Source organism: Rousettus aegyptiacus, unplaced genomic scaffold, assembly GCF_014176215.1.
Source record: "Rousettus aegyptiacus isolate mRouAeg1 unplaced genomic scaffold, mRouAeg1.p scaffold_m13_p_1, whole genome shotgun sequence".
NCBI classification, from domain to species: domain Eukaryota; kingdom Metazoa; phylum Chordata; class Mammalia; order Chiroptera; family Pteropodidae; genus Rousettus; species Rousettus aegyptiacus.
In genome coordinates, this window is record NW_023416284.1 from 16639823 (window position 1) to 16750344 (window position 110522).

The 110522-nt window shown below is 46.9% G+C and overlaps 1 protein-coding gene and 5 pseudogenes across 1 annotated transcript; 2 read left to right on the forward strand and 4 right to left on the reverse strand.

Moving 5' to 3' along the window:
* Positions 1 to 7324: 7324 nt before the first annotated feature.
* LOC118606973 lies at positions 7325 to 7446 on the forward strand (annotated as a pseudogene).
* Positions 7447 to 14648: 7202 nt separating this feature from the next.
* Positions 14649 to 14764, forward strand: LOC118604295 (annotated as a pseudogene).
* A 10087-nt stretch (positions 14765 to 24851) lies between these two features.
* Positions 24852 to 71373, reverse strand: SLC9A1 (solute carrier family 9 member A1). The gene is made up of 12 exons (XM_016132061.2): positions 70253 to 71373; positions 37492 to 37952; positions 34081 to 34331; positions 33052 to 33269; positions 31778 to 31980; positions 30172 to 30261; positions 29641 to 29711; positions 29351 to 29524; positions 28957 to 29071; positions 28709 to 28810; positions 27317 to 27389; positions 24852 to 26702 (listed from the first exon to the last, which is right to left on the reverse strand). Exons 1-12 carry the CDS (start codon positions 70602 to 70604, stop codon positions 26368 to 26370), a joined length of 2445 nt encoding a protein of 814 aa, XP_015987547.1. The 5' UTR covers positions 70605 to 71373; the 3' UTR covers positions 24852 to 26367.
* On the reverse strand, positions 35089 to 35206 carry LOC118606494 (annotated as a pseudogene).
* Positions 71374 to 90258: 18885 nt separating the features above from the next.
* LOC118605598 lies at positions 90259 to 90377 on the reverse strand (annotated as a pseudogene).
* A 10221-nt stretch (positions 90378 to 100598) lies between these two features.
* On the reverse strand, positions 100599 to 101703 carry LOC107503519 (annotated as a pseudogene).
* Between the last annotated feature and the right edge of the window lie 8819 nt (positions 101704 to 110522).

A 110522-nucleotide genomic window follows, 5' to 3' on the forward strand; every position in this document is an offset into this window, starting at 1 on the left:
AGAGTGCTGTCGCCAAGGCCATCAGGAATTTCCCGGACGAGAACTCTTTGAGAGAAAAGAGGGGGACTTCTGGGGAAATGGATCCTGGAGGTAAAGGTCTCTGAGCACCGTGGGCCAGCAGGCGGCGAGGTGCGGTGGGAACGAAGTAGGGATGGTGGGGGTGAAGAGCACAAGGAACATTAGAAGGCAGAGAAGACAAGACCTATACACTCTGAGAGGCCTGCCCTTCGCTGAAGGGAACGGCAAGCCCAGACAGGCCGGGAGGAGTCCCCACGCGGTTAGCACAACCGAGCGAGGGAGCCGGCAGGAAGCACGCGGCCTGATGCGCCTTTCTGCAGCAGCTTGTACCGATGGCCTGGGCTTTACTTTCCTAACCGATTGGGACATTCGAGTTAGAACTGGTCCGTGGGTGTTTTCTGAAGGCAATATTTCACTTCCTCAGATATGCCCTGAGAAACTGCCGGGAACTTCTGGTTTGGAGACGGCTATGCGGCTGGGAACTGGGTCCGCTCTGTGGTCTAGATCGGTTTTTCTGGTTTCTTCCTCTGCTAGGAAAAATGAACCAGGGTGGCCTGAGGTTGTCCGTCGAGATGTCAGGCAGGATTGCAGTCATCGTGCCCACGGGGACTCACTCACGTGGTGGGGAAGTGGGTGCTGATGATTGGCAGGCGGCTTTCGTTTTTCACTTCACGGGCCTCTCCACAGGGCGGCTTGTGTGTCCGTCCTCACAACATGGTGGCTGGCTTCTCCATCCTGGAGAGCAAGGCCAAAGTCATGTCTTTTATGGCATAGCCTTGAAAATCACATGCCATCTCTCCTGCCATATCCTATTGGTCACCCAGGTCAGCCCTATTTGTGGGGAGAACCTACACAAGGATCTGACCACTGAGAGGCGAGGATTTCTGGGGGCCATCTCAGAGGCCGGCTACCACACCAGCTTTCAGGTAAGTCTTCAGAAACATACACCTCATGCACTGAGGTTTCCCTGTCTCCCAAAACTATTTACACTATCTTAAGCAACTTTCCCATCCCATAGTGGGCTCTGTCTGAAGAAGGGTAAAGACGACGGCCAGTGCAGGCCCCATCTACTTCCCTAACTGCTCCTCGCTCATCTCCCACTTTCTGCATCTCGGCAGCTAGTGCCAGATGCAGCACAAACTATGTTTTTCAGGCTGCCACAGCTCTTCCAACAACACCTTCGGCCTTTGAAATCTCATAGTTTTCTCAGGAAACTGACCAGATGTGCCCATTTCTTAGGGACAGCCCAGTTTGGGACCATAGAGGCAACCTCAGACCCACTAATTCTGACCTCGTATCACTCTGCCAGCCTGAAGCAGTTAAGGTGCTTTTGGAAGCCAGGGACAGAAGCCAACTCAGCCAGAAGTGGAATATAGTGGAAGGTTTGCGTCACAGGATGGAGGGAAGAGCCAGGATTTGGGAAGGGCAGGGACCAGACAATCCTGTAGACATTAACAGCGGGGATTTGTGGGATATCACTATGGAATACGGCTGTTGATGAACTTGATACCAAAGACCCCTACCTCTGTTTCAATTTCCTGGCAGAGAGAATCTGATTGGTTCAATCTGAGTCAGATGCTCAGCCCTGGTCCAATCAGCAACAGCTGTGGAAGGGGTGGCATCCAGCAATGGTGGTGTATGATGGGAGCACGTCCTAGAACTAGTAATATTGCTAAGGGCTGACAGACTCACTAAAATATATCTATTCAGGGAAGAGGATGGTTCTTTGCAGAAATAAAGTATCTGAAATATTAGGGTGCTCCAAGATCATAGTGCATCCCTTTTCCCTTGCTAGAATTTTCCTGGAACTCTGAGAGTCACTTGTTTATTCAAGAAGCTTTCTCTTCCTTATCCTCCCCCTCTTAAATCCTGCCCAGAACCTGGCACTTGCTTATGCGCTTCAAGTTCGCTTCAAAATGTGGTTCAAAGACCAGCTACTTCAGAATCACCTGGGAAGCTTATTAAATATCCAGGTTCTAGTTAAACACGCTCCACAGGCGATCCTAACACGCAGCAAAGGGTGAGAAGCACCAGCTTGGAGCGCCGTAGTGACATCCCCACTCGCCTGAGTCCCGCAGCGTGGTAGTGCTCTCTGGGAGGCCACTTGCCCACACCCGTCCCCTCCACCGTCCTCTGACCATCTCCTTGCTCTTGTCCCAGCACTCTCTGGTGACCCTCATGCTCCCCTCCTAGCAGGAGCATGGCCCCTTGGGACGCGCACCTTTTGTTCCGAGCCTAATTCTGGTCCATCTTTTCTTTTTTTTTCTTACCTTCGTGTTCCTTCTGTTCTGATTCTCTTCGATACTTACTTTAAAGTTAATGATATCATTTTAAAATCTTTTATATTTACCTACACAGCCTGAAACACTTTTTTGAAGCTGTGTGATAAATAACCAAATAAGGCAATGAATTTCAATTGTTCCTAATCCCTGTGCAGATGTGCCTAATGAGCATTGTGCTAGGATTTCTAATTATCCTTAATGAGCTTCTAAAATTTATGAGGCATAATCGGGTGAGGTTGATTGCTACTCAAATGGCTCAGTGAATCAAGCCTCCTGGTATCTACACCCTTGCATGTTGACTCTTGGCTTGGACATGTGACTCGCTTTGGCCAGTGGAGTTTTAGCAACCGTGACACAAACAGAGGCTTGACAAGCACTTGGGACTTCTCTCGGAACTCTCATGGAAACGCCATGTAAGGAAACCTAACTTGGACTATCTTCCTTGAGGATGAAAGACCTGGAGAGGGAGGCTCAGTCATCCCCACTGTCCCAACAGTACCTAGCCCTCAGCCATTCCTCCAACTGAATGCAGCTGCACAAGCAAGCCCTGGAAAACCAGCAGGAGAATTCAACCAACCCATGGAATCATGAGAAATAATAAATCATTGTTCTAAGTCCTAAATTTTTGGGTGTTTTGTTATGCAGCAATAGCTAACTGATACAGAGTCAAAGTAATAATCACAGAACAGTATTTCTGTGCCAATATTTCTACCCAATATTCTGTAGCCTCGTATAGATCCGCTGTAGGGGAGTAATCCAAAAACACAGCAATTTAAATAAGATTGTTTCTTTTTCTTGTATAGAAGAGGTCAGAGGAGGTGGTTCAGGGCTGGTGGAATAACTCTGTCTACCCTAAAAATAGCTCGTTCATCTCTGGACCCAAGGCGACTGCTCCAGTTCTTGCTCTCTTCCTGCCAGCAGGAAGAGAGAAGGGTGAGGAGAGGGCATGCCCGATCTTTCGAAGGACAAAACTGAAGGTGTCACACATCACTTTGAATTACATTCCTTTGACTAGAACTTGGGCATATGCTTCACCTGCTTGCAAAGAAGACAGAATGTGGTTACTAGCTGGGCAACGTGTGCCTAGCTAAAATGTGGCAGTTCTTTTTATTAAAGAAAGAAGAAACTAAGTATTTGATAATAACTGTCAGTCAATGCCATGGTCTACCTCCAGGGTGACTATTCTCATCAATAAATATGAGTGTCCTACAGACTAGATGATTTTATTTCTCATTGTAAATCAATACTGGTCATCAAGCACTTATGTACCAATTGGTTAGGATGTTTTAGGCTGCAAGTAACAGAATATTCACCTAAAAGTTGCCTAAAGAGTTGGGAGTTTTATTATTTTCACACTTGATCTTAGCCAAAAGGTTGAGAAGCGATTATTGTTATCTAAGATGTCTTGAGGTAGATCATTTTGAATCAACAGTCCTTTCTTCTTTCTGCCTTCACGTATTTTCTGTCAGAGGTCCCTCCTTTATGGCTGAAAGATGGCTATGGTGGCTCCAAGCATCCTATCCACAGATAACAAAAATAACAGCTGTCATGTATCAAGAGTTCGCTGTGTACCAGAACTGTCTAAACTGTCTGAGGCATATTCACTTATTGGATCTTCACAACAACACTATGAGGAAGGTACCGTTATTATTTTCATTTCACAGAAAGATCAAGTAACTCGCTCAAGATCACGCAGCTGATCAGAGGCTGAATCATGCTTTTAACTCTAATTCTCAATGGCTCTGTCACAGACAGCATCCCAGGAAAGAAAGCTGGGGCAGGGCTCGCCCCAAATTGTCTCTCTCCTTTAATTAGAGAGGGAAATTCTATCCAGAAGACCCCAGCAGACTTACCCTTCTGTCTCATTGTCTGGAAGAAGTCACATGCCTATCCCAACCCAATCACAATGGAGGGGAGTGGGAATGCATATTATTAATTATCTTTGACCAGTCATCACTCCCCACCTCCAGGGGGTGAGCACCTTGCTCTCTCACCTGAACAAAACAGGCTTCTTTTAGCAAGGAAGCAGGGAACAAATGTCTGCCCTGATGGCAATGTCAGAACCCAAGCTTAGCTGGAGTTTCCCAGCTCAAAGGCATAGAAATAATGTTGGCTCAGACCCCATCTCTCACCCTCCACCAGACTTCTGCAATTTCTCAGGCTTACAATTGTGTGTCTCTCGTTTCCTGCTTCTGCTGAATTCTAGCAGCTGTTCCCTTTATTTCTGCCCTGGAATTGACTCAAACGCAGGATGCAGCCCATTTCTTCTCCCAAGAAACCATGAATATCAGGCTGCTCTGTGAGCAGAATTTCACAGAAGATGTGTGGGTCTCTGGGAGTTTATAGCACAGCTCAGCACACAACTGAAAGTGGCACTGGGACATTCCTGTTCTTCAGAGCTGTGGCCGCCAGGCGTTCCTCATTCATCCCGCACCCAGCCCCCACCCCTTCCTTGCCGCCCACACAGGGCTGCCTGCTCCCATCTGCTGGCTCATTTTCCACCTTCCCTCCTTCCTTTACACTCCTCTGCCACCTCATCGCCCCCAGGGGCTTCCAGTTTTCACTCCCGACTCCAAACACTTTGAGTAATTTGGCTCTTCCCAGCCCCTCCTCCCAAACCCGCTATCAGGCTGCCTTTGCTGGGCCAAATCCAATAAGGGACCTCAGAACAAAAGGGCCTTTTATTTAACAAAGCAGGGTTTACTCTTCTGAGAAAGGAAGCTGTGGTTATAAATACCAATGCCCCTAAGGACAACAGGAATGGATCTAGAGAGTGTTATACTGAGAGGAATAAGTCGGACAAATACCAATGATCTTACTTATATGGGGACTCTAAATAACAAAATAAATGAAGAGACAAAACAGAAACAGACTCATTGATACAAAGAACAAACTGGTAATTGCCTCATAGGAGGGGGCTTGATGGAGCTGGGTGAAAAAGTGAAGGGTTTAAGAAATACAAATTGATGGTTACAAAATAGTCACAAGGATGTAAAGTACAGAATAGGGAGTATAAGAAAAATATACCGACACCTCCCTCTGGACTCCTCCAGGTGCACTGGAAATTCAAGTTTTAGAATAAGCTGACAGCCAAGAGTGTCCTCCCCCTGTTGAGGTCTCTCCAAGCACCCTCAGTTCACAGTGAAGGACATGGCCACCTTTCCAGAAAGAGAGGAGGTACAGTCAAACTGCGTTAAAAAGATATCGTCTTCCCGGAGTTTTCTAAACCTGTGTCCCCAAAACTGGTATCTCTGGACCCCTTCAGGGATTACACCACCCGGCCAGCAGGTTCTGAGTCTCAAAATCCTCGGGGATTCCTTTTAGAAGCCTGTTGTGAGCAGCATTGAGAGCTGAAGGAGAGAGAAGAGGAAAGGGACCCCCTACCCTGCTTTTGCAGAAGTCCCAGGACCCCCACTAACGTTCCTAGAATCATCTCAGGACAGTGATAGCTCAGAACCAAAGCCAAATCCCCACTCCAGCTCACAAGGAGACCGAGTCCTGCCAGAGCCCCTGTGTCCCCACACAACCTCCCAGGAATGTGGGTGTTTGGAAGCATCCAGCCCCAGGCCTTGGCTGTCCCCCTGAGGCCTTGGGGTTTGCTCAGAGGAGCATCTGAGCCTATTTTCCAGCTGGGGTCCAGCCTCTCTCATAGGTTCCACAGACCTGCATTTCCATGACTCTCCTGCCCTGGGCCCTCTGTTCAAGGGTTTGGCCACAGCCAGGGCCAGAGCTGGGGTGTGGGGGAGGGGGTGGAGGCAGCTGTGTTGTTCTGGTTGCTGGGGAAAGAGGGGGGGCGGGGTAGCTGTGCAGGAGAAGAAATGGAGGGAGGGAGAGGAGATGGCTGGGCCGAAGAGTGAAGGGCAGTGAGAACGTGAGAATTCCCCTGTCGGGGTGGCATCGGGGCTTTTGAGACTAGGCATGTCCCTTGTGCTACTTTCCAGTGCCGCTGTGTCTTCAGTAAAGGTCCCGCTCACACAACACTCTGTACCCGCGGTTGCTCTGGGAACAGGGGAAAATGTTCTCCATCCCTCGTCCCTCATTTGGGTCAATTCCAGGTCAGAAAAAAAAGGCAACAGCTGCAAGAAATCAGAACAGGACAGAGGCCATGAGAACATAAGCCCTGAGAACTGGCAGAGAGCTGGAGGAGGACTTCGCATGGCTGCGATCACACTGGGGTTCGCACACACCGCGTCTCTGCCTCCAGGGGCAGGGATGGCAGTCAGCGACTGCGTTGCATTTGGAACAGACATGTATCCCCCTTCCCTGCCAGGATTCTCAAAGTGTGGTCCCTGGACCAGACCCATCAGCAGCATCTGGAAACTTGTGATGATACAAATTCTTGACGCCACCGCAGACCTACCTAACCAAGCCTAAGGGGTGGGGCCCAGAAATGGGAGTTTTGTTTTCACAAACGCTCCAGGTGATTCTGATGCACCTGGAATTCAACAACCACTGGTCAAAGCTAACAGAACCCTGATTTCTCCAGGTGTTGTAGAACTAGGGTGTTCCATTTCCTCTCTGCGGTTAGTCATTTAGGGGCACATGTGGTCAATGAGGCAGGAGGGGTTTCTTGAAAGGCCCTCCCTCCCCATCCCCACCTCCTCACATAACAAGGAAGCCTTGCCTTGTCATTTTGCCTTTGGACGCCGTCAGAGGCCATGTAGCAGAGGGGTTGTAAGTAGGGGTTCACAGTGGGGCTGCTAGGGTGTTTGTTTTAGGAGAGAGGGCAAAGGGAAATGGGGGACAAAATAATAGTAATAATAGCTACTAACATTTCCCAAGGGGTTTCCGCATGCCAGGTGCTGTTCTAAGCACTTCGGTTAGCATATTTCACCCTTATATCAGTACTATGATGTAGGTTCTATTGTTCCCATTTCATAAACAAGAAAAATGAGGCACAGAAAAGTTTAAATAAATTTTCCAAAGTCACACAGCTTGGACGTGGTTCCATTGTGTAGTGGTTAGCACATCTGCTTTACACGCAGAAGGTCCTGGGTGCGCGCCCAGGGGAGCCACGGTCCATGGTCTACAGCCATGCCACCCCGAACAAGCCTGATGCCCGACTTCTGATCTCAGAAGTTAAGCAGGGTTGGGCCTGGTCAGTACTTGGATGGGAGACCACTTAGGAGACCAGGTGCTGTAGGCATAAATAATAATTAAAAAAAAAAAAAAACAACAAAGTCACACAGCTAATGTATGGAGGCCAGGATTCAGGCGCAGGCCATCACGTGTGGCATCCAGGTGGGGATCTTGGCCATTTTAGGGCAATGGAAAACTGTTGAAAGGGTTTAAGCCGGAATTGGCAGCTCTGATTTGCCTTTTAAAAGTCACTAAAATGCTTTGCTCATAAAATTCTCTGGGTGGTTGGGGACAAGCCAGACACACTTGCATGGCCTGTTCTTCAGCCTTTTTCACTTGTCTCTGAGACATCACCCCCATGAGCAAACACAGAGGCTTGGGTGACTGGGTGACTCAGATGCTGACAGGGGCAGGAGAACCACAAATCTCAGTCACCCTCTGGCAGAAAGAAAGAAAGAAAGAAAGAAAGAAAGAAAGAAAGAAAGAAAGAAAGGAAGGAAGGAAGGAAGGAAGGAAGGAAGGAAGGAAGGAAGGAAGGAAGGAAGGAAAGAAAGAAAAGAAAGAAAGAAAGAAAGAAAGAAAGAAAGAAAGAAAGAAAGAAAGAAAGAAAGAGCGAGCCCCAAATCACTATGCTATTAATTAAATAGTATAGAAAGATGATCTTTGGAGAGTAGGATTGTTGGTAATTTTTTTTAATCTGAATTTTTGTATTTTCTTCTACTTAACTACGTATACTTGTTATTTTAAAACTAATTTTATTATGTATATAAAAAAGAAAAGGGCCCAGTTCTCAGCCTTTTCCGGGGTGGTTGGCCTCTACTGCTACCAGCTTTAGCCAAAATAGTCACAATGATGGCTGAAACTTGCAGATTGTTGACAGCCTGCCAGTCCCTTTCTCCATGTTTTCTGTGACATGTTTTAACTCATTTAATCCTCACTAGCTTGGCCAAGGTCATGAAGCTGAGGAGTAGCAGGCTGGAGTCCAGGCTCTCAACTATATGCTCTTCTGCTTTTCTGGAAATTGTTTCCAAGGCCCCTGTGGGTGAGAGGCCCGCCCTCCTTTCCCTTCTTCCACAGGAAAAATGGCCTCCATTCTGTAGTGTGCAGGATCATTAAGGTGGGGTATGGGGGCTGGGTGAGGAACCAGGGGCCAGATAGGAGTATCCAACGGTTGTTTGAATCCTTGGAAGCTCAGAAGAAAACTCATTCTTTCTGAGGGTGTTGGTCCATGGCACCATCAGGCTAGACCCCAGATTCCTGGGACTTTCATGTATACATGGGTGGAGAAGGGTGGCTATTTGAGGGTTATAGATATCTGAGCATTGCATTTAAAAATTCGTGGCTTCAAATCCCAGCTCCGCCACTTATCAGGTGTGAGACCTCGGAAGTACCTTACTGTTGTGGGTCTCACTTTCTTCATTGGTGAAACGAAGATCTTGGCAGTTGTCAGTGTCAAATGTCTCTGAGCACAGTGCCTGGCACGTAATGGTTATTATCGTTATTATTCAATAAGCATTTATGAAGCATCTACTTTGTGCCAACAGCAGACTATGCCAAAAGCAGACCCCCACCCCGCTGCAAAGCCAGAGCCCAGCGATTACACTTCCAGGTTCCAAATACCCACAGGCATAAGAATTCGGCAGAAACACGAAGCCTGAGCTCAAAACTCCTAACATGTCCACAGGGTGCAGATGTGGTTTGAGAAAAACGTACCTCATTTTCACGGGCCACCCCTGCCGACACCCGGTTTATAGACATCTGAGCAGCATGGTACCCTTCCTGGATGGCAGAGGCCTAACTCTGTCAAGGTTTTGGGGGCAATATACCCAGTTCTCAGGGGGCGAAGTAAATTGTGTCCAGTCTGAATTAAGTATGGTTTTCCCACTCTCTTTTGCTAGCAAAAAAACTTGCTCAGATTCACTCAGGGAGTAAACAAGCAAGGCTAATCTTTTAATCTGTGGTTTCGGGGTGAGTGGGTGACCCCATTATGGCAAATAAGGAATGGTAGGATCTACCTCAAGGATCGTTAGAATTAAATTTGTGGTTGTGTAAAAGTGTTTAGAATAGCGACCAGCATGCAGTAAGTATATAATTGATGTTAGCTGATTTTATCTTTCATTTCCACCACCCTCTCCCTGTTTCAGCTACTTTAGATGCTCTCTCTATGCCTTAAGTCATCATTTATAAACACTCAAAGAAATATCTACGTTTTCCCTCTTCCCTTGCAGCATGTCCAGCCATTTCTTCTTTTCTGCTAGATTAAACAGAGCCATGATGGCTGGAGCTGGAGCAGCTGTTCTGGACCATGAAGCAAAAGCTGAATGTGGAGGATTTTGGAGCAACAAGATAGAAAGTAGAAAAATTTTATGCCCTTAATGATTGTGGTACCACCATACTAGCCTGGATTGCATTCCCAGACATTTACATGAGAGAAGTAAACTTCTATCTTGTTTAGACTCCTGTTATTTTAGCTATCCATCACTCATAGCCGAGACGATTCCAAAGTAATACAGAAATAGAACTTGGATTCGGACCCAGGTTTACCTGACCCTGAAGCATTCCACCAGTGTAGGTGGCAGACTGCCTGAACAAGAATCATAGGGTGGGGAGCTTGGTTAAAATGGACATTCGAGTCCCACCTCCGCTCCGCTGATTTAGACTCTGCTGATTTAGATTCAGAGTTAGGGCCTGGGGAGTTCTATTTTAAACAAGCTGCCCACCCAGAGAGTTCTGATGTACACTCAAGTGAGAACCCAGAGTGTCATTCTGTTTCCTCTAGTACTGTGCTAGTACTGTCTTTAAAAAATTAGGAGTCCATTCTGATCCCTTGGGTGGAACTAAAGACAGGTAAAGCTCAGGGGCCTTTGCCTCTGGGGAGGGAAAATGCTTATGGGGAGAGGTTCAGGGTCTGGGGCCTCAGCTAAGCTGCATCCATCTCCAGAGGCAGGTGCTATGCAGCCCTCTCCCAGGAGTTAGCTCTGTCGCTGGGGGTCTTGGGTGCTGTGGAGGACCAGCCGCCTCCTCACTCCTGCCCTCACACTTGACAGTTGCTCCAAGCTGGACTCATTTGTGGCCCCAGGTGTGTATGGCATATTGAGATGCCCTTATGGAGCCTGGGACAAGCCCCAGGAGGCACATCTCAGCTCAGGAGCCAGGATTTTAGTGCAAAGCTGTGTCTCCTTCTGCAAGCTACTGTTCTCCTTTCGGGAAACAGCTCATGTCTTTCATAAGCCTTTGGGCCTCAGGGGAGACTGAAAGCTTGACATGAGGCGCCTGGGAGCCATGTGATGCAAGCTGAGTGCTGTCTGACCTTACCACAAAGTCAGGTGTGCCCAGCGACATCTGTCATTAAGGGGAGAAGGCACAGGTGGGAGAGGGACTGGGCCCAGACATGTCCTGAAGCCCAGGCGAGCTGCTGAGCATGCTGCTCCCTCCCTGGTGTCCCTTTTGGGCTTCCAGCTGCCCCTCCCTCCACCCACTCCTAAGACGCAGGTCCCTAGGACCAGTTACTTGAGAATTTAAAACTCAAGCCTGTGCAAAGAGCCTGAGGGTCACTTGCAGCAACACTCTGTGAAGACTGGAACTCATGGGCAGAGTGTGAGCAGGCACCGGGTCCCTGTTTGTAGTTGGAGACACCATGGGGCAGAGAGACCCTGGTCCTCCCATGTTCTCCTTTTGCATTGGCGAGTATGAGAACGCCCTTGGGGGTGATGGAGTGTGGGTAATGAATGCTAAGCAGTCTGAACTTAAGTGTCAGCGGTTTGGGAAGGTGCTGGCTGGGAGGCCTTGGCACCTGTGCCCCACCTCACCTTCATCCCATGGGAGGTTGGGTTCAGGCACAGCCCCTTTCTCAGGGACAGGGAGCCATCGGTTGGCTTGCTAGTTGCCAGGCAACCCAGGATAAGCCTTCGAGGTCATTTCTCAGACAATTCTGAGCTCTCTCCATAGCCCGTTAACAGATGGCTACACAAGCAGCCAGCCCCAGCCAGAAATCGATTGCTGTGGCACTGCTGCCCGTTGCCGGCAGTGACAGTGACGAGGAACCTTTCCAGCACTGCACTGTGTTTCCATTTTGCATGGAAGGAGAGTGGCCTGAGGTCAGGCCCTGTGTCAGCTTCGGGCAGTGGTTGGTGGCCTTGTCATACGGGCAGGGCCTTGGAAGGAGGGAGATTGAAGGACTGGTGGCAAGGAGGCGCCTTGCGGTTAGATTCTCACAATGGGCTCAGACTTTGAGAGAATGCTTGTCCCAAGTGACTGTCCACCAAAGGGCACTCCTCGAAAGGTCGCTCTTAACAAGCAGGGGATGCCTGTGGGTGTCACCATCTTCTCTTTTTTGTTTTTAGGACCTAGACAAAATTCAAGAAGATTATCTCGGTCTCAGCTGGCCCTTACCTTTGATACTTCTAATTGTAATGAGACTTATATTTTAAGACAAGAGATACAGACCATTCACAGACTTTTTCTCGCCCCATTATCCTGATCTAAGATAATGCTCAGCAACATTTGGGTGTTATTCACTGGGGAAAGAACTGGTTGTCACCGAGTGTGACTCTTACTTGTTTCAGACAGCTTCAAGGGTGACGTCCTAGTACGACTTTCTTGTCTTATCCGAGGTATGGAGAGCCTCAGCTTTCTAATAGAAGCGTTAAACAGCCAGCCAGCAATTTTTTTTTTTCCCTTCTAGGACAAGGACAGATTTCCATAAGAATTTTGCAAACGTTCTCTTTCCCCTTGTCGCAATATGTATAATTTATCTTCTGATATAACTTGCTTAATAGTCACAGTTTGTTAATTTCATTTGCTTCCCCAGAGGAGGACAAATGGCTACATGGCGATGGCCTGGGTTCTGAGAGTCTCCCATAGGCCACAGCTGGTCAAGAACCTAATCAATGGGCCCACGAACAAAGTGGCCGTGGAGGCGGGAGGGAGGCTCTGCCTGGTCTCTCCAGCATGGAAATACCCACCACCTCCGAGTGGCCAAAACCGCCTTTGAGGCTCAGCCAGGCATCTGGAGACAGCCTGTGTTTTGGAAAAACCTACACAGTTCTTCCTTCTTCTGTGCTGGGAAAAGCTCAGACCTTCCTCACTACGTGTCTTTCTCCTATGTTTTTCTTTCCTGTGTGTCTCCTTTATTACTCACACAGAACGCTCCGCACTGACGCTTCTGGCCATTAAGTGTGTGTTTTTTCTCCCCCGCACCAAGCAATTCTGCACAACACCAGCTGGGTGTCCTGCAGTTTACCTTGATTCCGACACTATCTACCTGGAGACAGTGTCAGGTCCCATGAGACTGCCCCCACTTCAGATGCCAGTCGCAAATAGTTAAGTCCCCAGGTTACCCACAACTCTGCCTGACTTGGCTGCAAGTCAGAAGTTCCCATAACCTTCCACTCTCTCCACCCCGCGCCCCCCCCCCCCACCCGGGGGATTTGATTAATTCGTTTGAGAGGCTCACAGACCTCAGGGAAACACTTACCTACCTTTACCAGTTTATTAGAGGATATGATAAAGGATTCGGATGAATAGCCAGATGAAGAGATGCATAGGGCGAGGTTTGGGAAGGTCCCGAGTACAGAAGCTTCTGTCCCCGTGGAGTTCGAGCGCGTCACCCTCCCAGGTGTTCGCCCACCTGGAAGCTCTCCGGATCCCATACTGTTGGGATTTTAAGGAGGCTTCTTCAGTAGGCTTGATCAATTATTAGCTCGGTTTCTAACCCCTCTCCCCTCTCTGGAGGATGGGAGGTTGTGGGGCTGAAAATGCCAGGCTTCTAATCATGGTCTGGTCTTTCTGGTGACCAGCCCCCATCCAAGAACCATCCAGGGGCCCACCCAGAATGACCTGGATAGAACAAAAGATGCTTCTAGCGCTCTTATCACTTAGGAATTTACATGATCTTAGAAGCTCAGTTCCAGGAACGAGGAACAGAGACACACACACACACACACACACATACACACACACACATATGTGTATATATATATATATATATGATATAGATATATATGAGATAAAGATATATAGATATATATGATATAGATATATAGATATAGATATATTTTTTCCTATGATTTCCCAGCCTGATTACACAAACTGCATCCTGCATCCACCTGCAATAGATCCTATTGCAGAGTTGGATTTGCTTTCTTATCCTCCCTCTGTACCTCCACTCATAAACTTACTGATGGCACGGTTAGGCATTGTCTATCACCAAGAAGCTCATGTTTCTGTAAAAGCTGAAGATGTATGCCATTAGGACAGTGCCTGTGGGGTTCACTGATCTTTCCTCATACCCATCACCCAGGACTAGGTGGCCTTAATGCATTTCGGAATGCCCTACTGCAGGCTGTTATGGTGTGAGCTCAGAGACACCACCCTGTGAGACCTGCTGATCTGCAGATTGTGGCCTACACTCTGAACCAGTAACAACTTATGATGCTATGTCTCCTGGGATCAGATATGTAGGTCTGGGAGCCAGTGGGGTGAGGTTAGAGCAGTACATACTTAGTACTCAGGGTGAGATTCAGTCCATCAAGAGATGCAAAAATGATTCCTCTGAAGTGGAAGCTGAGACTATCACTGGCCACGGAGAAAAGAAATAAAGTGGGTTATGGTGTTGGCTGGGGTGTTGACCTTGACTCTGGAAAGGAAATGGAGGTTTCTACAAAGCAGAGATGGAGAGCACTCTGGAGAGAGCCCAGGTGGGGTGAGGTCATCTGGGACACTTCCTTGTTCCTCCAGACCTGGTGGTAAAAGTAAATGGAGGGTTTTCATCCCACACAGGTGAGAATACACCCAAGGGTTGTTGTTCTCCAAGAACATAGGTTTGCGTCATGAATGGATCCTCCAGCTGCGGTGCTGGCCAAAAGCACAAGGAACATGAAATAGGTAGTGCCAGAGAGAAAAGCTGCCTTCAGAAGGCCAAGAGGATCGAAAGCCCCTTGGTGGGTCTTGTGGAGGGTGGTGGGGGCAAGACCAGCACAGGCAGAGGAAGCCTTGTTGGACAAGCTCAGCTCCTCGAGAGGTGCCCGTGACCCCGACACCTTCCAGCTTCCCCTTCCTCCTTCTCCAACCCCTGGTGCCCAGCTCTCTCTTCCTATGGAGATGGACAGAGGCCGCTGGCCCTAGAGAATAGTTTGGCCTGGTTCCCTCCCTCCTCCACAGTGCCTTTTGAAAGTAGTTGGGGACGTGGTTTCATAGTGAAACAGTTAGCATGTCTGCTTTACACGCAGAAGGTCCTGGGTTCGCACCCCAGTGGAGCCATGATCCATGGTCTATGGCCATGCCACCCTGAACACGCTTGATGTCTGATCTCGGAAGTTAAGCAGGGTCAGGCCTGGTCAGTACTTGGATGGGAGACCACCTAGGAAGACCAGGTGCTGTAGGTATAAATAATAATAATAATAATAGTAATAAAAGAAAGTAGTTGGTAGTGGTGTTTCAGGGTTTGGGTCTAGCATCTGGCCTGAATTCCAGTCCCAGCACAATGACTTACCAAGGGCATGTGTGTGTGCCCATGTGCAAGTTATTCAGATTATCTGTGGCCTCAATTTCCTCTCCTATAGAAGGGGAAAAAACATCTAACTCTAGGAGTTGCTGAAATTAAATGTAAAATGAAAACCATAAAGCTTCTAGGAGAAAACAGAAGAAAAGCTTTGCAATCTGGAGGTGGGCAAAGGTTTATTAGACTGGACACAGAAGAGAGCCACAGGACAGAGAACAGCTGGTGGCCGCTAGGAGCTGAGAATGCCCCCCCGCCCCTGCCACGGCTGACAGTTAGCAAGAAAGTGGGGACCTCAGCCCTATAATTGCAAGGATTCAAACTAAACCGCTGTAAAAGACATTTATGGAACAATCAAGATTTAAACAAGAACCGTTCATTGTATTTGGTTGATATAGTCCTTAAATTTCGTTAAAGCTATAATTCTCATTTTTCCACCTATCTACCATCATCACCATCATCTATCTACCATCTCGTTTTTGTCTTGCCACATATTGTTTTGAAGAAATGTGGTCACCGTGTCAGAATTCCCCACATTCCAGATTTGGCTGCTCCAATCCCTGCAGTGGTGTTTCACGTGTTCCTCCATTGAGTGGGTTCTTTTGTGTTATCATCAGACTCATGTTCTCAGCATTCATTCATTCATTCATTCATTTATGCCTACAGCACCTGATCTTCCTAGGTGGTCTCCCATCCAAGTACCAACCAGGCCTGACCCTGCTTAGCTTCCAACGGCAGCATTTCACACTGCTGCCCACTTTCTCCTCCCAGAAATACTCTCGTCTCTGGTTTTGATGCTACCACAGTCTCCTGGCTTTCCTTCTGCTTCCCTCCAGTCCTCTTCAGTTTTTTTCACAGTTTCCACCTAATCATGAAATGTCGGTGGTTCCTCGGGCCTCTAGCGAGTCCCTTGGCTTTTCTCTAGCCACATTCTCTCCCTAGGTTATTTCATCTTGTTCTCTGACTTTTAACACCATTTAGATACTGTGACACTCATATCATTTTATCTACAGCCCAGGTAAAGTTCCAGGTCATTTATGTAGAGACTTACTTGATAGTTCCACTTGGCTCTCTCGCTGGCATCTCAAACTAACCGTGTGCTAGAGGGAGCTCTGGATTTCCTGCTCCCCAAACCTGTTCTGCCTCTGAGTGAACAGCAGCACCCCCTGATCAATCACTGGAGCCTAGAACCTGGAGTTTTCCTTAATTCCTGCCTTTTCCTCACTTTTCACATGCAGCCCACCGGGGTCTGTCATTATACCTCAAAATTACACATGTCTATATCAGCACCATCTGCACCCTAGTCCCGGCCACCATCACTTTAACCTGGAACACTGCTCCCATCTCCTTACTTCCTTCTTCCATCCACAGCCCTTTCAACCAATTCTCCACATGGCCCAAAGCAATCCTTTAAAAGCATAAACCAGATCATATAACTACCCTGCTTCAATCATGTGAATAACACTTCCAATAACCCCCCGCCCCCCTTAAGTCTGTGTGATCTGACCACAGCTTCCCTCTCCTGTGATTCTCTTTCCCTTGCTCTCCAGCCACAAAAGGCCTTCTCTCAGGTTCTCAGAAATGTCACAGTCCCGCCCATCCTCTGACTGAGTGGTCTCCCCACGACTCATCATGGCTGGTGCCTGTTTTCCTCCAGCTGCAGCTTGAACAGTGCCTTCTCAGAGGCCCTTCGTCCACCACTGCACTGAAAGGGGTCCCTCCTCGTGTTCTCGCGGGCCGCTTCAGATCGCTTAGCACAGATGGACTGAGGTGTGCACTTGTTTATTGTCCGTCTGCCCCAACAGACCACAGTCTGTTTCACTGTTGTACTGCTGGAGAATGGGACCCTGTTTGAGCTGTCGGGTTGGGCTGACGTTAACTGGCCAGGCTCCCAGAAGCCACCAAGAGCAGCAGCACTGTGGGCACTTTTAATTATTCAGAATGTGAATTCCAGGGCTGGTGGCTAGATTTTCAAACACGCACACACAAACATGAAGATAAAATTTATACATAGTAATAGGCATAAAGCCTATGTGTACAATTTAGTGAGTTGATAACATGCTGATCAAGATATACGACACTTCCATCATTCCAAAAACTCCCCCTTACTTGCTTCCAGTCAGTCCCCAAGTCCCACAGGCAACCACTGTCACCGGCTGGATTTTCATACCCCGTTCAGGAAAGGGCAGTGGGATGTTTGTATAAGACTCTAGACAGTCCACGTATCTTGAAACCACATCTTTACCAACCAGACCCATTTCTGATTTGCAGGGTGCTAACTGGCACAGCCTCTGGGGTTGATGAGAAATTTAAAAAGCTGAAGCTCTGGTGGTGGCCAGGACTGGAGAAGGGCCCCGCTGGTTAAACAGGAGCTGATCACCTCCACCCCTCTTCCGTCTCAGTGCTCATTTCTCGAGATCAGAGCGACTGTCTGTTCCTGGAGCAGAACTTAAATGAACGCATACCTAATTAATGTTCAAACTCAGACACTATGGCAATGTAGAACCAGTGGAAGAGGCTAGGCAAAGGGGAACTTGACGGCTGGCTGGTGGGCCTGGAAGGCCAGCCAGTGGACCCGGGGCTGGCGGTCTGCTGAAACGGCGAGTCTGGTTGATGTCCTCTGGGGCGCAGGCCCAGTCAGCAGATGTGGACCGCATGAGAACACTGTATTCCCTGACCACCTGCCACCTAGTTTCAGAGCCACTTCTGACCTCCCCTTCCTGCTCCCGTGATGCAGGGTGGTTTCAGGGGCTCCTTTGGGATGTGGAAGGAGATACAGTTCCAGAGATGCATGTCCGAGGCCACCCCCTTTCTCTCTGCAGTGCCCATACTTTCCACTCTGGACTCAGAGACTCCAGTCACAGGGTCGAATTCTCATGGTCCTCCTTCCTGAAGTCCGTTTCTGGGACACTCTGGAGGCCAAGGAGATGGGTTTCAATTCTCCACAGATATCCCCTCTCACCGCCCTCCCCCAACCTCTCCCTGAGGACAGAGCACAGCACGCAGTGGGCCCTAAAAAATATTTCTTGATGGAAAACTGCTTTCCTGGCTTTCATGCGATCTGTTTACTGAGCTTATGCTGTGAGCAGAAATTAGAGATCCATATTACAGACAAAGAGATGAAGCTGAGTGTGGGTGTCTGCCCCAACAGCCTGGCATTTCTTCCAGGACAGGGCTCTGTACTTCCTTCTCTCCACACCAACATTCCCCCCACCCCCAACACACACACACACACACACACACACACACACACACACACACACACACATACAGGCGCTCTGGGCCTATTTGCAGAATTGCATGAGGGCAGCTAAGCCTTAGTTTCCTTATCTGTAGAATGGGCATTGTGTCAGATGCTCTCCATTTGCCACTACAGGCCCACTTTTTTTCTCCGTTCTGCACTGGGCAATGGAGGATGACCTGTCTCAAGGCTGCAGCTCGCACCAGCCATTGCTCCCGGCTTGGTAGAAGCTTCCCGCCGCTGCTAGTCCCAAGTGCTTCGCCAGCCTTTCTTGACTCCTTTAACTCTGACCACCACTTTGCAACACTCCTTTCATCAAACCCTTTTCGATCACCCTATTAAGTGTGCCATCCATTTCCAACCTGGGCCCTGGCTAGTACCATAACCCGTACGAGAATAGCCATGGGAAACAGGTCCTTGGGTGGGACTCTGGGACCAGGGATTGGGTTGCTCACATGTCTTGATTAGTGCATAAATGGCCTACTTGACAAGGGTAATGGACAATGTTAACCAGTGGTATGCAGTGGTATCATAGTTACTGACTTTATGACTAGTGGTGGCAAGAAATGGACGGGTAAGATATTGGGAGAACAAGTGCCTAGGGCACTAAGTCACTATGGTGACAGCAGGGATTATAAAGACTGAAGTAGCCTCCTGATGCTACATCTGATTGCCCTAGGAAACACACAAAGAAAAAAACAGATCGAGAGCCTCCGACTGAGCTGAACTGAGATATAACTGGACCTGGAGGCAGCGAGAGGTGGTCGGCGCCCCGGGAAGGCAAGTGCCCCAAGTGCAGGTGCTGATAGATTTTTATGTTGAGAAAGGCTGAGGGTAGAGGGTGCTGCCTTCTCCAACAAGGGAGATGGAGGGTGTTGGGGGTTCAAAATTCTACCCAAACGTCCCCATTCCATGTCTGAGCATCCCGTTCCTGCTTAACTAGTTCCTTTCCATTAGCATAAGAGGCTTGGCGGGTTTGCTCATGTCATTGGTTCTGCAAGCCTGGGATTCTGACAGTCAGGGTCTGGGCATGGTCCTCTGCCACATCTGTCCTGTGGCTACCAGAGAGCAAAGATCCCTTCAGAGCCGCTTTAGAGACTTAATGAACTTCCACCCTTGCACTGAGTGGCAAGTTCAATCTGCTCTTAGTCCCAGTGGATCCAATGGGACCACAGACTGTCAGAATCTCCCGAGCTGACTTCCTGACTCATGGAGTGAGAGCTCTTAGGGGTGGAAGGGCCAAATGGAAAACTCTGAACTGAAACTTCACCATCACCAAAATAGCAAACCAAAGGCAATGACACATTCCTAAGGGAATTTCAGAAATTAGTGCCACTATCAAAGATCTGAACTATGTAGAGGCGGCCATTCCTATTGAGACTTTGTTTAACTCACCTATTTGGCTGGTGCAAAAACCAGGTGGGTCTTAGAGGATGACTACAGATTACTGTGAAGTTAGTTAGGTGTGATGCCAATTGCAGCTGTGGTTCTAGACATGACATTTTTACTAAAATAAGTCAACACCACTTTTGGCCTGAGGTACTTCTTTGACCCCAAATGCTTTCTTTTCTACTCCACTGAGTAAAGATCATCAGAAATAGTTTGTCAGACAGCAGTAAGTCTTCAATCTATTACATCAGGGCTTTGTCCAGTCTCCTGATTTCTGTCATAATATTGTCCAAAGGGATATTGATCATCTTGATATAGTTCAAAACATTATGCTGGGCCATTACATAAACGACATTATAGCAATTGGGCCCAGCGAGTAGGAAATTACAAACACTTTAGGGTCTGAGTAAAACATATGTATGCCAAAGGAAGTGTAAAAAACCCCACAAAAATTCAGAGGTGTGTTATGTTAGTGAACTTTCTGGAATATTCAGTGGTCTGGGGCAAGTCAGGGTATCTCTTCTAAAATAAGAGACAATTGCTGAACCTTATCCTGTCCACTACAAAGAAAGAGGCAAAATATTTGATGGAACTCTGGAGTTTTGAGGCAATAGGTACCACATTTGGCCATGCTGTTCTACCCATTTTTTTGAAAACTGCAAGTTTTTAGACTGCAAGTTTTAACCAAGGTCTGCAGTAGCATAAGACTCTGCAGCAGGTCCAGACTGCAGAGCAAGCTGTCTTGTCACACGAATTTTATGATTTGGAAGTGACTATTGCAGAAAAAGATGCTGTATAGACAAGCTCCAATAGGAGAGTCGCAGCAGAATTACAGACCCTTAGGGTTTTGGATTAATTCGTGCCCACTTTTGCAAATAACTAATCTCCATTTAAAAACAGCTCCTGGCTCACAACTAGACGTGGTAAAGACTGAATGCCTGGCTGTGGGACACGAAGTGACCCATGCGACCAGAACTGCCTATTATCTGATCCATATAATCATAAAATTGGACATCCATGGTAGCATTCTCTTATTAAAGAGTAAATACGAGATCAGGCCTGAGCAAGTCCAGAAGGCACGAGGAAATTGCATGAGCAGGCGGCTCAAATTCTTGCGGTACCCGCTCTTATTGCTTCACTGCTTCTCTCTCTACGCACAGTTGGGGAAGTCGCTATGACCAGTTAACATGGAGGAAAAAGCACAGACATGATTTCCAAGTGCGTCTGCCTGGCGTGTTAGCACCAGCCACAAGTGGATAACTGTTGCATTAAAGCCACACTCAGGCGTCTTTTTAGAAACAGTGATGAAGCGATATTCTCTCAATCGGGCAGAACTTCTGGTTATATGGACTGTTCATTCTGCATGGAAGAAGAGATGACCTGAGGTACAGATCTACTCCGACTCGTAAGCAGTGGCTAACAAGTTGGCTGGTGTGTCAGGGACTTGCAAATGCCAAGACAGGTGAAGAGGACGTCTAAGGAAGAGATATACGGATAGATTGCTTGAAACAGGCGCAGATGGTGAAGCTATTTTTAATCTGCACAAATGCCCCGAAAGGGCATCTATCGTGAAGGAGGCTCTCGATAATCAGGTGGACAAGGTGACCCATTCTGTAGATGCCAACTTCTTTCCCCAGCTCCTCTGGTTCCTGCTCAATGGGCCCACATACCAAGTGGCCATACTGGCAGGGATAGAGGCTATTCATAGCGTGGTAGGCAGAATAATGACCTTCCAAAGATATCCATGTCCTGATCCTGGGAACCTATAAATATGGTTTATATGACAAAATATAAATTAAGGTAGCAAATAGAATTAAGGTCGCTAATCAGCTGACCTTAAAAATAGGGAGTTACCTTGAATTATCTGGGTGGGCCCAATGTGAACACAAGGGTCTTTAATATAATAGTCAGAGGCAGAGCCAGTGTCAGAGTCCTGTGATGTGAAAAAGCCTCAACCTGCCATGACAGATTTTGAAGATGGAAGGAGGGCAAAAGCCGAGGGATGCAGGCAGCCTCTGGAGGCCCGAAAAGACAGGGAAAACAGGGTCTCCTCTAGAGACTCCAGAGAGGAACGCAGCCTGGCCAACACCTTGATTTTAGCCCTGTGAGACTAATTTCAGGCTTCCGACCTCCAGAACTGTAAGATAATAAATTTGTGTTGTTTTAGACCACAAAGTTTCTAGCAATGTAGTACAGCAGCCATAGATAACTAATCCACATAGGCTTAACACTATTCCCTCACCAAATGAGGCATTGCTGAGTACCTGCCCAAGCTCCCGGCGGCAAAGACCAAGCTGAACTGGCACCAGTCCCTGGAGTAATGTTTCTCAAAGTAAGGACTGGGAACCCTTGGTGGAGGTGGGGGGTACCCAAGCTTCTTTCAGATATTCCGTGACATCAAATATACTTTTGTACTAATACCAAGACATTCTTTGCCTTTTTCACTGTCATTCTTTCATGAGTGTACAGTGGAATTTTCCAGAGGCTACGTGACGTAGCTACAGACTGAATACCGAAGCAGATCTGAGAATCTATTAAGCCAGACTAAAGAGATTTGCAAAATGTCAAATAATGCCACTCTTCTCACAATTCGTTTTGAAAAATCTTTTCATTAAAAATGTTATATTCTTATTAACATGTAATGGATTTATTATTTTTAAATAATTATTTAAATTTATTAAATTAAAAAGCTTTTATTCCAATGAAATAGGTATAACCCACATAAACAAATACCTTTTCTAACTTCTGAGAGTGTAAAAGACTCCTGAGATGAAAAATTTGAGAACCACTGCTCTAGGGGACCAACGATTGGTGGGTTTATTATGCTGACCCTTTCTTTCATGAAGGGGACAGTTATTTATTACCTCATGGTAAAAACGTGCATTCCTGATATGGCCTTGCCCTTCCTACCTGCAGTGCTCTGCCAGCACCATCATTTCTGGGCTTTCCAGAATGCCTGATACATCACTATGCCATCCTACACGGTGCCTGTCTTCAGCAATGTGCAGCAATGGTTTTGCCCATGGATGCACTGAACTTGCCGTGTGCCCTGTCACTTGGAGCAGTTGACTGGATAGAACAGCATTACGGCACCAGCTGGCGGACACCACCCTGCAGTTAGGTTATGGATGAGTAGGAAGCAGTATATGCTTTAAAATCAGTGGCCTGATATATGGCTCCACTTCTCTCACAGCCGTAATGCAGAGGCCCAGGGACCCAGGGGTAGAGATGAGAGTAGCTCTTTTGTTATCCCAAAGAACCTACTGGAGAAATGTTTGCTTTCCCTCAACTTTACGTTCAGGAGGTCTGGAGTCCTTGGTGCCCGGAGGAGGAATACTTCCTCCAGCGAACACAGACATGGCTCCTTTAAATTGGAAGATCTTTTCACTAGTCACTTGGAGCTTTGTATGTTGCTTAACCAAAAGGTAGAAAGGGGGTCAACCACACCAGGTAGGGTGACTAATTTGATGACCAGAAGGAAAATGGAGGGCAGGCAGGAAGATTATGTCCGGAATCCAAGATTTACTGGGTGCCTCTTAGATCTCTCATGTCCGGTAATGACGGTCAGCGGGAAACTCAGCAACCCATCAAACCTAAGACCAGTAAGAACCCGCGTAGCATAGGAATAAAGGCTTGGGGCACCTCATAGGAACAGAATCCAATCAGCCAAAGTGCTGGCAGCTGGAGAGAGGAATGTGGCAGGGGGTGGAGGGAGGGTGCATGATGGCTGATTTAGGCCTTATGACCAGCTACAGAAGGTGGGGGACGTGTGGCAGTTTTCGTTATTCCCCTCTGCTGTCTTATTGAAAGATCTTAGTGACGATTAACGTTTTAAGTAGGCTCCAGGTAAGTGTGAGTGAAGGATGACAAGGATATGGTGAGTATGACAAAGGATTTGGTGGTTGATAATAAGACTGTCTCCCCCAACGGCAAAGGGCTTTTGTTTCCCTTCCAATTAAAAAAATTGAAGCGAAATTTATGTAACACAGAATGAACCATTTTAAAGCAAACCATGGCATTTAGTACAGCACAATCTATTTCTAAAACTTTTTCATCATCCAGAACTAAAATTCTGTAACCATTAAGCAAGAGGGACATGAGTTTTTCATAGGAGAGACAAGGGTGGTTGGTGGGGGGCAGAAGGAATTACTTGGCTCAGATATCCTGTCTCCCCTCTAAGTCCACTCTCTCCTTACTTTGCTCACTGGAACACTGACCCTTGTGGACTGAACTCAGTGAAGTCACTCAGGTGTTTCCTTCTGGCTTTCAGCTGGGTCGGCCAAGCAGAGGCACCAGCAGAATCAGACCATTTTTTCCCTTGGCAGCTGCGGTATTCTGTTCCCCTTGGCTGCAGCTCTCACCTCTGGCCGTTTAGGTCTAGGAGTTGCAACAGATCCCTATAGTGTGAGCTTCCAGGGTCCCATCCCTGGCAGGTTCCTTTAATGCCACCCGAACCTCTGAAAAAATTCCCCTAGTCAAAGGCTCTCCACTATCCCTTTGTACCACCCACTCTTGTTGGGACACCAATACAGAAATGGATGGTGTGGTTCCTGTCTATGGTCCTTTTGGCACTGAACAGTTCAGATTTTGTGAGTCAAATCAGCCCTGTACACAGCTCCCAGGATAGACAAAAAAGATGCTTTCTTTCCTGGACAGCCCAGGGTTCCAAGCGTGCGTGCCCCCCGCATGCCAAGGCCCCACTGCCCTCTGGTGGCCAACTCCCAGAAGTGCAGGGATCCAACCTCACCGGGCACCAGCACGGTGCTGAGCCCACTACGCACCTGAGCACATTTCATCCAGGAGTTACTGTCCCCATTTTACAGGTGAGAACCTTTCAACTGTCTTTAGTATAAACCAAAATCTTAACCACGGGCTGCAAGGCCCCATCTTCGCCTCCCATCACTCTCTGACCCAGCCACACAGGTCTTTTCTCAAATCCCAGGTGTTTGCTGTGCGACTCCCAATGAGAATATTCGAGAATTTTCTGGCACCTTCGCCTGGTTAACCTCAGCTCATTCTCTAGTCCTCTCCTAGGGTGTCACTTAGGAGAGTCGTCCTTGTCATCCCCATCCCACCGCTGCCTATTTGCCATCATTCACAAACATACTGGGTTTTTCCTGGTCTGTATGAATGTTTGATTAATGCTGCATTTCCCCAGAGGCTGAAGGCACCTGAAGGCAGGAAGCGTCTTGCTTTGCTCACAGCTGTATCCCCAGTGCCTGTAATAACGCCAGACGCTGACATGGTGAAGCGTTTCTCTGTGCCAGCTATCAAGCCAAGTCCTTCAGGCCCCCCGGCCGCCCTACTCCCCAAAGCCCCTGGTCCCCAGGAAGAAGCCCTTGACTCTATCAAAAACTCACATGGATTTATTAGAATATGAAAAAGATTCGGATTTTTCTGTATAGGCAGCAGAGCAGCAGCAGCTGTGGTGGCTTTGAACATGGTCGTCAACGTCACCCTTGCATGGTGACTCCTGCCCAAAACAGCACTTGCATGGAGAGGAGGGGGGACAGATGAGTACCCACTGCCCAGTCCACTGGGAAGAGGGACACTTTGCTATTGCACAATCCTGGGGAAGGGAGTGCCCTAGGAGGAAGGACAGACACCAATAGTCCTGGCCTGTGCCCGGCCATGGTGGCAGTGGGGGTGGGAGTGTGTACCGGGGAACAAAGGCCTCTGGGAGCCCAGAACTCTGTCAACCCATCGGCTCTGGCCAGGTGGGAGATGCCCAGGGGAGGCCCTCTCTTCTGGGGACTGGGCCCTACCGCAAGCTGGGTGCAGTACACACAGAGGGAGAGGTTCCTGGGGCCAACGAGGGGAATGAGAGAAAGGACAGGTCAGCAGGAAATGAGGGTCAGGCCCAAGAGCAAAGACCAGGAGGCCCAGCATCTGTGAGTTAGAAAGAACTGTGATTAGGGTTGGGGGGGTCACTTATGAAATCAGAGCCTTGGGGCTACAGTTACGAGCCCAGGAGGCAGACAACTGATTTAGGGGAGAGTGTTGGGCAGACAGGCCCCAGTGAAGAGGGTAATTCTCTGGAGCAGGAGGGCCTGAGCTTCATTCAGCCAGGGATTTTCAACATGTTTTAAAAACAGAAGTGGCCTCTGTGCAAATAGATCATATATGGAAGTGTGAACAAACAAAACAGATAAAAAGGCAGACTTTCTGGAGCTCCTGACGGTCCCTACCCTGACAGCAGCCCCTGGAGGGCCCAGTGGTCCCTGTTGGAGTTTAGAAAGCTGAGTCACATCACTGTCCAAAGCACCCCAGTTCCAGACAGAGAAGCTCAGAGATGCTCTCAGCCTGCAGCTCTAAGGACAGACAAGTCAGGGTAGCTGGCCAGGGTGACAGAGCTGGCAGGAGGGTGGGACTGCCGCGGGTCACCGATCCCTCCCCAGCCGGATGCCTGCTGCCCCTAGTCTCTCCCTGTTCAGGGAGGGCCTGGCCTAGGCCAGGAGAGGACTCGGCTCCTTTCCTTCCCAGGTGGGATCAAGGCTGAGCCACAGGGTCTTTGGTGTGAAACTAACATTGGTTTGAATGAGGAGGGTGACAGAGGATGAGGGGAGCCTCCAAGGTCCCCTCCGCTGGATATGGGAGAGAGCTCGGACGGGGAAGAGGCAGGGTCTGCCTCGTGGCCCAGCAGTTCTGCCCAGTGGATGGTGAGGCAGTGCTGGCGGGCGGGGAGGCGCTTCCCGGGAGGCAGGGGGAGCCGTGCTGTGGTGGGGCTGTGGCCCAGCTGCCATGCAGTGGGGGGAGGGCCGTCCAGGTCAGGAAGGACGAGGGGAGCCCCCAGCTCCCAGCAGCCCCTGCTCTGGCGGGAGAGTCTGTGGTGGGACAGGTACTGCCCACTGGCTCTGGTGCTACTGCCCCTTGGGGATGAAGGGCTCTCCCTCCCCAGGCTCAGGGTGGGGGCCTGGGTCACTGAGGCAGCGCTGTATCCTCTGGGAGCTGGGGCTGTCACTTGGCCCAGGGGTGAAGACATCGTCGGTGCCTGGGGAAGAGGGCTCCTTGGTCCGTATCATAATGCCCCCGTCATCGTCCTCGTCGTCCTCGGCCACCCTGGGGTCCCGGTTCAGCCCAAGGACCTTGCCCTTCAGCTCCTCATTCACCAGGTCCACAGACTCGGGCGACTGCGGGGAGGCTGGGTCGATGGTGATAACAGGCAAGTCGGCTTTCGGCTCATAGGCCAGCGGGTCTGGGGAACAAGAGGAAGGCACAAGTTTGCTTCTGCCCTGACCCTCGCCCAGCATGTGCCCCGCCTTAGCCCGTGCCAGCAATGCCCACAGAACCTCCCTGGGAGTGCAGCAGTCCTGATACGTTTCAGAATGACTCCACGTGGGCCTTTATGAGCCTTGATCAGGTAGGTTCTCTCTCCCTCAGGCTGGGGTCTCAAAGGTAGGACTGTGTTCCTCTCCTCAACCATGGGCTCCCATGGGTGTTCCTCCTCAGACCAAGAATTAAGGCTCCTTCCTGAGTCACCATCCGCCCCCAGGTGCCCAGGCCTGAGAGGCCTGCTCTCGCTTCCCCACACGTGGGAGATCCCGACGGCGCAGAACCCCCTCCTGCCTCCCTGCCAGGCACCCAGCCCCCTTCGCAGTACTCATCATCAGCCCCACATGGAGCACCTGTCCCCCCAACTCCGCCTGATGTAGGAGGAAATCATGACTTGGGAGGAGGTCAGTGAGGGAGAAGCCTGTCCTCCCTGCTGGCCCTGAGGCCCATTCCTGTTGGAGCCTCATCTTCAGGAGATGGTGGCACGAATTGTTGAGCTGCGAGGCCCCTCACCAGAGACCCTGTGCCCTGCCTTACCTGAGCCGATGCGGGCCCGAGACATGGTGGGTGAGTCCAGCTTGTGGGCCGGCACCGTCAGGTAGTTGTTGATCTGACAGAGAAAAGACAGGTGTGAGCTCAGGCAGCCAAGACTGGTGGCCACAGGCGTGTTTGGGGTGCTTCCTGTCTCTTGGCGGTTCCTCCTTAGGCCCTTCATCTGGCTGTGTCATGCTGGCACTTCAGGGATCCCTGAAGGCTTGGCCCAGCTCTCCTCAGGCCATGCGATCTCCTGGGAGGCCCTGAACACTCCCGTGCTGCCCCGCCTCTCCCACAGTGACACGGCCCCAGCCTCTAGCTCCAGCCCACACCTGCCCCTGAGGTCCAGGCTATGAAGCCAACTCAGGAGCGGACACCTGGGCCTTGGAGGGCCCCCAGGTATCTCAATGCAACATGTCAAAACTGAACTCAGTTTCTTACCTTCCTTCATAACCTTGTTCGTTCCTCAGCGTCCTCTGTCACAGCCACCACTCCCAACTGCCCCAATCAGAAGGCTGACCCCTGACTCCTTTTCAGCTTCTCTTGGCCCCACCTCAAACTGGTGACCAAGTCTTGCTGGTTCCACCTCCTAAATGTCCCTTGAATCTATCCACTCCTTTCTACCTCCTCCTGTCACCACCCTAGTCTGGGACACCTTCCCAGGTCACTCCCTTACTTAGAGCCCTTCCTGGCTCTCCATGCCTGTAGAATAAAACCTAAACCCTTACGCCATCGACAAGCTTCCTTGAAAGCTGAGCCGTCTCAGTTTCTAGAAGGGGCCACATTCTGTGACTGGGAGCTTATACACACGTTCTTCCTTCTGCCCGGCCCTTCCTCTGCCCACACTCCCTTCACCCGGGCTCTGATTCCGAAGCTCACCCCAGCCCCCTCCCTGTTCAAGGGGGGTCGGGGCCCCTTGCACTTCCTGCCCTGCATGGACCACTGCACGAGAAGCTCTGGAAGGGAGGACTGAGCTGATTCACCCCAGAATCCACAGAGGTGACTCTGCTGCTTGGCACTTAGAGACCACTCAACAAATGTCTCCTGAACAAGTGAAAGAATGCATGTGTGCCTTGCTTCCTGATTTTGGGCTGCTCTCTTTTCCCCTGGGCTGTAGTTTTCTAACAAGAAAATGGGTTAGGGCCCATGGAGACTCTTCTAGCAAAGATGCCTGAGGATATGATGAGGGGCCCGGCCTTTTCACTGCTCTGAGTGAGGAGGAGGAGAAGGCTTTCTGGAACTTGTCCTGGGGCTCAGCCTTCCAAACGGGTGGAAGAGGCCAAAAGAACATATCAGAGTGGTCTGCCTTCAAAAGGACTTGGTGATGGGGGTATGGGAATAAGAAGAACCCAGATTCCCAGAGACAAGAAGGAACAGCTCCAGTCCCAAGCACACCTTCTGCTCCAGCTGCCGGGCCTTCTGTCTGCGGAGGAGCATCTGGTTCCAGGCCTCCTCGTAGGGGTCCGCCACCAGCGTGTGCCTGTTGTAAGATCGCAGCTGTGGGAGAAACAGCTGTCAGGCAGGGCAGGCCCTGGAAGGGCTTGGAGGGGCTGGGGAAGCTGGGCATGTGTGGGGCAGAACTGGAGCAGACAGGTGGCAGGGGGGTCCCTCTGCTGGGGGGCCGGGCAGCGGGGGGGCCTCACCCGCTGCCTGGTCTTCTGCAGGTTGTTCCTCAGGATTTTGCGGATCTCCTCTTCCTTGTCCTTGGAGAGTGCTGGCAGGATGCGCTCAGCAGGCAGGGACTTGGGGTGAATGTTCCTAGGACAACATGGTACAGGTTAGGTCCCCAAGAAAATTCCTGTGACTTCAGAGCCTGCTGGACTGAGCCAGAAGGTCATCCTGGGGTTGGCCCAGGTGAGTGGGCAAAGCCTCAGGTCCTCAGTGTGACCCTGCAGCTCCCCCTCTGGCCTTGACAAGATGACAAAGCGGCCTTGCTCCCTGTCCCACACCCCTGCCCCCACCCTGTGGCCTGTTCCAGGCTGGCGTGGAGGGCTTGGTGTGTGGGGCAGGAGCGGCTGCTGGGCCATTAGCACTCACTGCATGGAAACGGTAGAGACAGCTGAGGGGATCTTGCCCATGCCGCCACTCTCCACCAGCTCGATCGCCTGCTTCATCTCCATCTTGTGGTAGAAAGCGATGAGCTGGGGCTCCTTGGAGCGCTCGCCGGCTATCAGACACTTCTTCACGTACTTCTTATTAAAGCGGTTGAGCCTGGAGGGAGGAGGGAGATGAATGGAGCCAGCTCCTGGGGATGGGGAGACACCCAGGCCCCGGGAGACCCTTACCTGTCCCATTCCACCCTCCTGCCCACCAGGTCTGCCACCTACTTGTCCTTCCAGTGGTGGTGGCCGTAGTGGCCACAGATGTCCTCGATGCCTGTCAGAAGGTGGTCCAGGAACTGAAATGGGCCCAAGGCCAGGTTAAGCCTCACTACTGGGCTCCTTCCCTACCAAGACTTCTGAATGGGCGCCCCGACCTTCAAACCTAGAGTGGCTCTGCTCAGCCCAACCCTGTAGTTCCAAGAGCAGCCAGGAGGTGGCGCCTACACCTCACTCATCCCGAAACCCAGTGGCACCTCAAGCCCTCTGCCACTGGGACACAGCTGAACCCCCTTCTCTGAACCCACCTGTGCCTGATGTCTGGGACAGGTTGGTTTCTACTCGAGGCAGAGATGGCAATGATGCCCTTTCTTCTGGTTCCCGCTGCTCATACCACACCCCCCTGCGATGAGACCTGGTGACCTCAAGAGGCTTAATGACTACCCAGTACGGGGATGAGGGGGAGGCTGACTGAGGGCATGGACACAGGGCCTAACTGCTTCCCAAGACTCCTACAACCAAGGGCCTGGCTTACGGTACCTGTGTGTGGATTTCCTCATTGATGGAGCGCTTTGTTTCTTGCTTTTTCTTCACAGCCAACAGGTCGACCAGGGGCCGAATGGTCATGCCCTGGGGGGGGCAGGTGGGTGTCAGGCCCTCCCGTTATGCTACCCTGGCAGGGAGGCTACAGAGCCTCCCACCTCCCTCCAGGGCCCCTGATGCTGGGATGCCCTCTGCTCTGAAGCCCCCCCAATCCTTCAACCTTCCATGCTAACACTTCTATATAGGCAGGTCCTCAAGGCCTGCTTTTTCCTGAAGACACAGCCAGAAGTCTGACAGCCTGCCCAGCAGAATGACTCATATACTGGTCGTCTAGCCTGGGCCAGGGGTCAGAGGATCTGGGTTTAAGTGTGGGCTCTACCACAGACACGTTCTGCAAAGTCAGGCCTGGCTAACAGGAAGAATCCCCTGTGCTCTGCCTCCCTCACAGGACTGTGACCAAGGAGCACCTAGTTATAGCACCAGCAGCTGCTTAAACCCCACACCTGCCATGTGCCAAAGCCAGTTGTGTTTTAATACCCACGATGACCATAAGAGGTAGGTCCTTTCACTGTCCCCATTTTATAGATGAGGAAACTAAGGCGCAGAGAGATTAAGAAACTTCCTAAGGTTTCACAAAAGTAGTGGAGCTGGATTCAAACCCAGGCAGGGAGATCCCTACCTCAATGCTGCCTTCACTGAAAATGGGCTTGGTAAACCATTAGCATATAAAACTTCAAGGTCAAGGTGATAAAATATTCTTGAAGACCGGAGGCAGAGCAAAAGGGCAAGAGAGGCAGCCTCCCCTCCTTTTAAAGAACAGAAAATAAGTCCAGCTCCCAGAGGTTTCCTTTATATTTTTTTCTCCTGAGAAGCTAATGATGTTTCCCACCTAGGGCTTTGCCAGGATTAGGACCAGGAAAGATGATGGGGATCATAGAAAAATAGAGGCCTGAACAGAGTGTTTCTCACTTATTTAAAGGTCACAGGTCAGATAAGGTGCGCTTCTTTGGGGACTTGGGGTGTGGTGGCCTCTCAGCTAAACTTGAGTCACTCAAATGCATAGAAATCACTGACCAAAAGGCTGGAAGGATTCTCTGGGATCATCTAGTGCAGCCCCCTCACTTCACAGAAGGGGAAGTGAGACCCAGAGACGGGAGGAGGGTCTTTCCCATGGTCACACAGGCAGCAGCAGAGCTGGGGCTGACTCCAGACTTCCTGCTACCCGCTCAGCGAGGGGGGTTCCCGTGCTGCACTTAGTCCCATTTTGCAGATGCACAAACTACTATCCTAAGAGATTAAACCACTTCTCTAAAGCACTGCGGGCCTGCTGACCATACTTACTTCTCTTCCTAACTAAGTCGGGCAGCATTCTGGCTACTTTATATTCTGATTGGTCACTTCGCAGTGACTCGTCATCACAATTCTCCCTTAACAATTGAGGAAACTGAGGCCCAGAAAGGGGGAGTGGCCTGCCCAAGGTTGAGCAGCAGGACATTGGGGGAGCTGGGACTAGAACCCGTGACCCCCTCTTGGGTCACACGCTTCCTCTTTCCACTGGCAGAGTCGGGGTCCCCAGGCAGGGCTGTTCCACCCTGTCCAGCACCTGCACAAAGACGGTGAAGAAGATGACGGTGATGATGGCAGTGAGGAACAGGTCACACATGGGGAAGTGCTTCTTGTCCAGGAGGTAGCCCAGGGAGAAGGCGATGGCCCCTCGCAGGCCCCCATAGGCAATGATGAACTGGTCCTTGGGGGTCAGCTTCACGATGCGAAACTTGTTGATGAACCAGGTCAGGCCCAGCACGCCTGCCAGGGAGGGGCAAGAAGGGTCAGGCTGTCCCCAGCCCCTCCTGGTTTCTGCACTAGCAACTTCCTGGTCTGGAGGATGCCTCCACTGGCAAGACCGCCCGGCTCACTCATTTCCTGGATGCCTCAACCCAGGGTGATCTGAATCCTTCAGTCTAAAAGCTGGGTGGATCCTTAGCAGGGCCCCGACCTGGATGTACTTTAGAGATATCACAGAGGCCTCCAGTGTCCAAAGGTTGGGAGGAAGATGGGAAAAGAGATGAAACAGGAGTGGCCACGAGTTGATACCTGTTAAATATGATGAGTACGTGGGCTCTACTTTTCTCTGTATTTGAAATCTTCCATAATAAAAAGTTATTTAAAAACACAAAGGTCTGGGTCCAACCTCCACCCACAGAACTAGAATCTCTCTGGCGATCGAGGCCCAGGATTCAAGGGGTTTTACAATAGTGCAGCAAGTAAATATGACACCCAGTCAGGATCAGGACCGCAGACCTAACCTCAGAGAGGAGGCAAGTAAGATGCAGAGTGGGGACGTGGCACAGTCACTGAGGGGAGGAGTGTCTGGAAAGTGTAAGCAGAATCCAAAGACCTGAGATCTGGTCCCATGCGCAGTCCCGCATGGCAGCATAGGGCTGGAGGAGCTACATGCTGCTTTGCAAGTGCTAAAGTCATCTGTGCCATGGGACAATGCAGAACACACAGACCTGAGCTCTGTGGGTCTCAGTCCGCTCCCTGGATCCTGATGGGCTCAGCACCACAGGGTCTCTGAGGCCCCTCCACTCTGACGCATGATGACAGTCTCCCCAGAGATCACACACTCACCACAAGCACTGGCCTCTCCCCTCTCAAGGGCGCAGCATGGCCTCAGCATTGTAGAGCGTGGGGAAGCCCCTGCTGTCCAGCTGTGCTGAGAGCTGCCACACTCCAACCCCAGCCCTCCACACAACGCCACACACACAAACACGCACGCATGCACGTACACGCACATGCACACATACACCTACCCACCCACCCATCCAAGCCCTCCACACCACACACACCTCCCCTGGCTCGGGCCCGGGACCTCACCCAGCACGCGAGCGATGAGGCAAAAGAGCAGGGTGCTGATGACAAAGGTCCAGTTCCAGTGGTGGGAGCCAGCCACGGTGGAGACGCCGAGGAAGATGAAGATGAGGGTCTCACTGACGCTGCTCCACATCTTCAGGAAATACTTGATGGTCGTGTGGGACTTATGAGAGATGTTGGCCTCCACGTAGGGGCGCATCACCACTCCCGAGGCGATGAGCCTGGGGTTGGGGAACAGTGGGGTTTGGGATCCAGTATTGAGCTGCACCTTCCTGGAGCTCCTCTGCTGCCCACGGAGGCTGACAGCTGCCTGTTTACTGAGCTCCTCTTATGAGCTTTTCACGCCTGTTCCCACTCAATCCTCACTCAACCCTACAGACAGGCATGTTCTTGCATATTTCAGGGATCTGAGACCTGACGCCATGCTGCCTCTCTGCCTAATAAGAGTTAATTCCACATGTCCATGGTCTAGGGTTTATTCCCCCAGAGAGTGGTGACACCTTAATGGACGGGGGTCCCCACAGGGAGCTCTGCTCTGGGCAGCAGCCCAAGTCCTCCTAGCCTGGTGCTCATACCTGGGCTCCCCTGGCCCAGCCTCCTCACTGTCACCCCGAATCCCCTAATCCAGCCCTGCCTCTGCACTTCCAATGTCCTCCCTGCCTGGGAACATCTTTGCACCTCTCTGCCTGACGTCAGGACCCAGCTGAGGCCGCGGGACCTCCAGGACCCCTTGCTTCAATGGGGGCCTCGAGGCGCCTCGCTGGGGCTGCCAAGGGAAGCAGCGAGTGCGAGTGCCTGCGCCCAGCTATGACCAAGTGGCCCCCTTTGAAGTAAACGGAGGAAAGAAAGAGCAGGGGCAGAGACGTCCCAGCACTTTACACTCAGTGCTTCCAGGGAGCAGTCCCAGTGCCTGGAGTGTGGAGCCTGAGCCCCCTCCCTGGAGCTGGAGGCTGGGCCTGGGGAGCTCCCTCGTGACCCTACAAGCGCGAGGACTCCAAGTGGGCATCCTCCCCACACCATACCCAGACTCACGCCATGATGCCTGAAAGGTGGAAGAGCTCGGCAGACAGGTAGGCCATGTAGCTGTAGAGGAAGACGAAGAGCGGCTCGATGACGCGGATGTGGGAGGTGAATCGGGAGGTGAAGGCAGCGATGACCCCGTAGACCACGCCCACAAAGACTCCGCCCAGGGACACCACGAAGAAGCTCAAGAAGCCGAGGACGATGTCCACGATGCCTATGCGGTCGTAGTTGGCAAACTCCTCAAAGAGGTGATACAGGACCTGGGGAGGGCGTGAAGGTTGGTCGGCAGGAGGGCGGTGCCCTGCCCAAGGCTCCCCGGGGTGTGGCCAGGGCCATCCCTTCCCGTCTGATGACCATGGCCACAAGAGACCACATAGTTAAGTAAGAGAGAAACCCTAGTGCCAAGCAGGTGCTCAAAAGCACTGGCCGGGGGGCCCGAGGGTCTGGCTTGGGGCCTGCGGCACCTGCTGGTTACCAGCACGGCTGTGAAGCCAACTGGCCTGGGTTGGAATGCTGGCTCTGCCACTCCCTAGTGTACACAGGGGCCAAATGACTCAATCTCCCTGTGCTAGTTTTCTTATCCACAAAACGGGGGTAATAGTGCCTACCTTACAGGACTGCTGTGAGGCTTAAATCTAAAGGCAGAGCGCCTAGAACCGGGCCTATGGCAGTGCCGGGCTGCACCTGGCACTGCTCGGTTTGCCGCTCTCACTGTTCGACCTTGGGCAGGTGATGTCCCTCCTTCAGCACAAGGCAGGGAAAGTTCAGACAATGAACTAGAACAGGACTTCTTCGCCTCTGAGGCTTTCTGAAAATACACGTGGCCAGGCCACGCCCTTGGACCCTCTGGAGATGGGCCTCAGAAATCTCTATTTAACAAGCTCCTCTGGTGGTTGCGATGAACAGCCAAGTTCAGATGCTATGGAACTAGAGGCTCTCTAAGGCTTCCTGGCCTCCTTGGCTGCGAAACAAATGGTCATTGTAACACCATCATCAGATTTTTTTTTTTTTCTTTGACACCTACGGCACCTGGTCTTCCTAGGTGGTCTCCCATCCAAGTACTAACCAGGCCCGACCCTGCTTGGCTTCCAAGATCAACGAGATCGGGCACATACAGGGTGGCATGGCCACAGACCATCATCAGATGTTTAAGTGGCGCTTCAAACACTGTAAAAGCCCTTTGACAACAGTCGTCCTGCTTGACACACAACAGCCCTGTGAGGTAGGTGGACCAAGGATGCCTGCTCCTTGCTGAGACTCAGAGTGGCGAAGGGACTTGCCAGAGGGCCCCCAGCCCTGGGGCAGCAGAACTGGGCTCAGACCTTGTTCCCTGACAGCAATGGGTGGGGCCTCCCTGGTGAGCTGAGCTCTGAGGTTCTGCCCCTTTTTAGGTGCCAGCTCCCTGGCCTAGTCCTAGACAGCTCTGCCAGACCTGGGTGGGGGTGCTGAGGATCCCTGAGAGGGAACCCTCTGAAGCTCTCGGCACCTGGAGGCAGGGAGAGGGAGGTTGGGGAGGTGACCTGCTGCGAGGCAAAGGCCTGGGACCATGCAGCTCATGAGAAAGCCTCAGGTTTACCACCTGGGAAACAGGGTGCTCATACCACATCCGGAGCTCCAGACAGGGCCTGACCTGGGCCAGGCAGGAAGGGGAGATGCTGAGCACTGGTCAGTCCCCAGTGCTGCCTGGACCACAGCCATCTAGGAGACAGGGCAGGACAGCAGAGTACAGCAAGTACGTTCTCAAACCTGGGCCACCCAAACTCATTCCTGGTCTGAGGAGATTCACGGGTCCTCAGGGTACACCACCAGGGCCAGCGGGGCGGGTAAGGTCCTCCCTTCCGGCCTGGTACTGCCATCACTGGGACTAGAGAGGCAGTGTAGCGTGGTGGTAAGCATTTGGGCTCTGGACTCAGACTGTGTAGATTTGAATCCTACCCACTTATCAGACGATGTGACCTTGGATGAGTTACTTAAATTCTCAGTGCCTCAGTTTCTTAACCTGGACAAACTGGGAATAACAATAGTACCCACTTCATGGAGTTTCTGTGAGGATTAGATGAGGCAATACATAGACAGGAAGTGCTCAATGAACACCAGTGATTACTACCACCATTGCCACGGTCTCGGGGAGGCATGGCCATGGGCCCAAGGTAGCAAGACTGAGGTGTCCACTTGACACAGCCATGCCAAACGGCTCCCCAGTATTGCCAACCCGACACCCAGATCCAATGGGAGGATTTCGTCTTTGGCACCCAGCAGTTTCACAGACATTAATGAGTGTAACTCCTGTAAGAATCCTGGGCGGATGACAGGCTAAGTACTACCATCCCCGTTACAGATGGGGAAACTGAGGCTCATGTGGTAAAAAGCGGGGTGCTAGAAGAGACTAGGACCAAGGCCTGCTCAGGCCAGCCCCATGAGGAGCCAATGTGCGTGGCAGGGGAGGAAGAGGAAGCCGAGGCTGCAGGAAGCCGACCACCACTGTCTCTCTCTTCTTTGAGGCTCAGCTTCCTGAGGGGCTGGGGGTGCAGAAGAGGGAGTGTACGTGCAAACGTGCACTGGGTGTGCACACGTGTCCTTGGGTGTTCCTATGTGTGCAGCTGCTGGAGGGTCTAGTTGGGAGAGGGAGGGGTATTTTCACAACGCAATGTGAGTGTGCACATACGCGGATCTGTTTCCTGAGGAAACTGCCGGGAGGAAGGGCATGCGCAAGCGCATACGGAGCCGCCACGTGTGGACCGTGTGTTGGGGCTGTCTCCCCACTAGGCCCTGGGAGGGAAGCACTAGGTATTCTGCCGCTCCGCAGCTGCCAAAGGTGACGTCCAGAGAGGCACAGTCCCTTGCTTAAGATCACACTGTAAACGAGTGGCCAGCCCATTTTACTTATCATTCTTGGGGTTTGGAGGGCAAGTTCTCTTTCCACAATTGCTGCCCCAGAGCTCTGCACAAACCAAACTCTTACTGAAGACATAGCCAACATGAAAGCTGAAATGCCCCCTTTCAGACTAAATGGTCTATAAAAGATAAACTGAGGTACAAAGAGGATTAGTAATTCAACCAAGAGCATATCACGATCCAAGTCAGGGATGGAGCACATGACCTGGTAAGGCCGAGAGCGCAGGCCCTGGAGGCAGACAGACCTGGCATCTAACCTTGATTCTGTCATATTTTAGCAAGGTATTCAACTTCTTAGGGCCTGATTCCTCCTCTGTAAAGGGAGAGTACTAAGCACCTCCTAAGGCTGTCGCGGGGGTTAAATGCGATCACCATGTCGTGCGCTCAGCCTGACGTCTGGCACACAGTAAGCAGGAATGGACATTTGCTGCTTCATTACTATTATTGGCAGGCACGTCAGTCACTCCGGACTTGGATTCGGGTCTGTGCCCTGTGCGCACGTGGGTGTGGCCCCTGCCCTCTCACCACAGTGACAGCGTCATTGAGCAGGGACTCCCCGAAGACGAGGATATGTAGCAGCTCGTTGATGTGAATTTCCTCGAAGACGGCCAGCACAGCCACGGGGTCCACGGCCGAGATGATGCTGCCGAAGAGCAGGTTGGCCAGGAGGCCAATGTTGTTGATCTGCTCGCCGCCCACCAGGCACACAGCGTACATGAGGCCACCCAGGAAGAAGGCATTCCATAGTGTGCCCACCACGGCGAAGATAAGGATGGTGCCCAGGTTCTCTGTAAACTGCCGCAATGGCAGGAAGTAGCCTGCGTCCAGGATGATGGGTGGCAGCAGGAAGAGGAAGAAGACTTCTGACTGCAGGAAGGGGGGTGTCTCGCCCACACCCTTGATCAGGCCCCCTACCAGCAGCCCCACCACGATCAGCAGGCAGCTCTCCGGGACGATGCTCGAGATAGTGGGGATCACATGGAAACCTGCAGAGGGAGGGCAAGAGAACAGGAGGCTGTGGGCTTGCAGGGAGCCAGGAGAACAGAAGGTGGGGGTCAGGGCTGGGGAAGGGGTGACCAGCTCGTGAGAGGGCACAAACTTGGTCTCAGGGCCACTCTGTTAACTCTCTGACCTCAGCTCCCTCGCATGTAAAATGCAGGTGGTACCACCACAGGGCTTACAGGGTTGCTGTATAAACTAAGTGATAATGTTTTTAAAGTGCTTTTTCCGAAGAATATATAAATGCTATCTCTGTCACTACATACAATAGCAGAAAGCAGCAGCTCTGTGTTCCTCCAGAAGACAGAAATTATACAGTGATCACCAAGGCTTTGAGTGCCTAAGGGCATTACCTACCCTGAACCCAAGTCATCTTTCCAGGCACAAGTTCAGGGAAGCAAGTATGAGCTCAAGGCCAGGCATAACAATCTAATGGTTCTGTCTGAGGTAAGATAGCGAATTCCCCATCATGGAGGAATTTAAGCAGAAGGCAGAACATCGGCTGGTGGAGAAGTGACGCAGAAGATAGAAGGAAGCACAGGAGAATCCGAATACCAGTGCGGGATGGAGCGTGGGGATCATACTGCCTGGGGTCTGCAAACTTGCAGACGGTACCCAGTGACCTCCAATCCCAGGAGCACACGCTTTCCTCCTGAGCTCGGAGAGCTGCTGAAGAAGCCAACAGCTTCTTGAATGTCACCAATGTTGCTGGTTTTGCAGGAGAGACAAAACCTATTTGCCACTCTGTTTCTAGCCCGATCCCACCTACTTTAAAGATGGGGCGGCTGAGGCTCAAAAGGGGAAGGGACTTGTCCAAGGTCACACAGCAAATCAGTAGCAGAACCAGGACAGATCCCAGGAGCAGACACCCCAGCTCCCAACAAACTCCTCAATTTTGTAAGTCAACTCCTCCTATTCTCCCTCCCCATCGGGCTTGACTACGCCCCTTGACTTGAGACCCACTGACCATCTCCCCAAGCCAGCAGCAGCAGGCCACTCTCTGTAGTGGCCCACCTTGGGGCTCCAAACCCACTGCTGGGAAGTAGCAAAAATCCCCTTCGGAGAGGGCCTCTCTCAGTGCCAGTTTTGGCCCCAAGTTCTCTCTAGGTTGTTGGCTTGTTTTGGGGTGGCGAGGTAAGTGGAGAAGTCCTGGGCAACTAACTACATGTTGGATACCATAACCCCTGGGGTCGGCTTGGTTAAGAGGGTATAGCTTTCTTCCCACCCTGTAAACTCTGTGCAGGAGGATTCCATATTCATTTGCAATTATACCCCCAGGGCTGGGGATACAGTAGGTGCTCGACAAGTATCTACCGATTTGAAAATGCACAAGGCTGGGCCATCACCCAAGTGGTTCCCAGAAGCCTATTTGGCTGCTGCTCTCGTTACCTGAAATCCTCCAGGAGGAGGAACAGCCTTCCCCATGTCCAAAGCCCCTCCTACTCTCAGGTACTGATGTAGATAGAGCCAATAGAGCTACAAGTTAAGACTCACACTCGAAACATTATCTTGGCCCAGAATCTTGACATTGAGCCAAGCACCCAGGAGATATTCAAAATATGTGGGAAACAAAAAACACATCGTCACCCTAGGTCAGGAGAGGACCCCGAAGCCATCATGTGTATTCTCTTGACTTCAAAACAGACCTGACCAAAATCACCTCTTTTGCTGAGAAGTCCCCTGGTCTTTGCGGTGTCCACCAGTAACCCCCCAGTGCTCAGCTGGCTGGTATACTGGGAAGGGCTCGGTCATGTTAAGTCCAAGTCTCTCTTGCTGTATAGGGTAAAGTCTCTCACTGTACAGCTTAAAACGTTCAGCCTTGCCTCTACCATTTGGTCTTGCTCGCGTCTCATGCTCCCAACACTGTCAATGCTTACGTTTCGGCCTTGCCAAATTCTTTGTAATTCCCCCAAACGAGCCACATTCTCTTTTGCCTGCAGATTTTGCCTAGTCTAGTCTATCTCCTCCGAATACCAGTCCTGTACCTCTATCCACACTGTGTTTAGCTGATCATACCCTTCTGCCTGCCTCCTCCTCCTCCGGGAAGCATTCCCTGACCACCCTGCCTGCCCTTCGCTGGTGTCTCTCATTATCTTCAATGCACAGTTGTCACCCAGGTTCCTCTCTCTTCCTGGCACCCAGAAAGGTCAGACAACCCACACAGAAAAGGTGGAGACAGGACACTTGTACCACAACCGAGAGATCTGTACTGTCCTGCCTGGGGAGGAGACAGGATGGCCCAAGGGTTTAGGGGAGCAGAGCTCTGGCAAGCACAGGCCAGGAAGCAGCTTCTCAAGGCCAGGAGTCCAGCTCCAGCTCTAGCCAGCTGCCCTCAACACCCTACCCCGCCGACAGCTGCTACAGGATAAGGCAAAATCTAGAGACAGCCCAAGGCAGGTAGATGACAGCTTCCACCTCTACCTAGCACATTAGATTTTTTAAATGCCCACCTCTATGCCATTAGTCCAACTCACAAAGCCAGTCAGGGCCCAGAGTTCCTTCGGCTCACTGAGAGGCAGGGCCAACACAGTAAGACCTGTGTGGCCTGGTCATGTCCTGCCTCCTAGCAAGTGCCAGACAGTGCACTGGAGACCCACAGCTCCTTGGGAGGGGTGCGGGTGGAAGAGTGTGAAACAAGCCAAGAGCAGTAACATGAAGAATCCTCCTGACTCCTAAAGGTGCACCATAGGGGCCTAGCTCTGTGCTGGGAGCCAGGCACATATCACCTCTCAGCCCTCACAACAGCCCATGGGATGGGTATTGTCCCCATTTTACAGATGAGAAAGCTAGGGCTTAGAAAGATTTGGTGGCTTCCCTAGAGTCTAAAGGAGGAGTTCTACTCTAGATTATAGCATCTCAAACTTATAGTAGAGAGAGCTAATTAATCCTTTACTCAAATATGGATATTTTCTCTGAGCCAGGCCAGAGCTTAGCACTGGGGACATTGATGTGGCTCAGGGTCAGAACCAATGTGAGGAGCTTGCAGGAGTGGCCATGCTTTTCTCAATCTCGCCTCCATCATTGGGTGAAAAGACAGCTGGAAGTCCAATTTGACAGATGAAAACCTGGAGCTCAGAGGAGGCAGGACATGGCCAGGCCACCAAAGACCGGGTCCTGGGCCTCCTGACTCGGCTTCAGCACACTTTCTTCCAAATATGCACCTTCCAGAGTACTGGGGACAGGGGCCGTGTTCTCAAAGTGGGTCCCCCAGGTCTTCCTGTGTTGGCCCCGCCTCTCAGTGAGCAGAAGGCACTCTGGGCCCTGACTGGCAAAGGAAGCGGAGGGCTCGGCCCAGGCTGCGCAGGAAGGTCTAGGATCCACTCCTGGCACCAAGCCCGTGGGTAGGCGGCATGTTACTGGAAAGCAGCTTCCGGGGGGGAGGGGAGAGAGTCCGTCATTAGGAGCAAAAGCTCAGGGAAGAGGGTGCTGCCGGCCTGCTCTGGCTTGTTCCTCTCCCAAGGCTCTGACTCTACCAGTTGTCCCCACCCCTGCATCCCTGTAGAGTCCCCTCAAAGTGCAGGAAACTTGCTGACGCCCGGTGTGATGGAAGGGCATGGTTGGGGCCCCTGGTCTCCTGACAAAGGCCCAGCATTGAGGCGAGATCCCAAGATACCAAGAAATGAAGCAGAACTTCCAAGGCCTGAACTTGTGGCAGTGGTGATGTCACCAGGATGGAATCAAGGGTGGGGCAGCATCAGTTAGAATCAGATCCAGAGCTGTGAGAGCCGGAACGGACTGCGGAGAACAACCAAATCCTCCATTATATGGTCAGGGAAACCGAGACCCAAAGAGAACCAGTGACCCGTTAATGTCACGTGACCAATTCCACCACGAGAGCTGATGACGCTCCAAGGACAGTGATCTCTCAAGCCACATGGCCTCCCACAAGGGCTCCAGTCCTTCCAGGGCAAGGAGGGGGGAAGGTGTGGAATTTAACATCTCGGAGCCACAAGGCAAACCTGCTGATACAGTTTGGGGCTGGCTCCCCTTCTATGCGATAGGCTGGGGGAGGAGAGAGGCGTTTCTCATTCTGATCAGTTAGGCAACTGGGAGACGCACACACTCACCCACTCTTGCTCGCTTACACACACTTACACACATGTGCACACACGCACACCCACTCTGATTCTGCTCACCTGAACTCTCACTCTTACACACTCTTATACCCTCGCCCATACTCTTGCTCTGACACACATGCCCACACGCTCGCTCTCTACACAGCCTCACACTCTGACACACACACTCACCCACACTCTCACTCTCTGCCACTCTAACACACATGCCCACACTCTAGCTTTCTTATGCACACCCGCACACAAGTGCACACCCACACGTGCACGTGCACACACACACTGAACAGACTCTTGACCAAACTTCACATTGGTGAGGAACTCCTGCTCCCCTGCAGCTTCTCTGCTCTTTGGCGTGAGAACGTTTTATTTACATCTCCTCAGACTGTCCCCATCTGCTGAGACTGGCGCAGAAGTAGGCAGGCAAGGCTGTTCCACGTCACCCTTGGTTGCCAGGGTGACCAGACACCCCTGATCCCCAATTCTCACATCTCTCCCCTGGCCGGGGCGCTCAGAGCGGAGTGCCGGCCCACCAGTGCCGGGTCACCAGGGGCCCAGGGGCACACGAGGGGCTCTGCCGCCCTAGTTCCAGGCCTGAGGACTCTGGGGCTGCAACTCGGCCAGGTCCCAGGGGATTCCTGGTTGCACAACGATTCCATTTCTTAACTCCCTCTTCAACTGCCCCAGCAACCAGTCTCAACTACAGTAATGAAAGGTAATACCTCCCAGCAAGACTGGTGCTCAATGGTTTACAGCAGTGTGCTCTGATACTTCTTAACTCATTTGGATTTCACCACAGCTCTGGGGGTCACAGTTACCACCCTCTCATTTTGTAGGTGAGGAAACTGAGGCGCAGAAAGGTTAACCAACCTGTGTTCTCAGCCACTCCCCACATAATCCCTGGTTTTATTTTTAGTTTGTTTCCAGGGGGAGCATCTGTGCCCGGGACTAGAGACCCAACGTGGTTCCCAGAGGGCCAGACGTGGTATTTCTTTCCATGAGCTCTTCTCCAGGGAAGTCTCACTACTGCTCCCTTCTAGTCTAGTGGCCTCGTAAAGACTTTGGGAAATCCCTCCTATCTTTTAAGCCTGCTCCCTCCAGGAAACCTTCCCAAGTTCACCCAGCCAGAAGGGCTCAGCCTTTTCCACTAAACTCCTAGGGCAGGAGGTGGGAACGATCAAACTGCTAGCCCCTGCCTGCCGGGGCTGTACTCAGCTCCAGTCTCCACGGGACTGGAGTATCCTTTGGGGTAGGAGGGGCTCTGATTCTTCTCAGTGTTGATTCTTCCCACCATCAACATCAGCGGACTCAAGACAAAGATAAACCAGACCCAGCTGCTGCCCCAGCAAGTTCCCAGCCAGAAGAGCAGAAACAAAGATACATGTCCTGGGTTCTAATCAGATGCAGCCACTGACTGACTAGCTGGGTGATCTTGGGCAAATTACGTTCTATGTCCTACCCTCAGTTTTCCCAAATGTGTGAAGCCTGTTTCAGAAGATTCCTAGAGTACAGGAGAAAATACTAAGGGTAAAGAATGCCAAACAATGCTGGCACTTAACATTAGCAAAAGATGGTGACTGTTATCATGATCATTTTCTTCAAAACCCAAGTATAACATGAATCACTCTACATGATCATGACCCGCTGGTGTGTACCTGTCCATCCCTGAGCTTTAAGCTCCCTAAGGGTGGGAACTTTCTAGAGTCATCTGGATCTCCAGCTTCCAGCACAGAGTAGGCATTAGCTATTTGTGAATTGAGATAAGACTGACCTTCGGATGTGAAGTGTGGGAAAGAGGAAGGAGGTGGGGATGGCTCTGAAATGTCAAGAGAAGGTGATGCTCCCAGAACAGGGATCATTTGAACTGGGCTTTGAGGAATCGACAGAAGTTTGCCAGACAGAGAAGCAGGAGGAAAGCCATTCGAGGGTCTATAGCCACTAAAGAGTCCAGCATAAGTACCCTGCACACAGCAAATGGATGTATGAAAAACAAGGAAATAAAAAGACAAGAAGGCAGGCTGATTTCATCGAGCCTTTGTCAATATCCAAATGAATGCCGTTACGAAGATTAAATGAGGTGGTGCATATAAAACACTTACCACAATACCTGTTACACATGTTTTGTGTCTTGGTCCCTCCTCTGTAACTGGGGTGATGATGCCACCCCCCAGGGTTGTGATAAGTGCCACTGCGATACTTTATTTAGAGCTCCTGGCCCACAGGAGTAGTAAATAACAATTTTTTAAAAATGTAAGCCAGTGATTCACCTTAAGATATAATCTCTAGCACAGAACAAGAGAAAAACATTGGACACCTAAAAGAGTGTCTGATGCAAGGCACTGTGCTGGGGCCTTTTACATCTCCTCTCATTTCATCTCATATTCTGACTCTCATTTGATAGATGAAGAAATTGAGGCTCAGAAAGATGAAATGGCTTGCCCAAGGCTACCTAACTGGGAAATGGGAGAGTCAAAATTAGAACTCCGGTCTCCTAATTGCCAGTTCTTTGTGCCACACTGAAACAATGAAAAATAAGCCTGTCAGGATCAACGGGAAGAGAATTCAAGTCTGCAACATGCCTCTCCTGTGAAAACAACCATAACCTGTTCTGAGTACCTGGGTAGGAATCATTCACATGCTGGGGGTCGGGGGTGTCAGTCTCTCTCTGTGCCTCTCCCCATTATTCTTCCCAATGGCACCTCCATTTCTTGCTTACTTCAAACTACACCTCAGGGAGATAGGGAACATCAACACGAGCATCACGTGCTGGGCCACCTGCGGCATGGAAAAAAGAAAAGTGGGCCAGGAGGCCAAAACCAAGGTGTAAGGCCCAGCTCTGCCCTTTAGTTACCATTAGGCAAAGAATTACACCACGAACGGGCCTCAGTTTCTTCATGCGCAGACAAGTGAGAATCAAGGGATTGGATACAGAAGTGCCTTGTACATTGCAAAGTGGCAGACAAACTTCGGAGATGACTGATAAGAGAGAGGTAAGGATAAATATCCCACATGGGCTGGAGGTGGCCCAGCAGCCAAGGAGACTTGAGAGCAATAAGCAGAGTGATAACAGTGACTGCTGGGCCCTCTGGGGGACCAAGCAGGGGTTCCAGAGCAGGTACACTGTGACCAGAGTTGGGGAGCTGGCCAAGCTCAGGATTAACCCTTAGCATGTAACCTCCCATTCACATTAACCCCTGTCCTCAAGTTGCCAGAAGTCCCCAACACACAGAGGGAAATTTCTTCATCTTGAACTTCTACTCACTTCTCAAAACCCAGTGCAGGAGTCACCGCCTCTGGGAAGCCTTCCCTGAACCCCCACGGCTGAGTCAGGTGCTCTTCCTAGACGAGGAGCCAGGAGCTCTGTAGCTGGTGCTCTGGTCAGCTTGGCGTCCCAGCACATGGCCCTGGGCCCCAAGAAGGTGACTGCTCAGGAAGAGCGATTAAGGGAGTGACAGATGCTTTCTAAAGGACGTGGGATTGAAGTTGGGTCTTGAGGGCAGGGGACCAGTAAGGGAAGACTGTGAACAAATATAAAGAGAGTAAATCTCGAAAGTCTTTTGAGGGCCCTGAAGTATCCTCCACCCAGCCTAGAAATGAGACTACAGCGCGGGAGATGCTGGCACACAGCTGGAGCAGGCTGGCCGTGCAAGGAACTGAGTCAAGGAGCCCGAGCCGATGCTGCAGGCCTCGGGTTCTACTCCTGCCTTTCAGTCCCACCAGCCTCTTTCTCCAAGTCTCGAATACCCACTACAGTGGTCCCGACCCCACCTCACCCCACCCTGAGCTGGGGCAGCACCTCTGGGTACCCAGCCAAGTCTCCCCAACCACCTGAACTCTCTATAAACATTTGCTGCATGAATTTCACTCCAGCAGATTGTCCCCACCCCCTACAGGAAAGGCACCGGATTGAGAGTCCCCATGCAGTGAGGTGGAAGATGACTCACATAGCAGAGGGGGGCAGGGACAGGGACCAGGAACTAGCAGTAAACAGTCCCTGAGTGTTGATGAGATACAGAGCCCAGCAGGCAACAACAGGCCTAGCAAGGGAGAGGTCTCCAAGCAGCTCACGGGGGAGGGGCAGGACCGTGGGCTCCAAAGACTCTAATGGCTGGTTTGGGTCCCTGGCAAGTGACCATGTGACACACGTTGGTTTCTCTAGAGTTTTTCAAAATGGATACATATTGCTCATTTAAATTTAAATATATTGCTCATGGTCAGCAGCATAGTAGTCCATTAAATAGAAGGTGAACAACCTCTCAACAATTCTCCTTTCCCTATCTATACCCACTGTGCGAGCGCCCCCGAAAGCCCGAAATCTATACTGTTAACAGTTTGGGATACAAAATCCCAAACTTTCCTGCATCTATAGTTTTAAATTTTTGTATAAATGGCATATTCTACCTACTGTGTTATAACCGACTCTATGAGACAGACGGCACTAAGCACTTTACTGCAGCATCTCCTTTCATTTCCTCAACAGCCCTGATGCAGCAGGTACTATTATTATCCCCATTTTAAGATAAGCAAAGAGCATGTCAGAGAGATGCTCACGTACATGCCCCAAGGAGACAGGGCTACAGAGCAGTGTTTCAGACCCAGCTTGACCCCACCCCCCACTCTCTAACTGACCTGTCTGTATGGCATTCATTGCCTGTGCCATAATGGATTGAAGAATTCCTCCACAATGGCGTTAGAGTGGAGGCAAGTTTCTCACACTGAGGTCCTCCACCAAGACCCCCAGGCAAGCCTTTCCTCTGTGGCTGGCGGGGAAACCAGGGGGCCTCAGTTTCTATTCTCTCTGCACCTTTGCCTGACCCTGAGGTACCTCTGGCATAAGAAAAATCTCATTCACATCCATTGCAAAGGAGGCCCTTCTTGGGTGCCCAAATTTCACCATGGACAGTAGAGAGGGGTAAATACACAGAATGCCTGAGCTTATAAAGAATCTGGGATTAGTCTGGTTCAAGCCACCACCCCCTTCCTTTTCTGGGGCCCCAAGTGTAGGGCTCCTCAGATCAGGTTCTCTCTTCCCCCACCTGACTCCCTCCCTGGCCTTGTCTGACCCTAGCAGGAGTTCTAAGCACCAGCCTGCCCCATACCTGGAGTGGGGGAAGAAACAGGAAGCTTGACAAGAGAGGTTCCGTTTTCAGAAACTTTAGAGCCATGGGAAAGCCGGTTTTTCTTTTCTTTTCCTTTTGGTGGGGGTAGGGTAGAGTTTGCAAAACGCAAATTTTGCCTAATTGAGTGTATCCAATACTTGTTCTTAGTGTCCTTTCCAGCTGAAAGTCACTCAAGTTTAGAAGCCTAACAATGATTTCAATCCATTATATATACCTTGAACTTGCGTGCGATATCATCGCACTTGGACAGAGAGGTGGAGTATGGAGAGGTGGCAATAGGAAAGCAACACAGAGAAATTCTGCCATTTCCAGGACAACAGCCCCGCAGAAAGCGAATCAGGTGTCCCATTTTCAGCCGGTACAGGGGAGGGAGGACGGGCTGCAAAGGGAGAGCAACCCTCAGGTGGGGCTGCGGGGTGAGGGGGAGAGAGCAGCAGTTGGGGAGGCATGGGCCCCCGCCCCGCAGCTCAATCAGCTACAGAGTCTATTATGTGCTTCACAATGTCTAGGGTGGTAATGAAGAAGGGGTGTTGGGCACCCCTCAACTTTGTTGTTTATCTTTCTGGCCTCTCAGAAGGGCCAGAAAGACATCAACGAGAGAAAATGACATTCAGAGGACAGAGCTTGGAGTGGGCCCGAGAAGATCGGGTGACTACCTGGAGGGATGGGTGTGGGGTGACCCTTAGGCTAGTGAGTCTGGGTGTGCACGGGGTGGACCTGCATAGCGGAAAGGGCACAGGAGCTGAACCCTCATTTCCCCACCGCCAAACCTGCTCCTCCTACAGTGGTCCTCACCTCCCTAGTATCACTTGGTTGCTCAGACCCCAAACCCTGGAATCATCCTGACCCCTTTCTTTCACACCCCACATCCAATCTAGCAGCAAACCCTCTTGGCTCCACTCATTCCCCTCTAGCTCTACTGGCCTCCTTGCTTTTCCTTGAACACAAATATGATTCTACCCCAGGACCTTTGCATTTGCTGCTCCCCCTGAAACACTCTGCACCGTGTAGCTGGATGGCAGATTCCCTCCTCTCCCTTCTTTCAGGTCCCTGCTCAAATGCCACCTCCTCGGGTAGGTCTACCCCAAACCTTTCTATTGGCTCACCCTGCTTTATAGCACTTACCCCTTCCTGACGGTCTGTATAGGACACATGGCCCCTTCATTGAGAGTCTGCTCACACGTGTTTGGTTGGTTGTCTCCCCCTCCAGACTGTTCCTCAGAGACCCTGTCACATTCATCTTTGACTTTCCGGCACTTAGCACAGAGCCTGGCACATGGCAAGGATCAAAACTTGTTTGTTGAGGCTGTATGACTATTCAAGAACAGAATTCCCCTGTCTGATTTAACCTAATCTCCACTGTCTGGCATTCAGCTCCTGTGCATTAAACACAAGCTGAACTGGCCTGACCCTGAAGTAAGGGCTGGGTTTAGGGAGGCACTGGAAGGACCTTCTGGGCAAAGCAGCAGCAAGTGGAAAGGCAGGACAGGAACGAGCATTGTGTAGGCAGAAGATTTCTCCTGGGTGCAAATGACATGGAAGGCTGGAGAGGAAAAAATTACTTAGGTGGTCATAAAGCGGCCATTGCTCTGGCACTCACTAAAACCCTGGACAGCAGGCAACAGATGAGGAAGCAGAAGTTCAGAGAGGTCCGGACATTCACCCTAGATCATGTGGGTAGCAGCAGAAGCCAGATTACAAACCTGGGGCTGCTGACTCCCAGTCTAGAGCTCACCTAGCACCCGATTGTAAAAGGCCTTAAATATACTTGAGACAGAATTGAGTCAACCTGGTGAGCCAGGCAGACCCACTGGAGGGCTCTGACCTGGGGATCATGTGAAAGTCCTGCCTGCAAACACCTAGGGAGGAAGTTAAGGGAAATGGCGCAAGCCCCCTGGGCTCAGCACCCTGGGGTGGGGCAGAGCTGTCTAATCTACTAAATCTAGGCTCTAAGGGCCGCTGTCACTGCCTCCTGCATATTCCAGTAGGATAGGCGAGCCTTCCCCATCCCTCCTCCAAATACCTCAAGAGACCAGGAAGCTACATTTGGAGAGAGGAAGGGCCTGAGCCAAGCCCAGGCTGGGGATCAGGAGACCTGCATTCCAGTCTAGACCCTGGCGCCGACTCACTAGGTGTTTGAACAAGTCCTGCCTTTCTCTGGCCTCAATTTCCCCATCTTCAGAAGCATGGTAAGAGCCTTTCCATCTGTGATACCTGACTGACGAGCTCTGCTGTTGGACAAAGCTGGGCTCTGTAACACTAACCAGCTCTGTCCATGCCAATGAGCACAGTGTCTGGGTCCAGAACAATCTTCACGCAGAGCAAGACTGCAGGAGGCAGCATGGAGCAGTGTAAAGGGCCCTGGTCCACCACCACAGGAGCTGGCTTCTGTGCCAGTTCTAAACCTGAACTTCTCCGTGATCTCTGGCAAATCACTATACTGCCCTGGGTCTCACTTCTCTTTAGTATGGGGACAAGCAATGCTCGTGGCCCAGGGTGGTTATAAAGAAAAGGAGGGAACAGAGGTAAAAACATTCAGAGAAAAACAAACACCCAGTAAGCTTCAGTAATCGCTGAGACAGCTCCGCTTTCAGGGAAGACACAGGGGCACAGAAGACACATCTCGGATGAAGGGGTGGGATGGCAAGGGGCCTCTCAGTTCCGGGGGGCATAGCATGACTGCCCTGCAGGGCTCAACCTACTCTGTGGCCCAGTGTGGCTGCCACCTGACTTGCATTCCATGAGAGCACAGCATGAAAATCATGATAGCAGAGGGGCTGGGCCCTCCACTGGAGCAGAGGTCACTCACTGCCTGGCTCATTCTCAAGCCTCGGCCCAGCCCCACCGCCAAGCCCCAGTGAGAGGAGGACCCGCCTGTCAGGTGGCAGCTTCTCTTAGAGGCTGGGCAGCCAGCACTCTGGGGGAACTGAGGCAGAGGGACTGAGCCTAGGTGACAAGGAGGGCTGAGCCAGCAGAGATGGTACCATGTACAGGTTAGGAGACCCTGAGTGACATGGCTGGGAAGGGAGACATTTGGAAGAACAAGCAGTAATGTCACCTCAGGGATCTGTTCAAAGTTTCAACCTCAACTCAGCTACCAGTGGGGAGAGGCAGGGAGCCCCGGGCTGAGATAGCTCGGTCTTGAGAACTCGGTGGCCTGGTTTCCTTTACTAGTCGTGTCTCCTAGGCACATGCTCATCCTGAGTTCTCAGTTTCTTCATCCGAAAAATGGGTTCATAATCATTTCTGTCTCAAAGGGCTGTTCTGACGATTTGATGAGATTATGTGCTTGGAACAAAGGGCTGCCAGAGAAAGCGCTCAGCAAAGGTCAAGGTTCCATCTCTGTATCCCCAGACCCCAGACCCCAGGCCCAGATAGAACCTGCTGGCACCAGATCACAAGTGCCAGGAAAGCAGCCAGAGTCAGAAGAATGGACAACACTCTGAGGCAGCCCCTCTGAAGCAGAGCTTGGCACCCTGTCCCCATCATTGGTTCTAGGCTCAGTCTTGGCTGTCGGGAGTCTAGAGGTGCTGAGGGAGGCTGAGGGGAAAGGAAGCTGAGAGGTGGCCAAAAGCCCTCTGGAGCCCCTTCATCCCCTGCTTCTGCCCCCCAAGCCTGCTTCTCCCCTATAAAATTTGCAAAACTTCCTTCCAGGATATTGAGTGCAGGTCACAAGAACTGTGGCTGTGGCTGGGCTAGCAGATGCAGCTTCCCTGAAACCTGAGCCACAGGTTTGACTGACTGACTGACTGACTGACAGGGCTGGGAGGCCAGAGCTTCCCACTAAGCAGGTGCCTGAGGCATCCATCTCCAAGGGATGCCCTGAAAATCTCCCTCACATGTCTCCTGAAAACAGCCCAGTTGGCTGAGCATCATGAAGAAGGGGGACACAGGGCACACTGAAGGACCTCTCTCCCTGCCTCCTCTTCCTACCCACTGGGGATGGTTTGTCACCTCAGGCCTCTAGGAGCCAGAAGATGTACTGAGTAGATGGGAGAGCTGAGCATGCTCAGAGGAGGCTGCCCTTTAGAGGACACTGCAGAGAAAAGATGAGGACACGGCTGGCTGCAGGCCTTGGTCCTGGCGCCAGGGGGGCCCAGGGCTCCAGGAACAGCAAAAGGCAGTCAGGCCTCTTCTGGGGGAGAAGAGGGATGGATACCAAGATGCCCCAGGAGGTTAGAAAAGGCCGGGCCTTCTGAGAGCATTCCAATCCAACCCCTTCAAAATGCAAAGAATAAAGCCCAGAGAGTGGCGGGGACTTGGCTGAGGTCACACAGCAAGGTGGTAGCAGAGCCGAGATTCACACCCAGGACTCCTACTCCAAAGCCAGTCCTTGCCTGGAACACAGTACCACCCCTCATCTATTCCCGCCTTTGTTTAATGTACTTTTTAGCAAGCACTTCACCGTGATATTTTGCACACCTTAACTGCATGATTCTCCTAGAGATTCTGATGTAGGTATCACCGTTCTCATTATGTAGCTCAGGAAACTGAGGCAGAGAGGTGAAGGGACTTATCCAAGGCCCTACAGCTGGCCTTTCTGACTACAGAGGCACAGCCCAACCATGCTTCCTCTGCTCTGAGCCCTGGCTTTCCGTCCTGCTGTGCTGGGAAGGGGAGCCCCGCTTCATTTACTTCAAGCTGTCACTTGCTTGCTGTGTGATCTTGGGGGAGAGACACCCACTCACTCTAAACCTTTGGTTCCCTCGAAGACCTTTAGCAGAACCAATATGCCCTGTGGCTCGGGGCTTAAAGAACTTGCCCAAATGGCACAGAGCCAGTATGCAACAAAACTGGTACTTGATCCCAGGACTGCCTGACCTCAGAGGCCAAGCTCTGCCCTCACGCCAGGATGCTTGATACAAAACGACCTTTAACTGCTTCCTGCTGCCGTCCTCATCCTCAGGGCACAGATTCCGAAATCTGGCTCAGATGCACCATGTGTGAGAGACTGGCTGGAGGCTGGGAGCTCATCAGTGATGAGCTAAGCATGGCTTGCCTGCCACCGGCCCGCCCATAGAAGTCCCTGCCCTGTGCCCAGGAAGGAGTAAAAAAGCAACCATCAGCACCTGCTTCTGCCTAGGCAGGACCCTGCAGTAATGCTTGTGATGCTTGTGGGAGAGGGAGGAACTGGAGAAGCAGCCACTGCAGGGCAGGACAAGAACAGCCTGGGACTCAGGCTGGAGCCCTGGTTCTAGTCAGCTCAGTTGCCCAGCTTCCTCATGAGACAGGAATTTTGATGACAACAGCACTCCCTGAGGGCTCCTTGCCCCTCACAACTACCCAGTGAGGGGCACTACTATGCCCTCATCACAGCTGAGGAAGCTGAGGCTCAGAGAGGCTAGGTTACTTGCCCAAGGCCGTCTAGCTGACTTGGAGCTGGCAGGTGCTCATCCTCTGGAGCAGTGGTCCCTAACCTTTTTGGCACCAGGGACCGGTGCTCCTATGCGAATCTAATGCCTGATGATGTGAGGTGGAGCTGAGGCGGTGATGCTAGTGCTGGGGAGCAGCTGCAGATACAGATGAAGCTTCGCTTGCTCGCCCTCCACTCACTTCTTGCTCTGTGGCCCGGTTCCTAACAGGCCATGAACTGGTGCTGGTTCGCAGCTCTGGTCTAGGGCATTTCTTAACCATCAGAGCAAATGAGTTGGATAACTATTTCTTCGATTCTCCAGTGAATGGATCTATCTAGAACTGTCTGGAAATGTTCAAAGGAGCGGGCGGGGGGCCTTAGTATGGTAACAACAACAGTTGTTACCAATGAAATGGAATGAACACTGTCCTTGAAAGCCATTCCCCACACTGCCCTAACTCTGGGCCTTGGGTTTGCTCAGCCATGTGAGAGACGGCTCTTAAATTCTAACTTCCTAGGATTCAAGGTCGCTCAGTTTCACCACTTTCTTGTACCTGTAACCATGGGTAAGCTAGTTAACCTCTCCAGACCTTGGGGGCCTCGTTATAAAATGGGGACACCTCCGTCCACCTCGCAGGGTCAGGCGAGGCCCGCCGGAGATGGTGAAGGCACAGGGCCCACAACCGCGCAGTGCGAAGCAGGCGCTGCATCGTGAGGTGGCAGTGCTTCCCATTCCCTGCGCTGGACTTCTGCGACAGCACCATTCACTGCCACTAGAACGTGTGTCACTCCACAATCTCGCCTGAAAGCAGATACCAGGGCTCAGAGCCTCTCCCAAATCCCACCCTGAACCAACAGGGCACTCCCAGGCGGGCCCTGCCCGGCTGCCTGATATCACCGCCACCTGCGCGTTCACAATGAGCTGCAGCTCCAGGAGAGGCGGAAGCCAGAGCAGTCGGAGAGATTGCCACCGCAATGTGCCTGGTACTGCGTGCGGTGGCTAAACACAGGGGAGAGTGGGGCCCACCTGGGCCGGGACTGTGCAAACCTCATTACGTCAAACTGTTCTTGGGAAGGAGATGGGTGGGTGAGGCAAGGGCTCCAGCCCATGCCAGTCAGGCTTTGGTTTCCAGATTTTTTACCCAGCCTAGGTCATAATCTCACAGGCCTGGGGGACCCCTCTCTATCCTCTTACAGAAGCTATGAGATCTGAACACCGAGCCAGAAGTCGAAGACACTACTCGAATCCAGACCATCATCTATCTGAGAGGACAGAGAGCAGCGGTGCTAGTCTGGCTTCTTAGGGAAAGGGGGATTGACAGACAGTTAGGACAGGGAAGGTGCTGTAGCCTACTCTGGGGCAGCATGCCCCTCCTCATCCAAGCCCCGCTCCTCTGCCCCAACTTCCTGCTTCTCTGCCCTCTTGGACCAGAGGCTGGTGGGCACAGATCACTACCTGGAGGTTCTAGTCATCCCTGTGGCCTCGGCCAGGGACTGGGGGGAGACGCAATTGCCCTTCCTCCCTATCAGAGAGTTCCTGTAGATAAGAAGTGGGCCACTGAGAGTCAAGTTCTGGCCCAGAGGTTGGGACCTGAGGTGACGGAGGGAGGTTGGGATGCCCTATTGATTCAGTTCTGGTTCCATCACTGGCTCTGTGGCCTTCCCCGGGCCCCGGTTTCCTCATGTGTAAGACAATGAGCCAGGTTAGCTTCTCAGAGGCCTCCTCTAGCTCTGACAGCTCACGATTTTATACAACGAGAACACATGCCTCACTTCCCACTTTGCTTTGAGATACTTTATCTCATTTAAACTCCATGGCATCCCTCGGAGGTAGGTGTGGGTTCTATGTTAAAGAAGAGAAAACCAAAGCTCAAGGCATTTAAGCCAAAAACATACCCAGATGGGGTGTGACGGAGCCAGGACTTGCACCCAGGGCTCCAGAAGCCAAACTCTGGGTTCCACACAGAGGGAAGCCTGATTGGCCTGCCGGGGAAGAAGGCCCCGAGAGACTGGGTCGGGAGCTCATTCCGGCCTGTCCCTCTCAAGCTGCTCCTTCAATGCAGATAAGGGGACTCTTTTAAATGATCAGATTTACTAAAAATAGTAAGTTACAAAAGAGTATGGATAGCACGTTATTATGAAACTATTTTTATGAAAAATAACTTCACACAACTGCAGGGAAAAAGTCCAGGCAGAGACACTGAATGAGGAACAAGGGAGTGAGAGAGATATGACCTGCGTTTTTCTCTTCATCTACTTATGTAATGTTTGAAATTTTTCCTTTTTTATGAACAAAAAGAAAATCTAGGAGGAAAATTTTTTGAGCACCCGCTCTAAGTCAAAACAGCATTAAACACTTTACTGTAATAAATTACCTCATTTAATTTTCACAAAAACCCTATGGAGCATAAGAATGTTCATAGAAGCTTTATCTGCAATTGTCAAAAAAAAAAAAAACAACAACCCAAATGCCCATCAACAGAAGAATGACCTAACTGTGGCATATTTACCCAAGGCAATGTCACACAGCAATAGAAAGAACACACCTCCGGGACATTCAACAAAGAGGAACCTCACGGAGACACTGAGCAAAAGAAGCCAGACACGAAAGAACACGAACACCTGTTGTCTGATTCCAGTAATGTCAAGTTCAAGAACAGGTACAACCAACTGATGATGGCAGAAGTCAGAACAGTGGTTTCCTCAGGGGGTATAGACTGGGAAGGGCAGGAGGGGACGTTAGGCAGGTACACAGATGTCTTCTATTTATCAGGACCTGGTGGTTGTTAACATGGACGCAAACACTTGTAGATAATCGTCAGTGTGCACACCTTAAGATTAGTGCACCCCACTGTATGTACGTATGTATGTATGTTATTAATCTATTAAATAGAGGGGAAAAAGGTTTTAAAAAATGCAGGGGGAAATTATCTCCAGAAAAATGATGTGCACAGGTCAGGTATACAACCTAAGGTCATACAGTTGGCAGGTAGTAAGGCTGGGATTCAAAGCCAGGTGCATTGGACTCTGATGACCTTAAGCCACTAGGCTATCCTGACTCTGGACCATCCCTGACATCCGGGTGCCTACACAGGCAACCTAACCACTGGGTTCAAATGTGGGGACCCATCTGCTCCTCACTGCTAACCACTGGTCGTTGTGGTTTAGTCACATGCAGCCTGGCTCCCCGGAAGCTTCAGTGCACTTGACAGCTGCTGTTTAACTGGCAAGGCCAAATGGGAACAGAGGCCACACCCAAAACTGCCACAACTCTGGGCCCACTACAGCTGGGATGGGAGAAGTGCTCTGTAGTAGGAGAAGGTGCCCGCTGCACACCCACTTTCCAGAATGGGCCCTGGCCCACAATAATGGAATTTCAGAAGTGGAAGGATAGCTGAGCAGCAGAGCTGGGCTTGGGCGTGGCTCTGACACCTGGCCCAGTGCTCCAGCCACTGGGCCACACTGCCTCACACTTTCCCCAGCCCCTGTCGACTCAGAATAGCTGGACACTGCCCGTCAACCCTACCCCTCTCACCCACCAGGGACCAGCAGCAGAGGAGCTTTGAGGAACTTGGCTGTCCCGGATCTACCCACACTCTGCTTTAAATTCCCAGCCTGCCCAAGGCTGTCCTCCCTCCCCCCCACAAAGCGAGCCACCTCCTGCTGCTTGGCATGTGTTTCCTCCCTGCTACATCCTTTCCACTCTCCCTCCAACTCCTACACAATCCTTGTCCCAAACCATTTCCTGCAGTTTCCCATCTGACCAGTTTCTTAGGAAGGATAATTATCGATGGAGAGAGGAGGCGGAAAATTCCCAGAGCCAAGAACACCAGGAAAAACTTAATCTAGTCCATTCTCCACCTGCCAGGAGAGCCTTCATCCTAAACACAGGCCAGTTATGGTTACATCTCCCCACGAAACCTCTGCAGCTCCTGTCACTACAGAAAAGAATCCACGCTTGTCTGCACTGAATCAGAGGCCTTCCTGATCTGTCCCAAAGTAGGTTCGGGCCTTGTCGCTGCTGCATTCTAAGTGGCGGTGCCAACACCGAGCGCCGTCTGCCACCGGGGCCCACGCTACATCGTGCTGCCTCCCTGTGTCGCTTCAACCTGCCTTGTATTTTAGCTGTTTACATGTCTGTCTCCCACACAAAACTGCCAGTACCGCAAGGGAGGGAACCTCCTCCCACACGGCTGCGCCAACACATAGTAGGTGCTCAGAGGTGAGCTGAAGAGAAAGTGGGACACCCAGGGGCAGCCACCTCACGTCTGCAGAAGGAACAGGGGACTGTGCCAGAGGGAAATGTGCAGGAAAGAAAGATCATTTATACCATCACAAAAGAGATGTGGACTAGGGATTGGGAGGCCTGAACTAACCCCCAGCTCTGCCACCGCCCACTGTGGCCTGTGGGCAACTCATTTCCGCTCAGGCCTTCTGCTTCCCCCTCTGTGAGATGAGCGGGTGGAGCCAGGCTCTGTCACTGTTCACCCAACATTTACCAGCCCTTACTGCTAGGTGCTCCCCACAGCACTGTGGCTGAACCGCCACAACTCCGCACATCAGGTGTAAGGCTAGGATTCAAGTCCAGGCCTTTTGATCCCCAACTCCCTCTTCTGTTCCCTTACATCTCCTGGCTTCTCACTCTCTCTAGGATCCCTCCCAAAACAACAAAGTCTGATTCTCTGATTTGAGGACTGCCCTTTCCAGGCCTGACAACTCCCCAGGCCACATGGGACCACAGGGTTCAGCCGGAACAGGCATGTCAGGGCTCCGGTGCTCGGTGGTGCCACGCCTCCCACATGACAGGTCTGGTGACAGCCTGCCTGCGGGTGCTGGGGCTGGGGAGAGGGGGCAGGAGTCCAGCAGAGCCTGGCACCCAGTCAGCCCCTCCCTTCCCCATGTGCCCTCTTCCGCTCCTGCTCTGCTCCTACTCCCTATTCTCCCCTCCCTGGGAATGGCTACCCCAGGCCAGAGCTTCTGCCCCACCCCGGCCTGGCCGGAGGGGCCTGTTTGGAAGCTTCTCTCTTGATGCTCTCACAGACCCAGGCAAGCAGCGGTAGGCCACAACCATGCTTCCTGCTTTACTCGGCTCACTGCGACCAGCCCAAAGCCAGAGCCAACTCTCCACCTCTGACTCTCAGGCTGCTCTGCACATCCCTCCCCAGATCAGACCACGTCGCCCTGCTCAAGGCCTGCAGTGACACCTCACAGCACCTAGAACCCAATCCGGTGCCTAACCCACGGCCCACAGGCCCGGTGTGATCTGGCCCTCGCCTTCCTTTGTATTCTCATACTACGCCTCCTCCTCTACTCCACTCCAGGTTCCTTGAACACGTCCTGCTTAGGTCCCTGGTCTCTGAAAGGCGGCTCCTTCTTGTCATTTGCTCAACTCAAAAGTCATCTCCCTTAGAGAGGACTTCACCGACCACCCAAAGTAGTGCGTCTCTTCCATTAATTCTCTTCAGTCACTTACTGCTGCCAGACATTGTTGTACCCACTCTCCCACACCCCGTACTGCTGTGTGGGTTCCCGACATCAGGAGCCTCTTTGTCTTGCTCCTGGCTGTGTCCTTAGCACCCAGAATAGTGTCCAACATGGGGTGGGGGACTGGGGAGCAGTGTGCGGCACATTAGGCTGGGTGGCCAGGGAGCCCTCTCTGGAGAGGCAGCACTCCATCCAGGGCCTGAATGCTGAATGAGGAAGCCAGCGGTGCATGGGCAGTCCTCTAGGCTGGGGACAGAAAGCACGTAGGCCACATGGAGAATCAGGCCTGGCAAGGCTCGGTGTGTTTGGGAACCCAAGAAGGCTAATGTGAGTGGCGTAGGAGAAAGAGCGGCAGGGGGTAGAGTCAAGAGAGATGTAGGCCACGGCTCCCCTGGATTTTGCCCAAGTTCACCAGGAAGCAATGGAAAGGTTTTTAGCAGAGGAGCACCTAGAGGGTATACGCGCTTAATTATTCCATTTTACCTTCCAGAGACAGCTATAAGCTGGATGGAGGCAGATACCACCACTTACACCCCTCAGGGTTGTCGTGACACTCAGATAATGATGCGCTATGTGGAGCCCTCAACACAAGGCCAGACTCTAGGTAGGTCTCAATCAATAGTGGCTCCCTCCTTACTGCCTACCTATGGTGACACCCACCCCTGGGGCTCACTGCCCCCAGAGAGGCTCAGCTTCTCTGCCCAGCCAGGCAGGTACATAAAGTATGCCTGGACGTGAGGTGGAGGGGATGAAGAATGCCCCAATGGGCTTCAGAAGCAAAGGTCGGTGGCTCTGCATTATCTATGGCTTTGCATTATTCACATCTTCGCGTCTTTCTCCAGTTCCTCCCTCCACGCAAGCCCAGCAAACTCCTGCTTAAACTTCAAGGCTCAGCTTAAAGCTCTAGGGAGCCTGCCCTGATCTGCCCCCAGTCCAACTTCCAACTCCTCCCATGCACCCGCAGCTCTGTGGACCCCTGCTGTGGCGCTTCAGGGCACATCCTAAGTGCCTGTTTACATGTCGGCCTTTCCCCCATAAGGCTGGGATTATATTTATTCATCTTTCCACCTTTAGCACAGAATTTATCAGGCATGAATCAGTGTTTGCCGAGTGTAAGTCTCCCCCTCTCCCAACTAACGACCAAACTCAGACACTTCAGCTCATGGTCTCATCAGTCCTGGTGACATTCAGCCCTACCCCAATGTCCTCCAGCCCATGTACCTAAAATCATCCTCCATTGCTAGGCTCCACTCTCATCTTCTCTTCCTTTAATGCTACCAGGATAGGTCAACTCTCATTTCTGAGCACTTAACGACATGCTTAGGGCTTTAAATATATCACTCAATTTGAATAGGGAAACTGAGTCTCAGACTGGGAGATATAGTTACAAAGTGGCAGAACCTTCTGCCCTTAACACTGGCACAGCTCACCTGGTACCTCATCATAGCTGGATCTATTTTAAAAACCATCATCTGTTCTGCAAAATTTAGTGCTTTTATAGCTACACATCAAGTTGTTATACAAAATCGTGCTTTGCTCATTAAATGTTTCAAGTGATAAGTCTTGCTACTCAGCTAGGTGGTGAAATGACTGTTAAGTGAGAGAAATAGCACAGGACTTGGAACGGGAAGCCCTGGATCTGGCTTCAGCTGTGCCAGTCAGGCCCTATGATCCCAAACAAGTCACCTAGCCTCTCTGGGCCTGTTTCCTCATTTGTAAAAAGGAGAACAGCACCATCTCCCTAAACTGTTTCCTGATGCATGTTGGAAAGTGCTCCGCCTACCTTAGGTGTGCATACACTAAAAGGAGAAGAAATATTATTTATCTATAGCCACCAAACCCCTGTGCTTAACACAGCACTGGACACACAGTAGAGCCTTAGTATGTCTTGCTGAGTGATTATTCAGTTGCTGGGAGAATCAGGAGTCAGAGGAAAAACAAGCCAGTATTTCTCTTCCTCCTGGATCCTAGAGGGACTCCTAAGTGCCACCACTTATTGTGTGTTCAGAATGTGCCAGGCTTTATGGCACCCATCTTGCAAGGGTACTCTCCCAGAATCTTCCCAACATCCCTGTCAGTTGTTACTCCGTGTTGTGGATGATCAAATTGAGACTCAAAGAGACGTGACTTGCCCAAAGTCATGGTGCTACAAAGTGATAGAGCTGAGCTTTGATCCCAGGTCTGTTGAGCTGCAAAGCCTATGTTCCTAACCACCATGTATGTTTCCAAAGGAAACTAACTTATTCTGGGACACTCCTGTGCTATTCAAAGGTCCTGCCCCAAGTAGAAGCTTCTGGCTGTGCCCAGTGAGACCTGTTTCGCTCAAGCATCTCATCTAAATCCTACCTACCCTTCAAGGCCTAGCTCAACGGTAACCTCCACAAAGCCTCCCCCTTCCTGATCCTCCCAGGTGAAAAGATCTTTTTGCCTCCTCTAAACCCTTATAGAATTCCGACTGTACTTTAAATCATACCCACTTTCTACTGCCTGTCTCCTGCGTCTATACTGCATTTCTCAGACAGACCAGTCCCTGAGCTCCTCAAGAGCAGTTCTTGTGCACCTCTGCTAGTTCCGCCAGTACTGCAGGCTGGAAGGGTTGGGTAGGGTGCTTGCTCCCCTCCCCCACTGAGTTGTAACTTGAGCCTGGGGCTGTCCTCAGTTAGGTGAGCTGGCTCCGCCTCACGCTGGCATCCTGCCTACCTGGAACAGGGCACCCAGATTCCTGTGGGTCCTAGCCCAGGACCTAGAAGATCTCATTCCCTGGTGTGATGGAAGAGATGCTATAAAAAGCACAGCACCCAGGCGCAACACTGGCTTGTGATAGAGGACAAAGGCCTGAGGAATTTGATGGGTGAAGGAAGAAGCCTCCAGGCTGGCTCAGGGGTCCCAAGCCTTGCACTTGGTTCTCCTGCAAGGACCTGTGTGGTCAAGGCCAAAGGGTTTCCCTGCCAGGAAGAGACGCTCCAGTTGTAAGCTGCCCGTCCTTAGGCTTAAAGGGCCCACTAGGGAGTTACTAATGCTTAGATACCAACATCTAGGCCAAAGATCACAGTCCTTCCTCTTTGTCCAGCTCTTACTGCCTAAAGAGCCCTGGGTTAGTTAACAGAGCAGGAAAAGCCCTCTCTCTGCCATTGATTCATGTGAGGCCCACATCTTCTCTGGGCCTCAACTGGAAAATGAGGGGACTGGATCAAAACATCTCCATTTCCCCCTTTGGGCCCTGGGGCCACAGGCTATAATAAGGTTCTTGCTACTTCTAATCCTCTAGAGGTAGAATAATATCCTCTACACTCACTCATTCCCCAGCGCAAGGTGAGAGCTGCAGATGTGGGCCCTCAGTCCAGGAAATGGCAGGGGCCAATCACGGCTGCCTGGCAGCGCGCCTTTAAAGCCTATCTCCTTCAGAGGCAATCCCTTGTGTCTGTTCCCTCCAAAAGAACCTTGGAGGTGTGTTTGGGCCCTAGCCACTTCAGGAAAAGGGTCAAGGGCCTGAGTTACCTCTTAGGGTGTGAGCTTGGCTCACCATGGAAACCCAGAAGACGCAGGGAGAGCAGAAGGAACCCAGTACCTTCCCTGCCTACACAGGGCAGGAGGAGCCTGCGCAGCCGCTTTGAACTCCAATCCAGCGAAGCGTTTCTCTACGGAGTCATTTTACCTCCTCTTCTCCCAGGACACAGCTTACACATTCTGACTGAGTTCATTCCCCTTGCCTAGGAGTTCTACATTTCCCCAGGCAAACCTCACTCATCCCAGGGTCAAGAACCTCCTCTACTCTGATCCCCTCAGCATCCCAGCCTGAGCCACACAATTTCCTACCTGTACTTTATGCCTCGTGTGTAGTCTTACTTCCCCAGCAAGAAAGCGGGCTCTCTGCAGACCCATTCATTTAATCCCATAACCCTAAACTGGAGTTGGAGATGACCATGATCTTGAACTTGAGAATTCCGTGCTTTGAAGCCAGGGCTCATGACAGGAGTGGCCTAACCCCTAAAGGATGCATTTGTGGAGATTCTCCTCCAAGGGACTCACCAGAGCAGGCCTCCCACCCCAGGATGACTGCCTTTCTTGCTGGAAAGGCCCCAAGTGGCAAAAAGACTTACCATAGGTCAATGTGTAAGAAAGAGGCAGAGCTAGGACTAGGACCCAGGTCCTGATTCCCAGCTTAGAGCAATTTTCCTCTACATAAATGGCTTTATGAAAACTAAATCTGTTCTCACACACCCACACTCATATGTGTACAGAATTTCTGAAAAGATACACAAGAAAGTTAACAGTGGTAACTTTGGGGAGCTATGACAGTGGGTGTGGTCAGAGAGGTGAAGAGGGGCGCTTTTACTTCATACCTTAATACCCTTCTGTATTGTTGGGGTTTATTTTTGTTTGGTTGGTTTGCTTTTTTTTTTCTTTTTACCAGAAACATGTTTTATTTATTCATATTATAAAAATAAATCTGCTACAGAAAGGAGATTCTGGCCCCAGCTCACTCCCAACGCACACATAAAACAAAGAGAAGTCATAAGTCAACCTGTCCAGGTACAACTATGAATTAACAAGACTGCCTTCTTGTGTGGTTTACAGCCACTGGTCTCATTAATTCACAGTCACAGTGTGGTTGATGGCTTGAGGAATCTTCCCGAGAAAAGCTTAATTCAATTAAGGCTCTTCTCAGCAGCTCCCTGAAGAAGCTCTGGTATCTTGCTTCTACTTACACAAATCAAGGGCGGGCCAAACATACCCAGACTTTCCCAGAGACCCCGCCTAGCCCAGAGAGGATGCCCTTGGCAAGACCCTCCATTCAAGCCCAGCCAGGGGAGGTCCGGAGGGAGGGGAGGCAGGTGACTGCAGCAGCACCACTCACACACGGGCTGACACCTACAGCACTGAGCTCAGTTAAACTCCCTGACCGGCAAAGTCTAGCAACCAGCCTCTCCAACCCTTGCTCTCCCTCCTTTCTGAGCAGTCAGACTGGTTTCTCGGTGCCCAAAGGCTTTGCATGGACCCTATTTCCAGCTGGAAGTCGGTCAAGCACTCATTCATTCCCCAGGTATTTAGGAGCCTTTACTCTGTGCCAGGCGCAGAGAAGAAAACAAAGGCTCTGTCCTCAAGGGGCTTACATTCTTGTGGGAATCTGTACTAAGAATAGCTCTCCCTGTTCTGCCTGCTTATCTAATTCCTCTCCATCCTTCGAGAATGGCTCAAGTTCCACCTGCTCTGAGAAGCCCTCCCTAACCATCCCTGTCCTCAGGGACTGATTGTTCCCTCAGAACTTTGCTTCTGCCAGGAATCTGCCCAGCCCTGCCCACAGATCAACTACTTTCTCCTAAGCAGACCAGAAGCACCTAATGAGCACAAGCCCGGCTGGGGTTTCACTCTTCTTCGTTCCTCGATGGGTCACAAGTTAAATGCCCGATGGCTGATTTCAGCTGATCTGCCACTTCGACCTCAGCTCAAACAGACAAATCAATTAGCTGCTCTCAGTCCTGGCCGACCAGTGCAAAGACGTAGCCTTTGTGACTTCTGCCTGGCACAAGGCAAGTGCTATATAAGTGTTAGCTATTTATTGTTTTGGTGAGCTTGCAGGCTATGCCTGACACACAGCTGTGAAGTCACCTCTCCAGCTTCAGTGGCCTGCTCTCGAATAGGCTGAGCACTGTGCAAGGGCCAGTCTGAGCTTAGGGGTAAGTGTCTCCCCAGGAACCAGGAGGGGGTCCTGGGAAGGAACAGGAATTCTCGTTCTGAGCCTCACTTAGGGCTACTGAGGACACATCTTTTCAGGAAAGAGCTTACTGGGGTAATTTGGGCAACTCCAGATTTTCAGCAAGTCAGCATTAGAACTCAGGGGTCAGGTCTGGCCTAACAGACCCCAAAACCGGCCCTGCATGTTGGATGAAATTAGGGGGAAGAAAATGAAGTCAGCATAATCCCAGGGAAGGGGGGTAGCCCACTGATCCAGGCCCAATCCAAAACTTAGGTTAAAATTAGATTAGGCCATAAGATTAAAAATACCCACATATAATCACAGGCTGCCTTGAAGTATCAGTTGATGTTTATCGGCATCTAAAGAGACGGTTTGGCCCAGTGCAGTGTGTACAGACAACCTTGGGGAGACATGTCTGACTCAGATGTTTGCAGGGAGAGTGAGTGCTGCAAAATGAGGCCCACACAGGCAATGGATGACTCAGGAATAACCCAGGACCTGAGTATGCTGAGCGAGCCTTCTCTCTCCACCAGGGAAGGAAAGGGGGCCCATGGGGGTGGCAAGAGGAGGGAGAGAAGGAGGCGGGCCTGCCAGCTGGCACTCCCAAAGGGGGCCCGGGGCCCCTCAGCTGCAGTGTCCCACCGGTCCTGTGTTTCGGAATGCCAGTCACCTCTGGGAAGGGCTATTTGCTTCCCAGTGGGGCTTGTAAGGAGGGAGTCACAAGAAATGATCCACAGAGAGCAGCCAAGGCTTGAAAAACCTTTCAACCTTCCCTGTTCAAAATGATTATGGGGGGAAAAAAACTTCTGAACTGAAAGGGACTTGGCCTGATGATAAAAAGAACGTGGGCTCCTAAGTCAGACAGATCTGGCCTTAAACCCCAATGGTTTCTAACTGTGCAAGTACCTGACACGGTCTCTGAAACAGGAGCTTACTAGGTGGCAGCTAATATAATGAACAAATATTTAACACAAATATTGCAAATTAGGAAACGGGCTCAGAGAGGTTGTGCCTTGCCTAAGGTCACACAGCTCGGCGGCAAAGAACTAAGACAGACCTCAGGTCTCTTGACCTGCCCCCTCTCACCCGTCCAGCACGTTTTTCACTTCTCTGCCTCTCCTTTCTCCTCCCAGAGGACCTACAACACTTCAAGGGAAAGGAAAAGCCCTCCATTTGCTTCTCCACAGAGAGGGCCGAGGTCAGCCCTCACAGTCCCCTCCTCGCACATACAGGTATGTTCGAGGGGCTGTTAAGGACTCGGACCTGAACTGACCTGGACCCTAGATCGTCCTGCTCTTTCGGCCTTTCCCTCCTGCAGGAGGAACTGGCATCCCCCTGACAACCATTCAGGTTACCAGCGTGGATGTATCTGGTTATCTACTCTCCTCAGAGCCTCCCCTGGATCTCTGGTTCCTGTTGATCCTTGCGATGACCTAAAATAGATGGGGCCTTGGGTTAGAAGTCCAAGGATGTATCCTATGCTACTTACTTGATAAGTGACCTCAGTCAGGTCACAACCTGAGATTTAGTTTCCTTAGATGTAAAATAGGTACATTGATACCACCTGATATTCTAACCCATGGGACCACTGAGATGATCAGAAATAAACACTGTATATGCAAGTGCTTTGGAAACAAATACAGTATCAGTGAGAATTACTATTAAACTCTGCCTATCTTTTATGGCCTAAGAAAGTTGGGCCGCCTGCTCTCAACAAACCGGCTGTCTCTGAGGGGATCCTGCTGGGCCCTGAGGGTAACCAAAGCAGCCCAACACCCTTCCCGCACAGAGGTAGATCATGATCAGAAGGTTAGCTACCCCTGCTGGTTAAAGGAAACCACCCTTTAAGTGTCACCCCTCCTGCCTGAGCAGGGAAGAAGCAAGCACTAATCAGACCAAAGGGGTACCAGCAAAGAGATGGCAGGCAGAAGTGACAGATAAGCCCAGTGTGACTGTGGAATTTGGGTGCACCCGTGTGGACTCACAGGGACAGAGGATGGCCCAAAGCTGGCACAGAACCCCTACAGCTTTCTTGGGGCAGGGAGAGGGCTCCCGCCATTGATATCTGCCCAAACCTAGAGGGAGTCCTACCATTCCCCAGTGCAGGTGCAGTGAGCAGGGCACCTACTCAGCACAGGGCCATGTGCACCTGCCGAAGGGAATGTGAGGGGCAGGAGATGTAGCTGCACCCCTCAAGGAGGCTATGCCAAGACTCAAACAGAAAAACAGCAATTCAGCATCACAGCAGATAAACTCTTTGAGCTGTTTCCTCATCTACCAAACAAACAGCCTTTATCTCATAAAATTTTAGTAGGGATTAAATGAGATCGCTTTTATAAAGTGCCTGACACTACTCTGTAGATACTCAATAAATGGTAATTCTTATCAAAACACATGCCCAGCAGAAGAGATGTCGCAGGGCAGGCTAGGCCTAATGCCAGAGATGTGGATAAACAATAAGGGAAACGGGTTCAGAGAGAGGAGTGAAAGCAACTGCTGTGGGCTGCAGTGGGCTGGGAAGACCCAAAGGGGGTGGGATCTGAACGGGCCCTGAAAGAGCTGGGCACTATGCTGGGCACTCCCCCATTCAATCTCTACATGGGTCTGAGAAGGCAGAGATGGAGTGTCATGTTACCGAAAGGAGAGTCACGTTCAGAGGAATGAGGTGCATGGCCCACGGTCACACAGATACCGAGGGGTGGGGACAGAGCTCAGACTTCCTGACCATGTCTTTCCTTCCCACCTGTGCTGGAGGGGCAGGAGGGGGCCAAGAGCAAAGGTGAGCCTCGTGGGTGCTCAGCTAAATGAAGTTCAAGCAACACAACCAACTGAGGCCTTCTAAGTGCCCTGGCACTTCTGGAGACATATGTCCTACCTGAAGGCTTCCTCCTAGGCCTCAGCTGATCTCCCCTCCCACTGTCCTGCAGTCGGTCAGCTGTTTTCCCAAAGAGAGAAAGGTCATTTCTTTTCTTTTAGAGAGTCCCATCTGGGCATCTTGAGACAGTTTCAAGGTGACCTTTAAGTTGCCCCCCTCTCCTTTCGAGAAGTAGAAGAGGCAGGTCCTAGTCTTATTCTTACAGGGAGCCTGCTGGGTCTGACATCCATGCATATGTGAAGTGGGCAATAATGACCCCATTCTTCCCTACTCGCAGGCTTGTTCTAGGAGGAAACGGCAGGATACACCTTGCAAAGATCAAACCAAGCTATAAGATATAAAGGGACAAAGGAAGGCTTTTTTGCCTCTGATCAGGAGATAAGATGAATACCTGCTTTATGGACTCCCAGGCCTCTTGCCAGGAGTTCCGGGTCAGGGATATGGGCAAATGAACGCAGTAAGTGCCAGTGGTGAGCTGGGTCACAGTGAGGCTCTCTCTTGGAACAAGCACTGGACTGGGAGCCAGGTGAACTGGGGCAAAGCGGAATTCATGCAAGGTCCAAATTACAGTGTGGGGTGGCGTGGGGAATAGACCTAAGCTAAGGCTTGGGGTCACTCTCAGTTCTCACAGCAGTCTAACTCCCCTCACGCCACTAGCTCCTCCCCACCAAGGAAGAGGCAAGAACGCTTGATTGTCAGAGAGAAAAAAAGGCCCAAAGAAGGGAAGTGACTTGCCTAATGTCACCCACTGAATCGGTTGCAGAAGCATCTACTCTAAAACTTCAGCTCCAGCTCCACCCCTCCCACATGCATCTCCGGCAGTGTCTACCTGAGGCTCTGTTCAATGATTAGGATGAGAATGAGAACTGCATACAGAACTTTCTATTCTTAAAGTAAGGGTATCTTGCAGAGGAAGCAGCTGTCACAGATGACAGAATGAGGGCTCCAACACAGCTCCTACCCACGCTGGGGCACTGAGAGAACATGCAAAACCCCAAAATGAACTTTTAGTTCCTTGGCTATCTGATAGTGCAGAGGGAGCATGGCCTCGGCCCCCCTACCCTATCCCCTAAGTCACTTGGTGCCAGCTCTCCTCCCACCAGGGCCAGCACCAGAGGCAGCTTAAGTGAAAGGAAGAACAGCCAGTAAGACAAACCCCAAACCCTGAAACCTTAAGGAAAGTCACTGGGTGGCAGTCTAGCAGTGAGAGTTGTAATCCTCCTGCAGCGGAGGAACGCTGCAGGAGGCTCAGGTGGAAATGCATTTGGCTTGGGTAGTTGAAATACCAACGGGGCAGTTGCCACCCATTGAGTGCTTCCTGTGGGTACGAAATCAGCTTTATGTGTATTCATTTCTGTCATCGTATCAGCAGCACTCTGACCAGATACGATCATTTCCCCTATTTTATACACGAGAAAACTAAGGCTCAGGATAAGTGGCAGAATGATGGAACCCCTACCCAACCTTGACTCTGCTCTGCAAAGGTAAAGGAAAAAAATGGGCTTTCACGTTTGCCCCGTGAACAGGAACCCTTGACATCTTTGTCACTTTTCTCTCCTTCTTCCCTAGGATAGCCAGATGCTAGGGTTCCTCTGTTTTCAGAGGTAGTAAAAGGCCCTTTCAAGCCAGAGACACAGACTTTTGGAACAGCAAAGGCCTCAGAGATCATATCCAGTCTCCTTGTACAATGGGAAAACTGAGGCCCGAGGCTGAGTGACTTGCCAGGGTTACCCGAGTCAGTGAACTGGCAGAAACAACAGATGTAGAAGGGGACACAAAGATCAGTATAGGAAATGCATGACTAGCCCAAGGTCACCGAGGAAATAAGAAGCCAAGTTTCCTAACTTCTGGACTGATGATATCCTTGCCATGGCATCATCACTGTTCTCCAGCTGCCCAGGGTCCTTGACACAGGTTCTGTTGGGGACAAAGCAGGCCAAGCCTGACCCCATTAACACTAAAGACATCAGGCCTGCAGGGACAAACTCCTGACTGCCCCGAGTAGGACCTTTGTGATCATGCTATCGTTCCACCAGAAGTCTCTGAGACCAGCGGTGTGTGCACCAGCCCCCAATGCCCTAATAATCCCAGGTGTGCTTAGGAGGTGAGGGGGCTGGAGAGAAGAGGGTAGTTTATAGACAGTGCTTGTGAGGTCTCACACAGGCAAATAACACATCGCGATCACTTCAGTTTCCTACTACACATTAAGATACAGGTTTCACGACTCAATTGATATACTCGAATTTCAAGATTCTTGCCAGTTTCACAAGTGGGTGAGACCTGCCGAAAAAGGCCCCAGCTTGTTCAAGGTCATGTAGTTGTCTGAATCAGTACAAATGGCTCCCCTTGCCCAATCCTTGATTTTTTTTCCAGGAAGCTGACTACCATCAGGGTATAGGTACCAGTGGCCCAGGTCCACGTATAGACCCTGCTACTGTCACAGCACCCAAGCCCTGTACCAGGAAGCCAGCTCCTGGATCCGTCAAAACGGTGCCCTCCGACAGCATGTCCCAGAGCCTGGCTCACATCAGCCTGGCATTGCCACTCAATTCCTGCATGTCCTTGGGAAGGCTGCAAGGCTTTCTGCCAAGAGTCACAAAGTCCCCAAACCCAAAACAGCAGAGTCTCAGGCCCTCATGCCTTCTACAGCTTAACTGGGGCTAAAACGCACAAGCAGCTTTGAAAGCCTCCCTAGATGCACTTCCAGGGGCTTCTGACCTGTGCAGGCTCCAGTGGGCTCCATCAATCACCCAGCAGAACAGAGTGCCCAGGTCTAGCAGGGAGAACAGCCCTCTGGAAGGGCAAAACTTTTCTGTCTCCTCCCAAGAAGATCGTTTCAAAGCCTCTTCGGACCAGAAAATCCTGAGCCCCTCTACCTGTCCTCCCACTAGGTTGAGTGGCAGGCCAACATGACTGGCCAACCCAGACAGCACCTTAAGACATAGCCAGGTGCTAACCTAGAGGTGAGCTGGGGCCTGACCAAGCTTCAATCTCCTCCACACCCCCTCCACCTCCAAAACAGACTTCAGAAATTTCCAGTACCTCTTGTCCCATAAACTGTATAAGAAATGGCATTCTTGGGCTAGAAACTGAATCAGGGGCTCCTGACCAGCCTGGGCAGGCAAAGCTGACAGATAATATTCCAGGGATAAAGGAAGGCGAAAATGTGGGAAACCCTCGTGTTGCACCACACATGTAGGTCTCCAGCACACAGGCCTCCGCTATACTGAAATGCCTTAGACAGGCCAGGTAGAAATATACTCCATCCTAGAACACCCTCCCATGAAGTAGGTAATTGCACTGATTGCTGTGGACAGAGCGGACTGTGCCACTTGCTAAAAGACACTCCTCTTTGCCTTACACACGGCTGGATGTCTGGCTGCCCTCTGGGTCTGGCCCCGCCAGAGGAGACTTGCCAGGCCTGGAAGCCTTACTGAAAGGACCTAGTATCAGAAGCATCCCATGCCCTAACCCTGCTCTTTCTTATGCACGATGCTGGCTCCAATCTTGGGAGGACCTCAGACACCAGATCTTGAGTTTGAGAAGGACCAAGATGGCAGGATGGAGGCTGCCTACCTTCCAGGAGGAGTCCAGACCCTTATTCCAGGGCAGCCTCAAGTGGTAAGGATGGGGAAAGAAGCTCACCAATCTAGTGGTGGCGGAAGCATTAGAGCACAATGAACTTACCTATCTTCATGAGGCAGGCCAGCAGGATCCAGAGGGAGATCTCGAAGGGTGTGCGCACATGGTGGTAGTCGATGCCCAGGACTGGAAAGGCCTTTCGAGCCTTCATGCTATGTTCAGTGACAGAATGGTTAACAGGGCGGCTGTCGGGGATGAGCTCCGGTGGGGCAGTGGTGACATCTCCAATAGAGCGTTCCCGTGGTGGCTCGGAGCCTCGGATGGTGCTGGCAGTAGGGCTGGACTGGAGGCCATGGCTCCTGAGAACAGGTAGCAGCCCCACCAAGGCTACCCCTATGAGCAACGAAGGGAAGATTCGAGGTGGAGAGAGGCCACCAATGCCAGACCACGAAAGCATCCTGCCGCCTCCTTCGCCCTGTAGGCCTTGACCCTTAGCAAAGTGAGAGTAAGACCTGGGACATAGGTAGCAAGGGGTCAGCAGATGGGAAGAGGGACCGGGGCAGTTTCTAGAAAACGTTCATGTTTGAGAGAGGTCTTTTTGTGGAAGCAATCCCCTGGAGGTGGAGAGAAGCTGGGCTCTCAATCTAGAACTCCAAATTGGGGAAGAAGGACAAGGACCCAGGAAGGACTCCAGGAGAGGAAAAGGTCTGGAACGCCAGGCCAGGAAAAGGAGAGGGGGAAGAGACTGCACCCTAGGACAGAGAAAGGGACAAGGATAGGTAGGACCCTCGGCAAGGACAAGGAGGAGGGAAGTCTGAGACCCTCAGCCAAGGAAAGTGACTGCGGAGCGGGAACTCGGCTAAAGGAAGGGGACAGGAGAGGTTGGGACCCGGTCCAGGAAAAGAAGAGAGAGGTCTGGGAGCTCAGGCTGCGAGGAAGAAGTGAAGCCGGAAAGCGGCCGGGAGCTTCCCCACCCAGAGAAGCGTCGGGGTGCAGGCGCGCCGGGCTGAGATTCCGGGTAAATGGAGGGAGGAGGAAGGCGGAGGCAGGCGGCCTGGCGGGAGAACGCTTCGGCACGGGCTGGGGGCGGCTCGCGGGTGGGCCAGCAGAAACACGCCCCTCTCGGCGGCCCCGGCGCGGCGCTGCGCTCCTCCCCGGCCCAGTTTCAGCTTCTCCGCGTCTAGCCCCACTCCTAGAGCCTACGCCGGACACAGCCCCGGCGGCGGCTGACTGATGCGTCTCTGAGCCGGTAGCCGTCATTTATAGGCACCAAAGAGCAGACAGCGCGGCGGGCTAGAGAGACCTGTCAGCGCCCGCGCAGCGCAGCGACCTCTTGCCGCCGAGGGAAGGAAGTATCCCGTAGGAAGAGAATCAGAGACGGCCAAAAAAAAGAAAAAAGAGTCCTCTATCTACAGAGTCTCAATATAACACGGGTAACATGCTTGATTAATTGCAAAGCGCTTTCACATCCACACCCTCAGTCTCAGAAAGCTTCCCAATAGTCTTGTGAAGGATATATTATCTTGCGTATTTAGTTACCATGTGACCTTGAGCAAAAGACTTAACTTCCCTGTTCCACAGCTTTTTCATCTGTAAAGTGGAGGTGGTCATAGCGCCTATACCAGAGGGATGCTGGGATGACTGAATGAGATAATCTGTGTAAAGTGTTTAGAATGGAGCCCAGCACATAGAACTATTAGTACTATTATTATGGTTCTATGTTTGCAGATGAGGGAATGGATGAAGAGAGTTCCTTAGCTAGTAAGTAAACAGTTGTATTCGTTTGTCAGGGCTGCTGTAACAAAGTACCACAAACTAGATGGCTTAAAAACAAACAAACAAACAAACAAACAAAAAACAGAAATTTATTGTCTCATATTCCGGAGGCTAGCAATTTGGAATCATGGTTTTGGCAGAGGTGCTTCTTTCTGTGAGCTGTGAGGGAGAATTCGTTCCATGCTTTCCTCCTAGCTTCTGGTGGTTTGCTAATGATCTTTGGTGTTTCTTGACTGTGACAGCATAACTCTAGTCTTCACATGGAGCTCTCCCTGTGTCTCTCTCTTGAGGTCCAAATTTCCCCTTTTTAGAAGGTCAGCAGTCAGACTGCATTAGGGGCCTACCCTAATGACCTCATCTTCAATTGATCATCTACAATAACACTATTTCTAAATAAAGCCATGTTCACAGGTACAAGGGATTAGAACTTAAAACAGCTTTTGGGAAGACACAAGCCAAGCCACAGCAATAGTGGAATTGAAATTCAAATGGATAGTATTGGTTGGGACTGGTAAGATTCAAAAGGTATTGACTGTACACTGGAATCATTGGAAAGCTTTTAAAAACTACCATTGCCTGGAACCCATCTTCAGAGATTCGGATTCAGTTGCAGCAGAGAGTGCCCACGTATGATGGGTATTTTTTCAAAAGCTCCCCCAGGTGATTCTAATGCACAAATAGAATTGAGAACAATTAAAAATTCTAAAACGTTGTCCCTATTTTGCAGAAGAACAAATCAAGGCCAAGAAAGTCAAAGTGTAGTCCGAGATCACAAAGTGATTTCAAAGGGGTTTAGTTCAGTTTAGCGAATATTCACCTGGCATCTTGACAAGGCTTCGTGCTGGGCTATGGCAACACAGAGATAAGACATGGGGAGGAGGGAAATGGGAGCGATTGGAAAGGAGCACAACACAGGCATGACGAGGGCTTCTAGGGCGCTGATAATGTTCTACTTTTTTTTACTGGGTGGTAGTAACAAAGGTTACTCAGATGTAGTTGTTTTGCAATAACTCATTGAACACTCAGGATCTGTGTGCTTTTCTTAAGATATGCTATCCTTTCATGAAAAAGTATATTAAAATAATAGAGTGATGCAATAGTGACTGACATTAAACTGACATGAAACTGAGTTCTCTGTACCTCACATTCTCCTACCACAGATTCTGCCGGCCACTTGAAAAGTGGCAGGAGAGCCTAGAAGAGCCTTCAGAGAAGGCCAAGGCTTTGTGTCACTAAGGAGCTAGTGAAAGGAGAACATCAGCTATACTGGAGATAGCCAAAGAGAGGAGCAGCATTTAGGGCCGGGATTAGAATAATGATAATAATGCCTCACAGGGGTTCAGTCCTTTATAGTTCACAACCAAGTGCCCCTGGTTATCAGTGATCCAAGTCCAGGTGTACAGTGAGGGCTCAGTAGATAGCAGCAATTATTCATTTTCACTTTACAAATGAAAAAACCGGGACTCAGAGATATGAAGCCACTTGGCCGAGGTCACAAAACTATTAGGTAGCATATCCAAAATGTAAGTCAGCTTTCTAATGTCTGAATCCAGAACTCTTTCAATCACTACAGGTTCAGTGTAGAAAGAAGGAGAGAGGGAAAGGGTGGAGCTAGTGGAAGGACTTTCCACAGGTGACATGGGGCCAGAACTCTGAGACCAATAGTACTTTCCAGTCTTGAGGACAGTGTTCTCTGTTGTATTCCCGTTCTTCCTACACTCTGACAGCCTCTTACTCCATCCTCAGTGAGTTCTTGGGAGGTAGTAGATCGCACAAGAGCCAACTCTGAGATCCTACACAGCCTGGAGAATGTTATAACATCATTACAGAAGCAGGAAAAAACCTTTGGGAGAAACTATCTGGGAGAGCCTATGACTGAGGCCCTGCTCAGAATAACAGTTAAGTATAGGCACCATCTAATGTGGATAGTCCAGATTGTCTAGATTCAAATCCAAGCACCACCACTCACTAGTTCTAAGACCTTAGGTGACTCAATCAACCTCCCTATTCCACAGCTTCTCCCCCCATAATGTGGGGGCAATAATAGTGTCAATCGCACAGAGCCTTTATAAGGGTATCAGCCAATGCACTTAGACCAGCACCAGCAAGTATCACATTTGTTCACCTGATTATCTTTATTTACACGTACAGAGGGCTTTGAATGTAGACTTTTGGTGCTAGGATCACATGAAGTTACACATTCAGTCACAGAGACACATTGACAGGCTGGAAAGACTCTCACGTCTGTGAAATTGGTCCCATCATCAGACTATACTACCTGTAGCATACTATGAATTTAATAATGTTGGATAAATTATATTGCTGTGTATTATGCATGTTAACAGCATCATCTGGTTAAAAATAATCAGGTAAAATGTGCTGCAATATTGGTGACTTTGTTTTAGCAAGTCCTCATTTTTCGACCATTCCAGGTTCACACTGCTCTTGACTCGGAGAGGCCATGTCAGACACGTAGGACAGTCTCAGGATGTCTGGGCCCTGGGTGGCATCTGCCCTAGCTTAGGCCACGTGTGCTCCCCTATGCCCTCATTGAAGCCTTTCACTAAAAGTGATAAGAATTTCATTGAATTGCTGTAACTGTGACATCAGCAGAATGCGCCCAATAATGTGTGGTACTAGGAAAGGATCCACTGGCCACTTACTAGCTGTATATCATGGGCAAGTCACATTTTGGTTCTGTCATTCACTTTTCCATGTGTATGAAAAGTGAATGGGATCATAATACCTGACTTGTAAGGTTATTACAGGATTAAATGGCCGATGTATGTCAAGCTCAGTTCCTGGCACATAGTTGGCACTCAGTAACTGATTTCATGTCTTCTTTCCTTTGCTATATACTGTTACAGCCCCGCGAGGCCCTCTTCTTCCAATCTCTCCTTCATTCACTCCACTACAACCACACTGCCTCCTAGCTATTTCTCAAACACTGCCAGCCACATTTCTGCCTCAGAGTCTTAGCACTTTCTGTTCCTCCTGCCTGGAACATGCTTCCCCAGATCCACACTGTTCACTCCCTCATATCTCTCAGGCCTTTACACAAATCTCCCTTCTTGACATGGCCTGCTATGTGGTAACTCTAATTCATAGTGATGATGCCCCTGCCCAACCAGCAGCACGGCCACCCAGTCTAGCCCTTACACTACTACCATTTTTTTTTTCCATAGCACTTTTCACCTTCTCACCTATGGTATATTTAACCTAGTTCTCTATTTATTATTTACTGCCATTTTCCTCCAGAGGATGTGAGCTGCAAGTGGGCAGGAAAGCTTCATGAATGAGTGAATGAATGAATGAATGAATGAATCACAGAATACATTATTTACACACGGAAAAAACAAGGCTCCAAGAAGAAAGTTGCTTGTGGCCACAGAGATGAGAAGAAGAGGAGTCAGGTGAGGATTCAAGCCTGTCTGACTCTACAGTCCAAGCTTTTCCCCTTTCTCTAGGCTAACAGCCACTAAGAAAAAACATGCACACTCTGGGCAACCGCAAGAGAGTTGTGAGGATGGTAAGGGGTTAGAATTTGCGATTTGGTAAGTGGCTTTTAAGCTAAGTTTATAATTCACTCAATAAACATTTAGTATTTGCTATGTACAAATCTCCACGTTTCCTGCAGTGGGAGACTCAATGAAGACTCTGATAAACACCCATCGGTTAAACTTGACACTCATATGTCCACTCACCAACTGGACCTCACATGGAGACCTCCATCTCCACAGGTACAAAACACAGCCCCCATCTTCCCCTGAACTTGCTGCCACTCCTTGTTCTCTGGTACAGATTGTTTGGCCCTGCTAGAGAGGTTATGATTTAGTAGACCAGAGGGGAAGTTCCCAGAGTTTGAATTTCTATTACATGCCCTTGAGAGATTTTGATGCAGATGGTCCTGACCTTGACTATTAAAGTAAACTTTTTTGGAGGGGAGGGCAAGGGAAAAAAATCATAATAAAGTAAACTTTTTCTTGCTCCCACCTCTGGACTGCGCTATACACAGCTTAGAGGAAGACCTTTCTGAACCATAGTCATCCTCTGTTTAGACAGCTGCATACCTGATTCCTGCCATAGTGCTCAATGTCCTTCATATATTCAGGCCCACAAACTTTTTTCCCCCTAATTATTTATAAGAAAATTTGAAAGTATAAAAATAATATAACAAACACCAAAATTTTCACGTTTCTGAATTATCGGCTGTTACAGTTTGCTATATATTTCAATACTTTTTTTCGCTTTTGAGTTTTTTGTAGGTATCTATACCATTTTATCAAATTTTAAAATCTCTTTGAACCTTCATTGGCATCAGCCTCTATCATGAATGTAATGTACGTCATCCACTATCAATGACAGGCAACCTCTATAATGACTGTAATATATTATTTTGACACTTTAACACACACCGGACACGCCCTTCCAGGTACTACCAAAAATCTTGAGAGAGTTGACTGTAATGTGCATCATTTCTGTCTTCCCAGTCTCTCAAATCCAGCCTAAGTAGGTTTCACCCCTGCGTGCTATACCTAAATTGCTCTTGTCAATGTCACAAACAACCTCTATAAGAACAGAGAAATCTCTTCCTCCATCCATGTTAGGTTCTCCAGCTGAGGCCGTATAATTTAGATTAACAAGAGAAAAACAAACAGAAGTTCATAAACATACAGATCGTGTACCCAGAGATGAATGACTCAAAGCTTTAGTAAGAACTCAGGCTTATATAGCATCTTAGCAAAAGAACAATAATTTTTTAAAGAAGTGACAGGACAGAGGAAAAGGACCTGTCTCCAAGGGCAGCATATTGCGGGATGGCAAATGAATGGGAAACTATTGGTAGAAAAAAGCTAGTTAGTAAAGTTTGTTCTATAGATTCCTCTGGTGCTGTCTCCAGGCTGATAAGAGTCTAAAGCTGTCTCTAGTGATTAATTTGATTTTCTTGATTTATGCAAATAGGGAGAGGACAGAGAGCTTTTCTTATATCTGCTTCTCAACTGCCTTCAGTTCAAAATAATCTGTATGCCGAAATGGCACATTTTGGAATGGCTGGTGTATTCTGCCACCCTACACCTCCATGTTGCTCATTCAAATGGTCATTTCTCAGTCCTCATCTTTCTTTACCTGTCAGCAGCCTTCAACACATCTGATCACTTTCTTCTCCTTGAAACGTTTTCAGTTAGCTGATGAGCCCCTGATCTCTCCAGGTTTTTCTCCTGGTTTTCCTCCCACCTCACTGGCTGTTCCTTCTCAGTTTACTGTTGCAGAATCCTCCCCCTTCTCTTCCTTCTCCTCAGCCACACCCTCTGAATTTTGGGGTCCCAGGGTTCAGTTCTCACCTTTGCACTACTTTATATCTATATTCATTTCTCTGATGATCTCACCCTTTCTCGTGGTTTCAAATAACATCTACATGCATACGATACATTTTTTTTTTTTTTATTTTCTCTAAACTCCAGACTACCACGTCCAGCTGATTGCTCAACACAACCACCTGGCTGTCCAACAGAATTTTGAAACACGGCACATCCAAAACAGAACTCCAGGCCTTCCCACTCCCTCCCCAAACCTTCTTCTCCCACTGTCTTCCCCATCCAGGAAATAGTCACTCCATCTTCTCACTTACTCAGGCCAAAAACCTGAGTCATCCTTGAGCCCTTCCTTCCTTCCTTCCTTCCTTCCTTCCTTCCTTCCTTCCTTCCTTCCTTCCTTCCTTCCTTCCTCTCTCCCTTCCTTTGTTCCTTCCTTTTTTAAATGTTTCAGGTATATGACATTATAATTTAACATCTATATACAAAGTGATCGCCCCCAAAATCTAGTTACCGTCCATCACTATACAATAACTCCCTTCGCCCCCTTCATCTATCACAATCCCCTTCTCCTCACGGTCTATCCATATTGTCACAAATGGCAAGATTTCATTTATCTTTATGGCTGAGTAGTAGTCCATGGTACATCTATATCACATTTCTTCATGCATTCATTTATTGATGGATACTTAGATTGTTTTCATATCTTGGCTATTGTAAATAATACTGCTATAAACATAGGGGTACACATGCTTTTTCAAATTTATGTTTTTGTATTCTTTGGATAAATATCCAGAAGCGGGTCGTATGATAGTTCCTAGTCTTAGTTTGTTGAGGAATCTCCATACTGTTTTCCGTAGCGGCTGCACCAATTTACAATCCCACCAGCAGTGTATGAGGGTTCATTTATCTCCACAGCCTCTCCACCACTTATTATTTCTTGTGTTTTTTATAACAGGTGCATTTTCCTATTAATTAGCTATGTTGAACATCTTTCCATATGCCTGTTGGCCATCTGTCTGTCTTCTTTGGAAAAAATGTCTGTTCCGATCCTCTACCTATTTTTTAATCAGGTTATTTGTTTTGTTTTGTTTTTGTCGTTGTTGCATTTTGTGAGTTTTTTTTTTTTATAAATTTTGGATATTAACCCCTTATTTGATATATGATTTACAAATACCTTCTCCCATTCTGTGGGTCGCCTTTTTGTTTTGATGATGGTTTCCTTCATTGTGTGGAAACTTTTTAGTTTGACGTGGTTCCACTTGTTTTATTTTTGCTTTTGTTTCCCTTGCCTTTGGATGACTTCATTCTTTCTTTCATGTCAATCCTTAGCAAATACTGTCCATTTGATCTTCGAAATATATCCAGAATCCAACCACTTCTCACCACCTCCACCGCTACCACTCTGGTCCAAGGCACCATTCTTGCCCAGATTATTATAAGAGCCTCTGAGCAGCCTCGTCTCAACAAAGAAGCCAGAGGGATCCCTCTAAAGCCTAAGTCAGATGCTGTCCCCTCTGAAGTCCTTATTATGACTTACAAGGTCCCACCTAATCTAACCCCCACACCTCTCTGGCCTCATCTCTGACTCTTTCCCCCTTATTCCCTCTGCTTTAGCCACCCTGGCTTCCTTTTTATTTATTTTTCAAACACTCCAGATTTACTGGTTCTTCAGAGCCTTTGACCTTGCTGTTCCCTCTGCCTGGAACACAGTTACACCCCAGATATCTGCCTGGTTTTCTGCTTCACTTCCTTGGGGTGTTTGCGCAGTTGTTATCTCTCGGTAAGGCCTCCCCTGACCTATACACCTCCTCTTTCAAATGTAGTAACTCCCATCCCACACTTCCTTTTTCTTTTCCTCCTTTATTTTTTTCCATAGCTCTTTTCAGTATCTGACATGCTACATATTTTTGTGGCCTATCTTGCCCTGTCTTGCCCTCACTAGAATGTAAGCTCCATAATAGCAAGGATTTGGGTCAGAGTGTATAATGGTTGAGAGGATAGACTGCCTGGATTTGAATGCCGTCTCCACCACCGTCTAGCCATGTGACTCAAGTTACTTAACTTGACTGCACCTCAGTGTCTTCACCTATAAGACAGGGATAATAATAGAACTTTTGTCATAAGGTTACTATGAGGATTAAATTAGTTAATGCATGTAAAGTGCTTAGACTTACATCTTCTATAGAGTAAATGCTACTAGTGTTTGCTATTATTATTATTATTATCATCATTACAGAATTCTTGGCTCATAGTAAATCCCATACAATTGCTAGCTTTTGTTGTGCACTGCTGTATCCTCAGAACTCACAATAGTACTTGGCACATAATAAGTCATTCAAGAATGATCTGTTAGAGGAATGACTTAGCATATATGTATTCATAGACAATATATAGTGTTTTGAGTGTTTTTTTTTAAATTTATATTAATGGCATCACCGTATAAATCCTTCAGCTTTACTTTTTCACTCACTATTATATTTTAACATTTAGCCATATTGATATATACAGATTTCATTCTTTCCTTTTAACTGCTCTATAGTAAATATCCCATCATATTAATATATCTCAATTTTAAAATCTGTTCCTCTCTTGTTAGACATTCGAGATATTCCAATTTTATGTTTTTGTGAACGATACTGTATCAAACAGCCTTATACCTATCTCTTGGTGCATGTGTGTAAGAATTTCTCTCTTGAAAATGAAATTTCTAGATTATAGGGTTTTCATTCTTTGCTTTCCTAGATTAAATTGTTTTCTTAAAATATCTTTTGCCCCCTATCTGCAAGTATGAGAGAACCACTTTTTCCATATCATTCTTAATACTTGTTTGAGTAAGACTTTTTATTCTTTGTTAATTTAACAGGTAGAAAATAATATATCATTTTTTAAAAATAAACTTTTTACTTTGGAATCTCTTTAGACCTACAGAAAAGTTACAATAGTCAAGAGAGTTTTCATATACCCTTCACTCAAGTTCCCCTAATGTTAACATTTTATATTAACCATGGTAGATTTGTCAAAATTAAGAAGTCAACATTGGCTTATTACTATTAATTAAACTCCAAATTTTATTCAGATTTCACTACTTTCCTTCTTCCAGGATCTCCTCCAGGGTCATACATTGCATTTAGTCCTCATATCTCCTTAGTTACCTTTGGTCTGTGACAGCTTCTCAATTTTTTCTTCTATGACCTTGATAGTCTTGAGGAGCACTGGTCAAGTATTTTGCAAAATATCCCTCGATTTGGACTTTTTCAATGTTTTCCTCATGATTTGACTGAAGTTTTGAGTGTAGGAGACGAACAGCACAGAAGTGAAGTACATTTCTCACCACTACCCGTCAGAGGGAACGTGATACTCACATGACATTGCTGGTGACATTAGTACCCCGATCACTTGGTTAATGTGGTGTTTCCAGGTTTCTCCACCGTAAAGTTATTGTTTTTCCCCTTTCCATACTCTATTCTTTGGAACTGGTATCTAAATATTTTAATTTGCTTTTTCCTGCTGTTAGGAGTTCCTTTTACAAGAATTGCATGTTTATGTCCTTTGCCTATGTTTCAACTTGCTTATTTGTCTTTAGTTCTTACTGATTTCTAGGTGTTATTTATATATAAATTGCAATTATCTTCTTCCAGGGAGTCATTTAGTATTTTATTTTTTTACAATGCCTTTTGCCATGCTTAGTTTTTTATTTTAATTTAATCATACTTACTTATTATTTCCTTTGTTCTTTGTGTGTGTGTGTGTGTGTGTGTTTTTTTTTTTTTTTGAGCCACCTTTGAACACCCAATCATGATTCAGCAATCCCCTAATAACCATTGGTTTTAATGACTATTCACATTACACCTTAGCATGGAATGCCTTTCCTGCCTTTCCCTTCCAGGCAAGTTTCTACTTATCTTTAATGCCATAAACCAAATGAAATCTGCAAAGCCCTCCCCAGTTGCCCAGGTAGCATTAGGTGGTTTCGTTCTCCACAGGGCTCCCACACTTACTGTTCCTATCTTTATTACAGCACGTATCACATTCTATTATATTGCCCTTTGCTTAATTGTTTGTGTCTTCTGTCTTACTAGGTTGCTACTGCCTGAGGAGAGGGACACCATGTAATTCCTCTTTGTAACTGAGCATTGGACATGATTCTGTGAATATTTAATGGATAAATGGATGAGGCTATAGTCTGGATTAGTGGTCTTTAAACTTTTCGCTATTGTGCCCACTTTAAGGTTTTTTTTTTTTTTAAACTCTTCCCTCCTCTCTGTATTTGCGAGGATTCCAGGAGACAAGTGATACACTCAAATTAAGACAATTTAAGAAGATTATATAGACAAAGGGGGTAATTTAGAAGGTGTGGTCAAGGTGTAGGGACATTACAAGGGATGGCACAGGAAGCTGTGATGGGCAGCAGCCAAGCTGTTACCACCAGATTCTTCTGCCTTAAGGGAGCACTAACTTTCTGTCCAGGGACAGAACCAGACTGACTAGACCTCCAAAGTCGGGTACCAGGACAATAGAGACCCTAACCTTACTCTCTTCCCTCCCTCCATATCTTGCCAAGACTCCTCATTGCCCACACTCAAGCCAAGGCCTCAAAACATAGAACCACTGATGTCCTCCATCAAGTCAGCCAACCAGGGGAGAAAGAAGGCAGAGACTGAGTCTGTAAGTCCTCAAACTTAAAAATATGCAGGATATTTGGCATATTTTTAAGTTGACAATCAAATGTAAATCAATACAAAGGATGTACTTCCTAACATATTGTAAATATTAATCCCTTAAATAAAACTGTTCCATCATCAACTGAATATAAGTATCATTATGATTTGATACTGACTATCATTCATTTTAAGAAAATACCAGAACAAGTTCTATTTTAACAGGCAGAAATACTATGTTATTATTTATTTTCTTGTTGAATGTATAGTTTACATTTTACTTCCTCTCACAGAATGTTATCCTAGGGTGATAGATATATTTTATGCTTGAGAGTCTCTTATTGATTACCTAATTCATACTTCAACAGAATTATATATAAATAATTGCCATTTAAAACTTTTTGAAGTTTAAACAGTTTTAAATTTAAATTTAAACAGTTTTAAATAAGGCTCTATGTCTTTAAAGTTTCTTCTGGATTGAAGTATCATCAGTATTATTATTATATTAGTACACAATTGACCAAAGCAACATAACATATATCTTTTTAAATTAAATTGAATTGATTGCGATAACACTGGTTAATAGCATTAAGTTTCGAATGTCCAACTTTATAATACAACATCTGTATACTCCATTGTGTGCTCACCACACAATGGAGTCTTCTTCCATCACGATATATTTGACCCCCTTTACCCTCTTCATCCTTCCTCAACACCCTTCCCCTCTGGTAACCATCATTCTATTGTCTGTATTTATGAGTTTGTTTTGTTTGTTCATTTATTGCTTTTTGTTTTATATACCATATGTGAAATCATATGGTTCTTGTCCTTTCCCATCTGACTCCTTTCACCTAGCATAATACTCTCAAACATATATCTTTTGACAAATAATTATTAAACAAAGAGTAAAATAATATTGGAAATGCATATCTTACTGAAATATTTTGCTATTAGTTCAATATTTATAGACAAATATTACTTATCACTGGAATGAGACTGGATTTAGCATAAATTTTATGTCTATACATTTATAATAATTGAGAAATCATGTTCACATAAATAAGTAGATGTGATTAGAGGAAGCTATGTTATAATAATATCACTTAATTATTTGAATTCCTTCTGAGTTACAAGACATAAAATCACACAGTGACCTATATCATTAAAAATTATTTTTAATGACAACAAAATTAGAACCTTCTTCAACTTTATTGAAAGCAAAGAACTAGCAACTTCCAACTTGCAAAATGCCTTATTATTCAGTCATTAGAATCCTTCACCTTTGTTTGGTGCCCTGGAGGTTTTTACCCTCCGAGGAATGCTGTGGGTAAGGACCTGAGTCGAAGAAGCTTTTATTAAGTGTGAGCAAAGGAGGTGAGAAAGGAGAAAATGGACCTGGACTTCGGCGTGTATTCTCCAGAAGATAGGTCTTCGGAAAGAGCACACATAAAGTCTCAAGATCTGGGTGTCAGTTCTCGGAAGTATCTGTGCCATGTACCCCTGCCTTCAAGGCCCTTCCAACCTCTCCGCAGGGGAGAGAACTTAGCAAATTGCCAAAATACAAAATATACTGAGGGGTTGATGAGTAGTGCCGGAGGCAGAGAGTTTATTTCCTGGTGTGGGGGGCCAGGAAAAGTTTCAAGAATGAGGTGGTATATGAGCCGCTTTTCAGGTTCTGTAGGATTTCAACAAAAGAAATAGTACAGAGGACATTCCAGATGGATAAACTGGATGAACAGAGGCTCAGAGACAAGAAACCAAGGGCATATTTCAGGAATAAGAACACTTTGATTGATGCAGAGTAGAAGAATAGGCAAAGAGTGGGAGAAAAGGCTGGAGACATAGAATTATAAACTCTCAAAGCTGAAATTGACCTTATAGATCTTCCAATCCAACTTCCACTGCTGTCATTACCACTCCACTGAAATCCGCTCAGTGCTCACATACATCTGGTCCATGAAGAGCTCACTCCTTATAGACTACCCCCTGTCCAATAGAAATATAATGTGAACCACATGTATAGTTTAAAATTTTCTGGTAACTACAAAAAAGTAAGAAGAAACAGATGAAATTAATTTTAATCATGTTTTCATTTAATTCAACATATCTAAAATATGATTTTTTTCAATAAATAATCAGTATAAAATACCGATATATTAAACTGATATATAAAAAAAGAGATAAATTACATTATTTTTTTTGTACTAAATCATCCCAGTTCATCATACCAGCTACGTTTCAGGTGCTCAATGGCCCCATGTAACTAGTGAATGAAGCACAGATCAGGAGGGAACCCATTATATCTCTAGACTAGTCTGGTAATTAGAAAGTTCTCCCTTGGATGGTAGAATAATGCTGGCTTGATTTATTCATTTAAACATCTGCATCTTCCAACTTGTTTACCACAGACATATGTAAATATAGAATCAGGATAGGAATAAGTAGTAGGTGCTACGGGTGCTCATATGAGGGGCAGGTCAGGGGAAGGTTTTGGGAGGAAGATACAAAGGAATAAACATAATTAATGCTAAAAATGATTGGATTATGTTCAGTTTATAATTATTCCTTACACTGTATTTATATGCATGATGTACTCTTCTGTATATATGCTTTATTTCATAATTTAAAAACATAGGTTTACTCCCCAGTAGTAATAAGCAATGATCCAGTATTCAGATTTTGGCTTCTAAAAGCCATTCTCCAATAAAAAGAACCAGAGATCTTAGGAGAAGTGGCTGATTCTAGGGCCGGGATAGAGAAAAAACAAGATGAGCCCAGAGCATTTTATAGTGCCAAAAAGTAAGGAAATGCTCAAAAAAAAATAAATAAATAAAGCCACGGCAAAGGGACACAGGAGACAACCTGAAAGAGGTCCTAATGACCAAAGCTGGGACAATTCGAGCAACAAAATCAATAATGTAGCATTGGATTATATAACCCAAAGTCTGAAATAAACCTATATGAGTCCATACTGAATAAATAAATGGAAAAGAGGCAAATTTTCTTTAAAGAATTCCAGATAATTTATGTAGATATTTCCCCTTCCAGAAGGTGGAGCTTAATCTCCTCCCTACCTCTTGAGTGTGGGCGGGACTCGATAACTTGGTTAAGAATAGAGTATGGAAAGGGAAGAGGAAGTAGGGAGGAGAGTGGGTGGAAGTAACTTTACAGTGGAGACCTGGCAAATGTCACCAAGTGATAGAGGTTAACATCACCAGTAGTAATAAATCATGTGGGTAGTGTGCCCCCTGATCAGATGTGATCAGAAGGGCACTTCATCTCTGTGCTGTTCTTTCCCGAAACCCATAACCCTAATCTAGTCACAAGGAAAAGATTAGATAAATCCAAAGTAAGGGCGTTCTGCGAAATACCTGACCAGCGCACCTCAAGACTATCAAAGTCATAGGAACAAGAAAAGAACCAGACCAGAAGAAACTAAGGAGACATGAGGACAAAGTGCCTTGTAGTCTCCTGGATGGAATCCTGGAACAGAAAAAGGACATTAGTGGAAAATCTAGTGAAATCTGAGTTAGTCTGAATTTAGCTAATGATAAAATATCAACATTGATTTCTTAGTTTTGACAAATGCACCTAACATAAGATGTTAATATTAGGGGAAACTGGGAGAGAGGGATACAGGAGCTCTCTTGACTATCTTTGCAACTTTTCTGTAAATCTAAAATTATTCCAAATGAAAAGTTTATTTTCATATGTCATATATATACATGATATGTGTGTATGTATAAATATATACATATATACATATATATGTGTGTATGCATTTATATATGAAACTCGAAGGAGAAAGGCATAGAGAGAGGAAGTCTCACTTATTCAAGGTGAGGCCTGTGATGCGATTAGGCTACCTTGCAGAGAGCTTGGGGAAGGGCTGGAGTAGGGTAAGCAGGCCCAACGGAAATTGTAAATTGGGCCCAGGTTAAGCCTTTGGAACTTTATCCTGGGGCAGTGGGGAACCTTTAAAGGCGATTGAGTAAAGGTGTGGCTGATTATACAGTGTCTCAGCCAAAGTCACACAGTTCAGCTTCCCGAGACTCCCTAGAACTCTCCCCTCTCCAAGGCCCCTTTCTTCCATGTGCTGTTCCTTCTTTGCCTGCAGAGGCCAAGCTCCGGCATGAATCTAAGTCACTACTAGCACAGAGACGATCACCTCCATTGACTGCTCTGCCTCTCACACCGCATTCTGGTTCACTGGTCTTCAGAGGCTCGATATTTAAAATCTAAACTTGCCACACCCGGTAAGGGTTGGAGCCACCTACTCAGCACACATGACTCAGGGCCGGGAGTTGCAAGGCAGAGCTTATGTAAAAATCGACAAGCTCTTGGTTGAGTCATTTCTTCCACCACACCCACTCTGCTCATTTCTTCCTCCCACAGTGAAATGAAACCAGCTCATTGGTGGGGGAGGGAGGGGCCTTGTGGTCAGAAGAGGAGGCTTCGAGACTGAACCTAGGATATCATGTTACCAGGAAAATTGTCCATTATCAATCTCTCTTCAACGGGCCTGCTTGGAAACATAAATATGTCCAGGTCAGAAGCTGGGGGGAGGAAAAGATGGAAGAGAAAAAGGAGATATGGATGAAAAAAGGGTTTTTATAGAAAGTAACCTCACAGGGGGATCTGATCATAAATCCCTAGCTGGGCAGGTCTTGGTGGGTAGTCACATCCCAGGCCTAAAACTTCTTTAGTGAAAGGTTTTTAAGCTGGCTCAGTCCATTGTTCTTCTGCATCTAGGTTAAGGTACCTTTGAAATGCCAGAAGTTATACCCCTCAAAAGGTGTGGAGGGTCCTGCGTTAACTCTCAAAAGAGCACATAATCTTTATTCTAAAATTCAATCCCCGCCTTGCTTTCTCCAATCTTCCTATGTCCTCTCCTTAATTACAAATGCATAAAAGAAGCTGCAAAACTGTTATTTACTAGAGCATTTTAGATCTTGTTCCCCGGCATATGTTGTCAGTTTGGCTCAAATTATAAAAATTCTCTAGGGTTTGGATGTTCTTACATCCACAGAGGTGAAGGAATGTTATTATCAGTGTACACTTTTCCTGCCAGCAGTCTAGCAATGAGAGTTCAAAGCTAGAATGTATCAGATTCTCACATCTCAATTAAACCAGTTTCCTCCATCCAGTATTTTTTATCCCTCCATTGGGGTGGGCGGGGGTGGGGGAGGCTAACACTGTTGAGTTATCCGATCTGTGCCAGGCACTATGCACAATTTAATTTGGCCCTCAACAGCAACTTTGTATTAATATATTCATTTTCTAGATGAAAAAACTGAGGCTCAGGGAAAGTAAGTAACATGCCAAAGGTTACGCAGCTGGTAAGTGGCAGAGCTGGAAGACAACGAAGCCTATTTGAGTCTTTAGAAGCTTTGGATTGAAAATGATCTTGGGGAATTTCACCTTTCAAGGGAGGAGGAAATGGTTTCATGATAAGATCAAAGTTTTTTACTGGGTATCCAACTCCCATTTCCAACCACACGCCCTACCACGGCAAAGTGGCCACAGTGTGCAGAGAACCTCTCACCTCGAAGCCCAACTCTTTTTGCTCAGAAGAGCGTCCCCCACATCACTCCCTCACTTCATTCAGGTCTCGGCCTAAAACTCACTTCTCCGCTTATTGTGTCTCCCCCCACTAGGATGTAAACTCCGTGAGGACAAGAACTTGGTCTATTCGGTTTACTGTTGTAATCCTAGTGTCTGACACATAGTAGGCCCCTAATGTGTTGAATAAAAAGGGGAATTCTACTTTCTTCCACTAAGAGCACTTCACCCCTCTAATCTCCATCAGATGCTAAATCCCTCTCACCCTTTGCTCTCCCTTCAGAGACAGCTTCTGCATCTTTTCCACCCAGCCACCCATGCAGCTGCTCCATCCAGAAACCAAAAGCCACCTTCAAATCTTGTTTACTTTTTGCCTTCCCTCCCGCCCCCATTTTCCAATCAATCATCCGCTCCAATCCATTCTACCTCTTGAATTCCCTCCCAAATCTGCCACGTTTCCCTATCCCTGCTATTCGCCTTCCAGCAAGTAGCCTTCCTTTCTTGCCAGGGTTGCTGCATCAGCCTTCTCATCAGTCTCCGCCTCCAGTTTGGACCCCGCCATTCAGTCTCTACATTGCGATGAGAATGATTGGTCTAAATCTCAAATCACCTGGGCAAGCACCTCATTGAGTCCTCAAAGGCCTGATAAAAAGTCTAAGGTCTTAATGTGCCTTACAAGGCCCTGCCCCATCTGGTCACAGTCTCACTTTTAACCACACTCTGCTCCTGTTTGGTTGAACTTCGCTCATGCCTCCAAATGTGCTCATATTTCTTTTGCCTGGGAGCTCTGTCCGCCTCCTGCTTGTCATTCAGGTCTTAGCCTAGATGCTACTTTCTCCAGGAAACCCTCCAGCCTCTTTTGCCTCATCAGGCTGGGTTAAGAATCTTTAGTGTATAGAGTTAGGACATTCTTCCCACTCAGAGGGATCTCAGTGGTCACCTGGTCCCATTTCCCACTTTCTTCCATTGTATCCCTGAGGGCTGTCCCTGCTTAAATACCCTTCATTGCTTCTCCAATACCTCTTACCCTTCGAGACCCATCTCAAGTCCAAAGTCATCCAGAGACCTTTCTGGGGAATAAAAAGAAGGCCACCTTTGAGTCAGTGTGCCCCTCGCTCAAGTCCCCCTTTTGTCGCTTCCTCGTACAACCTTGGCCATCTGGTCACTTTGCTGTGAGGGCCTCAGCACCCTTTGTGTAAAATGGAGATGATAACATTAATATCTACCTCACGGTTGTTATAACTAAAATTATAGATGTTAAAAGACAGTGTAAACACTGAAGTGTTATGTACACATGGGGATGGTTATTATCTTTCCTGGCGCTGTGCTCCTCCAGCACTCACAGGCCATGACCCACCATTTCGCACTTGATTACACCCTGCCTCCAATTATCTGCTCTTCTCCTACGTGGTGCCTGCTGTTTACAGCCGGTGCAGAAGCCAGCTGGGGTCACATCTTCTACAGCTCTTCCACATCCCCTAGAGTTCAGAGATTGCTGCCAAGCAAATCGAAGGTCCATGTTATTACTTTGACTATCACCATCTATTGATCACCTCTTATGTACTAAGTGCTTTACATATTATTTCTAATTCTCAAAAGTACTCGAGATAGGTATTTTTATCTCCACTATGGAAACTGAGGCTCAGAAAAATTAAAAAACCTGTCCAAGGTCACAGAGTTGTTATGACCTTGGGAGCAGGGATCTTGAAAATTTTTCTGGCACTGCCCCTGATTGATTTTAGGAGCTGTGGCTTTCCACCTACTGGCTCTTCTCTCGGTCATCGGCCGAGCTGTGTCTAGACAAAGAAAAAAAAAGAATCAAACTAGGGGCTTGGCAGAGGAGGTGCCTGCCATGCCATGGACCAGACACAAGGACAGGAGACTTTTGAGGATTAATTACGTATGATTAAGAGCACAGTCCCAAAGTCGTGGTCCTGTGGATGTAGAGGGTGAGAGGTGGTCAGGAAAAGCTCTGGGACATCTAGCAAAATTAGCACTGAACTGCTGCCGCATCTATATGAGGCGAGCAGACTAGAGTGGGATCTGATGGCCAAATCACTCACAGCAAGGGCGTGGCCAACTCAAGCATTTCCATCCTCCCTGGCCAAGAATTTGATCCAGGAGGAGGAGATGTGGGCTTCATAGTGCACCACTAGGTGGCAATATGCAAAGAGGGCACAAGTCACCCGATCACAACCATTCGACATGAATAATTAGAAGAAATTTTAGAGCAAGCAAACACAAAGTAAAAGCCTTTTTTTACAGAAGAGATCTGAGGCCCAGAGAAGTTTTCCAAATTTCCGAGTCTCACGGTTGAGACCCAGGTCTACTTCTAAATTCAGTGCACTTTACCTTTAATGATCATCGGATCACACCTACATGTCCCTCTACTCATGATGTGATCTTACTCCATCCAGTCACTGACATTTTTCTGAGCCTCAGTCTTCTTGCCTATAGAAGAGAGGATTAGTCTAGATCTGTGATATCGATATGGTACCCACTAGCCACATGTGGCTATTTAAATTAAAGTTAATTAAAACTAACTAAGATTTAAAATTCAGTTCTCAGCCACACTGGCCACATTTCAAGTGCTCCATAGATAGTCATGGACAGTGGCGATCATCTCGGGCAGTGCAGATAAGAACATTTCCATTATCACAGATAGTTCCAATAGACAGCTTCGGCCGGTATTTAAGATCCTTCCAGCTTTAGTGTCCTATGGAACATTGGAGGGTATGGGATTAAATGCATAAGGTTTCTCACCTTTCAGCCTGAATTTTTTTTTTTTTTTTTTTTTTTTTGCCTACAGCACCTGGTCTTCCTAGGTGGTCTCCCATCCCAGTACTAACCAGGCCCGACCCTGCTTAGCTTCCGAGATCAGAAGAGATAGGATGTGTTCAGGGTGGCATGGCTGTGGAGTCAGCCTGACTTTTTAACTGCATATAAGCACTGGGACATACAGAAGAAAATATAATGGAAAAAAAGTCCTTCCTTCGTAGAGTTGACATTCTAATGGGTCTAAGGTACTGAATCCAAAAACCGCAGCTTCTGTCATCAAGGTCCCTTAGAACAGTGTGCCTTAAAAACTTTAATGTGTATACATATCTAGTTAAAATTCAGTTTCTGATTCAGTAGGTCTGAGGTGGCACTATGAACCTACATTTCTAACGAGCTCTTTGGTGGTGCCAGTGTGGTTGGTCCCAGAGCACATTTTAAATTGCAAGGATTTTGGAGAATTTTGTGAAAAGGCAAAATTGGTATCTGCGAATCAACTAAATAATGTGTTTATATAGTGGATCTTCCTGGGAGGCCCACATTCAAATTTCACTTCTGGGTCACCCTTTCTTCATGACTCTTGGAGCTAGGTTAAGAAGGCTCTTGTGTGCCCCAATCATTCCTCACACTTCCCCGAGCCTGAGGCCATTCGTACTCCATTGCCTTTCCTTCTTAAGTCTTTGTCTCAGTCTCCCCCATGGAGCTACAACCTGTGTCAGTCTCATTCACTTCTATACCCCCAGCCCCTCGTATAGTGTCTGGCATAGAGCAATACCAGTTTGAGTTTTGAGAGTTATATGTCTTCTTTATATATTCTCAGTACAAGTCCTTTATCAGATTTGTGACTAGCAAATATTTTCTCCATCTGTGATTTGTCTGTTCATTCATTTCACAGTAACTTTGTAAGAATGGAAGTTCTTAATTTTGATAAAGTCCAACTTATCAATGTTTATCCTTATGGATCATGCTTTTGTTGTCATATCTAAGAAATCTTTGACACATTTCATTGTTCCAGCACCATTTGTTAAAAATCTATCCTTTTTCCATTGAATTGCCTTTGTAACTCTATTGAAAATCAATTGACCATATGTATATGGGTCTTTATTCTGTTATATTGATTTTAATATCTACCCTTTCACCTACATCACACCATCTTTATTACTGTAACTTTATAGTAAATCTTGAAATCAGGTAATGTGACTCCTCCATCTCTGTTCTTTTTCAGTAGTGTTTTGGCTATTCTGGCTCCTTTGCCTTTCATATAAATTTTAGAATCAGCTAATCGAATTATATTGACAAACCTGCTAAGATTTTGATTGGAATTATATTGAATGTACTGATCAGTTTGGGGAGAATCGACGTCTTAATGATTATAAGTCTTCTGATCCATTAACATGGTATATCTCTCCATTTATTTAGAATTTCTTTGGTATCTCTCATAGTTTTGTAATTTTCAGCATATAAATATTTCACATATTTTGTTAGATATATCCTTAAGTATTACATAGTTCTTTATTCTATTGCAACTGGTACTTTAAAATTACTTTCAATTTCCAATGGGTTATTACTAGTATATAGAAATGCATAAATCGAGTGCTCCTCTGGGTGAAGAAAACTTTCAAGGATATACTGATCAGACTGGAAGAGTAAAAGGTTCTGAAAACAGAATTTGTCCATTTATAATTTTTCTATAACTGTTTCTGTTTATTCTGGGGTTCTATAGGGTGAATGGAAAGAGGGTATGCAGATATTATGCTGGAATGGGACATTACACCATTAAAGTGGTAATATTTATTGCTTCTAAATTTATATTTTAATCTTGGTGATTGATTCATGGGGAAAGAAATTTAGATCATTATGATTCCAAACACTTATATCAGCATGACAAAAGACTGATGTACAATAATACATTTCATATACTTCCTTGGACAATTTCCTAGCTTTAAAAACCTGCTAACCAGCTGTACTCATTTTGTAGAGTCACCATTACCACTTACCCTTTTGTTCATTCATTCAACAAACCTGTATGACACTTAAGATATATTAGTGTTGACAAGCTTAAATTCTAATAGAGAAGACAAACAATAAATATAAGTAGTAAATTATATATTATATCAGAAACTGTTAAGCCCCATAGGAAGAGAGAAAAAAGGGGAAAGATGGGGTTCAGAAAGACTGGGCAGTAGTTTATAATCCTACATGGGTTTTTCAGGGTAGGCCTATCATTTGAATAAAGACTTGTGGGAAGTGTGAAAACTGACCATGCAGAATTCCAGGCAGAGAGACTGGCCAATGCGAAAGCCCAGTGGCAGAAAGCCTGTGTGCAATAATTAAGGAGAAGAAGAGCAAGTCATCAGGAGTGGCCAGATGGCTCACTGAATATGGGAGAATGGGAGGAGATGAAGTCACCATGAAGAGAGAGAAGGTCCACAAAGTACGGGCTCTCAGAGACCATTGTGACAATTTTGGCTTTCACTTTGAATGACATAGGGAACCATTGAGTGGTTTTTAGCAGGGAAGTTACTTGATCAGACTTTTGTTTTTAAAGGATCGCTCTGACCCAATGTGGAGAATAACTTGTTATTTTGGATATTGGCCCTTTATCGAAGGTGTTGTTTGCAAATATGTTCTCCCATTCTGTTGGTTGCCCCATTGTCTGGTTGATGGTTTCTTTTGCCGTGCAGAAGCTTTTGTTTGATGTAGTCTCATTCATTTATTTTTGCTTTTACTTCCCTTGCCTTTTATGTCAAACTCACAAAATCCTCTCTAAATCCAAGATCCATGAGTTTAGTACCAATGTTTTCTTCTATGCAATTTGTTGTTTCAGGTCTTAAATTTAGGTCTTTGACTTATTTTGAGTTAATTTTGGTGTATGGTGACAGATAGCAGTCTAGTTTCATTCTTTAGCATGGAGCTTTCCAGTTTTCCCAGCACCATTTGTTGAAGAGGCTTTCCTTTCTCTGTTGTGTGTTTTGGCTCTTTTGTCCAAAATTATTTGACCATAAATATGAGGGTTTATTTCTAAGATCATAATTTTTTTCCATTGCTCTATGTGGCTATTTTTCTGCCAATACTATGCTATTTTGATTGTTGTCACTTTGTGGTATAGTTTGAAGTCAGGCGGAGTATACCTCCAGCTTCGTTCTTTTTTTCTCAGGATCGATCTGGCTGTTTGGGGTCTTTTGTGATTCCATGCAGATCTGTTGATTTTTTGTTCTACTTCTTTGAAGGGTACCATTGGGATTTTGATGGGGATTGCATTGAATCTATATATTGCTTTGGGTAAAAAATAAAGATAGAATAAAATAATACAATATAATTACTTTCAATTTCCAATGGTTTGTTACTAGTAAATAGACACACAATTGATGTTTTAAATATTAACTTTGTACCCTGTAACCTTGTTAACTCATTTAATAGTTCTAGTAGTTTATTAATAGGTTTTTGCGCTTTCTAGTAGATAATTATGTCAGCTGTGAATAAAGACAATTGTGTTTTTTCCTTTCCAGTCTATGTATGTGCCTTATATTTATTTTTCTTGCTTTATTGCACTGATTAAAACTTCCAGTGCAAGATTAAATAAAAGTGGTAAGATCTTGTTTCTAATCACAGAAGGAAAACACTCAGCGTTTCACTATTAAATATGATATTAACTGTAGGTTTTTCATACATACTTATCGTTGTTTCCTTTTATTATTCCTAGTTTGCTGAGAATTTATTATTATTATTATTATTAATGGGTATTGAATTTTGTCAAATGCTTTTGCTGCATATATTAAGATGATTGTATGATTTTTCTTAGTCTGTGGATTTAGTGAATTACATGGATTGGTTTTCAAATGTTGAATGAACTTTATATTCCTAGGCTAAACCCCATTTGGTTATGATGTATTATCTTTCTATATGTTGCTGGATTTGATTGCTAATATATTTTTTAAGGTTTTTTTCAACTATGTTCATAAAAGATATTGGTTTGTGATTTTCTTTTCTCCTACTGCCTTTGTTGGTTTTGGTATTAGGGTAATGCTGGTCTCAAAAAATTGAGTTAAGAAGTGATCCTTCCTCTTCAGTTTTCATTTATTTTTATATATATATATGTATATATAAATGATCACTTATATATATATAAGTGATCCTTCCTCTTCAGTTTTCATTTATTTATATATGTGTGTGTGTGTGTGTGTGTGTGTGTGTGTATTCTTCCTTAAAATTAAGGTCATCTGGCTCTGGAGTTTTGGAAGGTTTTAACTACACATTCAATTTTTTTTATAGACTTTATTTATTTTAGAGTGAACTTTGATAGTTTGTGTCATTCAAGTAATTGGTCTATTTCATCTGACTTAGCAAATTTAGTGGTGTTAAGTTGTTCATAACATTCTCTTATTTTTTTTAAATATCTGCAAGCTATGTGTCTATGCCCTTTCTTTCATTCATGGCTTTAGTAGTTTGTCTTTTCTTTTTCCCTTGGTCAGTCTGTCTATAGGTTTATTAATTTTATTTATCTTTTCAAAGAATGAGCTTTAGGCTTCACTGATATTCTTTATTATTATCTAGTTTCAATTTCATCAATTCCTATTCTTTCTTATTTTCTTCCTTCTGCTTTAGGTTTAATTCACTCTTCTTTTTCCAGTTTCTTAAGGTAGAAGCTTAGGATATTGATTTAAAACCTTTCTTGTTCTCTAAGTTTGATGCTGTAAACTTTCCCCTATGCATTGCTTTAAGCTATGTCCCACAAATTTTGCTGCGATGTTTTTACTATCATTCAATTCATAATATTTTCTAGTTTTCTTTGTGACATCCTCTTTGATCCATGGGTTATTTAGAAGCATGTTGTTTAATTTGTTTTATGATCTACAATACAGTGTGTCTTGATAACTGTTCCATGTACATTTGAATTGAAATGTTCATTTTGCTGTTGGTGGGTGAAATGTTGAAATGTTCTGTCAGGTCAAGTTGTTGTGTCTTCTTGATAAATTAACTCTTTTATAATTATGTACTGTCCCTTTTTATCCCTGATAATACTACTTTTTCTGAAGTCTATTTGTCTGGTGGAGTATAACTATTCCACTTCCTGATTTTTAGTGTTATCATGGAAACACTAAAGAACGTCATTGTTTTCCAACCTTTAATTTCTTTTAACTTTTAACCTACCTATGTCTTTACATTTAAAGTGGATTTATGCTAGACAAAACATAGTTGGGTCTTGCTTTCTTATTCCAATCCGATAATTTCTGCTTTCAATTGAGTTATTTAGATCATTTTTAATGTAATTTTTTATTTGATTCTGTTTAAATTGTCTTGCCACTTGTTTTCTATTTGTTCCATCTGTTCTTTGTTCCTATTTTCCTCCTTTCCTGCCTCTTTTTGTATCAACCGAGTATTTTTAATGATTCCATTTTATCTCTATTATTGGTTTACTATTTATACCTATTTAAAAATGTTAGTGGTTATTCCAGTTTTTATAATACATGTATTTAATTCATCACAGTCTACCTTCAAAGAATATTCTACCATTTCCCATATAGTGTAAGAACCTTACATCCGTGTACTTCCGGTTCCTTCCCACCACATTTCGTACCATTGTTGTCATGCATTTTACTTTTAAATAAGTTATACGTTCCACCCAAGACATTGTTGACTATTTTTGCTTTCGTCTGTTAATTATTTTTAAAGAGATTGAAAATAAGAAAAATATCTCTTCTGTTTATTTTATTTTTACCATTTTCAATACTCATTTCTTCGTGTAGATCCAAGTTCTCTCTGGTATCATGCTCCTGCCTAAAGAACTTCCATTACCCTTTTTCATTGTAGGTCTGTTGACAATGGATTTTTCCAGCTTTTGTTTTTGTTGCCCTCTCAGCTCAGCCATCCAGCACACCTGCACCACGGAGGAGGGCTTCTTATACACTCTTGCCCCTCTCTGTGGTAGCTTGCTGTTGCTTGTTACTTGGTACTGTGCTGGTCATGGTGGCAAGGAGTAAGGTGGGTTTCTCTGTTGTCCTGATCCAGCCTCAGTCTTAGGCAGGCTCTATGCATCTGGGCCTTAGGTTGGAGGATTTTCAGCATCCCTGCCCCTCCAGCGTTAGCCAACCTCAGTTTGGTATTGCTGTAGGATCCTGGGCCCAAGAGTTTCCTGTCCCTCTTGCAAAGAAAGGTAGAGAGTTTTTACTTCCACCCTTCCTCCAGCTGCAGTGGGGCCTTAATTGTGTTGTGGGGTGAGCGTTTTCTACATGCCCCCCACCCCAAGCGGACTTTGCTGCTGTTCCTCCCCCAGAAGTAATAATAAGTCTTTGCTAAGAAAGACCTGGCATGAGACAGTTTGCTTCCCTTCCCCAAAAAGCTTAATGTCTTTGCTCTGTTGAAAGAAGGGTCCCGAAAAGCATGAGGAACTTTATGCTCATTCCTCAGTAGCAGCCAATTATCTCCGGCACACCTATGCCACAGAGGGGGTTCTCTCTGGTCTCTGCTCTGCCTCCAACCTTTCTTGTGAGCACCCACTGGAGGCCCATGACAAAGAGCCTAGAGGAACTGAAAACTTCTCTTGTGTCTGAAGTCCCAATCTGTATCCAAACCAACATACTAACCCATACTTGGTCTTAAAGTTTTTTAGCTAATTTCTTTTTACCTGCTTGTCTGGCAGCCATCTCTTTATCCTGCGCCTTGGCAAATGTGGCATAATGTGTGTGTCTATCTCACTTTTGAGAGGTTTCTCCCTCTTTGGAATTCAACTGACTTGGTTGCCTTGCAACCTCAGCTCTCTGATGCACTCAAGAATAATTACGACTTTGGTAGATTATCTGCCTTTTTTTCCTTGTTAAAGTGGGAGTAATGTTCTTTGCTACTTTTTCATCGGAAGTGGAGGTGAAAGCCTATAAACTTTCTTGAAGCTTGCTTTTCATTACTGAACAAAATATCTTGGACATCTTTTTATGGCAACATAAAGCATTTACATAGTCATTCAAGACTACTCTGGCTGTAATAGAGTAATCCACACAGGAATGTTGCCAAAAATAATTCTTGAACCCTCAAGGGTAGATCCAATATTGCTACATTTGTGGTAGACACTGTGGGACAAAATATCCTTTCATGCACTCGATAAATATTTACTGAGAGCACCCATGGGCATGTATCCACCAGGTTAGCTGCTGGAGATTCTGCAGGCAGACAGGTTCCTGGTCTTCATAGGACTCACAGTGTATCAAAAATGGATAGTGAAAAACATGGCAGGTGTGGTAAGTGTTACAAAAGAGGAAGTAAAGGATGCTATGGGAGATTATGATGTAGGTTAGACTAGGGACCTAACCTAGTCTTGTTCAGGGAGCCAGTTCAGATGAGAGCTGAAGTAAAGTAGGAGTTAGCCAGGCAGAGGGGAGATGTTCTAATTACTGTGGGTGCATATCAAATTCCCCAAAACCTTATTGGCATAAACAACCATTTATTACCAACATGAATTCTCTGGGTGAGGAATTCAGACAGAGCACCACAGATTCACCAGTGTTTGGGGGCCTCAGCTGGAAGATCTAAAGGCTCAATCCTAGAGCCATCTAAGGGCTCATTTACTCACTTACCTGGTAACTGATGGAGGCTGTTGGCTAGGGGCCTCAGCTCATGTGCATATGAGCCCGTTTGGGCTTCCTCAGGTTCCAAGGGCAAACATCTTAAGAGCCAGGCAGAACCAACTTCAAAAGTCACTAAGCATCACTTCTATTACACTCTATTGGTTGAGGCAGTCGAAAAGTCCCACTCAGTTTCAAGGGAAGGGAAAAGAGACTTCGTCTCTTGGTGGTGGGCTGGCAAGATTCTGCAAGAGCATCTGCCCCAGTGTGAAGAATGTTTCAGTGTGAGGGAATGCTTGAGCAAAAATCTTACAGTGGGAGAAGGCAGAGCCCATCTGAGGACATAAAAAGAGCCTAGTAAGGCTGGCATGTAGCCAAGAGAAAGAGATTGTTACAAGAGGAAGCTCGAGAGGTCACCGACCCAAATGCTCATCCTTGCTCCTGAGGAGTCGGTCATTTTAACATGTGGCACATCATTAAAAGGCCTCCCTTCTGTTCAGTGCTTTGCAATCCACAAAGCAGTGCCTCGGTTATTTTCTCATTTGTTTCAAACAACAATCCTGTGGCGGGGACATATTATTACAGAGATATTTTGTACATGAAGAAACTAGGCATCAGTGAGGTAAAGGGGAAGGTGATGAAGAAAGGGCCGGGGTACTCAATGATTTTAGTTAACACATGGATAAACACTTTACATGTTAATAGTTAATGTCTTTTTCATAGAAAAATATGGGTGGGACATCAAACTCATGATTTCACTGATTTTATAGCCTGAAAAATTTCAAAGAAGTGAATTGATTTAAAATGGACTTAAGGGAAACTATTAAGTGAATAATAGTATAGAAGTTTTGTGAATATGATGATAAAGATAAATCTTTGAATAAGATTGTGCAATCTGTGTGGAGTCAGCTCAGATCCTGGCCAGGTTCCAAGGGCAAAAATCTCAAGAGCGAGCCAGGCAAGTTATTTAGCCTCCATATGCCTCAGTTTTACTATTTTAAAAATGAAAATAATTATATTAACTCTCTTCATAAGGTTGTTATGAAGAGTACATTAGTTAATATTCTAAAGCTCTTGGAATAGTGCCTGGCACTTAGTAAATGCTATATAAATGTTTGTTAAATAACTAATTAAATTAAATGACTTAAGCATAAAAGGGAATGTATTAGCCCTTATAACTGAAAATTCCTGGGTATCTTTTTGTCTTCAGGCTAGATCCTGAGGCTCAAAGGGTATCATGAGATTCTCTCTCTCTTTCTCTCTCTCTTCCTCTCTCTCCGCCCCTCCCTCTACCCCTTCCTCTTTCCCTCCCTTCCTCCTCTCTCTCTCCATATCTCAGCTTTATTCTGTGTTGATCCATTCTCAGGAGAGGGCTCACCCAGTGTTGACCCTGTGACCACTGTAACTCCAGGGTTAGAGGAACTGCTCATAGCTACTAATCCAGAGGACAGAGACCAGTCCTTGCCATTATAGGATAAAAGCCCCTCTGTTAGCTCTGATTGGTCCTATTTGAGTCATACTTAAACCAATCACTGTGGCCCATAGGGAGGACTCTGCTGCTTGGCCAACCTAGTTATATATACAGCCCTGAATTCAAGAAGTGAAGGTAGTTTCCCCAAATCATATGGACCAAGTGTGTGGGAAGGGTGATTCCCCAAAGAAATTCCAAATGTCGTTCAAAGAAGTAAAGAGATTAGATATTAGGTACACAAACAAGCAAACAAAAAAGTCTTCTACATAAGTAAACTTGTAAATTATCTAAGCTCTCCAAGCCTCAGTTTCTCTGTGTGTAAAATGAGTACAGTATAGGACAGTGCCCACGAAATACAGTCATGGAAAGTTAAATGAGATAAACATTCAATAAAGCTTAGCTCCATACCTGTCATATAGTAAGCCCTTGATAAATGTTTTGTTAATAATACCTATGTCAGTGGTAATGGCAGAGCTTGGATTTAAAACTAAGTTTTCTGATTTTAAGGCTAGCGATCTTTATCCATTTCAATCAGCTCTTTATAAACTCTCTTATCTATGTAATATTTTACAGTATACAGAGAGACTTCACCTACATTTTGTTTTTTTTTAATTTTGAGATTTTTTCATTTGAAGGTAAATCTTAATGCAATTAAAGTCACAAGTATGCTAATTTAAATATCCAATTCTATTTCTCTAAAACACATATTTCAAACATACAAATTTCTATTCTCTCCGCATGTCGGAGCCTATTTATTTCATGGTTTGGAAATGGGGAGAATAGATTACCCTTGGCTGCAAGTCAGCAAATGTTTCTTTACAGTTAACTTTAACAAAATTCATACAAAATAGTAATTAACAATGATCTTCTTTACTTGTTAACTCACAAGAAACACCTTCACAACTGTGTTTTGTTGATGTTTCTGTATTAAACTGTAGAAAAACTGAACTACACAAATATTGAAAATTAAAAATTCCTGAATTTTTTATTCCCGGTACCACTACCACAATTTACAGGGGTATATACCCAATGTAATAAAAAGAAAAAGAAAAAGAAAAAGCTACCACAGATGAAAGACCTCAGGGATGTACATCTAATTGACACATTGTGTTAACCAATAGCTGTACTTTTTGCAAACTGGCCAAGACAGTCCTGAACAAGAAGGGTTTCCTGTTTAAGCTGCAGTAACTTTTCTGACTAGGGATCATCATTCCATCTGTAGCACATTTTTGCAGTTCCTCTAATGCATTTGGGACGCCTGTCTCAAAGTAACCTGTAGCTTTTCTGACAACTCCTCACTCTCTCTCCTGCTAGGAACCATAGCCCTTTTCTGAGTTTTCAGAACCTTCTGCTACCATATCCACCACTTCCACCACCAAATCCGTAACCACCACTGCAGGGACTGCCTGAGCTTCTTCCACCAAAACTGCACCCCCTCAAGTGTCCATAATTTGATTGCTGTTGTCCACTGTAATTTTCAAAATCACTATAGTTCCCACCATAGTTACCACCAAAGTTTCCCCCTTCATTGTAACCATCATATCCTCTTCCACCACCATACCCACCACCTTGGTTTACATGTCCTCCTGGTCCACCACCAGCACCACCATAGCCTCCTCTTCTACTCTAACCAGGACCACCACCATAGTTACCACCATCTTCTTCAAATTCAGTATATCCACCATCGCCTCCTCCATAACTACCTCTGCTGCCACCTCCGCCACCATAGTGTCTTCTTCCATCAAGGTTTCCACCACGGCCAAAGTTTCCTTTACAACTCATAAAGTTTCCAGATCCACCACCACGACCAGCAGACTGCATTTCTTATTTAGAAAGGTCTTTTTTCACTTCACAGTTATGCCCATTAGATAGTGTAGCATTTCTGAACAACAATTTTATTAACTGTATCATGTTCATCAAAAGTTCCAAAAGCAAATCCTCTTTTTTTCCCACTCGGCCTGTCTTCCATAACTTCTTTGGTTTCAATCTTGCCATACTTTTCAAAGTAGTCTCAAATTAAATTCTTCCGTATCTTCTTTAATGCCACCAACAAAAATTTTCTTCACTGTTAGATGGACTCCGGGTTTTACCGAATCCTCTCTAGAAAACAGCTCTCTTTGGTTCCACTAACACGCCCATCAACCCTGTGTGGGCGAGCATACAGTGCTGCATTCACCTCTTCAGCACAAGTGTATGCCACAAAACCAAAGCCCCTGGAACATTTTGTTTGGGGGTCTCTCATCACCACACAATCTGTGAGTGTGCCCCATTTTTCAAAATGTTCTATTAAATGATCATCTGTAGTTTCAAAGCTCAGGCCATCAATAAATAGTTTTCTCAACTGCTATGGCTCCTTTAGATCATGCCCCCCACCCCCTCCCTGGTGGGGTGGCAATGGCCGGCATCGGGCTGGGGGGTGACCTGGCAGCAGTTTTACCTTCATTATGAGTTCACCTACTTTCTCCTTATTTGATCCTCGCAATAACTTCTTTGCTCTATACAAATGTTATATAGTTAAAGAACTGGAAGCTTGAAGAACAATACATTTACTCCATTCACTTCCTCAACAAATTTTAAGTATACACCACGTTCTACTGAGAGCGACTTCTCCTAATGCCCCAGCTCCCTTCCATATCTCCAATTATCTAGACTCTAGAATAGAGTTTTTCAAGTTACAGATCATTACCATTAGCGGGTCATGAAATCAATTTAGTAAGCTGTTACAAGCATTTTCATTTTAAAAATGAAATAGAAAACCCTAAGTGCATCTTGAATAGTGAGCCAGAGTACTGGTCTGTGAAATTTTCACTCAGTTACACATCTGTGTATACATGTGGATACCGGGTCACAATGTAAAATGGAGTTAGTTCCCTCCATGAAGCCTTGTTAAAAAGTTTGAAAGCCATTGACCAGTGAAGATTTCAAACTTTTTGGTCCCAAGACTCCTTTACAATCTTAAAAATTACTGAGAACTTCAAAAAAAAAACCCTTTTATTTCTGTGGTTATGTCTACTGATATTTACCGTATTAGAAATTTAAATTGAGAAAATTTTAAATCACAGGAGTACAAACACATACATGCCATTAGTCATCAGACTGATCTCATTATCACATGTCTGGTAGTCTGTGGAGACCATTTTACACTCATGAGATCAGAACAGTGGGAAAGGCAAATAACTTTTTAGCATTATAATGAATATTGTTTTCAATTTTCAGACTCCCCGAAAGGATCTTGAGGGATTGGTCTACAGGATATCTCTGTTTAAACGTTTCTGCGAAATTTCTAACTCACCTTTCTCAAAATGAGTTCATCATTTTCCTCCCCAAATCAATAGACATTCCCAGAGTACCTTTTTGGTCATTGGCACTACTCTCTTTCAGTAGCCAGGATTCAAACTAAGGATTCTGTTCGAGCTCTGATTCCTTCATCAGAGTGCCACCAAATCTCACCCACCTCTCTTCTCTCTTTCAAGTGGACAAGGCCTGGAATTATTATTTAAGAGGTAGCGTAGTGTAATGATTAAGAACATAGGTTGCAGTTACAAAGAAATTGCTGTAGAACTTTGGGCAAGTTACTAATGTGTGTGCAAAATTCAAAGTACTAAAATATTTAGAATAAAAAGTAACCCTCCCCACCCCTGTTCCAGAGCCACCCTGATCCTCACTTAAGATGTAGCCGGTTCTTGAATATTAACTCTCAGAGTCTCTGATTTCATGTCATCTCTTAACTTTGCTGCCTGTCAAACTCCAAGCTCACCTGGAACCCCTCCCTGATTTTCCCCTTACACAACAGAAGTCGTTACTCCTTCCTGCAGGCAAACTCTACATTAACCGCTACAAAACTTACCAAATTTATTGCTTTGAACATATATGCCTTTATCTTTCTCACTATATTATGAGTAGAATAGAACAGTGCCTCTTGCCCACGTAAGCCCGATGTCTACCCAGTTCAGTGCTTATTGAATATAGTGTGTGTGTTTAGTGAATCTCTGATGACTGAATGTATTTCCCCTGATCAAGAATTTTCAGACTCCCCAGTGCCTACGGGTATATAGTCTAAAATCCTCATATGGGCTTTCCAATTCTCCATTAGACCTCAACTTCATATCCAAACTGGTCCCCTGGGAAGTTTGGTATAGCCAAAGTAGTGTCCTAATTAGAGCCTGTCTACCACACTCTGTCCTACTGCCAGGTGTTTGCCTGTGCTGTTGACCATCAGTCAGAATTCTGGAATCATATATTACATGATATCACGTGTTATTTCTTATGAACAAGAAATTTATCTACTTATTTATCCAATATGTAAGTTTTAAATTTTTCGCACAAGAAATTATCTGGTTTGGAAAGCTGCATGAAATCAATCCCATTGCAGCAGTGTTTAAAATAGCAGAAAGCATGGAAATGCCTTAAATGTTTATCAGCATAGGAATGGTTAAACAACATTATAGTATCTTTTCCCAGTGGTATACTATACAACCGTTAAATGAGATAGATCTAGATATATTGATCTGAATACATTTTAAATGGAATCATGCTGCATACCTGACCTCTTTCTATAGTACTACGTTTGTGAGGTTGTTGCTTTTGGCAGTAGTTTTCTCCTTCTTTCTCTTTGGTATATAATATTCCACTGTGTGACTATATTAATTTATTTATCCATTCTACTATTGTGACCATTTGGGTTGATATGATTTTGTTGGCTATTATGAATATTCTTGTGCGTGACTTGGTGTATACATATACATATATATGTCTATGTGTGTTGTGTATGTGTGTGTGTGTTGTGTGTGTGTGTGTATATGTATACTATATATATATATATATATATATATCCACCTAAAGTGGAGAATATGCATGTATGTTCACCTTTACCTGATACTATCAAGTGGATTTCCAAAGTGGTTGTACCATTGCACATTCTACCAACTCTGAATAAGAGTTCCAGTTGCCTCACACTCTCATGAAAACTTGTGAGAATTCATGTAGTTTTAATTTGCATTTCCCTAATGACTGAAGTTAAGCAACTTTTCTTATGTTTAATGACATGTGAATTTCCTCTTTCAGTGTGTCCCTGTTCAAGCACCTTGTCCATTTTTATCTTGCCTTTTATTTCAAAGGTCATCTGTCTTTTCTTATTGATTTATAGTAATTATTTCTCTATTCTGAACATAAGCCCCATATGTGAGTGTGTGTGTATATACACACACATATATATACATATATATATATATATATATATTGCAAATATCTTCTCTCCTTTGTGGTTTGCTTTTTTATTTTAGCGATATGTGAGTTGCCCATCCTTCCCCATCTTTGTCAGCATCAAAATGCAATTTGATAAGAAAAGAAACTTTTGCCTAAAAGTATCTCACTGATTTTTTTTTAAATTAATAAACTTTATTTTTTTAGAGCAGTTTTACATTTATGGAAAATTAAGCAGATAGTACATGGAGGCCTATATATCCTTCTTTCTATCCTCCCTCAAGTTCACCTGTTATTAATATCTTGTGTTAGTGTCGTACATTTGTTACAATTGAACCAATATTGTTACATTAACTGAAGTCCCTAGTTTACATAAGGGTTCACTTTGTGTTATACAGCAGTAGGGATAAATATATAATATCATATAGCCATAATTACAGTATCATACAAAATAGTTTCACTGCCCTAAAAATTTTCTCTCTCATTCCTCCCTCATCCTTCCTCCCCAAACCTCTGGTAACACCCGACATTTTTGTTGTCTCTATAGTTTTTTTCCTTTTCCGGTGCATCATATAGTTTGAATCAGATAATACGTAGCCTTTTCAGACTGGCTTCTTTCACTAAGTAATATGTATTTAAGTTTCTTCCATACCTTTTTGTGGCTTGATAGCTCATTTCTTTTTATTACTGATTAATATTCCATTGTATGAATATTTCACAGCTCATTTATCCACTAACTTTTTGAAGGACTTCTGGACTGCTTCCAATTTGGGGAATTATGAATAAAGCTGCTATAAATATCTGTGTGCAGGTTTTTCTGTGAGCATAAGTTTTCAACTCATTTGGGTAAATACCTAGGCGTGCAATCGCAGGATCAAATGGTAAGACTATATTTAGCTTTGTAAAAAACTGCCAGACTCTTCCAAAGTGGCTGTGCCATTTTACATTCCCTACCAGCAATAAATGAGAATTACCATTGCTCCACGTCCTTGCCAGCATTCGGCGGTGTTAGTCTTTTGGATTTTAGCCATTTTAATAGGTGTGTTGTACTATCTCGTTTTAAGTTGCAATTCTCTAATGACATTTGGTGTTGAGCATCTTTTCATACGATTATTTGCTACTTATACTCCTTCTTTGGTGAGATGGCTAGATCTTTTGTACATTTTTTAATTGGGTCATTTGTTTCCTTATCATTGAGTTTTAAGGAATCTTTGTACATTTTAAATACAGTCAAATAACTGATGTGTTTTGCAAATATTTTTCCCAATCTGTGGCTTGTCTTTTCATCCTCTTAACAGTATCTTTTATAGAGCAGAAGTTTTTAATTTTAATAAAGTCCAGATTATCAATTCTCTTTCATGAATCTAAAACTCATCAGCCAACTCAGGGTCACCTAAATTTTCTCCTTTATTATTTTTAGATGTTTTATAGTTTTAAATTTAGGTCTATGATCCATTATGAGTTACTTATGAGTGAAAGATGTAAAAGCAGTGTCTAGATTGTTTTTTTAATATGTGAATGTCAAGTTATTCCATTTGCTGAAAAAACTCCCCATTCTCCATTGTCAATGATAATGAAATATAGTCAGCTGACTATATTTGTGTGGGTCAGTTTCCGGTTTCTCTATCTGTTCCATTGTTCTTTGTCCATTCTTTCACCAATACCACACTGTCTCGATTATTGTAGCTGTATAGTAAGTCTTGTCTTGAAGTTTGGTAGTCTCAGTCCTCTGATTCATTGGTGTTTTAAAATTTGAATTTCATAATTTCAATGTGTTCCACATGCATACTGCTAATTTCTACTTATAATTTTTGCCAAGTAGATGGTGGCATATGGTATACTCTATTTGCAGAGGCATAAAGAGGCTAAATAACCTGCTCATCCAACAGGGCATAGAATATTGGCTTTTCAGTACCTGGATGTACTAACCTGCTCTCTGAGGAAGGAACCTGGCTCTATTGCCTGCAAAGTTAACAATTATTCCCCATTGCATATTAAAACGCTGAGATTCTATCTGACCTGCCTTTTTTGAGTTTGATTAGCAGATGTCATCTCCCTGGTTTTGATTGATACCGGGAACTCTGACACCATTGAAAGTCTAACCATATGGAACTAGGTTTGGCCGCTGGACTTTGAGTCTGCCCAAAATGCTCACCTTGAAAAGTTCTATAGCAGAGTACTCCTTGTTGGCTGACCCGAAATCTGTCGATTGGTCTCTTGTCCTTTGCCTCCTCTTCCAATACAGAGGCCAGACATACTAAATAATCACTTTCCAGACTTTTCCAGACATTCCTTTTTTGGCTGGATTGGAAGGACATGGAGATATTTCATTTAGGGAAGAGAAGACTGTGGGAATATGAAGCTTTTAAAAGCAAAAAGGATCATTATTACTACTGCTCCTGCTACTTCTCACCAAATGGGCTCAGGCCGTTACAGTTTACATAAATATCACCTCATTTCATACACAGATATATGTAGCCAACAGAGAACTGAGTTGAAACAAATAAGTGGAGGTAAGAACTTCATTATTAGCAAGAACTGTCTAAAGATCAGAGTGGTGCAAACAAAGGAACACGTTGCCCTGCGAGACAAGAACTTGCTTTCTTGGGAAGGGCTGAGCAGAGAACTGAGGGTGCTGGGCAGAGAGCAGATTAGGGCCCCCTTGACTCTAAGATTCAGACCCAAGTTTGGGAGGTGAGAGTGGCTAATTCCTTTTTAGTCTAGCTAAGTAGGGTTTCCGAGAAGGAACAGAAACAAATGAGGTAATTGGGAGTAAGAGGGTGATTCCAGGTGGAGGGAACAGCTTGAACACAGGTGCAGTGCGTTCAAGATGAGTTTGGATATTCTCAATGCACCAGCTGGACTCAAGTGAACACTGTGGGCCCCTGACAATGTGTGACCTTAGATAAGTCACCAAACTATTCTAGGCCAGTTTACTCCTTAGTAAAATGAAGGGACTAACTGAGATCAGTGGGTCTCAATCTTTTCTGATGGGTTCTTAGACTATATAGGCTTTGCAACCACAACTCCTAAAGGAAATAAAAGGACATAATACCTGTTGTTTGTTTGTTTGTTTCAACAATGAGATTCTTATATGATAATAATTATCACAGTGTAGGGTGCAACTTTAACTTATAGACAAGATGGATTTTTAAACATTTTTAAAAATATTTATTTACAAACTATTTCAAATATCCAGAAAAGTACAGAAAATAATATCACAAAGATAAAAGCTATATTTACTTCTAATTTCTTTTTTAAGAAAGAAAATGTTACAAATATAGCTAAAACCCTATCCCTACCTCTTCTTTCTTCCTTTTTCTCAGAAGTAACCACTCTCCCAAAATTGCTATGCATTTCCCATTTAAGTTTTTGTGCTTTTACTACATATATTAGTATATATAATATGTGGCATTCTCGTGTTAGATTTTACCAACTATTATACCAAATGTATCATCTTTCAACTTCCCTTTCCTCACTAATTATTATACTTTTAAAATTTATCTATCCCGACAGCACTTAAATCAATCAACTGGTTGTGTAGTATTTCACTGTACAAATAAACCACAATTCATCCATTTATCATTCTCCTACAGGACAGTTAGGTTGTTTTAACTTTTTTGCTATTTCAACAAGGTTGGAGTGTTATCCTTGTGCATGTCTCCTTGTGTATGTACGCAACCATTCCTCTAAGATACTAGAAGTAGAATTGCTGTATTATAAAATATGAGCATCTTAAATTTTAGATTGAATAAGCGCCCCTTTGCCCTGGAGTCCAATCAGGGAGATGAAAATGGTGTTATCAGTGACGACCTCTGTCGAACTGATCAGTTGGGCTATCATCTAATGCTCTTAGTGGAGAAAAAAAGCTGCATTTACTGTCACAAGCCTTATTTAAATCATCTTTGTCTGCTTCCAAAATCCAAAGCAGAGAATATTCTAATTTGTCACTTAAATAACTACACAATACAATTGCTTCTAGAATGTCGTAGACAGATGATTATACATCCTATACCTGAATACTACCAAAGACAGAGAGCTCACAACCTCCCAAAGGAGCCCAGCTCTATTGGTTAGAAAGTTCTCTGTTAAATTGATCTGAAAACACATGGATGTCTGGGTTTCTGAACTTAAACCTCCTGTAAGTCTCTGCTGCTTCTATGTAAAAGGAGAGTGATAATAATACCTAACTCATAAGGTTGTGAAGATCAAATGAGTTAGTGTGTATGAATGTGTAGGTGTGTGTACATAAATGCATGTATATATACACATGTGTCATATGTTCATCTATGCAGAAGAGAGTGCATGAGAGAACAAGTGAGCTCCTGGTAGAAAATAGTCAATAAATAATAGCTGCAGCTATTATTCATATTCTTCTTCTTCTTCCTGTCATCCAATCCCTACCAAAAAAAGCTCATTCTGATAATGAATATTTACTAAGTATCTGCTCTATGCCAAAGACTATGCTAGGAGTCACAGAACCCTCACACACTTCTCTGTTGTTATTTCTAAGATCCTCTGTGACAATGCCAGCATAGAACGAGAGTTTAAAATGGTGGTTGTGTATTCAAATAATCCAGGTTTTGTTTAATCCCAACTATACCACTTCCTAGCTATGTGATTTGTAATGGTATTGATCAATTCACTGATAAGCACTTATCTCCCATGGTAAATATTCAATAAACATTAGCTAGATCTCAGCTTAATTGACCCAGCAATCCTAATCAGGGTTTCAGCCTGACCCTAAGCAGCTATGGATAGATGCTCTCAAAGTGTTTTTCTAGTCCTAAAGTTGGATTTTTCATATTCAGTGGAACATATTTGGGGGAGAAATTAGGAGGAATGGCCCACAACATTTTTAGAAGAAAGGCATTACACAAATCTAAATTCACAGGGGTAGGCTCTAACTCTTCCAAGTGGTGAGAAATCACTCTTTAGGAGCTCACAGACTAATTCATACTCTTGATGTGAGCAGAGCAAGGAAAAACAAGCAACTCCTGGAGTGATAGACATGAGATAAACACTATAAATGCTAAATATGTATAATCCTTAGCCACTAATGATGTTTTGGTTGACAATGTACCCCATACACATGATGGCTTTCTCATAAGATTACAATGAAGTTGAAAAATTCCTGTGGCCTAGTCAGGTCATAGCCATCAGTAATATTGTAGCACAATGTATAACTCATGAGTTCCTGGCAATGCTGGTGTGAACAAACCTACTGTTCTGCCAGTCGTATAAAAGAATAGCACATACAATTATGTATGGTACATACTCGATAATGATAATAAACAACTGTCACAGATTTGTATGCTTACTATATAAAAATATATATGCTATATATACTGTATTATACTTTTTATCATTATTTGACTGTACTCTTTATTTTTAAAAAATTTGCTATAAAACAGTATGTCACGTTGTACCCGTAGCAACAGCCCTATGCATCTTGTTTACCACCTTTCTCGATTGCATTATTTTCTCTTGTGCTTGATTTTATCTTTTGCTGTTTTGTATAGTAACATGGTGTATAGGCTTGTAACCTAGGTATACAGTAGGCTATACCATCTAGGTTTGTGTAAGTACACTCTATGGTGTTCACACAACCAAATCACCTGGAGATGCATTTCTCAATACGTATTCCTATCATGACTTCCTGAGGGTGGGTACTACTTGGTTCTCACTGGAGTCACAGGTAATGTTCAAAACCTCAGACTCTGGAGTCAGGCACTTCTGGGTTTGAATCTGGATGTGGTTCCTTATCAGCTATGTGATCCTTGACAAGTTGCATTTAACCTCCTTATGTTTCAGCTTCCTTTGCTGCAAAACATAGATGGTAATAGTACCTGCCTAAGGAACTGTACTCATTACAGTATAGACACAGTATATGCTCAATTAAAGCAAATTATTGTTACTATCTAACAAATGGCACCCTGTGAGTGACAAGTTTCCATTATCAGAAGATGACACTGTCTTCCTTTTCGAACTCTAAGCTCCTCATGGTTGGAGCCTGGTCTCTGCCTTCAGAAATTAAGCACGATGCCTTCCTTGTCACCT

Excerpts from the sequence above, each read along its gene's own strand:
- SLC9A1 (XM_016132061.2), bottom strand. The coding sequence starts at position 70,604 with ATGCTTTCGTGGTCTGGCATTGGTGGCCTCTCTCCACCTCGAATCTTC. Across the intron at positions 29,712-30,171 it reads ATGAGGAAATCCACACACAG|TTCCTGGACCACCTTCTGAC; the intron begins GTACCGTAAGCC and ends GGCCCATTTCAG. Across the intron at positions 29,072-29,350 it reads GTCTCTACCGTTTCCATGCA|GAACATTCACCCCAAGTCCC; the intron begins GTGAGTGCTAAT and ends ATGTTGTCCTAG.